We start from the raw sequence: 130002 nt of genomic DNA on the forward strand, positions 1-130002 counted from the left end.
TATACAGTAACTGGTGATGTGTGTTGCTCTCACAGCTGACTCATATTACCAGCAGTGTAAACGCGCTCCAAGTAAAATTTCACTCTTATTTCATAAGCACTCCAAAGGCTCGAAAGCATTTACATGTCCCATCACTGTTGCCAAGGGGACCCAACCCAACATCACTGTTTAGTTTTCTTCTTAAGGTCACATTCATTTAAATTTCTGCAATTTCCAAGCTGCCCTTTGCCAAAAATCCCAGACCTCCCTCACCGACAACTGAGAAAAAACACTGACACTCACTGACATTATTTAAGAGATGCAGGTGGTCATTGTCTTCAGGATGGGAAAGCATTTGATTACAATTTTATAAGCTGTGAGCTGAATTTGATTTGTGCTTCTAACCCTACCACCATCCTCATCCTCCTCTCATTTGACAACCACCCCATTGCTTCCATTACCATCCTCCTCCTCCTCCTCCTCCTCGTTCATGTTATCATCATGATGACCATCACTGTGCTTTGTCCCAGCGAGGTGTGGCAGGACTGACCAGAAAGCTCTGAGTCACAGTGTTGTTTCTGGAGCTGTGGGGGCTGCGGACTGGCTGAGAGTTCTGCATTTTTAGATAATAATGTAAGGAGATAAGACAGAGAGGGTGGATGGCCCTAGTTGCTTGAGAGAGGAAAAAAACACGCAAAAGCAGATGTATAAGAAACAAACAATATGTACAAAACACAGAATATGCAAGACAAAGAATGCTACATTTTTTTCTTCTCAAAGGTGCAGAGAATGAGATGCACAACAGATAGCAGAGCTGGAGAGAAACTGAGCACTAGTGTTGATCTGAGGGGACATAACTCATCACACCCTAACACACCCTCTTCTGTTTCCATCTCCCTACATCCATGTCTGTCTTTCTTCATCACCACAGCTGGGAACCTGTGAGATCAGTGGAACAAATTTGAGACTTGTATCGATGTTCTCATTTCACTCCACCAGAAAGCATTAAATGTATGTATCTAAATGTTGTATTAAATGATTCATTACACTCGAAGAAGATTACAGCATACAGAACCTTTTCCTTTTACTTGCTCCTACACTGTCATTGACGCAATCTCACACAGTAAATGGCACTGAACACATGCCTTGGGGGAAAAAGGGCAACAACATTCATGTTGTGCGTCGACACACACGCAACCCTTTCTGATGCCATGTATCTTCTCACAGAGCCTCAGCCATGCGTGTATATACATGAACCCCGAGGTCTGCTGCTGTGGCCTTTGCTGGGTGCTAAATAAAGCGGCGCCTAAAATTGGGTAGCGTGCCCTGGGTTCAGGTCAAAGGGAATGTGAAACTGTAAACCGGGAGGCTAGCTAGCCTTGAGACCAGCCATCACACACTGTGTTTACTTGAATGTTTGCTGTCAGGCTGGCTGTTTAATGATGAGCACAGAGCGTTTGTGTTTGTGTAGCTGTTCCCTGAGCAGGCCACAAGGTTGAGGACAAGGCCTGTGTAATTTACTGTGAAAGACGCCAGTGAGATGAATGTGAATGACTCCAGGTTTCCTCTTGTGTAGCTCTACTGTACATTACAGGGGATTTAAGTAAATGCTTTTTGTTGATTATTCAGTTGCAAGAATATTAATCAATTACCTGTCATTTATCATTTGTTGTTTCCAGATTCTCTATTCTCAGAATTTTCTGCTTTTCTCTGTATTGTTTCATTGTAGATTAAATATCTCAAAATGTTGGTATGCTGTTCAGATAAAACAAGCAATTTTAAGACTTCTCCTCTGGCTTCTGGAAATTGTATTGGCAATTTTTGCCTATTTTCTTTATATAATCAATAGTATACTAATCAATTAATTCAGATTAGTTGTAGCTTTTGTAGGGATTTAGCATAAATATTCTTACTTCAAGAAGCCATCTCATTAATATGAACAAGCTAATTACTAAAAGCAGAAATAATGATTCATCATTTGCTTTTTGAATTGAGGATGAAATGTTGTCTGAGTGCAGTCGCATGTTTAACTAATCTTTTTACACTGTGCGAGTGGCTCAACGTGTGCATGTGTCAGTACAGCAGAGTTTATGTTGATATTATTCTTTTGAAAATCACAGATCTCAGTACATGGCAGGTATTCCTGGAATCACTGGTGTGACGTTTAGCTTTGAGACGTTACTGACTAAATGACAACTTGTCCAAGTAGCGTAGGTCTATATATACAGGAGTAACCACAGATCCCGGCCTGTCCACCTTGTAACTGATTAACCAGAAGGATATCGAGCAAAGCTATTCTTAAGCCTCTGATTTCTCTTTTCTTGTGTTTTCAGAACCTCGATTCTCTGGAAAGCTCGATCCAGAACCTGTTGTCGGTGCTGTACCCTCCCTTTGAGGCCACCGCCCCCACTCTTCTCAGCCAGCTCTTCCAAATCATTGATAGACGTTATCGGGGAGATGCTCTGCGGTGCCTGCTGGACTTTCTGGTCCCAGCCAAGCACATCTTAGACACCGTGCAGCAGGCTGCATGTGTAAGTCGCTGTCTTGTTGAATGTCTAAAGAGACATACATTCTTTACATGTGTTAATATGGAATAGAGCTGCTCTAAGATCTTATTGCTCGACTTAATTTACAATGAAAATAGACACAAATGTTGATGTACCTCTAAAACTGAAACCCTATAATGTCCTTCTCTCCTGATAGGCTCAGTACTCTGATGTACTTTTCCTGTGTGAGGGCTGGCCTCTATGTATACGTGACCAAGTTGTCGTCCACCTCGCTCCCATCAACCCTTTGCTACTTCAGCCTGGCGACTTTTACCTCCAGGTGGCACCATTCTGTAACCAATCAGCTCGCATCTTGGTCTGCAGCCTCCTGGAAGAGGAGGGGCTTATAGCGGAAGTTGTCGAGGAGACTCCGATTGCTGAAACATCCTATCCTTGTATATTCAGCCGTGACTGGTTGGAGGAGATCAACCAGGGCCGCCATGGAACGCCTCTCAGCCAATGCCTGCTCGCCACTGAGCGGGGCGTGGTGAGGTTGCCATGGGAACGGGTGGCCGTGCCGGATTTCGTGGAGGTGCCACTGTGTGCTGGGAGTAGTATGGCCTCGGCTCCTCCTTCATATCCTCCTTTACCACCGCCGCTTCCTCGTCCTCCACCTCTTCCTCATTTCCCTGAGAATTCTTCATCAAATCGTTCACTTCCTCTTTCTCCTTCAAAGACATCTTCACCAAAACAGTATCCTGTAACTATTCAAAATTCTACTTTAGCATCTTCCTCACATCACTCTGCCTTCTCTGTGGAGACCCGAATATGTCCAGCAAGGCACGGCATTGCTGTGTCACTCCGCCTCGTGGATGCTAGCGCTGCTTCTTCATCTAGACTAGTCAAAGTGAAAGAGACTGAAAGTGAGCCTAAGCCTATTGGCTGGGTGTCTCCTAATACGTGGGATAGCTGCCTCACTGGGACCGGCCCAAGTACAGCCACAAAAACGAGCACTGTTTCAGGCACACGCACCATTGCAAGTGGAGATACAACTACCTGCAAACGTGAAGATAAGGGTGTAATTGTTTCTGAAAATATAGGGCCAGATAAACATCAAGATACAAACATTAAAGATATAAGCAGGAGAGAGCCAACAGGCCACACTGTTGCCGAAGGAGAATATATTGATATTCTTCAGGCAACTCTGCTTTTTAGTAGAGCTCAGTCAGCAACTGAAGAACAACAGAAATTAGAAAGGCAAATGCAATCGCATGCACAAATCGAACCGCAAAGATATCCACACAGACGAGCACAAATGGAGCCTAACACACAGACACCACCTCAAGCACAGTCACAAGCACATGGGCAGTTACCTACAAAACCACGAACACAAAGTCATTCTGGATCAGAGGCTGCTGTATCATTAACGCCCAACATGTCCGCCGAAACCGCTCTCCACCATTCCCAATCCCATCACCCTCACCCTGACTCCCTTGAACCTTTTGAGTGTGCCCGCACTGTCCGGTTCTCAGAGAAACCCTGTACCCCGTGCATGAGGAGAAGACAAGGCGGAAAGGCGTCCAAATCTCAGGAGCTGAGGTGTCGATACAGGGACTCCTACCAGGCTGCTATACAAAACCCTGTCCCCTTTGGGCAGGAGAAGAACAGGGGGAATATGTTAGCAGTGGTGGAGGAGGATGGTGATTTCTCACAGTGTGACGAAAGACTACCAGAGACTGAAACAGTGGATCCATGGTGCAATGTTCAAGGAACAGGGTTTGATCCCGGGATGCAACACCAGTTTCCTCCCTCTGTCAGTGGAGCCACCTGTAAGGAGTCAGGAGAGAAGAACACTGTTCCATATTGGAAAAAAGGAGATACAAACACTGCCCCCTGTATGGATTACAGGAGAACAAATGTTTTAAACGTTGGTGGTCTACCAGAACAAACAACTGAAAGGACCACTCTGCGATTCAGGGAACCAAGGGATGCACACTCTGTCAAAACGTATGGCAATTTACACAATGTGAACGGGACAAGCTTGAAAGATCCTAACCAGTCAGATGTGACCTCTGCCAAACACCACAGATTACCGGTTACTTCAACTGAAATTTCAGCAATGAACATGACCCTCAAGCCTCGTGAAAGGCTACAAAGCAGAACCAATTCCACGGGAGTGAGTCCAAACTTTCCTCAGCCTCTTTCAGCACCACAGAACAGACATGAATCCATTTCAGATGGAAGATGTTCATCCCTCTCCACAGCTGTGGTGCACACCTCGGAGAAGTGTGCGCTGGTCATTGTCGAAGGTCAAAACATTAGAAGAAGAGAAAACACTGGCTCCTGTGCAGAGATTCCCCAGCTGCATGTGGTCAAATGTAAACACAGCACAGCCTTTGGATTGGTTTCACCCAAGATCAACAGGAGGAAGATGGTCATTCCAGGTACAAAGTAATGTTGTTCTTGTATCATATTCAGATCTAATTTGATCTTTAGCATGTAGGGTTCAATAGGTTGATTTCATTGTTGTTTACTAACAGATTAAAAATCACCCTTCATCAGCCTCCTTACAGCTAAATGTGTCCACTTTCTACAGATGCTGCTCAGCCTGGCAGTGAGTTCATAACCAGTAGAAATAGCCATCAGATGGAGAACCCGTCACAGACAGATCCACCTCCAGCAACAGAGACACAGAAGATCCCCCAGCCTCCCTCTACTCGTCCCAGACCTGACCACCTTCCACTGGGATCCCCAGACCCCAGAGCCCACCCCCTCTACTTAGGAGTGGCCTCCATCACAGGTAAGTTAGTTTGAGAAACAGCAAATTACATCAAACAACCAGGATGATCATAATAATCAATATACATTGTTTGGCAACTGTTCAAAAGCAGAAGTTCTTCACATTGCATAAAAATAAAACACATGAAATATATCTGTATCTCTTTGGGAGATTAAGTCATTAAGTCACAGAGAACAGCATGTTCCCTGATCTTTTCTCTCTCTTACCCCTTCAGGCGGCAGAGACAGGACAGGCAGGGCAATAGTTGAGCTCTATGGACACCACCAGGGATGGAGATCAGCTGTAACCAGCCAAGAGCTCTTACAGATGCTGCTCTACTTCCGCACTGTCACCAGGTAGCATCCATATGCCAGTAAATCATGAATGAATCAAGGAATCAACTAATTAACCAAATTCATACTAGAAGGAACTTTCGGCATCTTTGTGGTCATGTCTGTTTTATTGTGGTCGCTTTTTTTCTGTCTCTCTGTATCCAGGAGAGAAGTCAGAGAAGCTGGGCTGACGCTCATTTTTGATTCAAGGAGGACAAATCCTCAGCCGCAGCTCTATAAGGCCTTGATGATGCTTCAGGTAAGAAGCACAGAAAGAAAAGGAAATTCGTTTTTTTTGATGCCCATATGTGTAAAATATTCTCTGATGTATTTGTGATGATCAATAAAAGGGTGTAACTTGAATAAAAAATGCATGAATGTGGTTACGATGTATGGAGTGTTAAACTGTTGCAGGAGCAGACTCCCCATGCAGTAAATAGTTTCGTGCTGCTGGTGAATAAGGAGAACAGCCTTCGACCTGAGAGGTGTCCCGGCATCCAGGTCAGCTTTTTCATTCTTTATTAATATCAAAACGCCGCCATTGGAGAAATATTCCTGTGTGGTTTTCTATAAACAATAATTGATCTGAGAAGGCTTTACGCTTCATTGATCAGTTTGATCAAGGTGTGTTTTTAGCCATGCTAGCAGTGTAGCCACATATGGCAATGGCAGTTGGTCAGTGGGTTTTTTGGCTCATCAGACTATAATATCTTGATAACACATTACCTTGAAAATGTAACATGCAGGGGTCCCCAGAGGATGAATCCGAATGACTTTTCTAATCCGTCTTCACTTATGTAGTGAAATATCTCAACATCAACTGACCATCAACTTTGGGAGCCCCAGAAGGGTTTCAGTTGAATTAACAATCAGACATTTTCGTATTTTTAATAGGATTAAATATTGACCAACTGTTAATCCAAATAGATCCATGTATAGTGTAATATAATGTAGGTGAAAACTGAGTGTGAGTATACTTTAGGAAAAACTACCATAAAATCTGTTGTATTTTTAACTTCAAAGGTTGCTTTAGCACTCTGGTCAGGAGAATTGTGCCCATATACAGCTTATACATTGAGGATATGCTTCGTAATTTTGTAGTTTTTTAAAAAGTTATTTAGGTAAGACGAAAAAAAGAAGAATAAGATGTAGTATGTTAAGACACAAAGGGGGTCATGCGGTGAATTATGACCTAAGAATTTCCCTGTTGTCCATTCTGTAGCTGTGAAAACGTGTCGATGTTACTTTGACACTTTTTGCCTCAAAGCAGACTGAAGTGGTGACATCCATGAAAGCCTTGTTCAAGCTGGTGGAGGTGAGTCAGCTAAGCTCCCGCCTGGATGGCACACTGTCTCACAGCCACTGTGACTGGATAGAGCTGCACCAGGTGAGACAGCCACATCAATACATTAGCTCCCTCCTCTGCACTGACTCTGAGCTACACATGATTCACTCATGTCCACATCTTTTATTCTCTAGAAACTTTTCCCATTTGTGTCTGATCTTCATGAGGCGTCCAGCCTTCTTCTGAGAGCCATCAGCAAGTTAGAGGAGCCCCAGAGGACAGACACTGTACAGGTACCTTAATGCTGACTGTTTACTCATGTTGCTGTTTGGGCCTTGAAAGCTGGGTTTATCCTTAGTTATGTAACTCTGTCTTTACTGGTAATACAGTACATACTGTGTGTGCGTGTGTGTGTGTGTTTTATTAGGAAAACATTTATAGCTCCTCGAGCTATATCAAAGTATGCTTTTGATAAATGCACATGGAAAATGGCTAATAACAATATTGTTGATTTGAAGGAGTTATTGTATCATCTGCTGATCTCAAAACGTCTTTTTGCCGTACAGACTTTGCAGCAGTGCATGATGGACCAGAGGACTCTGATGAGGAATGTCCTGGAGGACAGTCGATTGGTCAGCCTGCAGAGGGAGGGCGGGGCCATCCTAGCTAGGCTGAGAAAGGAGAGTGACCTCAAATACCCGCACTGCGAGGACCTCAGGTAAACTCCTGCTCTCATCTGCTATATTTACATGTACACCTAGCTAGTGGCTCTACAGTCGTTTTTGGGATAAGCCTGTTAGCACCTTTGATACCCTGTGATTGAATATACATTTAGCTGCTAGAAAATATACCACTAGATTAAACATATTCCTTTCCAACCACCACACCAAAAATACCTAATTTAATTATTAACTTGTGCAGCTGCAGCACACTTCCAGGCTTATTATTTGATAGCAAGTGATTTCAGATACACAGGACAAAAACAAATAGTAGCCTCTTGTCCTTTGAAGTGGAAACACCATCATATTTTGAGATCAAAATGTAGCCATAACACAACATCTGACTCTGTGCAACTGAAAAGCAAAAGTTGAGTTTAATTTTTTTTTTTGCCACAGTTGGCTGTCCTAAGCCATTTTTTTCCAGTCAAGCCACGTCATGCCTAAATATGCTGCCTAATCCTTATCTTCCAGATCACTAGTTCACTTGATCTATTATTTGTCTTTCTTACGTCTATGATCTGTCTCTTTCCCGTACGCAGTGATGCAGTGGACTCGGTGACCAGCCTGTACAACCACGTGGAGGAGCAGGCTCATGTCCTCGTGCAGAGGTCCAACATGTCACTGGAACACCTGGAGTATCTGCTGCAACTCAGAGAAGTGGAGGGACACTTCATGCAGGTACGTTTTTAAAAAACTGACCGTCAAATCTGCCTTCAGATGTTCAGATGAATGCATCTTGCGTATATTAGGTTTTGTTTGTCCCTGAGTTCATGAACACCCAGCGATCTAATGATAACAATCCATCATTTGGTCATGGTGATGAGTAGGTCAAATGTCATTCAATAAATTTCAGGATTTAGTATTTTAATGGTAAAACGAATGTTTTGTTTGAAATAGATTAATTTGTTGTGGTTATTGTCACATAAATCTGGCAACACAAAGTGTTACAGTTCAGTGTTGCAGTTCAGTAATGTGAAGAAATAGTGGCAGTATGTGTATAATAACATTTGTTTTGTTTGTCTGTGTTTTATGTCACTACATATTGTATTGCATATTTTTCTGGGACTGATGGTTAAGTTGCTTAGCTCTGGGCCGGCTTGTTCTTTTACCTTACAACTTTATCAATTTATTTACATTTTGCTCTTATATTGGACACTCACTCTTTTAAAACATATAAACAATGAAAAAGAAGCATACAATCCTCCACCTACTGACTCTCTACAGCAGTATACTGAATTAAGAAAGTGCAACAACGGCAATTTACATTGAATTCAGCTCATGCTCATGCCAATAAACACAACATATTTGTCCATCTTCCGTGACTGCAGATGCAACAGTGGTTTCATGTAGAGGGAGAGCACCACCTGCTGGAGGTTGAATCAGTCAACAACTCTGGAGACCGAATGGAGCAGATCCTCAACAGCTTCACTGGTTTCCTTATCGAAGCAAATGTGAGCATGTTTTCTTGTTTCTTTCATGTGGTTATGTGTCTCTGTCTGTCCACCTGTCTGAACTCTCTCTCTCTCCCTCCTCCTCCAGGATCGAAGGCACCACGCCATGACGTTGGTGTCAGAGGCAGAGCGACTCCAGCAGAGCGGGTTCCCCTACCCAGAGACGGAGGCGTTCGGGACTCTAGTCAGCACCTTCAAGTCAGGCCTGGAGGACATTCTGTGCAGGGCGGAGGCATCTGGCAGGGAGCTGCAGATCATGGTCAACGTGTGTGATTTTTGTGAGCAGGTTGGTGTAAGATAAATCATTATCAGTATTCAAAGTTCAAGTATTCAAGATCAGTATGTAGCTTGTGCCCTTTGAATTTTTTTATTACTCTTTTGCAAATATAATTTTTGGCAGGAATGCAATTATGTTGCTCCAGCATATAGGTATGTAACTACTATAATGAGTGTACATCCTAAATGTAGAATGATGTAGGACCGAATTAAATCAATTACACAATAATGTAGCTGAGCAGCTTCAAATGCCAAAATCAGTAATTATTAGTGAACTAAGTAGATTATTGAACTATTCAACTATTCAAATACTTTTGCAGAGACTATAATTACAGAGTAGACCAATTATGTTGTTGTAGAACAATTAATGAAAATGTAGCATTTGATGTTGCTTTGATGCTCCTTTCTCTTGTGATGTAATCTCAAAATAATTAGGTCATTACTTCTCGACAGAGATTGATTGGTATATCCATATAATCTCATGCTGTTTTGTTTTTTCCACAGATATTTAATGTATAAGGCATGTGTATGTAAATGTATAAAATAAAACCTCTGTACTCTCCAAACAGGCTACAGCTCTCGCCAGCGAATGCATTGAGTACCTGGACCAGAATCAATCCAGAATCCACACAATGCAGGACCGTGACCAGACTACAACAGCTGTCAATCAAACAAACACTCAGCCAATACAACACCAAAACCAAGACCGCAGAGTGAGCACTGCATCCCTTTGCCCGTCTGATAACCACGCAGCACATGCCTCAGGCCCAACCACCACCACCAGTGTTTTACTGTCAAGCAATGACAACTCCGTCCTCCAGACTTTCCAAGACAGGTTCCTCCAGTTTAGCCCAGAGAGATTTCAGGAGGTGAAGGCCCAGGCCAGCGCCCTGCAGGGCTCCAGGGGGATGCAGGTCTGGAACATAGCCTGGCTGAGATGCCAGGAGGCCAGGCAGCAGCTTCAGGAGAGGATGCAGGATGTGGAGGAGGTTTTCCAACATCAACCAGATTCTAGCAGCTGGTGTGAACTTCACTATGTTGATGTGGTCAGCACTAATGTTCAGACGCCGTCCTCCGGTGGCCAGAGTCTTGTGGTACAATCGACGCCCGGGCCTCGGCACCCGCAGTGGGGGGGCATCGTGACGGGAGCGGTGGATTTAGGGAAGAGAAGGCCGATCCTGGGCAGCAACAACACTAACTCAACGACTGTAGCCTGCTGTAACATCACACCTGAGGATCACAGTGATGCTGGAACCAGCCAGGGGTCAAAGGTCACTCCACAGTCACCTCCCAGGTAATTTGTTGGTACATTCATCTCCCTCAACAAGGATTTAGTAGTTTGTTGATTCGCTGTCACATTCCTGTTAAAGAGTACCACTCGTTTAAATGTTCCTGAAACATTTTAGACGCTGCTGATATATATATTTTTTTTAAATTGCTTGAAACCATTTAATAATAGGTCAGCAAGAAGAACAGAAAGAGAGACGAGGAGGAGACAGACGAGGAGTGAGAGGGACGCTGCTGCTTTGTCTCAGTCCCACACTGTCGGGTGCCAGTGGTTTCCATGGGGACGAGGTCTTGGAGCGAGGTCGGCGAGCCAGGACTCTTGCACCACAAGAGCAGCAACAGCGGGGTCGTCCACTCCTCCGGAGCAGCGGCTTCGACCCCCATCATCCTGCTCCCACCACGGTCAGCCGTCCTGTCGGATCCTCCAGGAGGCTCAGAAGTTCCAGATCTCCCGCCACGGGAGCTTCTGCTCAGAAGAGTCCTGTATGAGCGACCGGGGGGCTGCAGGGTGTAACGGGACTTCATGCGGCAAGCACTCCAGCCTGCCCATCGGGGGATATGAGGGGGCGTTTTGTTTGGCAAGTCCACAGGAGAGTGCCGGCAATGCCCTGTAAGTTTACTACATGTTGGAAAATATGCTTGTAAGATAATATTTAGTGAGTTGAATGTCTTTAATCTTACTAATCTTGTAAGTCTTAATGAGATTTCATTTGCTCTTTCTGTCTGTAAGCTTCCAATGAAGTACTACAGGTACTGTTCTTCTGATTCTCTTCGCTTCTCTTTTTATACTTGTCAACATGGTGGATTATTGAACCCCTCTGTTTACAGTGAAGGCTGTCAATGAGATCTATGTATCGCATTGGGCTCAGTCATACGTAGGGATATCCCGGTAACATCTTTGGCTCCTGATAACAAATTGAGTCCTTTATTATGAAATGCAATCAAATTAATATATATTAGGTTTTTTTCTTCTTTTTTTGCGATGTAATAGAGTTGCCTGCCTATTTATAGGCTACGGTAAGCGTACAGCAAACTTATTGAATCAAGTTAAATATGTTTGCAGCAGAGGAGCTGACATGCAGGATGGGGGGGGGGGGGGGGGGGGGGGGGGTTTACTTGTCTGTGCACAGGGGCTCATTCTCATAATTCATTCATACTTGGCATGTTTCTTTTCTATCACATTGCATGTGGAGAGAGTAAAATGACAGCATGTCACTGTATCATGTTCTGAAATGTAAAAGTGGTTTATCTTCTCACCTTACTGCAGTGACGCACACATATAATCCACGACCCCTTGAAATCACTGATGCTGGCTGCGGTCAGACACTTGACATTTTTGCCCAGTGAAGGCAGCAAAACACTGCTTTTCAGCCTCTTTAAATATTATTTCAGTTAATTGTTCAATATCCTTTCATCGTGTCACTTCTTCAGACTAAATACAACAAGGAACTTTTCCAATATTATTTGGTTTGTACAGATGCAAAAATATAAATAATTAGGTAAACAAAGGATGAGAAGATAAAATTAATTATTTGCAAACACTAAAAGCTAAATGATATATTATTGAAGAGCACTTATCAAATTGACATTACAGTGTGCATAACAACGAACGCATAACACACAATGATAAAATATAGAACATGTTACCAGGCAACTAGTATAAGGAAAAAAAGAGTAATGAACTTAAAATGATGAATTGATTACGCTCAACTTCATTCTCAGAGCAAAGCACAGTGCAAATCATTAGTTCAAAATCAAAGGAATAATTATAAGAAAGCCTTTGGATATAGATAGTATAGAATATGTACTGTAGTTTACTAAGTAACAGTCTGTGTTTGAAGTTAGTGGAGATTTGTTCTGTTTGTGTCACCAGGCGGCTGCAGCGTGTCTTGGAGGAGCTGGTGTTCACGGAGAGGGAGTACGTGCGCTCACTGGGCTACATCTTGACCCACTACCTCCCCCTGCTGGACAGACCAGACATCCCCCAGGACCTCAGGGGCAAGCGAGGAGTCATCTTCGGTAACCTGGAGAAGCTTTACGACTTCCACAGTCACTACTTCCTGCCAGAGTTGGAGGCCTGCCAGAGGGAGCCTGGCATGGTGGCCCGCTGCTTTCTCAGACATGTGAGAAGTTAGATATTGTATATTATTTCTGTTTATAATGTTTGTATTTTGTTTTGTAGTTTTAGCGTAGTTTTTTTATCTGATTGTGTTCATCAACATTTTGTGTATTTGTCTTTTTCATCTTTTTTTTATTGTTTAATTAAAATTACAGAATAGTCACATCCTACTTCTCAAGATGTGATGAGACAGAAGTCGACACATACAGTAGCAGGATTTCAGTTAAAGTTACCATGATAGATGATTGTTGGCTTTTTAATTTGTGTCCTAATATGGTTTAAATCTTTCCACAGAGTGAGAGTTTTGGCCTGTATGCTCTGTACAGCAAGAACAAACCTCTGTCAGACGCCCTGATCCTGCACCGTCGCCATGACATCTTCAAGGTCAGTTTACGTGTCCTGTCTTTCTCTTAACTGAAACAAGCGGGAGAGTTTCCCATTTGAAATCTTCTTCAGCAGATGTTCTACACCCCTTTCCTTTTGGTGGTAACACTGTGTAGTTCTCCATCTTCCTCAGAAACTCAATTCTCATTTTAGGACAAATCTTAGAAGTTGCATTTTGAAATCCGATGGCTGCGGTAGTCGTCACACACTGGGAGTACTAGTGTCATGCTTTACCTTTTCAACTTTACAGTCCCACTTTGTTTCCCCTCACAGAAGAAGCAGCAGGAGCTGGGGGACATGATGGACCTTTCATCCTACCTGCTGAGGCCCATCCAGAGGATCAGCAAGTACAGCCTCTTGCTTCAGGACATGCTGGCTCTGGCTGGCTCATACAGGCCAAAAGACATGATCCAGGATACACTGCTCCCATCTAGTGTATGCGCACAAAGTGTGTGTGGCCCGGGTTCGTATGTGCCTGATCTGACGAGCAGTGACAGGGAGCGGGAGAGGGCTGAGATCCAAGCTGCTGCAGACCTGGTTCGGTTTCAGATGCGTCACGGCAATGATTTGCTCACCATGGACGCCATCCTGGAGTGTGATGTAAGATATCAAAATGACAGGAAAGATATACCTCATACACAGCAGTTACATTAAGTTAACAGTTTTCCTTTCTGCTCTGCTGTACATATTTCTGCCCTATCAGGTGAATTTGAAAGAGCAGGGCCAGCTGATTCGCCAGGATGAGTTCACAGTCTTCTTTAGGAAGAAGAAATGTGTCCGCCGCATCTTCCTCTTTGAAGATCTCATCCTCTTCAGCAAGACCAAGAGGACAGATATTGGCAACGATGTTTATGTCTACAAGCAGTCATTTAAGGTCTCTAACACATCCTTGAATTTATTACCGAATAAAGCCTAATTACCTTGTTTTGCTGTCTAGATTTACAGTATATTCTAGGTGTTTTCTATTATCCAGTTTTGGTGCAAAGCTTCCTAGTGAAACCAAAACATCTAACCACATGTGTTTATTTACATCAGTGTAATTTCTGTGTCTGATTGTGTTTTATCTCCCAGACGAGCGACATTGGGATGACCCACAACTCAAGTGTGAGCAGCTTGTGTTTTGAGATCTGGTTCCGCAGAAGAAAAAATGAAGACACCTACACACTGAAGGCCTCCAGCATGGAGGTGAAGAAAGCGTGGACCACCGACCTGGAGAGGATTCTGTGGGATCAGGCCACTCACAGTAGAGGTAGTAACAACATATCTTATTTATAAAGCACTTACCTAATAGTACAGTTTACAAAGTGCTGGACAAGATTTAAGAAAACGTGTTTTTCATAAACTATATGTTTCAGAGCTGCGCATGCAGGAAAGGGTGTTCATGGGAATGGGCCGTAAACCCTTCATGGACATTCAACCCAGTGATGCTGCCATCTGTGACCGAGCGGTCAGCTGCGCCCTGCCTGGGAGAAGTAAGCAGCATAACAACACACAAAACTAAATAAAAAAATTTTTACAACAGAATTTCAAAATATTTTCTTCAGACTGGCAGCAACTTAAGTGAAAACATTTTACACTCCAAACTTAGTACCACTTTATTCATAATACACAATATATCTGTGAATAAATGGGTGGTTATGGCTCAGTTGATAGATCAACCTTTTAACCACAAGGTTGGCGTTTAAATCCACGGCTCCCACTGTCCGCATGTCGAAGTGTCCTTGAGCGAGACATTGAAAGCGAAGTTTAAATGCTTAAGATGGTTAAATGCAGAGGTCAAATTTCATGTATTTACCTGTATGTATGTATGTAAATGATTATTGTAATAAAGTTTAATGTTAATCTACAGGGTTCAGTATGTGTCAGGATTTTACCTATACACGGTACTGCAGGACCTCACACGACCATCATTCCTACTAGTTATTGATTACATTTTATTTACAAAATGTATTGAAGATATATGGGCTAGCATTGTTAGCATGCTAACGTGCTAAACTAAAAGGATGAACATTGTAAACATTAGACTTCCTAAGCAAAAGCATGTTAATATTGTGAGCATGTCAGTATTTTACTTAAAGCACTCACGTGTACAGCTTCACAGGGCAGCTAGCATGGCTGTAGACTCGTCTTTTTTTTTACTAATTGTAAAAAAACTAAATACATTTTCCTGAAATAACTGCTTGTGCCTTCTTTGCTCACTGACCCAGCCCGTTAATTTCTCATTGATGGCATCTATCTATGTGTGTCGTCAGTGCCTGTGGCCTGTTGTTCACACAGGGTCTTAGACTATCCACGACCACACTCCATTGGCTCTGGCAGCACCGCCTCCACCACCCTCAGCCAATCATCTTCCTCCTCTGGACGTGGCTCGCTGCCCCCTGCTGGTTATCCAGGGAACCAGTCACAGGGGGCGGAGGAGACCAGTCTTGCTGTCTGCTCCTCCCCAGAGGGTGTGACTGAAAATGAACTAAACAATCATCATTTTCGTCAGCATCATCTTCATCCTAACTGTGAACAATGGAAGAGGCATCATCCACTGCGTGAGTTTAAAAAAATGTAAAATAGTACAGATGAGGTCCAGTGAACATTTTGATATGATCAACCTAAAGTACGACATTTGAATATGAGAAAGTATTTTTAAAGCCACTGCTGATTTGAAAATGAATTAGTCTGGCGCCACCTGGTGGCAGCACCAAGAATGACACTATGGCAGATGTCCCCACTGATATGTACCATATCTGGACAATGAGAAAATTGAAATGTTCAAATTCCATAATGGTATCCAAAAGTGTGAAGTAAAGCACAAATCTCTGTCTTTTTTGTTTCTTAAAGGGTCCGTTTCTGCTTTCGTGGACAGCACTGAATCATCTGGGGAATGCATCAACGTCTTCAGCAGCTCAGACCGCAGCTACCTGTCTACCATTGGTGGAGAGTTAGTGGACGACACCTCCTCGATTGTATCCCAGAGTTCAAAGCCCCATCCACCACTTTGTCGGACACCCAGTCTGAGGATAGACAGCTCACCAGTGGTTACCAGAAAGAAACCAGGTGTAACCCCAAAACCTCCACATCTGGCTAACACCCAGGTACAGGTGAAGGTGTAACAATATGACCCGCTTAATTGTATGTATGTATCAACTGAAGACAACGTGTCAAGACTGAAAATGATCTCAATCACACGTCGTTTCTCTAAAGTTGTCGTGGTTTGAAAAAGGTCTGAATGTTTGTCAAGATAAAGTACAACACTCAAGAAACTATTAGCTCTATTAGAACAGCAAATCCCCAAAACAGATGAATCAGTATTATTAACCAAGAACTCATATGTTGTGTTTTTTTTAAACTATTTTATTGAGTTATGATATAATATTTGATATCTTGCATTGCAGGGGGATGACATTATAATTGGAAAATCAACAGAAGTCTAACGTTGGATTCCCTGCAGGAGGTAAGAAAGTGAAAATGTAAAAAAAAGAATATATACATCTTCATTTTCTCATCTTAATGTTGAGAAAAGTAAAACATAATCATCAACTTAAATCTGCTTTTAACCTGTCATGTATGTTTTTGTTGTGTTTGTTACTGTTATGTCATCTCTCTGCCTATTGTTTTTGTTTTTACTATTATATATATTGTATATTCTTACTGTTTTTTATTATCAATGGCTTCTGTTATTCTTAAATATTGTTGCAGATCATCTGACTGAAGCTGTTCAGTCCTGTGGGAGATCCTATGGCCACCAGACGGACATTTAATCCGTGTGAACAAAGTTATTTTATGTGGCTACACAGTCACAAGGCAGTCAGCTTCATCTGGTCACAAGGTTTTGTTTTTAATGATTTACTGAAGCAATTGAGGTTTGATGTGTTGGTATCATGTGCCAGTCGTTCCAATGTGACTGTCCCATATCACATACAGACTAACAACACTCAGCAAGAAAGAAGAAGAGGCCACTACATGGATGATGTGGTTAACGGACTCATCATGAGACACACTATTTTGTGGGATCTTCTGTGCTGTGCAGCTGGTACAATTATTAATATGCAGGGATCAATGAAGGTTGCATTTATTATCTTCATGGAAATCCACAGCTTGTGTGAAAGAAACACACAGGACCAGCATCACCACGCATCCAAGTGTATCGCTCTGTGTGTCATGCTCCTTTTTCCTCTGTTAGCAGGCAGAGCAGAGCATCATTATTCTGTTGACAACTGAACCACGTTGTTTTGGTTACAAGATCACAAGAGAAACTGTTGTTCAAGTCCAAGATACAGTCCAGAGCTGTTCACTGGCCCGAAGCCCAGAACTAGCTGATGGTCCAAGTCGATGACCATGAATGGAGAAGCATGTGGATACTTGTGCATATACAGAGAAGTAAAATGATTTGATGGTGTATTATTATTATAGATGTAATTCATATATAAAGATATTTCTTTTTCCCCACACTTAAAGGGTTTCCTATTTATTTCTTATGGGCCATTTTTATACTGCTGCTGTCTGTCTAAACATTTGTTTTTATCTGTCTGGCTTTGAGATTCTTACAGTAGTCCTGTATTTAATAATTTATCAGATGGGACTGACCACTTGCATATGTGTGTTTTCATATCTGGATTTGAACTACTCTGTAACCCATGCATTTAATACATAGATACAACTACCTTGAAAGACCAGGTTGTCTACACAAGTGTAATTATTGCATATTCACACACGCAGTAGATGACTCAAAGCTTCCAGACAAATGGTTCCATATACTGATCAATGCTCCAGCTACACCCGCATAGAACATGACCATTACAAAAAAGCATTTTCCTGAATATTTTGTAATCTTAATAAATTATTGATGAAACAGGTCATATTGTCATCCTCTGTTTATTTTATTTTAAAGTCACTAACTTTTTATGACATGGAAGATCCATATTGTTATTGCTTACTTGCTTTCTTCCAAGCTTTTTCTTTTCGTTGATGTGTTATTATTTGCTGTGTTGAGGCTTCACTTCCTCATTCCACAGACAGCCATTTCTCAGAAGGACAGCCAGACACTTATTGCAAAAGGTTTAATTTCCCTTTGTGCAGGTTTCAGTTTGGTGCTGAACACCACTGCAGTTGAAATCAGTGTTTCAGTTCTTTATTTTAAGTTGCAGGGGTATTTCACTGGCTAAAATGATTTATTACATTTTGCGCACAAATTTGATGAAATATAGACCCACAGTCCCTTCTGTTCAGCCTTCATTGAACTGTTTTTATCCATGCACCAATCAGAAAAAATGCACACTCAAGATGCAGTTTCCTTACCAGTTTCCTTCCCCCAGTAACTCAAAAATGTAAAAGTGAAAGTCCTATCATATGACGTGAGAAAAAGATGTTGCGTATTTTACTGCCTTGCAACATAAACATTTTATAAGTTGCAGAAAGGTTTTAACTGTGTGATGGGAAATTACACTATAGAATTTAATTTAACCGTTTCTGATTAATCTTGAATTATAATATTTGATTTATGTTAAATCATAAATTAATTGACAAACAAATGTACATAAATCGTTTATGAAAAAAAAGTCGCTAAAAATAATCTGATACACGTAGATGTATTGAGTTATGTTATATTCTATATTATGTGACACACACAAAAGACTAACCTCAATTGTGAAGCAGCAGAAATCTAAAGGTCAGTGTCAAATTTATGAATAAAGAGGAATTAAGAGGAAGTGTTTTAAGTCTAAAAACAGAACTACTGATGCAACAAATAGACAGATGGGGGCGTCAAGATCAGGTTTCACATACTATAAATACAAGGGCCGTTACATTGCAGGACTGTGAAGCTGTAAGCACAGGCTGCAGCTGAAGGGTCACTTTCCACACAGAAGTGGAGGGGCAACAACTTAAGTGCAGACATGAGTCAAGGTAAGGACGAAGAAAACCTTAATTTGTCTCATATTGTAGGTCAGTGGTTCAAACGTTATTATTGGAGAGTATTACCTGCAGCTGAATATGCATTTTCTCTCTGTGTTACTTCACAGAGTCAAACTATTTTAAAGTGTCAGATTGAAAGTCAAATATGAAATGTGATCAGCAGGAATGGTGGATGACATTAGATACGTCAGATCTGGAGTAGAGTAACACTAGCGAATGTCTTGCTGATTTCTTGGGATTTATCATCTAGAGAAACATTCCTATAGGGCGATCAAATTTAGATAAAGTTATTAAGTTATGAAGTCAAATTTTCACATTTTTTGTCTGTTCTGTTAACTTGTTAATTGATGTGACAAGTGATCTGTGTGTCCATCTCTACACAAAGCTTTGGATATTGAGCACTGTGATCTTGACATCAAGAGCAACAGCAGTAGCCATCATACAGACCTGTGTGGAGAGCAGCGTTTGATTGTGAGAAGGGGACAGCCCTTTAAGATCATTTTACATCTTAAACCTGGCAGCAAAGGGATCAAACTGGGTGAAACAAGCTTCACATTCATCGTTGAAACTGGTAAGCTTCTTGTTTCTGTGTTTATTCACAGTATGTGAGTGAGAAAGATACATTTGGTGGGAGCGTGTAGGCAGGAATGCAAGTATGCTTGAGGATTTGTGTTTCTCTCATCTGGATTTACATTAAATTGTTACGTCCATTTCTGTGTCTCCAGGTCCGTTACCCAGAATAGAATCACACACTAAGGTTTCTTTTGGTCTGCGTGACTCCACTGTGGACACTGAGTGGAGCGCATCTGCCTCTAATGATCCCTCCGGAAACACAGTTAATGTATCTATCAATTCCTCACCCAACGCCCCCATAGGGGTCTATTCTCTGACTCTGGACCAGGGCGGGCAGAAGACCAGTTTAGGACAGTTCACCCTGCTTTTTAATGCTTGGTGCTCCAGTGAGTACATAATGTTTTTCCTCCAAGTTATATATGATGATTTATGTTATGTCTTTCCTTTCTTATCAATGATCGTTGTGTTTACATAATTTGCAAAACGAAATGTATGTTAAAAAAATAAGATAAGTTACAGTCCACCTGCAGCTGTAAAGCATTGAAATGTCAGATTCGAAATTTCACTGTATATTGAATATGATCATGCCGGTCTAAATGTGTGCTCTGTCTGTACTGGCTCACAGGTGATGCTGTTTACATGCGCAGTGAGATGAAGAGGCAGGAGTATGTTTTAGCACAATCTGGACAGATCTACAGAGGAACACCTCAACGAATCAAGGGGAAACCCTGGAACTTTGGACAGGTACACGACATGTCAAATGTTATTTGTTCTTTAAAGATCAACAAACTGAGTATAATCTCTAAATTATTCTTCACTGTGACAGAAAAGAGCAATAGACTTGGCACTACTTTAGAATACACGTACGTTAATCAATCATAAGATTTCTTCCATAAAGTTTACTCTGATAATAATACTGTCATTAACCAAATGAACATGCTTAAAAATGCTGCTCCACTAATCTCCTTCCGCCTCATCTGTTTGTCTGTCTTTAGTTTGAACCAGGAATACTGGATATCTGTCTGAAGCTCCTGGATGAAAATCCAAAATTTGTCTCGGACGCCGACAAGGACTGCTTTGCCAGGAGAAATCCCATTTATGTGACCAGGGTGCTGAGTGCTATGGTAGGTCTGTGTCCAAGCTTCAGTAAGACCCTGTAGATGTTATTCAACCAGCTTGTGAATAGCCTTTATTTTAGCTGTGCAGGCAGAGATTACCACGGTGCACCAGAAAAGACCCTCTGTCTGCTACTTTATATTCCGAGTCCCATATTGTTCTGCAGGGGGGACCAGGGGAAACCATTCTCCTTCTTTTGAAAGTTTATCGTATCCCCAGGCAACTTTTGTGAGAGATATATGCAGCGAAGAAAGGAGTTTGTATCGTCATGTGCAGCTCTGATCCCAAGCAGGTGGCAAAGAAGAGTGTAGGTAAATTACGAGTCTGTCGGCATGTTTTTCCTGCTGCAAGTCAAAATAGCTAAATGAGAAGTCCAGGTCTATTTCTACTGGTCCAGCAGTTGTCACTACAGTATACAATGATCCCAGTCACAGCACTGACCATGTTTTTTGCACTCATATAGTCAAAACTTTGGTATTTACACGTTTGGTCAGATTAACTGGTTGGCTATGTGTCTTCCTAATACTGATAAAACTAATACTATGTTTTTTATTTTATTTTTTTCATGCATTCATTATCTGGCATGGCTACATAATTGTAATGCTGATGGATGTCTTAAGAAAATCTGATATGAAAATAAGGAGTCCTTAAGAGATCTTAAGGCTTATGGAAATTGTTTTTTCATATTATATTTCTGTATTTCTATTTCCATTATGTGCTTTAGTTTTTCCAGGCCTCTGTGAGTTATTTGTCCCAAATAAGCCAGTGTTGCTGTCGAAATTGTAAACATCATTTAGGAGACTTTATCCATGAAGGATCTGCAGACACTTGAAGTTTAGAAAAGCAAATGAAAAAAATTTGAAGCAAACATTGTACATATTGATTTAAAATTGAGATACCACTCAACAATGGAAATTGAAAAAAATGTAAATGATCGTGAAAAGTTTCATGATTATACTTTCATATTCCCATTCTCTCATTCACTTCTGCTCTCTGTTTATACTTCATCTCTCTCTGTTGTCTTTCCTCTGTCTGTGCCCACAGATCAACAGTAATAATGACAGTGGTGTGCTTGTGGGAAATTGGGGAGAGGTGACTGATGGGGTTCATCCAGGAACGTGGATCGGCAGCGGTGACATTCTGCACCAGTGGGCAGATAGTGGCCCTGTCCACTATGGCCAATGTTGGGTCTTTGCTGGTGTTGCATGCACAGGTTGGAGCACAGTATGTAACAGTATATGAGTGCATGACTGTCTGTTGATTGAGACTGTGTGTGTGTGTGTGTGTGTGTATGTGTGTGTGTGTGTGTGTGTGTGTGTGTGTAAACACAATTTCGTAAAAGGGTACTGACTTCTGCTGTATTGTCTCTTAGAGCACACTATCTGTTTCATCTCAGTTACATCCTCTACTCCCGTCCACTGCCACACAATCCAACCTTTCTATCAAAACCCTAAATGTAGGAACTAAAGCCATGGCTTTGAAGCGTGTGATGATTTTATTGTCTTTTAGTCTATGATGACAGTTGCTATCTCTAGTATGTATTTGCTTGAGTTAGCGGCTGTGATGAAGTGTGGCTTTTCTCCCTCCTCCAGTGTCCCGTGCCCTGGGTATCCCATGTCGGGTGGTTACTAACTTTGGGTCGGCTCACGATACTGATGCCAACCTGGTGATAGAAAACCTGTACGATGAAGACGGTAAAAGAATGTCTAATGGTGATTCAATATGGTGAGTGTGTGGTAGTGATTATCACCAGGTTGTTGCACATACACTCATTCATGAACACAACTGTCTTCAAAACATCTTATTTTACATTATTGTACTGATCGAAGCATGCTATTGTTATTTAGCTATTGTTTACTCATTTTTACCAGGAACTTCCACGTTTGGGTGGACAGCTGGATGACCCGTCCTGATTTGGAATCAAAGTTTGATGGGTGGCAAACCAGTGACCCAACCCCACAGGAGACGAGTGAAGGTAAACTTTGGTTTTAATGTCTAGTTGTTTGTGCTGTTCCCCCAAAACCATTATGGCCAATCTTGTGACAGCTTGTATTTGGCATGTTGACTCATTTCGAGACAATTCTCCTTGACATAGTAAAAAGAAGTGATGTATCACCCATCACCACATGTAACGTTTTTCTGTTGTTGTTTTACTATTTTACCTTACACAGATGATTTACCACTTTTTAGAGATCTGTTACATTTCGCCCGTATCAAGGTAAATCTCTTTTGCCATAAAGTGTTTACACAATTTTAGCAAATTCTCGTATTAAGACAACTGACTGCAAAACAACAGGTAGTTGTTTTTTTTGCATACTTGACCTGCTCATTCTCTCTGGAAGTGATAAATCATCAGAAAACATCTTTAGCATGAGTGGCTTATCTTGTGGTATCGTTCCGCTTGAACGATTTGTATGACCTGAATTGACTGCTGAAATGAACCCTGTGTGTCTCTGGATGTGTGATGCTGTCAGGGGTTTTCTGTTGTGGACCGTCCTCTCTGAACGCCATCAGGGAAGGAGAACTGACCAAGAAGTATGATGCCCCCTTTATTTTTGCTGAGGTGAGTTTTTGCTCAAACCTTTTAGTGTAACAAAGAGAATCGCTTGGACTTTATTAACTGCAATGGTTTTAATGAGAGTCCTAGTTTGAGGTCTTATTTAATAACGAGACCTGAGCCAAGCTAACCCACCAAACTGATTCATTTTGTGTTTTGACACATCATTTTAGAGATGCTGTTTAAGTATTTGTGTATATAAACATATCTTTTTTTCTGCTGTTACAGGTTGTGTCAATTGCTTGTCAAATATTGCAACCCCATTTAAATGACTGAATGTCTTTATAATTTATGTTGGTTCATGTCATCTCACGCCGTGTGTGGGGTTAGGTTAATGCCGATGTTGTGGACTTGGTGCGCCTGACAAATGGAGAGATGGTCCAGTTCAGTGGATCAACTAAATCTGTTGGACGCTTCATCAGCACCAAGGCTGTGGGCTCAGATGAGAGACACGACATCACACACCAGTACAAGTATCCAGAAGGTACTGCAGACTTCAAAGACTCCAAACCACACACCTATTTAAATATATTCAAAGGATCCCAGTTGCATCTTCAATGTTTTAATAAAAAAATTGTCCATTTTGTGCTTTGGAGTCAGTGTGCAGGCGTTATGTTATTCTCCTTCCACTGTAATCAGAGACACACGTGTTACATACATCTCACACTGTATGAATATAGACACAGCCACCTGTATTTGACACAGGACCTTGAACAAGACTGTTGCGTTTTTCTGTGAATGTGACGGTTTTCAGGCTCAAAGGAGGAGAGAAAGGTGTACGAGAAGGCACAACACCACAACAAGCTAAAGCAGCGAGGAGAAGAGCCGGGGTTTCATCTCAAGGTTGTTGTTTTTTATACTGTTATTACATAATGCAGGTGGTAAAACAAATACTGTAGAGGAATAGCATTGAAAAGAACTTAAACTCTGAAGTAACTTAACTAAAACGTTTCTGCAAAGACATCTGACGATGGGCACAACGATATGAGAGTTTTCAAAGCAGCACTAGAGCTCCAAATAGCTCCAAATAGGCCACCTCCTCTGTGCCACAATTGCAGGTTCATTAGTCAAAAGAACAGAAACATTAGTTATTATGTCAAAGGGAACTGCATCAAAAGGAATGCCAATATATGCAAACTGGCAACAAAAAGAAAAACGGTCACAAGTGGAAAATAAACAAAATTGGTATGACAGACATACAGTACACATGTGGTTATTAGAGATGTTTAACTGGCATGTAGCCTAATATGAAAACGGATTTCATTAAGTGTCCCCTTTAGATAGATAGATGAATGGATGGGTGGTTAGATAGAAATCAAATGAATCCTATGTCTTCACTGCATTAGCTTTGAAATTCAATTGACCGCAAACTATTTTATCAGCATGTTCTGTTTCAAACATCACAGAATCATCCTGCTGATTTTTAGAAAAATGAATCCATTTGTATTATTGTATGATTTAAATCAAACAAACCATGTTATAATTCTCTTTTCAGATCAAACTGGCTAAAAACATGATCGTGGGATCGGACTTCGAGGTGTACACTGTCCTCACTAATAACTGCCTGGAAGCAAAGATCTTCAACTTCATGTTCTTCGCCGAAGCTGGTGGCTACAACGGAAGACAAGGAGAGAGCTGCGGATATACATCAGACAAAGTGGAGGTGCCCGCTGGAGAAGGTTAGCTTCGATCTTAGTGCAAACACTCAACACCACCATCTGTCACAATCCCTTGCTCATGCTGAAATTGCGTTAAAATGGTTTGATTACCTCATTAATGTGTGCATAATGTATATGTTTTTTTAGAAAAACGTCTGTCCCTAAAGCTGAAGTATGAACATTATGGATCAGTGATCAGCCCTGACAGGGTGATCCAGCTGTCAGCTATCACCATCGACAAGCAGATGAGACATTACCATAAGGCTGAGAAGACCATTGTGCTGGACGAGCCAAAGATGGAGGTCAAGGTATGTGCAATGGATAGGTGAAAGAAACGTATTCATGAGCAATAAAAATTACTCTCTCGTCTTACATTTTTTAAAAACCTATTGCGAATAAATAAATAATTTTACATCGTGGCCAAAACGGAACATTAGTACTATTTTGTTGTTTCACTAATGGTTTTGTGGGCCTATCAGTGGTGTCGCTCTAACCTTCTGTTGCAAAGATGGACTTTCTAATTCCTAAAGCCACAAATCTCTCACATGGAATAAAGCGATAGATCTATAGATATCTCTTATTGTACTTTTTGTGACTTAAAAACTTAAATCCTGTCCTTTGTGTTAAGTCATTTCTATTCAGCTTTGACATAAACCAATGTACAGTATATCATTACGTTGCAAAACAACTGAAATACCCAAACTTACATTTTTACATGTGTCAGGAGGGTATTGAACCAGCCTTGCTCAGGGATCAGAGAAAAGTTTAGATTTAACTAGAAATCATTGCATTTCCTGTCATCATTTATTGCAACTCAGTCACAGATTTATTATGACATCATTTTAATCATAATACAACCGCTCACATCATGAAACCTGTTCATCTGAACACCTCACTGCAGCTGGTGGGAGAAGCCACGGTGAACCAGTTGATGACGGCAGAGCTGACCATGTCAAACCCTTTACCAGAGCCGCTGCAGCACTGCAGCTTCACCGTAGAGGGGGTCGGCCTCACTGACGGCAAACCCATAACAGCGAGGTACGTCAACTCCATCCCAACTGTTATGAGTGGATTTATATCTAAATTATTTCTTTTAGCATTTATATGCTCTCTTTTCTTCTTTGTATTTAATTGCTCATCACCGTTTATTTACAGTTTGTACAAAAACTCAAATGCACCTAAAATCACAGTGAACTTTCCCGATAACTCACACGTAATTATTCCGATTTCAGTAATGAAATGTTTCTTACAGCCAAGTATAAGAAGCTGTCTTGTGATTTGTATAGTGATGTATTTGCTGGTGATGCTCATTGTGTATAATTATTGCAGGATTGGAACTGTGGGCACTTTGCAGGAAGCCAAGGCCAGCATTGAGTTCAGTCCCACCAGGGCCGGCTCCAGGGTGCTGCTGGTGAACTTTGATAGTGACAAACTGAAAAACATCAATAGCTCCATCAATGTTGTTGTGAAGGAATGAGCAGCTGCCAAAGTCTAACAACAGTAACTGCTTTTTCTTTATTTTGTTGATTAATCGGACTACAGTAGGTGAGATTACAGACTGTATATTTTTGAATCCACTTATCTGTGTGTTGTACTAGAACATACTGTACTATTATACTTCACACAATAAAAGTATTTTCTTGAGTAATGTCATTATGAAACACAATGATCCATATCCACCTGTTATTATGAGTGTCTGTAGAAGGTTACAATATCATTATTAGAGTTTTCCTCTTGATTTAATGACATTTAAATGTACCAATAAAGCCACTGAGCTGTGAGTAGAGCTTTTGTTTGTTGAAGAGAGCAGTAGTTCCTTCAACAGGAATCATTTTGTCATTGATGATGAAGAAAGACGACAAATACAATTTTGCCAAATATAAATCTTGGTGTTATTTGTTGTCTTATTTGTTTGTGTACCTGCACACGGAGTTAAAATAAACCCAATATAATTGGGTTGAGTGGTCTTCTCTGTTATCATTTATACTGTATTATCTTTCAGAACTGCTCTGTCACTAGGATGGGTTCCATCAGTCACACTGATTGGCTCCTGCTTCATGTTCTAAAGTCACAGAAAGTTCTGACATTTGGGGTAATTCTAACACACCAGTACCAAATACGTTTTGTCACCGCACCTTTTGACTTTAATGATTACATCCACACCTTGGTTTCACACTGCTGAAGCTGCTGTGAATCACATTGTTCCACACCGTTTGAAATACGTTGTGGTTCCAATCAATCCGAGAGTTCCCTCCCTGTAAAGATTTCTCGCCTGAGCTTGTTGCATCAGCAGGAGCAGCGACTGTAATCTCACCGGCAGCAGGAGCCGCGATTGGCTTCTGAAAGCTTGATCAAAAAGAGAAAGTAAACCATTTTTATTAAGTTTTATAAAACTTCTTGAAATATTTTTTTTCGGTATACAGACAATTGAAAATCAAATATGAGCTAAACAAATAATACATGATGTTCAGGCCTTGACAGAGAACGGTTAAGTGAATCATATGAAACTGTTTGTACCAAAAATGATGTGGGGAATAAGCCACGACTCATACCCTTAACATATACATTTCAGGGATATGGTTTGTGTCCTCATTTAAAAAAAAGAAACATGAGAAAGGGCGTGAAGGGGTGAATTTGTTGCTGCTTCTCTTCAGTAAAATACTTCATCACTGAGCGTCTACACACGAGTAGGGCTCAGCAATATGTATAAATTAGTATTCACCATTTTAATACCAATTGTGAGAATTGAATTTAATTGTGAATCCTTAAACGGTTCACTTCACTTTACATCCAATGTTTGTTTTTTATACCAAAACACGTAATATAAAAGGTCTTCATCTGGTCTACTTATCTTGATGTTTCTTTATTTCTACATTGCCCAGCTCTGCATACTAAAACTGAATATTTAATACTTTGTAGTTTTTTCTCATCCGTTCTTGTAGATATTGTATTTCGGAGTTTTAGGGTTTGATTCTATTAAAGACCAGATAGTCTGTTGGAAAGCAAACAATCTCGTTTTGAAATGTTTCCTCAATCTTCCAGGATTTATTTGTAAAACTCAAACCTTGTCCAGTACACACGTATAACAGAATTATCTCAAGCATCTGTCCAAATGAATGCATGAAAACAAATGGGAACTTTGAATCACAAAGTTGAAGTCCGTAAACGAGAAAAGCGCTTGCAAACGGGGGGGGGGGGGGGGGGGGGGGGGGGGGCACGAAAACCAAGGCATGTCTATTGTCTTTTTACTACGAGGACGAAACCTATTTAATCACCGTCTCTATGAAGTGTTACTGAAATGAGTGTGCCCACTAGAAACTGTTGACCACATGCCTTCATGAAGCAACATGCACTGAACACAATCTGATGATATCTTCTCTAATTATACAAACACATCGAGACCGCCTATGGGTCAATAAAAAAGCCACCAACTGAAAACCAAAAAAAAATGAAACTAATGAATGGTACATCCTCTTCACAGTGTAGTCACAACCTCTGAGAACTGTGAGAGCAAATGGCATTCCTTTGCTCACAGAATCCACAATACACCACGCAGAAAGACACTTTGATTGACACGTCCTTACAGCCAACATGTATGTCTGTCTAAGCGTTGCTTCTTTACCCCGCCCCGCCCCCCCCTCCTAAAAAAAAAAAGTAAAAACAATCAGGAAACAAACTCGTTCTAAGCTGGTGGAGTGGAATCCTTGTCGATCGAGCAAGTGCTGGAAAGATCCAGGCCAACAGAGTCTCTGTTCTCCTCTGCAGAGCATTTTGATTTCACCAAACCTTGCTTCTAGCGTCCCTTCCTCACTCTTGTCTTGCACGATTGCCGAGGGAGGTTTGACCACATGTGCACTCTGACCTGGTGACACAGCTGGAATTGTTCTGTGAATCAACCATGTGGCTGGGTTTGGGTCGGGGAGGGGCATGTGGGTGGTTTTTCTGGGCGAATGCCCTCTCAGTCGGTGGAGAAGAGATCTCCGGCCGAGGGGAGTGGGGCCAGACCCCCGGTCACGTTGGGCAGGAGGGAGAGGTCAGGGAGACTCTGGATGTGGGACTTTAGCTCTTTCCTAACTTGGGTCACTCTCGCCAGTTTCTGCTTATACTCCTGCAGAGGACAAGACGACACAAATGATTACTGATTTACGAATAACAGTTATCACAATATTCTCTCAAAATGTTTTGTAACTTTTGCTTTCTGGCCTGTTTGAAGCACATTTTGGTCACAGACTGTAGTTTTAGAAGACAATTAAGATGCATTACAACTCGGGTCTTATGTGTCTAGTTTTGGCCGTCAGTTGTGAAATCTGGGAACACGTACGGGCATACAAGCAGTCAGATGATCAGACCAGTTGTAAACACGCTGGATTAACTCAACTGATGTCTGACTTTTCTTTGTTATTAATGTTGCCATGTATCCAGATGTCAACAATAATGGTGAGTACAATGATTCTACAGAAAGGAATTATGGCCAAAAGTATGAAAATAGCAAATAAACATAATGTGTAATACACCAGAATTTACATTGCACATTTCATTTGGTATCAGAAAAAAGTATTAATCTGTGAAGGAGCAACTTTAACACAAACGGATTTGGACAGAGATCACTGTTTGAGTTCATGCTACACTGTTACTCTGCTGCGTCTTGCCTCTAGTTTCTTTTCTCTCTCCATGAGCGCCTCCCTCTGGCTGTTGATGTACTCCGTCAGCATGCGAGCCAGCTGCCTCCGGTCCTCCAGCTCTGCAGCCAGTCGGCCGTTGTACTCCGCCAGCAGCAAACACGCTTCGTCCACCGTCTTCGACAGCTTGTCTGCTGCCTCCTTGTCTAGATTGGTGTCAAAGTGGCTTGTTAAGGTCACAGAGTATGACATTTATTTTCCACTTTACTCTTTTATTTAGTATTGTATAGCTTCTCTATTGGTCAGCATGTGTTGTTTTATAAGCAGTATCTATAAATGTTCCAAATAAAACTAGTATTATTACTGTAATGTGGACACAATGACATTGTACAGGATATTGCTGTACTACACTTACTGACTGTAAGAAGAGTTTATGAGAACATGTCTCAGTAAAATAGTCCAAGAACAAAGTATTTCTTATCAAGCTGAGCTCTCAGGTCTTACCACCGATTTGCTCCAGCAGGGAAACGTCCTGGACTTCCTGCGGCAGCGAGGCGATCTTCTGACGAACTGCTGCGTCGCCTGATGCAGCATTCTCCAAGTCCTGAAGGGCTTTCACCAGCTCCTCCGTCTGAACGCGTGTTAGAGTGTGTTTAAAAGGAATAGCGGGAGAAAGTTACAAAAAATGCAGTGAAACAAGCAACATTTTACTTGTGAAGGAGGATTCGTTTTTTGTGCCATCCAAGTGAAATATTGGCTTCCTACCAGCTGAGTTGCGGACATGTCTGCGTTATGAGGGGAGGCGTGGCTTCTGTAGTCGTCATCTTCATCGTCTTCTTCTTCTTGGATCTTCTGATAGCTTCGTTTCACAGCCTTCTTCTCTTCTGCGGGGTCAAGTTTAGAAACCAAGCAACAGAAAAAACATCCACATTTTCAATGTCACTAAATAATGTACATGAGACAAAAAGTAGCCTATTCACAACACCAATGATTGTTTACCTTTTTTATATTTTTATAAATATATTAATTGAATTGAATTTGAGTTTAGTCACCATTTAGACATTTTTAAATTACGTAATTCAACATTCAAATCACTTCTGACGAAAAGGGAAAAGTTAGTTCTGTCAAAGTGTCCGACAATATGTACGAATATTTCTGTTATAATGTGTGATACGGATCAGTATAAACATTTCATGAGCTGCTTTTAATAATAAGTATCTATATCATTATCTCGGCCCTTGTTTCATCACCCTCCAATGACAATTAGTGTCTTTATTCATCTACTGATCTAATATGCCAATATATAATATAATGCCAATATAGTTTGGATGTAGCCTTACAACAACGAAACGAGTGTGTTGACCAAAATGTATTAACCCATAATCTAGTAAAACTTTGATTTGTAAGTGCTTATTTTAAAGTATATTTGATGAGTGTGAGAGAGAGAGAGAGAGAGAGAGAGCAAGACCTGCAGCCTTGTAGGTAAGTTTGAATAATAAAACTTGTTTTTCTTTCTATATACTCAAACAGACGTCTGAGTATATAGAGGAAGATTATAGAGGAAGATCGTAGGTATCAAGCCCGACCTTTTATTATTAAAGATTACTATAATACTCGTCGTAACTAGTCGCATTTTCCATAACTAAGCAACTAATTTACTTCCTGTTTACACCGGCACCCGAATGCCCCGTGTACGAGAATACTCATGCGATATTCGTTTTCAGGCGTGTTATTATGGACGGAAAGTCATTTCTAAAACGATGCTGAAACGTGTGGATGTAAGTCGTTTTCATTTCAAAAGCCGTGTTTTAAAAGAGAAACGTATTAGTGTGGATGTAGCCTAAGAGTCATCTAACCTGAAGGCCTGGGGCTGTTGGAGTCTTCTATGGCCAGTTTGAGCTGCTGAATGAAGTCTCCTCTGTAGAGGGCTCTCTCTTTCCAGATGTTCAGCAGTCTCTCCATGTGCTTTTTACTGCCGTCATCTGCTTCCCTGCAGGGAGACGGGACAGCAGAGGAAAGAAGAAGACGAAGAAGAAGACGAGAGGATTGAGTGAAAGGTTGTGGTTTTTAACAGCTCAAAACATAGGGTTAGGGTTAAAACATAGCAAAAAAACAACTTGTGCATCGCAAAATAATGTTTGGACAATTGTGTTATCAGATCAAAATGTTAGCCTATATTTACCCTTAGACTATTTTACAGCTGGATAGAAGCTCTATGTTAGTTTGAGAGACACCTGAAACCCCATTAGTGGAAACAAAAAGAAGAAAACGTTCAGCTGTAGCAGCAGGTTGCTGAGTTGCACCACATTTAGATACACTCAATCACTTCCTTAAAAAGCCTCTGGCAGTTAGCGCCACTAGCTGCCCACACGTTGGCCTGCTCACAAAGACACGCATTACATACACAGGTCATCTGAAAGCACACGGCGGTCACATCACATCTACCTGGCAACATGGGAGCAGGCATCGACAAGGACAGTCTCAAAGTCTTTGGTGAACTCGGGTCCTTTCTTCTTGCTGTTCTGGATGACATCGTTGGCCAGATACAGGAACGTCAGCTTCCTGGAGCTTTTAGCTGGAGGTCACATAAAATCATGATATCTTAAACATTGAACAAGAAGAGTTCACATTTACACTAGAGCATCGATCTGTGATGCACAATGCACTCTAAGTTGGTTTGCAATTAAATGAAATGATGATTACACCTAGTTGTCTTCAGCATAACTTGTCCAATTCAGCCCCAATCTTAGTAGACTGAGACCAAAAGTACCAATTGGTCGACTCATCGAATAGAAGGGGGCAGCCCTACTATGTGGAACAATCAGTGTATCAAAATAGGAAAGAAACCTTGTTTGTGGAAGTCCTGGCAAGAGGGAAATGTGAACTGTATGAGGATAAGTTGTTTTTGTCATTTCAGGCGATTAGTGAACATTTTAGTGAATATTTTGGACTAGGAGAGAAAGGGGATTTTTGGAAGTACCTCCGGTTAAGTAGTAGCACGTAGTAAGCTGCTCACTCAGTCCGTTACACGACTGTCCATTAGGGAGGCCCGAGGCACATCTACACATTATAAGATCATTCACAGATACTATTCTACACCAGTAAGGCTTCATAAAGTACAACTGGTGTTGGAAATGTAACATAGAGAGGTGGGTACCTTCTTACTCTCATTGTGGGAATGTTCTTTGTTTTTTCCTTTCTAGAAAGAGTTCATTTGAGACTCGTGTAAATGGCTTAGAAAGCCTTTACCAGAATCTCCCCCAATGTGTGTACACGGGGATAAATCAGAGCTACCACCAGGAATATCTAAAGCAGAATTTGGTTAAGCGAGTCTAGGCTTCGCCACTGGAAGACTCAGACTTGACCAGAATTTAGGGATTGGAATAAGCTGAGGACAGATAATGCTTCCTTTGAATTGGTGATAGCTAGTTCAAATGATAACAAAGGAAAAGTTTACCAGGTCAGAAATATATCAGCCTATTGTTCTATTAAATATCCTTTATAAAATATAAGGGATACAGCATTTAGAATCACATTGTGATGTGCTTTGTTGTGTTTTGTTTCCTTTATATGATGTATAACCAATCCAAATAAATATCAACTTAAATGACAGAAAGAAAAAAAACCCGACTGTCAACTGATTTTCCAGTATGTCTTGTAACTGTAGTCATAGTGGAATAACGTGTTCTTTGAGAGGAAGTAATGCCTATTTAGTAACATGTTTTCTAAAACTTAAGCTTTATTACAATGATAACACACACACACACACACACACACACACACACACACACACACACACACACACACACACACACACACACACACACACACACACACACACACACACACACACACACACACACACACACACACACACTGTGACCTCTGCATTTAACCCATCCTAAGCATGATGAGCAGTGTGCTGCTGTGAGTCGGGAGCAACTTGAGGTTGAGTGTCTTGCTCAAGGACACTTTGAGATGTAGACAGTAGGAGCCGGGGATTGAACCTCCAACCTCTTGGTTAAATGACGACAACCGTCGCCTTCCTGTGTATTCTACATCCTGATCCAGCTCGGTTCAACTCCTCAGATGTGTTCAGCCATTTGAACACAATACATCATCAATAAACACCAAAGGCATGTCAACATTACTGTAATGTGTTGTTATTTATGCTCCTTTTTCCTTTATTAGTTTTAGTACTAAAGAATATCCTTTTATAAGTACTATTTAAAAATACAATAACCGTGTAGGTACAGTATTACCAAACATGTTCAGATATTACACTACATTTCAGAGGCAAATATATGTATATGATGATTTTAATCAAGTTTAACCTTTTTAAATGTTGGACTTTTTACTCCACTACATTTGTCGGACAGCTTTAGTTACTTCTAAGATGTTTTTTATACATTTCTAGCTCTGTGAAAACCATGTATCCCTATATTTGTGTATTTTAAATGGCAATATTTCAGATGAAGTGTTTTATAATGGGTTGACCTACTTTTTGAACTAAATAAACAATGTAAAAGCCTCTTAGATCAGCTGGAAAATGCATCAAAACAAAGCTGAAAACAGCTGTTTTTCTGAGCTCATGAAATGTTTTCGAGACCTGCGGTTCTCACAAAACATCAACGCTACAAACATATGATGATGATTTTATAGAACGTGAAGCTGCAGATTAAACTACAACAGTACATGAAGTAGTAAACATTATCACAAACATAAACAACTTACTGCATTAAAATGCAACACATTATTGCAGCGGTAATATCAACCCAAACATTAAGTAACACACTGACACTGACCATTTTACTGCAGAATCAATCATTTCACTTTTGATTCTTTGATCAAATATTGCTGCCAGTATTCACTGAATTACTCAATTAAGGTTTTGTATGCAGGACTTTTAGTTGTAGTGGAGTATGTCCACAGTGTGGTGTTAGTACTTCAACTAAAGTAACGTTCAAGGATATTAATATTTCTTCCACCACTGTTTATTACACTTTCTAACAGCTATCCTATGTTCCACATTGACACCGTAACCTAAATCTCTCAAGTTTCACGTTTCTAATATCGTGTTATGTTGCACATAATCAACCACATATATCATTGCACTCTGCAGGAACAGTCAGAACTAGCAGCTCTCACCTTTTTTCAGCTCTCTGTGCCACACTTTGACGATGAGGCCCGAGTGCTTGCGGTGGTGAATGATCCACAGAGACAGAGTCTGGACGCTCTGCTGCGAGCTGCTCAGCTCCGTCAGCTTCTTCTCCAGAGCCGACTCGGAGAAGGACGACATGTCGGTGTACGGTGTGTGTTTACCCCGAGAACCGACTGAACCCGACCCGCTCTAAAGCGACTGAGCTCCTACCTAGTTTGGAGAAACTCGCAGTGTCATCAAAACTGAAGTTGTGGCGCAAACCTGCAGACTTGCAGCGTCAAACTGCCTCCTGGCTCCTGCCGCCCGCTCCCCCCCCCCCAACGTTGTTTCCAAAGTTATGTTTCCAATGTTATGTTGGCTCTTTCTCTAACTGAATGATCGACCACATCTACCGAATAACCCTGACATGTGTGCGCTCGTTTATCAGCTGCTGTTTCCTCACTGCCTGTAGTGTTTGTTTACAGACACAGCTAACGTTAGCTAGCCGAGCTAACCAGCCATCTGCAGCCCAGAGCTAAGCCTGCGCTTGGACCCGGATTAAAAACAATCGAGCGTCTGTAATATTCGTGCAGAGTATGTCTTCAGTCCGCCAACAGATTAAACAAAACTGCTAAAGGGTTGTGGTGAGACTCACAGTTTGTCTTTGCCTGTATAATCAGGAAGATTCCTTCGAAAAAATGGCAGCTCGCACTTTCACCTCGACATGTGCGTCGCACAGTAGTGACGCAGGCAGAGCCCGGCATCAGCCATTGTACCCATAGATGTAATAAAGAACCATGCTGTCTGTACTCAGGAATACAATACAACCCCTCATATAAGGCTACATAATAACCCACATACATGATAGATCATTAGGTTCATTGCCTCACGGTCTATTTATCGTGGCTGCAGAAATGTTGGTTATTATCATAAAGAACTGTGAGAACTTGGAAAAGCAAGGATGAACATCAGATTCTTGTTGCCATACAGAACATTGAACTCTTTTCAAAGGCCTCTGGACTCTTCTCTTCATCAATATCTACAAATGTGTCCTGATTTCTATTCATGAACATGCACAGAGGGTCGTGAAAGCTTATACCTGTTAACACTGTGGTAAAGTGAATAATGAGCCTACACAACCCATGTTCACATGATACTATAATGAAACTCATCTTTATGTTGAGCCCCTCAAATTAATGAAATCCAAATGTGATCTTTATACATCTCTAGATATTACTAGAAAAGTATCCGACCAATAGAATGTCTTGATAACTAACAATATTCTTTTGTATTCATTTATTTGTGATTTATTCATGCTCGGGTTATTTTATGTTTTATTGAGCTGAATGTAGTTTAATTTGTTACATATAATGTTTGTGTTGTCTGTGTAAATGTACAAAAGTACAGACGCCCAAAACAGTATCCTAATGTTTTAAATTACAGTACAGAGGAGCCATCATTGATGCCAATGTTTACAGCTGTGTTTTTCCTGTAATGAATAACAAAAATGTCTTCTGTGGAAAAAAGTCATTTGTGGAGTTAATATTCCGATTGGCTTTACTGACGGATACATTTTCTATCCAATAACATTATCAAAATGATTCCAGGAAAAAATAAATTTGAACAGCCATTCCTGAAGCTATTATTTTGTATTAATGGGTCATGTCGATTTTAATTGAATAAACTATGATTAAACTATGATTTTTAACTGTTAATATTAGATTATTATTATATTTGCTCTTAATCCAATCCCTGTTACATGTTAAGAATTTACTATTTCAGCTATTTCTCTAGCACTCATAGGAGAGATATGTACAATAGTTAATCTGAAATCAATGTTTTGTGAAAACTTTCTGAAGAAGGAGCTGCCGGACTTGGATGTTTAAATAAAAATCATAAAAGTTCATAAAAGCTATTACTAAATACTTTTTTGTTGAAAATTGGAAAGCTTACACAGTGCAAATAGTTTCACTTAAATCTTTTTGTTTGTACAGACATGGACATTTGATACGTCCATTTGCCTCCATAATACTGCGGTTGACAAAATGCACAATATTCCTGTCAAAACAATGGGTTTGGGACCTGCACACAGGTAATCATCAGGCAAATTAGTTAGTACAACAGGTGTGTTTAACAAAATGAGCCTCAAATGTCAACCAAAATGCAAATTCAGCTGCACCTGCACAAACCTTTCTCATGACGGACATTTGAACTAAAAATCTAAAAATCTAAAATACAGGTATAACTAATAACATAAATCAATGAAGGCTCTGCTTTAGTTTCCCAGTAAGCCTTGCCGGCATCAACAACAAACCTTTTTCACAGCAAGAGGGGCCGGGGTTCTCTCCGGGTTCACAGTCTAAAGAGCTGCAGCTTAGATTAAATGAAGACTCTAAATTGTTGGGACGTGAACGTGAATGGCCGTCTGCCTGTATCAGCCCTGAGATAGTCTGGCGACCTGTCCAAGGTGTACCCTGCCTTCGCCCAATGTCAGCTGTGATCGGCTCCAGCCCCCCTGCGACCTTGAACTGGATAAGCAGATAAAGATGATGGATGGATAAAATGTCTTTGCAATGTTAACTCATCATTTTAAAGTGGAAAACCTAAAAAAAAAAAAAACTAATTATTGTGGAAATTAAAATGTCATTTTTTATCTTTTGTCCAACATTGTAACAAAATACTAAAATTGTAACGAGTAAATAAATACAACCGTTAAATTGCCACAAGTGAAGGCCTGATGGTCACTAATATCACTTAAAATATATATAATTAGTCTCAAAATAGGAGATCAATGTATTATTACACATACACAATAATGTCAAAGATGCAATCAGAGTGAGACTTTAAAAAAGAGCTTGTTTTACATTTGCATTTCTAACTTCAGGAATAAAGAAGAAAAGCTGAGCAGAGTGTCTCAATTGATAATTTTAAGTAAAAGGTACAAAAACTGTTAATGTAGGTAATGTAAGCTGCATCCAATGAATGTGTCTTCTTTTATTGGGAGAAGGCCAGTAGTTAGTTGTTATAAGTTAGCTACTGTTATCAGAACAATACATAAACATTTAGGCTCCATCATGTGTACTGCAGATATAAATGATAAAAGACTAAGAAAGAAGTTGAAAGAAAAGTTTGGACCCTTTTAAAATCTCCAATAATCCGCCTATGGTTCACGGCCCAGTCTTTTGGAAAGAGTGCTCTAACAAATGGCATCATAACAGTTACGTTGCTACTACAGTACGACAGTTGCATTCAGATTTACGGCAATGGCATCTAAACATTCAAACCATATAGCTTTAAGGCAATAACAGGCTTTTAGATAAGCCACTGCATGTGACTAATACCTAATAGGGACCAGATAATTAATTAATATCAACCCTTCTGAGGTTCATCATGTGAAGGAAAGTTTCCAGAAGACAAAAGAAAAATCAACTTGAAATGATTAATAGTTCTGCACTGAGCCAAAAACTGTGTCGTGTTTGCTCTGGTTTACATTTGTATGTCACTTGTCAAAGATTAATAGAATTACATGTGGCTTATTACATGTATGCGTTTCCTTTTAATGGGAGGGAAACTCTACAATCACACAAACAAATCTGACATGCAAATACTCTTTTTTCCGGCTCCCCGGGCGCCTGTCATTGGCAGCCCACTGCTCCCTATATACAGGGATGGGTCAAATGCAGAAGTCAAATTTTGTGTATGTGTATATGGATATGACAATAAAAAGGGTTTCTAGGGTTTCTCTTGACTCAACACTCCCCAGAAAGATGCAAATGTGATCATCCCTCCCCCGATCACTCACTTAATAAACAGGCCCTGATCCATTCTGCAAAGAGCTTCCGCAGCAGCAGTGTGTGTGAGGTGGAGGTGAAGTATGGATCTGTGTGGTGCTGTGCTTCTTTCCTTAGGCTGGCTGATGCTACAGTCGGCTGATGGGAAACTGGATTACATCTCTCAGGGACAGGGGATGCAGCTCCAAGGCGACTTCTTAATCGCTGGACTCTTTCCTCTCCATTACGCAGATGAACCAAGTGCTGCTTTCCCTTCTTTGAGTCCGTGCAATGTGTGAGTTTCACTGCTAGTCTGGCTGTAAAGTCATCCAAAATGTTGCTATCTTGACATGTCTTAATTAATTTCCCCGTTACCATGTTACCCCTTGTAGAGGTACTCCCAACAAACACGGATTTCACCTTTTGCAAGCCATGAGATTTGCTGTGGAACAAATCAACAACGGCACCGGACCGCAGCCTCTTTTACCAGGGGTGAAGCTGGGCTACCAGATGTACGACACCTGCTCGGTAGCTGCCGGTATCCTGGCCACACTGGACCTGCTGGAGCAGCAGACTCAGAGCCCATCTACATCTGAGACAGGGGGAGACACAAACTACAACAGGGAAAAGGCCGTGGCTGTGATTGGGCCAGACAGCAGCAGCAAAACTTTCACCCCCGCTGCTTTACTGGGGGCCTATCTTGTACCACAAGTAAGTTATCACCTGGAAGGTTTCAATCATGGCCTCTTGAATTATTGCATACTCCACATGACATGAAAAGGCATCCAAACAATGCAGAATCATTCGTTATAGGCTCTTCCTTTCTTTTAGATATCTTATGAAGCATCGAATGAAATGCTGAGCAACAAGTACCTCTATCCAGCCTTTTTCCGCACAATTCCAAGTGACAAGAACCAGGTGACAGCTATGATCCATCTTCTGAAACGTTTCAACTGGACCTGGGTCGCTCTCTTAGGCAGTGACAACGCCTATGGCCTGGCGGGCATGCAAAGCCTGTCCGAGCGAGCACCACACCACGGCATCTGCATCGCCTACCAAGGAGTCATCCCCGCGTACGGAGATGACACAATCCAGACCATGAGGAACATAGTGGAAAGCATACAGAAGACCAAAGTCAACACCATCGTGGTCTTCTCCAGCAAGTCGAAAGTCAAGGACTTCTTCCCGTTTGTCATTGAGCAGAACGTGACAGGTAAGGTGTGGATTGGAACAGAGGACTGGTCAGTGTCTAGTCTCATTTCAGGGATACCTGGGATCCACACCATCGGCACTGTGCTCGGCGTATCCATCAAATATACAACCTTATCTGGTTTTGAGGAGTTTGAGAGAAAGGTAGTTGAGGCTTCAATGCAACACACTGACACCCAGGAAGTCTCTAATGTTACCATGAGCCCAGGCAATGACTGTCTACAGAGCGCAGACCTGTACAGCCTCGCCAGGAAGAAGTTTTCTCTGGAGACAAATGACATCACCTCCTCCTTCAATGTGTATAAGGGAGTGTATGCTGTGGCTCATGCTCTGCACCAAGCACTTGGTTGTGATTCTGGAGAGTGCCAAAGGAAGACGGTGTATCCGTGGGAGGTGAGCAGATGTCAATTTGTGTTTTTTGCAAAGAATAAAATCTCTCAGAACCACTTTGTTTGTTTGGCACTGATGTTTCCTTCTGCCTCTCCACCTTAGCTGCTCTGGTGGCTTAAGGAGGTGAAATTCTCTCTGGAGAACACTTCTGTGTACTTTGACATAAATGGTGACCCACCCACAGGATATGACATCATTTTCTGGGTTTGGAGGGGAACTGACTGGTCAATCAGAGAGGTGGGCTCCTTCAGCCCAGATCCCATTACGCTCACAGTTAACGCTGATCAAATTGAGTGGCACAACGCGGGAGACTCGAGAACAGTACGACCTATTGCAGCATCTTTGAGTAAAGTGTTTGTGTGTAAATCTTAAAAACTCTTCAATTTCTTATATAATTCAGTGCAACTATCGGTGAGAAATATGCAAAACATAATAAAGAAACAACCTAGGATAAAGTGTTTGTCAGCTGCCTGCTTAATATATTTTGAAAGGAAACATTAATAATAATCAGACATTCAAACTTAAAATGTTGACTCCGAGTGAATCAAAGTTAAATATTATCTTTGTTGAACCCTGTTGGTTCCGTCTAGGTACCGCTGTCCATCTGCTCTCCACCTTGCCCGATAGGCCACAAGAAGCTGCTGACAGAGCAACACGCATGCTGCTTCGACTGCCAGACCTGCCCCTCTGCTACTTTTCTCAATATAAGTGGTAACATAAAGACACACGGAAAAAAAGTCAATGCACTAGAAAAATATTCAGACGAAGAAAAAAACGGACAAAGTGACAAATTCATTTGTACAGATTAAGAATATTATGCAGAATTTATTTAGTAATTCATTGTACAACCCAATCAAGCATCATCAAGATGGAGGTTGTTGTACAGTGGGAAAGCAAATTAAACAAAACAGAAAGATATCCAAAAAAGTAATTTAAGTGCACTGAGAGCATGAAAGAGCAGACGGATGTCCCACTGCACCAGTCAAGACAAAGATCACACTGGAGACAGGAAACGACTTTATCTGGTGACTGTAAAGACTTAATAAAAGGCAATTTTCTTCTTTATGATTATTCCCTATTGATCTACAAAAATGACCATTACTCCAACACAGCAGTATTTTCCAGCTGTTGTGCGTGAGGTTGTCCAGCAGGTGGTGCTTCCTACTCATACTATGTCCTCCTGATGCAGGATGCCAACTCCCTTTGCCTAACAAAGGCCTAAAAACCCTTTCTGCTCTAGACCATAACATTCTCTCTTGATGACTAACCCATTTTTTTAATTTGAATTCTTGTCACATTGGGCAAAAAAACAACAACAGCCCAGCTTTTACATCTATGCTGTCGCTCTTCCTCAGAATCCACTACATGCGAGCCGTGTCTGCCGGAGGAGTGGGCTCCCCCTGGCAGCGAGCAGTGTCTGAAAAGGACTGTCCTGCTGCTTGCCTGGGACGCCCCCCTCTCCATCGCCCTGCTCTTCTTTCTGGCCACCTGTCTTCTCATGACCTCCACCTCGGCAATAATCCTCCTGCTCAACCTGGACACGCCTGTGGCCAAGTCTGCCGGAGGCCGCACCTGCCTCCTGATGCTGGCAGGCCTGACTGCTGCTGCAATGAGCTCTTTGTGCCATTTTGGCCAGCCGTCTCCTCTGGCCTGTATCCTCAAGCAACTTCTATTCATCTTCAGCTTCACTGTGTGCCTGGCCTGCATCACTGTCCGCTCCCTCCAGGTCATCTGCATTTTTAAATTTGCATCCAAACTGCCGCCAGCCTATGACAAGTGGGCCAAAAACCACGGAGCAGAGTTTACCATTTTCCTAGTGTCCGCCACCGCCTTGTTCATTTCTGTAATCCGTGTGGCCGTCAACACTCCCCAGCCCTCTCAGGATCTTGAATTTTACAAGGACAGCATTGTGTTTGAGTGCAGTAACACCCTCTCACTTGTTGCAGGCCTTGAGCTCGTCTACGTATCGCTGCTCAGTGTCCTCTGCTTCTCCTTCAGCTACATGGGCAAAGACCTGCCAGCCAACTACAACGAGGCCAAGTGTGTGACCTTTAGCCTCATGCTGTACATGATCTCCTGGATGAGCTTCTTCACTTTCTACCTCATCAGCAGAGGCCCGTTCACTATGGCCGCGCACGTGTTCGCCATACTCCTCAGTGTCGTGGCCTTCCTCGGGGGCTACTTCCTGCCCAAAATTTATATTATTGCCCTGAGGCCGCAAATGAACACTACTGCCCATTTCCAGAACTGTATTCAAATGTATACCATGAACAAACAATGAGGATTGTATTTATTTCAGTTGATGAAAAATAGATGAATTGTATGATGCAGGAATACCAGGTAAAATAACTGGAACAACACAGGTTGAGTGTTTCTTTTAAATCTATTTAACAACTGAGTTTAAAACATGAATTGTACGTGTACAAATTGTACTTGATTGGTCTGTGTAGGGGAGAAGAAAATACAGTAATAAACTTTATCTTTGTGTTTGTATACATTTAAAAAAATCAAATTTAACTTATCTTGGAGCTATTCATGCAAATTATTGATGAAAACCGATGAAAATGTCTATGTATCTTTGGACATCCATGACTTGTTTAATCATAATAAATTTGTAATTTGATTACTTATTATAGCTCCAGTCATTGTTCAGCAGTACTAGTACGCCATGACAGTGTGACAGTGATGGGTTGTGCATGTAAACCCATGCACAACCGAATGGAAACAGATAAGCACTGTAGTCTCAGAGGCTTTGAACACTCCTGGTTTAAGAAAGATACGCTAGCCAGAAACCAGATACTGTGGCATCATGTAAACACCTGAACATTCAGGTCCCTGAACATTCTTAGTCGGTCTATAGTGGCTGAGGTGCTGCGAAATGAAGAGTAAAACTGCACAGAGATAATCAGAAACCTGGATACTGTTCTGGTTTCTCACATTGAATGTAACCAGGATACGTCTCAAAACCGGGATAGTAGTGTATAGTTTCAGGACCCTGACACTGAGGCAACAAAATGGAATTCAGCCATCATTAACTTTATTGTTTTCACTTTTTCCTACTATTACATGTCAAAATGACTGCTGTGTCAAAACTAAACGTAAGCTGCGTTCCAAATCGCATGCTTTTACAAAACGTTTAGGACATACTGCAGCTGCCCTTACAACCCACCGTTGCATGCAGTATGCATTCAATTAGGACGTCCTAATTCCTCATGACACTGCACCTTTGACCCTCTTGCACATATATCTGCACTGAGGATTGTAGGTCAAAATAGCCAGAAAAGCACGCTGGCTTGCATACGGCAAAATGCGACCAGATGCAGTAGGACATCCTGGTACTTTTGGCATACTGCATTTGACATACTATGTATTGGTATACTACATATTTTTCTGGCATACAAAATAGTATGGTAGTATAGGCACAATTCTGATTTCCTTGCATTGATTCATAAACCAAACACTAATTGACAGCTTAATTTGAATCTTAATCAGCATGCAGTCAGCCACCACCACTAATTAATCATAATTATAAGAAATTACACTAAATACATGGATGTGTGTATGTTGGAGGGGATCAACAGCGCCCCTGGTGGCTGCACTAGAGACTGTCACGCTAACACTGATTTTTGAAATGTAATTTTATTTTTTTACTGGAAAAAGAAAAATGAAGAAAATTTCCACTAGTGTGACACGTTTTATGTTTCTGAGGAAGTCTTACTGGTTTCTAGAATATTTGAAACCAAAAGTATTGGTCAAAAACCTCACAGGTATCTATAAAATCAAATCAAATCATACACAAAAGTGTATGTATTGGTGAAAAGACCGTCTTTCTGTTGTTTTGAGATTTCTTTTATTTGTTTAAGACATGTAATGCTTTTATAGTTTAAAAATGACGGTTTAGGTCGACAAAGCAAGTGACACGATCATATTTCCAGGGACCTGACAACAAGTGGCAGCTGGTCACAGATCCCTGACAACAGCATTGTATGACGTAAACTCTCACTGCATATCAAATAAATGCACAATTGGTCTGTGTGCATGTGCAACCACACACACACACACACACACACACACACACAAGCACACACACACACACACACACACAAGCACACACACACACACACACAAGCACACACACACACACACACACACACACACACAGACACACACACACACACACACACACAGTGCTGCTGCTGGCTGTTGTTTGAGAGGAGAGATGAAAAGGCCTTTTGTGGCTGGGAGGTCAGGGCTATTGACCAGTAGATGTGTGAGTAGAGTCCAAGCTTGGTTTTCCCACAGTCTCTCTGTCCACTCACGGCTTAATACCCTCGGTCAACAATAGAAGTGTGCCATGGGTGAACAAGCAGGAGTTTTATTGTCAGCACACTAAGGACCAAAGCAATGTCCTGTGGGGAAGATCTCAGGAATTCATTTGACAAGCTTCTCGATCCATTTCATTTTGGAAAAATGAATAGTCATCATCACACAATATTCAAAACATGTTTTTCATCTGGAGATCAAAAGCTTGAACCATCTTTCAGACTTTCGGTATGTTCGTCTGAGCGATACAGTGATCAGAATTGTCTACCTTAAGACTACAACAGGACACCAAAGATGTCCCAGGATACAAACAAACTGTGAACAGCAAATCACAGCCTACAAGACAACATGCTAGATGCTGTTACAGTGAATCTGCAGGTGCAGAATTTGTTGTTTGATTCAGTAATATTGCATTTATTGTTAAAGTCCTCACATCATTATTAGTTTGTGTAAAATTGCCTCATGTAGACTGAAATTTAGGAGATGTATAAAGATGAGGTTTTTTAGACTTATTGCAACGGAGTTAACGCGACAAAATGAAAAATTCTAAATGTCAAAATAAGTGGAATAAATTGAAGAAATGTCTTAGTTTCACACTAGCAATCCAATCAATTATAACATGCCTACTTTCAATACCTTTTCCCTGGATGCCACGATAATTAAATCCTGTTTAATTATTCCCTGGGAGCACATGAGGAGATGCTGCCTGTGTTCCCCTGTGTGACTGGAGCGTGAGATAAGCAACAGCTCCTGATCAGAGACTGACAGCACATCATTCTCAGTCTGATATACATCTTGGGAATGGTTTTATCTCTACTGTTCAGCCTGTGATTGCTTCACCTCCGAGTTATTGATGTGTGTCCCATTGTTACAAATCCCAGCCCTCCATGGCTTTGTTATGCTAATAACTCACTATAAAATGAAGAGTGGCTCCTCCTGGAGAGGTCAACGCATTCAGTTTCAGCCTGAAGAAGCTGCTTAATTCACCTGCACGGACATGGCTCCCTGCTCCTCCAACTGCTCCTCTATTCACCTCAATAGGATCTCTCAGAAAGACCACATCAAAGTGAGTACTGGATTTTAAGGGCTTTGCATCAGCTTGTGCAGTACAAATGTCTGATTGGTTATTGCTGATTTGAATCATGAGCCAAACCCACCTGTCTCCTCTTCCACAGTTAAGAAAACCTTTTGTGGAGAAAGTGCGCAGAGATCGCATCAACAGCTGCATCAAGCAACTCAAGATCATCCTGGAGAAGGAGTTCCACAAGCAGGAGCCCAACTCCAAGCTGGAGAAAGCCGACATCCTGGAGATGACTGTGAACTTCCTGAGTCAGCAGCTGCAGTCGGGCCTCTGTAAGAGCGACTACAACCGAGGTTACTCTGTGACTCCTCTGCAGGGCCTCCAGCAGCAGAAGCAGCAGCTCCATCAGGCCCAGAGAGTCAGCAGCTCCTCCCCGGTCTACTCCACCCTCAGGCCCACCACGCTGCATGACAGCAGCAGAGGCACCGTGTGGAGGCCTTGGTAGAGACTCCCTGTGCATTCCAATACCTATACTGAACGTCTAATGCAGTATGCCAAATACACCAAGATGTCTTACTTGGTGTATTTGCACTTACTAATCCATTCACATTTTGCAGTATTTATCTGGCATGCTCTTTTGGCTATTCTGAACCAGAACCCTCTGCGGAGTGAACGAGCAAGAGGGTCAAACGTGTAATATTATGACGAAGCAGCGTGTCCCAATTGAATGTATGCAACCGTACGTACTTTGTAAGGACAGCTGTGTACTAAAAGTAAAAATAAAAAGTATGCAATGTGGAACGCAACATCACACTCAGACCTGAGGGGACTCTCCCTCAGTATGTAGGAAAACACATTTCCAGCCTGTTCACTTGTGGTGTTACTGAATGTTTTCAGTGTTTCATCATGTTGATGAAAGATACGTAAGAGGGATTCTATCCTCCTCATCCCAAATTCACACTGGAGATCATTCACAACACATGAGCAACACCTTCTGTTAGTGAGACAATATCACAGCATCCTCATGCCTCACAGTGAGGTTATTACTGTTGCTTTATGTAACTGAAAATAATGTTCATCAACTTGTTGTGGAGTTTAAAATGTATGTCACATTATAAGAGTGGTTTACTGAACTTGTCTGTTGTGACTTATTTGCCTTTAATAAAGGAAGAATGTGTTTGACTAAATGCAGGTCGTTTGTGTATGATGTGTATTATTTTGTAATGCAGTGTTGTGAATACATGCTGTGTGTTGGCAATAGGATAATCGTGAAACGCATGTTAGTTTTAACCCAAACTTGACATTTCAGAAAGTAGAATAAGAATTGGAGAAACCAGCAAGAGTAAACTAGATTATGAGTATCCAATTTAAAAACCAAGCCCTGCGTTGCCAACTCTTTTCCAATGAAAGTAGCTAGCAGCACTAGCTCCAAAAGTTGCTCAATCTAGCAAGAAAGTCTCCAAGTCTACAACACTGACTCCCCTTCAGGACCCCCCCCCCCCCCCAATCCACTCCCCCAAAATCATTGTGAACGTAAACAAGAACATGGCTATTGTTAGTACTCACAGCCGTTAAAGAGAATTTCAACAAATATAACAACAAATGTTTCTAAAATACCGTACCTAACTAAATTTAAATTTTGATTTTGATCAAATATGTTTTTATTTTTATACATTTTGTGTAGATCTATTAATTGTGAATATAGTATGTAGGCTTTGCTTTTGAAAAAAATATGATTTAGTGTTTTATGTGTGTAATTGTGTGTTTTCTTATGGCTGGTTGCTTTTTAAAATAATTTCACTTTTGATTTTAATTATTAATTTGTGATGCTTTTTACAAGAAGTGCCAGTTCTTTAGTCAATGCAAAAAAAACACATTGCTATATGTAAATCTATAAATTCCAACTGATGCGCTCTCAGCTTTTAGTCAAAGATATTATTGTGTATGCCATTCAACACTTTGCTCGTGTCTTAATCTGTGTACATGTTTTCTTTATTCTTGGAATGAGTTCTGGATTTGCAATTCAAAGAAATGCTGCCATGTGTCCTATGAAAGGAAAGGAGGAAATGTTCTACACTAGTAGTCTAAGCAAGACTTTTAACTTGAGTATTATGTATGTTTAAAAACATTTGTGATATCTGTTGCTTCCTGACCAAACATCACATGACCAAAATTAAGACAAGCTTAGGACAGTTTTATGAAGAAGTTAATCATGAAAATTAGCAAAAATGGTATGAACATTTTATTTATATTTATTTAAAAAAAAGGAAAGTTATCATCATAAAGAGCAATTATTTTAGATTTTTCGAATAACAATATGAATACTTTCGTTACAAAATCTGGAATCAGTGTTTTTTTATTGATTGTATCTTTTTATTTTTAATTGTCATACAAATGTTAGAAATGTGTTTTAAGAGCCTAAATGTGAGAGCAAAACAGCAATATCAACAAAAATGTTCATATGAAAATCCATTTACAACATACACACCATCATTATCATCCTCATACATACAATTTGGCATAGACAATTCAAAACAGAAGAGAAATATTCTCAACAGCAACTGTCAGTATAACAGATACCGTTACATCAAGCAGTCCAAAGATAAACTCCACTGGAGTAAACAGTCATTTCACAAGATTCGACAAAACCGTCATCACTTAAAATCAACCTCCAGCTTTAAACACAAAGGAAAAGCAAACATCAAATGTGAATCAAATTAAAACAAGACAACCTTCAACTATGAGAGCCTTCGTGTTTACTACTTGTCCATCAATGTGATGAGTCAATAAGGAAACCCATCATCAATGAACAGGCTGGAAATATATTTCCTACGTATTTGAGGGAGAGTCCGCTCAGGTCTCGGAGTGTCTGTGTGTCAAAGTCTCTACCAAGGCCTCCACACAGGGCCTCTGCTGCTGCTGCTGCTGCTGCTGTCCTGCAGCGTGGTGGGCCTGAGGGTGGAGCAGACCGGGGAGGAGCTGCTGGCTCTCTGGGCCTGATGGAGCTGCTGCTTCTGCTGCTGGAGGCCCTGCAGAGGAGTCACAGAGGTCTCTGTGTTGGGTCCAGCAGACAGGAAGTGCACAGAGTCCCTCCAGCAGTTAGAGTAGCCTTGGTTGTAGTCGCTCTTACAGAGGCCCGGCTGCAGCTGCTGCCTCAAGAAGCTCACGGTCATCTCCAGGATGTCGGCTTTCTCCAGCTTGGAGTTGGGCTCATGCTTGTGGAACTCCTTCTCCAGGATGATCTTGAGTTCCTCGATGCAGCTGTTGATGCGATCTCTGCGCATTTTCTCCACAATAGGTTTTCTCAACTGTGGAAGAGGAGACAGATAGGTAAGCTCATGATACAAATAAACAATGTGTACATTTTGACCATACAAGCTGATGCAAAGCCCTTAAACTCCTCTGCAGTACTTACTTTGATGTTGTCTTTCTCAGAGATCCTGATGTGGTGAAAAGAGGAGTAGTTGGATGAGCAAGGAGCCATGTCTGTGCAGGTGAAGTTGGCATGGACTGCAGTGTTAGCTCTGATGCACCCGGAGGGGCTGCTCCTCATTTTATACTGAGAGATTAGCATAACAAAGCCATGTGGCTCAGGCAGGGCTGGGGTTCCCACACTCTGACCAGTGGGACTCCCAGCACAACAATGGGAGACATGTCAATAACTCAGAGAGCATGTCGCTGTGCGGGGCATGTTTCCCAAGATAAGCAACAGGTAATTAACATGTTATCAAGCGGTCATCTGAGAATTAATCATGGACTGAAGGTCTAAATTCAATTTTTTAGATGTAGAATAATGGAAGGTGAGGTACACAAACGTGGGTATCTTCAAAGGGGGATAACTGCAATTAAGGACCAAATGCTTCACTGCAATAAAACAATATAAGCTGAAGGCTTTCATTTTCTCTGCAAACAAAGCGTCTCTTCCTCCTAAAAGCATTTTAGTGGCAGACGGGAGCATTTGGACGCAGGAACATGTTTTTTTTAGACGAACAGAAAAAGAACAGGTTTTTTGGTCACAGGTTGACCACAGATAGGCTACACAATGTTTGAGCTGGCGAAGATAAACCGCAAGAGAAAAGAAGGAGCAGGAAGGGAGGTCGACAACATTAAAGAGTGACATCAACTGGCTGCAGGTGAATCATTTCATTTTCCACCTGTTGCTTTTCCAACTACGTGTTGCCTTATGTTACAGTTCACTTTTTCTGTCAAAAACGCCAGGGTTTGCCACAGGACCGATGTGTGAAGAAAGGTAACAAGTCATGGATATGAAAAATACGCCTTTATATTACTTTACAAAAATATACTCCCAAGTGGCCCAAGCACAGGCAGTGTTAAAAAAAAACCTGTAACATTAGAAGTGCATCCCTCATATCGCAAAACGATCAGTCAATCATTGATTTTTGAAAGAACTGTCAGTTATTTTGGTATTTGAACTTGACAGCAAACTTTTCACTTATGAATATTAAATGTATTCAATTTCCATGTTTTGTAAGGATTTATTTTTCAGTCACTGTAACTGTATGTTGAATTACATGTGGTGACACAAATCACATTTGGATTATAGTCGTTTTTTGTCACATTAGTCACTTAGTTCGGCTGAAAAATGTAGGCAATCTTTCATCATACGCTCTTGTCTAACTTCCCCTAAAAGCCTGCAGACCCTGTTGTAAATGAACTGTGTCCAATTAGAGACAAGTCAATGGCATTATGAGCGGGCTGGCAGTGTGCCTCTGAGAGGCCTCCGTCACTGGCTGGCCCCAGATGTGAAGCCGGCCTTGTGGGTGCAGTGTGAGTAGTCCCGTCTCCCCAGTTTCCCACCAGTCCCCAACATCAGGGTAAATGAGCTACAAAAGCCATGCCGCTCCTCAATGCTCCACTGGGAATGTTAATTGATCTTTTGTTGCAGGACAAACAGAAACTCTGTGTCTCGGTCCATCTGGGAAAAATCAAGTCAACTGGCCTCACTGCCTGGCACAGGGCAGCCTGTCTGCCTTTGGTCTGTGTTGACTCTTTTAATTTAAGCTTTTCAGACATCCATCGACAATGCTGAAAGAAGCATTCAAAGTTTTCATTTAGTCAGAGTAGAAATGCCACAACAGAAATACTAGCCCATTCAAATATGTTACCTAGGAACCTGTAGCTGTGAAATAAATGAAATGGAGGTTATCAACAGATTTAAAACGGTGCGTAAAAGACAATGAACAATCTAACCTGAAGTAGAATGACAAATAATATAAATACACTTCAGTAAATGTAGTTACTTGCACATGCTTTTAATTTCCAGGACTTGTTTTCTCTACATTTTCATATTTAGGTATATGTAAGTAAACATCTCTCTCTGTCTTAACTCCTCTCTGCAGCCCTCTTATCACCATTGCAGCATTTGAAAGCACAGAAACTGCCAAACCGTCAAGTCACGTCCATGTTTGGCTTTATTATCTGTCCCCTCCATTGATTTCATTGTGCACATGTTTGTGTGAATATGTGCCTCCTCTGAAAGTTAGTGTGCACTGCACGGCTGCTGGGGGTCTTTGTCTACAAGTGTGTGTGAAGACGAGAGTTCCCCTCCCACCAGCAGCCTGAGAGCTCTGAATTCCTGCCATAAAGTCTCGGCCATCGCTCAGACCCGCGGCGGCGCAGAGCGGCTTCCCGTCAGCCATCTCTCTGTGAGTGTGATATCTCCCGTTTCCCACACTCTGTGCCTATTCACTGGCCCCGAGACGGGAACAATAGAAGTGTGTCTTGTTACACATCACATTAGCTACGGTGTTTGATCTCCTGTTGAAGGGGGAGGCAGCTTCAGCCAGACCATCTGGCCTGGACAACTAGACCCTGAGAAAGTCTCATGCACGCCACATTCTCCACAACTTTTGCACACACAAATAGTTGTGAAAGACTTTTGTGGCACTTGAGACATAATTCAAGCACTAGACAGCATGTCACCACCACAACAGAAGTGGGTCATGTGTGCGGGGTGTCACCCCAGTTTTTACATTTTTTGGGAACACCTGTGCACCAGAGAGGTCAGATGAGATGAAACTTGAATGATCCCTGTGGGAAACACTGGGGCAATGATTAAGATCAAAGTTAGTGAAGTCAAATCTTTCCCTGGGTATCATTAATTCTATTTCTGAACATACAGGTGTTTTAATCTCATTGGTTGAAGGACAATCAGGTCATTCAGATATAGATCATACTAAAAATGAAAAATCCACACTGCAAATAAATCAGTGTACATCAAAACACACATTTACATCTATTAACTATATTAATATAGTCGGACTATACTTTGTGCAGCATCACTGCTCAGCTCCTGAGCCTCTCAAGGCCTGTACATGTAGATATTATTATATTGCCTTTGCTTTGAGACCAGAATACACATTATTTTGTGTACTGAAGAATTTGGGCAAAGTGTGTCCACTGTTAAAATATGAATACACTGACTTATGGGGCCTCAATGGCAGCAAACAAAGTGACAAGAGTTCGAGTAAGCTATGATTACCTGACGAAGTACCACATTTTACATATTATCCAAAAAGAGTGCTACAGTATTTAACCTTGATTACTATGGTGTTGTTCCCTTGAGCAAGGCACAATAGTGGCGCTGCGGTTAGTTGAGTGCTGTGCTGATAAGCTCTCTGGTGTGACTGGATATATGTCTGTTTCCAAAACCCTGACTAGAACACAAACTCTACCTGCTCTCATATTCATTGATCATCCATTCAATCATTCGAGACGTGATGTCAGCACTAAAACGCAAATTACAGTTTTTATGTATGACTTTATATGTACATTGTCCTCTAACACTCTGTTCTATGAGAAAATAAAGACGCTGCTATTGTTTATGTTTGTAAAACTTCATGTGAAGTTTCCAATTTATTTTTCAAGTTCAAAGGCAAACTTCTCAAGGAAGCAATTCAACAGATTCTTTTCGTAAAGATTGATGTCAACATAACATGCCTTTATAAAAGGTATTCACTTGAAGATGAAAAAACATCTATTATCAACATTACAACTGAACAGTTAACAGGTACAACACTCATAGGCCAGATAATGGTTACATATAGTCATAATTAAGTATAATCATAAAAAGATTTACAGTAAAAGTGAATCCATGGGATCCAATTAAGGGATGTTGTTGATTCATCAGCACCAAGCTGATGAAATGTATCAGTCAGTGATACGTAGTATCACAGATAGACAGTAGTTTAAACACATAAACCAAACAGTGTCTCAGACACTTAGATAGTTTCCACCCCATGAGGGTGTTACAACAAGACAATTCAGTGATGTTTGCAAAACAAACAAACAAAAGTATTTCTCCCCACAGGAACAAGAGTAAGCACTTTAAATTGTAAAGCGTATAATGTGGATACACACGGTGTACATGTTCAGTAAAACCTGATCATTTCAATACTTCCAAAGGAATACTGGCACATTGTGCCCTTTTTCGCTACACTAGTAAAATACTCAACAATATTGACTCTCCTGCCAAAGCAAAAGGAAACCGACTTCAATTAAGTCTTCAACTTTCTGTCCATGACGTTCACAGACTTAGTTCTCTTTCTCTCTGTGAGGAGGTGATGCTGCCTCCATCCTACCAGGGCCTCCACAGAGCACTGCTGGCCTGGCTCACACCCTTGCTGGAGCTGATCTGATGGAGCGGAGAGCCAGGAGGAGAGAGGGTGCAGGGAGTGTGGCTGGACGCCTGCAGGCCCTGGAAGTGGCTGAGCAGCCGTCGGTGGGCCTGAGTCTGGACCTCGCAGTGTGACAGGAAGCTGACGGCCTCCTGCACGCAGCGAGAGTAGCCGTCGCCGCCCGCCATCCGGCCAGAGGTCACGCCGGCCTTCTGCTGCTGCTTCTGATGCTGCCAGCCTCTCAGATAGCACACGGCCATCTCCAAGATGTCCGCCTTCTCTTGCTTAGAGTCGGGCTGCTGCCTGATGAACTCGGGACCCAGCAGGGATTTCAGCTGCTCGATGCAGGTGTTGATGCGGTCTCTGCGCAGTTTCTCCACCAGTGGCTTTCTCAGCTGAAGAAAAGAAAAATAAATAGAATTTAGAATACAAATTCACGCGTTTTCATACCATATGAACACTATTTAACAAGGGAGTTATGTGACTTTATAGAAATCCAATTTACCTTATGAGCAGGAGCCAGGTGCTCCTTAGGGTAGCTTGCTTGTCCAAAAACAGTGGGTGCCATAGCTGTAGAGTCAGAGCGTTCCTGCTCGGTTCGAAGAGCCAGTTGAATGTGAGCTGCCTTCTCCTCTGCCTCTGCCCTGTATTTATACACCCAAATCTCCATATGAATGTGTGGGTCTTGGGCTTGTTGGAGTTTCTCACAGTCCCCCGGCCAATGGGAGCGCTGGGAAGGGCTTTGAGGGACGCAGGGCTGCCACATGCTCAATGAAGTGTTTATAGCCGTGGGGACAATGAGTGTGTCTCCGGGGAGCAGGTGGAGGAATAGACTGCGAGAGAAAGAGTGCGGTGGGGGCGGGAGGGAGGAGGGGGGGGGGGGTGTAGCTGGGAGACTGACCCAGTGCTTGTGTTGATATGGGAAAGTGGTGACCCCAGAGGGAAGCATGCCGCTGTCTCATGTCATCTCAACCGCCACATAATTGAGCACAAAGTGCCTCCGCCACCGGGCACACGTGGGTGTTACACAGGGCCAACCATTAGAAAAGGCCAACATGCAGCCACTTCCACCAGTTTGACACACGGCAGACTTTGCTCGTGGAGCCGCGCAACAGTTGAGACGTCTCAAAGATGAATAGAAGAAGAGCTTCTCAGTGAGTTTTGAGACTCAAATAAAAATCGACTTGATGAAGAAAAGAGAATGTGTGTGTTTGGCCCACACAGTTTTAATAGGACAATATTTTTTCTTTTTACATGATAAGTTCCTGCATTTTTTGTTTTGTCTGTTCTCTTCTCAGTGGTTTGGAGAGGGCAAGATGCACTTTAGAGATCAGAGTTATTCAAACTGTCAAATGTGAACATCCATCACAGTTTATAGACCGACTTCCTGGTTCAACTTTGTCCTGTCGTACTTTTTCTGGTGTTGAAAGACATTATTACTGACATTACAGATGCTCTCATTCCACTGAAAAATCAATACTGACACTTGATATGTTGCTGCTTTAAAGGACTCAGAGGTCATGCTGTTAAAGTTCAGTCTGTCCACTTTAATTTAACGGTAGGCGAACATGATTTAAACTGTAAGACAAGAAAACTGCTTCAACTGTTAACATCTTAACAGTCTCCACACTCCCAGCACATGTTCACACATCAGGCAAACCCCCCCCCCCCCCCCTACTCATGCAGACAGCCACACTCTCATTCACTTTCCCTCTCCCCACACACACACACACACACACACACACAGCTGGCTGACCTGCCTGCCGCTGGCCACGTCTCAGTCACACGCTCCCTTCCTGCCTGTGTGGAACGTGGGAGCCGCTGTGGTCCCAGGCTTCCCACACTTCAGTGTTAATGACACTGAGGCCGGCTGCACAAAGGAAGTGTGCCCCATCGAACAAAGATTGAGTGACCAACCCCCCTCCAAATACGCACGCACGCGCGCACACGCACGCACGCACACACACTGCTTCCAGGCACACCATCTGGACGGATAGTACGCTATTGTCAGCCAATCAAGCATGGGAGACGCTCACCGTGAGAATTGGAGAGGCTGAAATAGAGACAGAAAGTTAAATGAGAGAATGGGCAGTGTGTGTGTGTGTGTGGAGGGTGCGATACCTTGTGGATAGTTTGCTCGAATTTGTTTTCACAGTTTGGGCGTAAAAATGATAGATGCACGAGATAAAAAGTTGTAAAAAGTGGATTCAGGAAAAACACACACATTAGGGACTCAAATATAACATGTTATGGTAACCTAAGAAACTATAATACCATAAAACTCTCAGTTGTGATAACGTGATGATTTAACATATTGCTGATCTTTAAAAGGCAACTTTATCTACATTTTCACATAACATGTGGAAGTGCAGGTCTAAAGCCATTCAGCTTTAGATGAACATCCATGTCCACCACGTTGTTGAATGGACATACTTCTCCATGTAGGACGTCCTCGGGCTGACATCTTTCCTCCATGTTCCCACCACATATCACTCAGGCGATACAATAACGAGGATATCTCCCTTGTTGCGGCGCTGAGCGACAAGTTCAACGAAGGGCCCCTCCCACCTGTTTGTTTAGATTGGGGCCATTGTGCCCCATGAATTCCACTAATTCATTCACATCCTATTGTCATAACACTGCTTTGTGATTGGCCGAACACTGTGAGAACCAGCATCACATTAAATCGATGGGATAGTTGGTATAAGTATATAAAGGAGGGAGGTCGCGGTGGGTAAAATCATAACTGCGACACAGGCCTGGACTGACTGGACACCAACTGACTCACCATGAGGGACCAGCACACAAGGTAAGCTCAAATGGAGAAAACTCATACGTAGAAGAAGTTCATTCGACTATTTGTTTTTAAACTTCGGTCTCATTCAAGGTTATAGCGATAATTTGTTTTTTTTGGTTTTATTTGCCAGTTTTTGAGATTTCTATCAATCAGAATTCTGCCTGAACCCCAAGACAATGGAGGTGGATTTTTGGTGAGAAACCACACCAACAACCTTTTTTTCTGGGGAGTGCTTCCAATTAATGGAGGGTTTGTGGACTATCCAAACTAACAGGAACACTAATTCTGGGAAGACAGTTGCTGTTTGACAATCAATGATGGGAGCATCGCAAATGAGACTCCATTCACCTCCTTAGTGTGAGGGCAGCAGCAGCAGAAGCAAGCCTTTTAAATTGCTCTTACAGTTGAGGATTTCTGTTGACTGCTACATTTAAATCTGGTGTATTTTCTGTGTATTCAGCATTAATCTGATGTTTTCTCCATTTTTCTCCTCAGCATGTGTAAGATGATGGTTTTGGAGAGGAAGTGCACAGACAGAGCAGTGAGGCTCCGCTCAGCAGTGGAGAGCCAACTCATCACTGGGGTGTCCAGCTCCGACGTGTGGGACAAGACGGTCTCCTTCTTCACAGTGAAAAAGGCCTTGATTTTCCACAACGGCTACACCAAATCCTCCAGAGAGGCCATGCGGCTGTTCCCCTCACCTGCTGAGGACGTGGCACCGCTGTGCTGCCAGTAGCAAGTGGACACACACACACGAGAACATGAAATGAGATGGGATGTGCGGGACTGTGTGTGTGTCTACAAGCTTCGTAGTAATGAACATTGTGAAGGAGAAGCTCCAAATGGAAAACATTCTTCAGATGGAAAAGGACTTTAAATCTGGTTTTCTGTGGGGTGCTTTCACCCCACAGAAAGTGGAAAAGATGGTAAAGTCCACAAATTGGCCTTAAAATGTGCATTTTATGCCTTAAGCCTTAATACTCCTTGAAATTGGTCACCTAAAGACCACGTTGCCAGGTGTTGTTTTTAACTAAAGCCATATTCCTTTTCATAAAGGGAGAATGTGTATGCCAATGCATACTTTGTTTTGTAAGTGTTTTTACATTGTGTTGAGTGATGTCGTGTTAGTCGTCATAACCGAGATGTGCAATATGTGCTTCATATGCAAGTTAAGAAGAAAGAAATAATGTTTTCCCAACATCTGCAGTTTGTGGTGAAAATGATTTCCTAAAACTAATAACGGTAGATTTAGATTAAACATTTTTCAAATGTAAATTTAAAAATGAATTTCTTCAGTTCGGTTAATATAAGAGTTTCTATTTGGTTTACAGGGAGTAAGAAACTTAAGTTAGTTGTCATCTCTCACATCATCAGTGTCTTAATGAAATTCACCCTCTAGTGGCCGTTATACAACTGTACCGCAACAGCTTTGTCTCTCTGGTCTCACCACCTCAGAGGTATAGTCTACAGGTTGATGTTTCTATTATAATAATTGGCCCAAAAGTCCTACAGGTTTTTATTTCTTCTTCTTCTTCTTGAGCTGGTGTGAAAGAGCACAGTAGGATAAAAGATATAGGGTTTTTGGATCAATGTGATCAAACTGTTGGAAACGCAGGTGTGTAGAGTATAGATTTAGCTTGAGCCAATGATGCTGTAAGTGCCTTGCTCAAGGATCATATGGTGGGGAAACACTAGATATTCAAAAGGCAATGCATTTTCTAATTAAGACAGATAGTGTTTCTTTAGAGAAATCCTAAAATAATTAACTGCAGAGGTTTCTTAATGAAATAACAACAGCTCCGTTCTATTGAATTGTTCCAGTGAGTCAGGACAGCGAGCTAGCATTCACCAGAACACAACTGAAGCGGCTAAGTAGAATTCAGCCATCATTCATTTTCCAATAACTCTTTTTCAACGGAGACTCCGGCCTCCTCCCAGTTGAAACCAAACGTGCTGTTTTGGTGGAGAACAGCAAATTTGTGTGACCAGCGGCTGGAACAGAAGAGGTTACCCCTGAATCAGATTTGGAATTATAACGGCTTTTATTAATCATAGGCTAAATTCAAAAAGCAGACATTCAGCAACAGTTGAACATTGTAGCAGCGGGATTAGGAGTATTAACAATACACTAGGTGAACTCCACACCATGCATTCAACTCTGGAGCACTTCTCAACGGTCTGCACGTTTAAAGTCAATCGCTGAGGATGAAACTCTGCGGCACTTTGCTTTCCAGAAATCTGTTCTGGGGAATCGACACGAGAGCGTCGGCCCGAGAAATAAAGAAACTGATGCGGAGGAAAACAGTCAAAGAAAAAAGTGTTTTAAGGATATAATGTAGGTCTGTTTTATTATGAATGGAGACAGGTCTGATATTTCGTTGCAACAGATGGGATCTTTCACAAGTCCAAAGTTCACTTTGTCACAAAGGCATAGCTTTATGGGGAAAAATAAAACAAACTTTTAGTCAGTGTTTTTTTCACCATTTTGCTTCAGAGGATGATAAAAGAAACCCGACACATACACACAAAATCAAAAAGCTCTTTTTCTGTCCATCACTCAAATTCCAGTTAGAAACTACAGACCAAACAGCAAGCTTAGCCGGCAACCATGTGACACTGAAACCGTGTTATTTTAAAAGCCGAACCAAAAACAAACTGAAATCTAACAAACAATAATGAAAACAAGATAAAATCAAATGCCACTCTTAACATGTGGTTAAACATTTTGAGTTACCTTAACATCGCAGTCCAATATTAGGGGGGGGGGGGGGGTTTGAAAGCTGAAACAGTTTCCAAGCTAAAACAGAATTCCCTCGTTCTTCCCATCAACCAAACAACTTGTTTTTTTTATTCTCAGCCCAACATTCTGTGACAATCTGTGATGTCCTTAAAAGACAGAACAATGGTGAAGCTTCATGTTTGTTGGCGATAACAGCCGTGAACCAGAAAATAAACAAAACGTCTCTGGTTTCAATCATCAGTCAGCGACTCTGGACTGAAAGCGTGTCAATTCTGTTTTAGTGCAGTTTAACATCAGCATTGTGTTTTCGTGTTACACGTTAGAGATGTTGCCAAAAGTGGATGATTTTCTTTTTTTTTAGACTACACATAGTTTCAGCTTAAAGTGAATTTGAAGATGTCATAAGGGGGAGGGAGGTGAGTAAGAGGCAATGTGTATACTCTGTGTGTGTGCGTGTCAGTGTGTAAAAAGAGAAAATCTTTTCCTTCTTTCAGTTGGTAGGTGTCCCAACTGTATCTGCAGGGCTGTTGTGTGTTGGAGGGGTGAGGGTTGAGGTTGGCCATCAGGGCAAAGAGTTCAACAAATCCTGCAGGAAGAGGTCGGGGTCTGCGATTTCAGAGAGAAGACCTGGAAGAGAAACGTGAAGTCAAGTATCTTCATAACACTCACATCACAGTTCAGAACTTACACCGGGCAGGAACCTCAACGTCAGGAGTCAACAAGCTGCACCAGAGACCATCCCGGCTCAACCAGTTGGCTCACTGCAGATTTGTCCCATTTCAGAGTGAATTCAGATTTTGATAATTATTGCTAATCAGGAAGGCAGGCATGTATGTATACTGACCTACAACATCACAGAACTCTGACAAGGACTCAGCCGGCATGAGTTCATCCTGGAAGGCCCTGAGCACGCGCTCCGAGGCCTCGTAGATGGGCATGTCGTTGTGACGCACATATTCTGCTAGCGAGAAGGACCACCCCCCCTCCGTGTTGCTGGTGGCCACTTTCTGTACGGCCAAAGAGAAGAAGAAGAGGAGAAGTGAAGACAACATTCAGCTCCGTCTCTTCTGCTGTCACGGTCAACATTGATTCATTGGTAAACACATGCAACTTTACCGAGATAAAGAAATGCATTCAATGCATTCGTTCATAGCATCCAAACCAAAAATCAGAATATCATCCGAGTTACGTTTGTGGCATCAACATGCGCAGTCGCTCTGAAAGTGTAACACATTTACCCTGAACATGTCGTAGACAAGATCCACCAGGGCCCAGAAGAGAAGAGGTGAGCGATAGACTGCGTACTCCTTTGGTGCTTTATCTGTGAGTCTGATGATGAAAGTGAAAAAGAGGATGAAGTTAGAGATAAATTGTATTTTCAATTTCATATTAAAATCCTAAATACAGTGCAGAGCATTAGGGGCGTTATTCTTTAAACTTATTGATCAAACTGATTATTTGATGTTTCCAATTTCCAACTTGATCCAAACTGAAGGGATTTAACTAACATGGTAGTAGCAAAACAAAGAGGAAAATAAATGAATAAAAGAAGTTTAGTGTCATACTTGTTGGTGGAGACTGCCGAGACCTTGCGGGCGTGTGCGTTGACCAGGAGCCTTCGTAGGAAGTATAAACGTGAACTCCTCCAGCGCTCAGGCGGCATGATGTGCATGGCCAAGATGGTGAAATAGTGCGGCCCTTCAACCTCGTACGAGCTCTCCACCCACTTTTCACACGGTTGCTCCTGGAAACTCTGCAGGTTCTTCTCCTCCCGGGACGTAGCCCTTGTACTGCGGTGGCAGAGTTTCAAAGTGAGATGAGGAGGAAAATACATGAACTATACGAGCTGAATGCTGATCAAATACGCTGACTTATGGTTTTGTGTGTTATCTAGCAGCTGGGCATTGGTACAGATGAAACGGTACTCACGTGTTGAGGACGTAGAGCACAGTGTGGATGATGTAGGGGATGAGGTGGATGTTGCTCTCTCGTCCTCCTCCTCCGGTGTCCACGCTGAACGATTGTTCGGTAGCAAAGCGGAGGAACAGCAGTTTGGTGTCGTGGATGTTGAGTTGGTACGTCGGCTCCCGCTGGCCCGTGCACTCCTGCAGATATGTGTTGTGCCTGTGCGTGCCAGAGAGAAATCCAGGTGGGAATGATTTACTGTGAGCCACACAAAGCAACGTTTTTTTTCTGTGTTTGTGCCTCAGTGTCTACGTGCAGACGTAGGCTGGTTCAAAGTTTGCTGGCCCTCTCCTCCTAAACGGCGGCGTTTTGAGGCTGCCGTCTCTGCGCATTACACAGTCTTTCTGACACCACCTGTGGTTCCCACCTCCCACCTCGGCAGGTTTTGATCTATCAAAACTATGGTTTTGATAGTTGACGATACTGTAAAACCCCGAGAGTGTGCCGATGTGTGAGCCTACCTTGCTAAGCATGTAGCAAAGGCTGATTCTGGCACATGTGGCCCCCACACAGGAAGCAGCCCGTTGCATTTGGTGTTGGCGTTCTGGAGAGCAGCACTCTCCCACTCCTCTCGCCCACGAGCCAGCCTGCCAGGGGGGGGGGGGGGGGGGGGGGGGGGGGGGGGGGGGGGGGGGGAAGGAGAAACAAAAACATCAGATTAGAATAAATGCAAAGTGAGGTTACCCCCAACAACATTATTAAATGGCATGCTAATGATGGTATTGGTGCTACCTGACAGCTGCCAGATGGCAGTCATAGTGGACTATGTTAAAGTGCGACACAGTGCTGTAGCCCTGCTGCTTCCTTGGCTTGTTTTCAAAGTCCTCCAAGGCCACACGCTTCGTGAAAGTGTAAATACCCAAAACTTTGGTTGGCTGGGACAAAGGAGACAAAGACCGAACTGTCATTATACTAGAAGATTGTCTTGCTTAGTACTCAGAGATTCATTTTGTCTGCCGACAGTGGCAGCTGAAACATAAAATAATTGAATCCTATCTAAAGAAATATTTCCATAATCATGAATGTGTACCTGGAACTTGTAACCTTCTCTACAGATACAGCAGGTCAAGCCCGGCTCCTCTATCAGCTCCTCCATTTGCTTCAACAGCGAGGTCTTGGTCACCACCTGACCCTTCTCATTGGTCTGAAAGGTAAACACATACGGCACACATAAACACCCAACGACAATATAACACTGGGCTGTGTTAATGAAGCAAAGTGACAGCGGTAGAGATACAAATGAACGCCATTTAAACAAGGTGAAGAAAAACTAAATGGAGATAAAAGTTGGATAAAAGAGGAGTAGCGTACCGTCATCCCCAGTGTTCCCAGGGCCTTCTGTCTCATGGCCATAGCCATGCGCTTCTTCTCAGATCTGGTCTCCCTGCGGGCCGCGTCGATCTTCAGGTTGACATCACTGTGCTCCCTCAGCGCCTCCAGAAGGTTTTCCGCCAGCGTGCCGATGCCTTCATCGCTGGATACCTGCTCCAGCTTATGCAAGTTGGTTATTGAATCTGTGCCTATCAGCACCTGAACAGAAGACAAGATGACAGCCAGTCACGTTAGCTGTGTCTAACGGGTTTAAATGGCTCTCTCATGCTCCCTCCTCCATACATGGCAACATTAACGATGTAACATTAACATATATAATGTTTAGTACCTGTGTGGGGGGATGCTGGGTTGCCAAACCACGAAGCAATCTGAGAATGAAGGGTAGAGCTGGTCTGGAGAGGAACTTCTTCCAGACATCTGCATCCAGACTAATGAGAGAGTGCAGAACCAGAAAAGAATGGTTTAGTCAATCAAGCACCTATATATTGAATTATATCAAAGGTATTGATAGACTATCTCTGGGAGCTTGGGAGATGCAAGAAGACCTACTTTTTGGCATTGGGGATATGTTTCTTCATGTAGTCCAGTGCACTCTGCGTGATTCCTTTCTGGAGAATGAGATCTTTCAGCTGATGGCCGTTGTTGTTATTTTTGATCCCAGCAGCGATTTTGCAGAAGCAATCCAAAAACACTTTGTCGTCTGCACTGTGCTCCTCGTCGTACCTGAGGAAACAAAGCCAGCGGTCAATTCTCCTTCGTCATAAACACTCTCGGAAGAGGTGTGGTTCTCAGAGTGGCACAAACGCATCTGAAATGATCAGCCGGGTTTCATAATGTAACTCTTTTAGCTGTTAAAGTTTCTATCCATCCAACAGTCTAAAAACTTCAATGTGTTTATATTTGTACGTAGAAGCAGAGTGATGCCCACTTTTCAAAGCTGCAACATGGTTTGAAACGTTCCACCAGGATCCTCATCTTCTCCAGTTCACCAAAGGACAGGTACGGGATGATGCGCAGCAGACCCTGCAGCACGCTGGGGTTGGAGCGCACAAACGGAGTGTTGATCTGGTCCAACAACATGACCAGCTGATCTTTGTCTCCCGTCAGCAGCAGGTTACCCTGCAAAAGACAAACCAGTGTCCATTTGATTTACAGTGACAAGAAAGAACATTTACAGGTTTTGATTCTCTTCTGAAGTCAAACGTTTGTTCTTTCCTCAGAAGGCTGAACCTGGTCTAGATGCTTACCTTGTCCTCTGAAATCTCGGCATTGGCTTCATCCAGAATGATCTCCATGATGCTCAGAACCTGCTCCGCTATGGAGGCTCCACCACTGTCCTTACTCTCCTGTTCTGCCACTAAAGCCTGAGGGGGAAATGGACATTCAAATGTTTCTCATAACACTGAAAGTAACTGACACACTGTATTATGAAAGCCTCGCATCGCACTGCAGTTTAAATTTGATTAACAAAATTGCACCGGAATCCCCCTCCTCCCCCACTGATCAGACTACACAACATAACAGTACAAAGTCACTGTAACACTCACCAGGTTCAGAGTTCCCAGCATGACGTTGAGTGTGTTCATTTCCGGTTTGACCAGCTGCTGCCTGTTGATCTTCACCTTTACACAATAACTGAACAACTTCAGCAAAACCTGTAAGAGAGACAGATGAACACGTGTTTTATGGGACTGCACAAGGGATTGCTGCGTTTCTCCTGCTGTCGGAAAAGACTTCCAAAAGTAAAACGAATTATATTCATACTTTATATTCGACAGTTGAAATTAAAAAACATATTTCAATATGCTTTAATTAAAGGTCAGAAAACAAATCTTTTATTGTAAAGGACTTACAGTGAGAAGATGTCTTCCTTGTTTAAAATCTTTGATTCCAGAGAGGCGGCTGAGCATACACTCCAGTCCTCCACACTGTGCCATGACTCCTGCCATCTTGTACACCTCCTCATCATCCTCCTCTTCATCTGTTGTATGGTGAGATAAAAACAATAATAATCCTCAATTGAGATGAGACATTAAGCATTCAATTTCTGCCCTTGTGATGGCAAAGAGCAGGTCCTTGAGGCTACTGGCTTACACACTGCTAAAACAGCATTAATATACACGATATCTAGGACAACAATAATGTACATTAATTGTAAATCTAACCTGTGGTCGAGTCCAGAGACTCTATGAACTCCTCAGTGGCATCTCCCAGCAGACCTCTCATTCGATAGATGATTCTCATTGGTTCACCCTTGGAGAGAAAAAGACAGCAAGCTCCATGACTAACAGTAAAGGTGTTATTACACAGCTATTAAGAGAGCTGTAAGCATTTAAAGTCTTTTACACATTTGAAGTTTGAAGCATTTGAAGTTTGAGCATCTTTAGCGTCTGTACTGGGATGCATTTCAAAGTAAAATGTGGCCACTAGAAAATGAGTTTAGTGCGATACAGATACAGACCAGACGGATGAAAGGAAAATTAACGTATCGTAGTAGTTAACGAGAGACGTGTGATGGACAAAAGTGGGGAAAAAACTGTTTCATTTCCAAAACAATGTCACACTCACGAGGACTCTTACCTCATTTGTAGGGCACCAGACCTTCTTGTAGACCTCGCCCACCGACAGATCCAAGCTAATGATTTTGTTGTTTACCAGAAGCTGAGGAAAACAGAGAGGCATCAAAGAAATGTCCTGCAACTAGTCCGCCATTAGATTTCAATGAGAAGCCATTGAGAATTGTATGAAAACAGGTATCACAACAATAAACATGTAGTGGATGGAGGTTTAATAAAATGCACATTCTACCTCCATGCCACTGTCGTCTTCGAGAAGCGCCACCAGGTCGCAGTCTTGGCAGATTTTGTTCTTGATGTCCCTCATTAGGGGGCCGATGCCGGGCTCATTGCTGCTGTAAGGGTTTCCTGGCATGCGGCCCTGCAGGAAGTCCTCCTGCTGAGGATCCTTTTCCAAGGTGACAAAGAACTCCGTCACCTCGTTCTCCTCCTAAACACAGAGGATGAAACGAAAGCGCCAGATGAAGACACATTCACGGCGACGCTGCATTTTATTCTGAAGGACTTTTCTAACTGAAATGCAGCGGGGTAAAGGTAAAGGGAACTCACCGGGTAGATGATGCTGCACAGTCTCTCAAAGATGAACACGGGTGTCCTGTAGTCATCCAGGTTGTACCGTTTTGCCGTCTCTATGCACACTGCCATGAAGGCTTTGGTTTCAGACTCAGTACCTACGAACAGCACAACAAGATTTACAATTTCTCCCCGACTGTGATCGGAGCAGTTGTTGGAACAAGTTGTGACATAATGTTAGATAATCGCGTCTGTTGAACTTGAATGGGTACAGACCTGTTGTCATGTCCTCCAGCATCTCCAGCAGCATGTCCTGAGTCTCATCGATGAGCTTGGTGCGCTGCACCACCAGTTTCCTCAGACACAAGTAGCCGTTCAGCACCGTGCCAACCAACCTACTTTTGAAATGCCGCTTAATGGACTCCACCTCCACGAAAGAAGAGAGCAATCCTGCAGTGGAACCCGACCGCATACGAATCATTTGAATATTCAAGAAAAGGCAAAAACATTCCAAAGCTAATCAGCGTGAAGTTAACTTGTGGTATAAAAATCATCTATCATTTATTCTAATGAGGTTGAAAGTCTCGTCTAAACCCTGCAGTACTCTGCGATTTCTAATTTCATGTTCAGACAAACTGAAACTGACCGGTCAAGCTCTTGAGGGCGTAGCCTTGCTGCAAGTCTGTGCTCAGTGTCGCCTCCTCCAGAGACAGCAGGTTGGCGATTTCCTGAACAGAGAATTGAAATTTCAATTGAAAAAGGTAAAGATCCAGTTTTATTTGCATCAAGTATGATTCAGACATATGGATACCTCTACTCTCATATATGATGAAAAGTATAGATATCAAGAAATTTTATTTATGTAATGAAAAGTACAAAAAGCACAACATAATTAAAGAAGTTTATTTCACTGCATGTAACTTTTTATATATTTAAGGAAACCAGTGGAACATACAGATATTACTATGTTTGAAGTTATTATAAATTCTAATTGTTACCTTCGTGATCAGGTTACCGATGTATGGCAGGACTCCACGGGCCGCCAGGTAAACCTTCCAGTGTGTCGGCTTGATCAACTTCTGGTACAGACCCAGGTACTCCACCGCACACTCTCCAGCTACGCTCAGCTCATCCAGATAACTGACACACACACACACACAGTAAGTCATTTGACACCAAAGTGCTCAAACCTACTTTGAGTTTTCACACCACCATTTCCTTCTCTTGATATTAGCTGAATATTTTAACAGTCTTTCTGTTGGAGGTTCGTACCTGGTGAGCAGATCCAGGACCTGTTGCTTGCGGCTGGGGATTGTGGTTAGGGCCTCCACAATAGTGCAAGCTGCCTGTCTGGCTGCCTGAGTGGCTGGTGTGAAGAGGACCTGCAACAAATACAACTTCAGTCAAAAATATGAATTTAACAAGTTTGTAAAATAACAAGCAATAAGACGCATCGCATTTTCTCAATTTTAAAGTGATTACCGACTCCTCATTGATATATGCACTTCTGACACTAATAACAACAACACGCAGAACACTAATATCACTTTCAACAAAACAGTATAAAAAAAAATAAATAAATAAAAAATAAAAAAAGGATTTTACCTGCCGCAGCCAGTTGTTGTGGCTCAGTTTGAGCAAGCGAGGGAAGAGGCCGTCACCTTTTCTGGACCTCATGAACTGCTTCCACTTCCAAACATACTTCTCCAACAGGTACTGCCTTCGCAACTCAGTTTTCGCCTGAGGCTTTGACAAACTCTCCTGACCTGTGGTTATCAGACAAACGTAACAGTGAAAAGCTTATCATCACGACATTACATTATTTCACTGAAAAACAATAAGAGAACCATCTCTATAATGTGTATTTGTTAAGACTCGGTGCTCACATCTGGCTGGGAGACACTTTTTCCAGGCCTCATAAGATGCTTTGGGGTCCTTCTTGAGCCAGAGTTGGGCCTGGGCATGGATTTCATTACTGTAGGGCCTGACTGTGGTCAGGGACTCAATAGCAGCATCCTATAACCAAACGCATACGTATACTGTTGTGTTAGGGAATGTGATACAAGCAAGTGGTAGCTGACAGACACTGCATCTGTAATATGATAATATAATAATATGATCATATTTACCTTGTTCTTCTTGCTAGTGGGAGCCGGGGGCTTGATCAGCTTTTGCAGGATTCTCAGGCACATGAGAGTGATGTTCTCCACCACGACAGGCGTCTTTATATTGACCGACATGAGGAACAGACTGAGGGCTAGCAGGAGAAAAATACAATGCCATTAAACAAAACACTATGACCAGTCATAACATAATTAAGGCTCCGATAGCTCAATGAATGTACAGGATGTATTATGATGCACCATATTGTTTGTTAACTAGACCAATGTCATACACAGAATTGCAACAATACACACAAGAAAGGAACTTAAGGAACTTAAGGCCGAATCTGAAAAAGGCATAAGAAACTCCCCATGTAACTAGTCCCCACAGGCTGATACTCAAACTGTTGGAGTGGATGAGTTTAGGAAATCAGGCTTACCACAACGCAATCGTAACTCCCAGCATCCTCCCTCTTTTGAAATAGAGTCCGTCAGCAGCAGCATTTCATACTGCAGATTACTAACCTGTTGAAAACACAAAGACACCTTCATATCAAAATGTGAAATTCTTCAACAAAGTTAAACCAGTAAATTCACGAGCTCTGCTGTTTAAATAAAAATGTGATTATTTTGACAGAATCCCAATGCTTCCGTCACAATTTCTTGCGATCCCAGTAGGACGTGTAAGAGGACGTGTAAGAGGACGTACCAGGTCAGGGTTGGCCCAGTGGCCTTTGAGGGCAGCTGACACCTTGACAATGATGAGGTCGTTCATCTGTTGGGTGGCCTCTGGATGATCTCTGAAGCAAGATAATATGGGAGGAAACAAGAGAGAGTGATATTTAATTAACACTGCAATACACTGTACACATACAGTTAAATGTAAAAAGCAAAGAATTAATGTACAGTGTATGCTCTCATTCCAACACCTTTCTGAGCATTAGAACCTGAAGTTATGCTTATAACAAATGTTCCTTTTGGGAAACGTCTGTTAAGGACACTGATAATGAGACTTCCCTAAAGGCTACAAACGACCCTGTAGTGGCGTGCTACGCTTTAGCCACTGAGTTCAACTTTTGGAAATGTATCAACTTTTAGTTAACCACAAGATGGGGGAGGGACAAACCTGGTGAGGAGACAGACCACTTGGCGCACCTCCTCCCTCATGGCCGCTGTACCGCGCCGCAGGTTGTACTCAAACAGTTCACGGATGAGACCCTGGAGGACCAGGATCTGCCGGAGAGCTGGGTTAGTGGCCAGCGCGCGAAGCAGTGTGATACAGTGACCCGTGACAGCTGAGGCACAGCCGTAGCACTTGTTTGAGGAGGTGTGTCCGCAGCCCAGCACGGAGAGAGCGCGGTACTGACTGGCGGTGAAGGTGGGCTGGTGGCTGCTGCTGCTGCGGGATGACTTGGTGGCAGCCTCTCTCTGCTGCAGATCATACTCCAGCAGCTCTTTTCGTGATGCAAGCACTTTCTGGAACAACAAGAGAGGCCAGTGTTATGTGAGAGCAGGGAACAAATGCAGTTACGAGGAGAATTAACTACTTTTTTCCTCTCTAACCTGTATAATCTTGGACAGTTCATCAAATGAAGTCTTGCAGTCTCCGCTGTATTCTTGAGCCAGCTGCTGAATGTATCTGTTCACATTAGCAGAGGACGCACCAAGTCCTGCACCCGCTCCGCTGTCATCCTGAGGGCAACACAGGAAAAGAGAACATTACAGCACAAAAAACAGGCTTCAATCAACATTTCCTAAGTACACAAGTCTACAAAAATACTGTTACTACTACGATGAGCTGAGGTTCTGCTAAAGGGATTAATGAAAAGGACATGAAGTATTACTGCCAGCCCAATACTGTTTGTCAGCTGCAATCAAAGTCTTTCAGTAGAAATTGTGCACCGCATTCATTTCAGTTAACAGCAAATATGATCAGAGAGGCCACCTTCACATTACTCATGCCTTAATTTCGACTCATAAAATGACTGTTCAGGCTGTTCTTGTGTCTGACCTGTGGTTTCTCTGGTGCGGCCTCGTTGACTTTAGACAGGAGGCTCTCCAACTGGGGCCGGTGGCCCATCAGCTGGTGGTAGACCCGGTCCGCTTTGTCCAGCAGGGTGTTGATATTGGTCACAGCCTGCAGGAAAATAATAGATCAAAGATTAAGAGATGCAGAAGTGTAGAATAGCGCATAGTGATGCAGATCTACTTCCTCAGCAAAAAATAAGGACAAAAACTTAAGATTTGCTATGCAAGCAGATTTTTTTGAAATGGCTGCTTACCTTTTTCCTGTCCTCCTCATTCTCAATGGGATCCACAGCACAGCAAGGTTTGGCATATAGCATGAAGTCAAATCTGGCATATTTGCAGAAGCCACAGGCATTGCACAGGAAGGGGTCTTTTTCATCGTAGTTGATAGACCTAATAGACGACAGCCACCAATTACAAATACAATCAACTTCAAAGTCTCCAATCATTTCCACACTTTCCTCAATTTTTTCCGACCTGCAGAGGAAACGTGCTGCTCACCTGCACTTGTGGCACTGATACACGTTCTCACCGCAGTTGCCACACACCCCGGGGTTGGCCGGCACAGAGGCACTGCAGCGTGGGCACTGCAGCGTCTCAGTGGAGGCCTGGTAGTTCTCGTAAAAATCGGAGAACTCGATCATCAGGTTGGAGGCGACGATGGGTAAAGGAAGGTCGATCTTCACCTCGGTTTGCCCCGGGGTCAGCTGAACTTTTTTAGCTTTGTGCCAACGAGCAGGCCTAGAAACAGAGTCAAGTTGAAAGCTTTTACTTCATGCGGTCAAGTGAGAGTGAAACTGTGGCAAAGCGGCTGCTAACTAAACTTCGAACGTACTTGTTCTTCAGCTCCACAATAGCCTGTACAGTCCTGTTGTTGTAGTAGAGGTTGATGGTGCGGACCATTTTTGTGCGTTTGAGGTCACCGATCTTCACTGTGACTTTGCTGATGGTGTGGCTGCCAATGAGCTTGACAACCTGCTGTGTGGTGGTGTAACGGGTGTCCACTTTGATCGATGAAAGTTTGATGTTCTGGAGGACAAACACGAGACAATGTTTGAAACAATAGTAGACTGTGACAAAGCACGGTCTTATGGCGAGTACTCTCGTGACTTGTCCTCGTTCTGTCTGCATATTTGTAGTTCGCCATGGTTTGTTTATAAATAATAGTAGTGTAGATATACATGTAAGCATCTTAAGCCTGTCACACCGTGTGTTAGCTGTTGAATTACAAATCCAAAACAAACCATAGTTAAACTGATTGTAACCAATGCAACCGTACAAATATGTAAAACTCGCGCTGGAAATGTATCAGCTAAACATCTCGTGTACTTTTTGGCAGGAGGTCGTGTCTATTTAGTGAAGTTGTGTTGCACATACTGATAAGGGAACTTCTGGATTGTTGCACACTAAGCAGGGGTCACTCTCCAGAAAGAATCCATCAAACTCCACTAAACCAGACAGAGTGCTGCAGGAGAAAACATCAAATCATTACATTCGTATGCAAGTGATGTCCACTGCTTGAAATTGCATTCTCCTTGTGATGACATCGCGTGTTTGTGTTGACCTACTTGTAGATGTTGGAGTTGGGGTGATTCGTCAGGATGTGGTTCTGTGCCCTCAGGATCTCCACAGCTTTCTGGGAATACTCCTTCAGCTGGAACAAAAAAACAAAAACATTTCAAACTATTTTACACACTTTGCAGCATTCTCATTGCCATATCTATGTTTTGCTGAATGATAAATAGGCTTAGGTATCGAGGATAAGAACTCTGAGCGATACATAATGGACACAGTCTAACTCTTAACCCAAAGATTCATTAAGAATCATTAATCATGAAAAGTCTCGACATTCCCATGTCAAATTATTGTATTTTAAGCAAGACAGCCCAGATACATTAAAGCATAGCCAAACAATGTTCTGTCAAATGCATAAAACAATTATTGGGACAAATATGAAGAGACTACACAGCCATGCAAGGACTCAAATCCTGCATAAGGCTCACAAATCTCATTGTCGGGCAAAATTACAAACATCAAGAGATATAGTTCCAAAGTCAGAGTTTATGATCTGAATTCATGACATTAACTTTATGAAAAATTAGTACAGCCATAACTTGTGAGGGCTTCAAACGGACCTTTTTCTCTGTTTGAGGGGTTTTGAGTGAGAAGTATCCAAGAAGGTCGACAAACTGGGCAGCTTTGCGGCCATACGCAGGCAGCTCGGGCCAGATGGCCCAAGTCAGTTCCAGCAGCAGCTCCTGCTGAGATTTACTGGAGTTCCTACAGAGAGATTCACACGTCAATTTCACCATTAAGTAATGTATTTATGCTTTCCTTCGTGGGTGCTATAACTCAATGCTGTCTTGTGTAAACTAGGCTCGCTTTGGGTTTGGGACAACATTTTCTATCTATGTCTCAATGTGTTGGGTATCTTTAGTACCTGTAGATATGAAGTGCCAAGCAGTGGGCTTGCCAGCGCACAGCAGATGAGTTTGACTCCAGCAGGAAGCAACGCAAGAACTGGATCAGTGTCTCCTTGTCTGCAAACTTGTTAAGCTGACTGACCAACGCCATACACAGCTGATCCTCCTGGCTGCCAACTCCATCACCTGTGGTCAGTCCGAAAAGAAACAGTTAAGATCTAGCACTTACTATCCATGATATCCAAATATACTGTGCAGGTTCATTGGGTGGTGAAGCATATTCCAGCATTTAATGCGTGTTAAACACGAAGAACTAGAATGAAGTTTGAGAAAGAGTGTCGTTGCCTCACCCTCTTTGTCTTTCTCTTTGTCCTCTTTTTTGCTCTTTTTACTGGAGGACTTGCTCTGAGAGGACTGAGAAGCTCCTGCCTGTCCAGCACTACCGGAGCCTCCTCCCGAGAATGATGAAGAGGAGGAGGAAGAGTTGGCCAGCACCTTACTGCCACACAGGGCACAGGAGAGCAGTTGCAAAAGTACTGGGGAAACTCCCTCATCCACTAGGAAGCTGACCTGGAGCAGGAAGTACAACACAGCTGGACAGAGGAGAGAAACAGATCAAAAACGATGTAAAACCTACGACTAAGCCTCGAAGGTTTGTTTCCAGTCAAAAGATGATCTGACATAACTTACAGTCATCCTTCATGCAGAACTTCTGCCAGTTGATTGTCCTCTGAGTGGCAATTTCAGCACAAGCTTTCAGATGTTCCATCTGCACCAAGAGAAGCAAGTTACACACAGAAAGTTAAATCAAATCTCCATCCTCTGTACGAGTAGTCTTAATGACGTTGATGTTCAGAGGACACTCACCAGATTGATGAGTGTGTCATACTGTAGAGCTGAGCCAGATGTGGCAGTGACCACACCAGCTCGGAGGAAGATGCCCTGCTCCTCCAGGAGCTTCTTGATGCTGCGCACGTGGGAGTCAAGAGTGTGCAGATCCCGCAGCTGACGATATTTTTCCTTTGAGCCGCAGATGAACAACAGCAGCTTTCTGACCTGTCTCCTGACGAACGGTGTCTGCTGAATCATCAGATACTGAGGAGAAAAGGGAGACAGAATTAAGGGGTTGTAGACAGAGGTTGAAAAGGAAAATCAAGTAAATAATTCATGAACCCTTACCTCAGACAGATAGTAGAACCAGGAATGGTCAAAGACAGGAGGTGGGATACGTGGGTTGGTGTCAGCAATCTTCTTGATCTGATACGGCAGCCGGAGCACCATTTCAGTCAATAGCTGGGAGTAGGCTTCAAACACATCCGCAGCGTGTCCCTAATGGTGGGAGCAACAGAGTCAGCACACTGTAATACTCCTTTTGCAAAAATAACTTTCTCCAGTTGTACAGATAAAGATCCATTACCTTGACATATTGGCGCAGGAAGAACGGGCTCATGTCTGGAGGAGAGGAGGCTGTGTGTGGGCGGAGGAGCTGGCTGGTGGTCGCAGGCTCTTCTTCGCCCTGTTGGCTCTTCCAGAACTCCAGGAGCGATTTGAGCACGTGGAGACAGTAGTCGATAGCACCGAGGCTGAGCAAGGCAGTCGCTGTGGCGTTGGAAATGAGCGAGGAAGACTGGAAGAGAGAAAGAGGGTGCACCTACCATGTAGTACAATATACACGCAACTTAGTTTTGAGGTAAAAAGCTGTCCATTTAGAAATTCATTCAGATAGAAAATGATAAGTGAGATATAGAAGTACCTTCTATGGGTACTGTGAGGTGGCTTTGAACTAACTTTGGTGTTCTACTTGTTTTAACACATTTTAATAAAGTGCCTCCTACATTTTCTTTTTAATGTATTACTGTATTTCAATATTTCAATAGACATTTAACTGATAGCCTTTCGTGAAATACCTCAGAGGAGGATTTGGAGCCAGACTTGGTCCGAGACATGAAGACGCTGAGCAGTCTCATGATGACCAGGTGAACTTCGTTGATGGCGCTGCGCTCATTCTTCTTAGAAACGTCCTGCAGAGGAATAACATGGATTAAGTAAAACAAAAGACACACTAAGTCAGAGTCATCACAGGGAGACCGTGATTACCTTCTTGTGCATGCAAAGCTCAGCAATGAGCTGTGACAGGAGGTCATCCAAGGCCCCCTTATCCTTTTCATCCTCGCCATCGAGGTCAGAGGTCAACATGAGGATAACCTGCATGTAAGGGATGGCTTGGACTCCACCGACATTATGGAGCTGGGAGAGGTGCTGAAGCAAGCGCTCCAGGAGCATTAGACGAACCATGTGTAGCCTAAAATAAAAGAAAAAACATTTTTAACACAATATGGTATTTTTTTATGATGAAAAACTGCTTCCTAAAAGAAAACGTATTTCCAATTCTCTTTCCTCCCCATGGTCATGGTGGCGGACATGGAGGGAAGAGAGCTGGGGTCTTAACAGGCAGATGTTTGTTGTCAGCAGAGCTTAAACTTCAGCCTTTGGACTTGATATAAACTCATACTTGGCATCGGGGATGTCTGACCTGTTGCTTGTGTGGATGTCTCCCTCGGTCTCTCCCTCTCCCTCTGAGCCCTCGCCTTCCTGCTGGGCTGTGGTGGTGCTGATGGCTCCGGTGCTGGAGCTCACACTGCCTGGACCCGCAGGGTGGCCCTCCACTGTTGTGTCCCCATATGCACTGCTGCGTCCTGACACTGTACACACACACATTCATGAACTGCAACTAAGCAAACTGGAAACATGGTAATGTATACAATAAGTGTTACGTTTTTTATGCTTTGAAATGAAAAAGCAATATGTGCTTCTTAAAATGACACCTCAAAATGATAAATGCAGGTTAATGAGTAGCATCATATATACATGTATAACATTCTTAATATCAAGATGGCACACAAAAAATTGTATATCGCATTTGATATCGTTCTGAAATCACCCACCACTGTGCTCCCCCGCTACAGAGTCGATTGCAGAGCCTCCGCTCTCTGAGCCCACACTGCCGCCATGCTCCGCTGGGGAGGTCCGCAGCGTGGAGCCGTCAGTGGCCGCTGTGCTGCCCTCATCGTCTGATGCCGGGGCTGAAATCATAGCAATAAATGTAACAGTCAATATACCGCAGTCATCTGGCCGGGATAGATGAATATAGTTTGACTTGTGCACCAACAATGTGTGAAGCATGCAGGACATTCAATGCACATCAAACTGCCATTAATGTTTTTTCGTGAGGATAAACAACTGTTTGAATTCTAAAATAGTGAACTAAGACTACAACATGTGCCACACATTAGATCATCAGTCTCAAGATGGAATAGTATCAATGGTCACAAAACACACACACACCGTACGATTTTGGAAAATGTTATGAAAAAAGAGATTTTGAAATTGACTAGCCACTGTGACCTTGCAGATATAAAAACCTAGCTTCCTGCTGATCACACACTTGTTTTTTTACCTGATGCGGTGGTGTCTGAAAGGGTGCCAGCATCCAGTGAAGAGGAGCTTGGGGCCTGGCCAGACAGGCCAAGGCTCTGAAGGCCAAGGGCACTGCTGCTACTGCCTACAAATGTGAAAAGATATGTACTACGTTATATATACTACATTAGCAGCGCAAAGATATTGATCTCCTGAAGTGATGCTTCACCTGATAAAGATTTGGTCAACCATTTGATGTAAACAATGACCCAATGCCAAAATTGGTTGATTTATAAGGGTGAAACACTACACTTTGCAGAGTAGAAAATTCGGGTGATTCATGTTCATGACAATAAGGTGGACTATTGTGTTTTTTATTCAGTTGTGGGAGCGTTTCAATACCTGCAAGTTTCACTTTTGTGACAAGTGTTAGAGCTATAGTAATGGTTATTCTTTTGCTAAAATGTGTTAATTGTGTTGGTGGTATGAACTCACACAATCCCTATTAACTGCTCAGTGCTTCTCTGTTGTCCTTTAGCCAGATTTTTAGGTTCAAACAACTTGTTTCTGGACAGTTGAGAAGTCTTTCATCACAGACAGGGAGAGTGTCTAAATGTCGAGTGGGACTCCCAGGCTCGGTTACCACAGACTGATCGCTTCATTTCTTTTCTGGCAACTTACCTTGTTGATCCTGCTGAAGGCTGAGCGCAATGGCCAGCTCTACCATAGTTTCATCGTCTGCATCGGGAGGGATGTCCAGCATGGGGGGGAAACCTTCGGCTCCAGCCAGCAGAGCCTCCAGAGGAGATGGATTTCCATTGTTGAGATTCTCTGCCGTCTCTAGGACCATGGACTCTGACTGAAGACACAGAAAAACAAAAAGTGTTTTTTTATTTCTTTAACACGCATTTCTATTACAATCAGTGGCTGCTCCGTTTCTCTTTGGGGGGCGAGTTCATCAGTGGTCTTTATGACGCTCAAACAAGTTATACTTTGAAAAAAGGAAACAATTCATGTTAGATATCATTGACAGCTGAACACAACCGTGATGTTACTATGTGACATACGGTCAGTCAATATTTACTGTATTATGGTTTGTGTTTGAGAAATCAAACATAACTAAACCGTGTTTATTATCTGGTTCATCATGACTGACTAAAAACAGGATCATTCTGATCAGGTATATTATCTTATACATCAAATGATTAATTGTTTTTGAGTGAGGGGTGCAGAGGATTGCTCGACCAGCGCCAGTTTCCTCTTACAATGTTAACGAGTGATGTCAGATATAACCCACAGACCCAATTGGCCCTGTTTGCTTACCACCATCTCGAAGTCGCCATGGTCCACTTCATTCTGCTCCTGACTCTCCTGTCTGCCCTCTTCTCCTCCGGTCAGCACGGATGACTGCATTTTGTCATCTGCATCGTCGTCATCATCATCATCCTTGTCTCCTGATGAAGGAAATCAACCAACAAGTTTAACAGAACTGGATCAACTTGTGAGTCTCAACAGAGGTTTTAATTATTGGTTTAGACCAGGGGTGCCCACACTTTTTCGACTTGCGAGCTACTTTTAAAATGACCAAGTCAAAATGATCTATTAAATCTATCTATTAAAAATGCTGAATACCTGAGGACCTGCTGGAGACTGAGCGTCGCGTTCAGCCTAAAACTACCACCGAGGAGGAGATGGAGGTATTTAACTATTATCCACCAAATAATTCAGTTCAGAACAGTTTTAAGGTCTTAAATCCATCAATTGCCTAAATCCCAAACTCAGGTGCAGGTGAGATTTGGGTGTGGCTATAATTACCACAGTACACGGGATGCAACATATTAGCATTTGAATATGCAAACATAGACAGCGTAACAATGTTAAAAGGATCATTTGTGGAGTTACTTGCAACAGCTTAAACTTTTGTTGTGACTTGTTGTATGTATGATTTAAAATATCTGCGAAGCAATAGACAAAATTATTTTTTTTAATATATAGTGTTGTATCATTACTGCTAATGGGTCATAATGTGTGGAGTTTTGTGAAAACTGTGCCATGGAAAACATGGTGAACGCTGGACTAGAAAATAGTGAATTCATAAAAGGAGACATTATCTGCCCTTGAGAATAGAATAGAATAGAATAGAATGCTGGATGGGACTGGAACACAGCAGAGTTCTCGAATAAATTTGAATGTTGAGGTGTCATGTTGTGGATGAAGCCGGGTGCTCCACAGAGGACAGCTGGGCAGCTCTGAGGTAAGCCACAGGCAAAACCACTCGTCAAAATTTCTAGTAAAGTATTTTATTTTATTGGTCAGGCTTCCTGGGGGGCTCCCTGTTGACGTGAAGGTCCATCATCTGGCAAATTGGCAGATGAACTTGCAAGCTTTTCAACCTCACTTCAGGCTTCTGGTGTGTCCGATGTAGGCTGCTGTGGTGAGATACTGGCACCAAACTCCTGTCGTGTAAACCAGCAGCATATCTGACCTGTAACTTTGGATTCAGAATAGACTTTGACTGCTACCACTTTTCATAATTTGGCTCAGGATGTTTGATGCCACTATAATAATTTAAGGATTACCAAATCCCTCCTTGAATATCAAATTGTTAGCATTGATTATTTACTGAGAGTTAGGTACAGTAAAACGTAGAGAGCTTTGCTTGTAGGAGGGATATTTTTAAATATAGTATTTATAATCATACAGTTGTAAAATAATTAACTAACTGTGTAAAATGCTGGGATTTACTCTAACCTCCTACATTAGGACAGTGTTTTTATGCTCTCATTCTCTCACTCTTTGTACATTCTCTCACTGGTTTCTATGGATCATCGTTATATCTGGACGCTGGTCGTGCCTCTAACGTAGTTGTGACATATGCAAGAGTAATTTCCCTGGTTGCCCTGATCGTGACAGTGAGCGTGATCTGTCGGGGAGAGACAGTCACGTATCTCCTGAGTGAGAGTCCTGCACAGTGACATGTCACTGTGTTGGGCTGCTGTTTCAGTAGTATCAAAAGGGGATGGCCAGTCTTCAAATCATGTGCCAACATGCGTTAGCGGTACTTCCGGTGTCCGATGTACGATGATGGGGTAATATACTCTCACCAAACTCCTGTCGTGTAAACCAGTAGCATATCTGACCTGTAACATTGGATTCAGAATAGATTTTGTCTGTTAGCACTTTTCGTAATTTGGCTTAGTATGTTTGGTGCCACGATAATAATTTAAGGATTACCAAATCCCTCCTGGAATATCAAATTGTTAACTCTCAGTAAATAATCAATGTTAAGTACAGTAAAACTTAGAGAGCTTTGCTTATAGGAGGGATATTTTGAAATAAAGTAGTTGGAAAATAACTAACTATGTCAAATGTTGGCATTTACTCTAACCTCCTACATTAGGACAGTGTCTTTATGCTATCATTCACTAACAGGTTATGGATCATATTTATATCTGGCACTGGTCATTGGCCACTGCTGCAGTTGTGGCACATGCATCAAGAGATTCCATGGCTGCTTGTTCCGATGCTGACAGTGAGCGTTTGAGCTGTCGGGGAGAGGCAGTTCTTACATCCTGCATGGTTCGCTGTGTTGGTCAACAGGCTGCTGTCAGTGTCAATAGTGGGCGGTCAGTCTTCTTCCTCAAGTATGTCATGTGTTAGCCTGTTTGAGGGTACTACCGGTGTCCGATATAGGATGATGGGGTAATATACTCTCACCAAACTCCTGTCGTGTAAACCAGTAGCATATCTGACCTGTAACATTGGATTCAGAATAGATTTTGTCCGTTAGCACTTTTCGTAATTTGGCTTAGTATGTTTGGTGCCACGATAATAATTTAAGGATTACCAAATCCCTCCTTGAATATCAAATTGTTAGCATTGATTATTTACTGAGAGTTAAGTACAGTACAACTTAGAGAGCTTTGCTTAGAGGAGTGATATTTTGAAATATAGTATTTATAATCATACAGTTGTAAATTAATTAACTATGTAAAGTTTGGGGATTTACTCTAACCTCCTACATTGGGACAGTCTTGTTATGCTCTCATTCACTCACTCATCTCTCTGACTCTCTGGCTCCTACTCTATCAGCTGACAGTGGGCGATTTCGCCACGGCCTCCCTCAGCCAATCATATATTTCCCGTCAAACTTTAAAGACCTGTTCTCTTCTGTGCAGTCAGCTGTCATTTCAGTACAAACCGATGTGACCCTCCTCCCCATTCATCATCACATCCGGTGCTCAAGGTTTCTTCCACTGAGGGCAGTCCCACTCAAATATGCCATCATCTAGATCTTCAGCCTGCCCCTACTGCCCCTACTGTCTTCAACAACTCCACCAGTGTCGACTCTCCAAAATTTTTACTTTACTTTGCACAATTTAATAAATGTATTTGTTCACTGTAAATTAAGTTTCTCCTGATTTAACAACCTGTGTCTCCCTGTATAAGTGTCTCAATTATCTCCCGGTGGCTTCAGTTCTCCTATTTATTATGTATTTTGTGATGTATGTTATGTTATTTCAAACTAATTTGCAATCATAAGAAGCGTGGTCTTTGTTGGTGAAATGTTTCTTATATACAAAGAACAATTACTTATCGTAAAACTCCAAAAATATAGTAGAGTAAAATCTTTTAGGTGTGTTTTATAGAAACTACAGGTCTGATGAGGAAAGTGGGAACAGGTGTGTAAGTGGGAAGGGATGTCATGTGACCAGGACTGGCAGGTCTGGGGAGTGAGCAGGGGCTGGAGAGAAGGGCAGAGAGCCAGGACAGGCAAAACCACCAACCCACTACAAAGTCTCTGCCCTCCCTCGAACTTCTCAGACAGTTTAAGCCAGGGGTGCCCACACTTTTTCGGCTTGCGAGCTACTTTTAAAATGACCACGTCCAAATGATCTACCTACATTAAAAATGCTGAATATCTGCGTACCTTGCATAACTGCATGAACCCTTATGGCACAATACAATTCTGTACATTTTTGGTCATTACCTTACTCTGATGACTTGCACTGAATGGAATTGGCGAGAGTTGCATAATCCGGACAGTAGCTGCTGGTAGCCCGCCTCAAGCAGACTTCAAATGATCATCAGTCATGGTGGAACGGTGTGGACTTAATGTTCTTCATGTGGGAAAAGGCTGACTCACATAAATGAGTAGAGCCGAATAATGCAGTCAAAAAGGTATCACATTTCCTCATGTTTGGGTACTTTTCCTCTGTGAGAAAACTGTCCATGAGCTCTGGACTTCAGATGAATGTCAGCTTGCAGTGTCAAAATCTCATCCTCCACTCCAGACGAGTTCAGCTGAAACAGCGTTGCAATTTTTGATGCGAGTAAATCAACCTCAATATCTTCCCGAAATGTGCAGCACATAAGTGTAGCAACTGGCTCGAGTAAAGCAAAGTCTCGAAAGCGTTTGTCAAACTCTGACAGACACTTGTCAATCTGCTCTGTGTAGCACGCATTGTCAAGTTACGCACACGCCTTCCGTTGAGTCTCCAGCTCTGACGCGAGGTTTTGGAAGTTTCCCAAATCATGGACCAGTCGATCGCGATCGACGTATTGGGCACCCCTGGTTTAGACAATCAGTTGGTTTTACGTACACAAAGCATGCATGGAATGCGTATGCTGAAAACCTTTTAAAAGTGTAATTGTCCTAATGCCTTTTAAGACCAACTCATAAGTTTTAATACCCAAGTAACATACAGTATACAAACAGAGGGTTTGTATGAAAATCGTGTGAAAACTTACCCATCGGTGTGTTGGAGCGTGGGGGAGATGGAAGGGTCACATGTCGCCGTTTGTTTCTTGGTCGAAGCACTCTGATCAGAGCCTGCTTACATGCAAAGCTCACAGCTGTGTCCTGAAATGAGATGAAATTCAGAACGGTTCCCTAAAGACAGTCTGTCTGTACTGCTCTTAAATACAGTAGTACATGTAACAGTTCCTATCCTAACTGCAAATTATAGTAAGTGATTTCCTGTTTCCTGGTACATACATGACATTTGAACTGCCTCGTGATCAATATAAGTACTATACTTACTGTGCACAGTAACATTTGCATGTAGATTTTGGAGGCTACATTGATGTAATCCAGTTCACATGTGCAGTATGCATGGATGATGTCCACCAAGGCATTGACTGTTGCCTCCACATGAGTTAGGCCTTAGTTAGAGGAACAGAAGAACAATCACACACTCAGAGCCTCGTTTTAAATCAGGTGGGCAGTACCAAAATCTAATTATCACTTATAGACCGTATACAAATGTAAATGTTCTACATAACATGAAAATGTGAGTGGACAATGTAATTTCCAAGATCACATTAGATATTAAGATTACCTATATATATTTTTTATACCGAGTCATTGTCCCAAAGTTTGAACTTACCAGGCAGACAAGCTGGAGCAAGAAAGGCGTTCTTTGGTTTTAGGGAATGGAGCTTCCAGAAGTTATTCATCAGCTGGGTGATAAAATTACAGCTTTCACCATCCACATGTTTTTGCCCATCGTCCGTCATTTCTTGGTTAAGGAGAGAAGAACGTGAATGAGTTTTAATTGAGACCTTTAGGTTATTTAGCTGCAGCTGTTAATCATGACCTCATGATAACAGAAAGGGTAATTATGTAACCATATAAATACTTTACACAAATTGCTATTCCCTAGCCTTGGGCGACATTCGTCACCAGCAGAATAGCCTCTTACCAGAGTCATGGTGTAGTGACTTAGTTTCTGTGAAATGCACCAGGTTGTTGGGTCTCATGATTGCAATGGAGCGGGCTGTGATCACGAGTCTCTGGAAGACATCGGGGTCGAGGTCCCTCCCCTCACGGCTGCAGCTGTTCAGACACTGCACTGCGTTACTCAGCAGGGACTGGTCCTGATGAGAGGGAGGCAGAGTTGTTAGTATGTGTTGTATTCTTCACAAGTAACTGCTCTGAAATGTATACATTTAATAGATTAACTGTTGATAAATGTTGAGATTTTGGTCTAGTCTGACACATCGGATGATATTTTTACCTTGTGGGTGTGGTAGGCGGTTCGACTGGTGTGCAGGCTGGCAAGAAGTCCCTTGGTCTGCTGCTGCACACCTGAAGGGGTCGGCATGGACAGGAGTAGAGTGGCCAACTCCAGCGCTGCAGCCTTATTCTTCTCCTACAGAGGTAAAGACATGCAGTCAACAGTGCTCCCTGAAGATGAGGATTTTTCATTCAAGTGTGTTATTACTTTTAAAAGGCTACAAAGAAAAAAATATCTTCATCGGTTTACCTTTTCACTGGAGGAACCTACTGCAAAGCAGCTCTCCAATGCCTCAAGGGAGCTGACTACCAACCTGGAATTAAGAAAGAAGATCAACACCGCTCCAACTGCAGATTTAGCCTTAAATCAGCCAATTAAAAAAAAAAAAAAGCAAATCTGAACCTGGTGCAGTCTGTGCTGATCTAAATGCCAAAACAATGCTGGGTGCAAGAATAAATGTTGTCAAGAAAAATAAAAAAACATTTAGTTGTTGTACAAGTGTGGAGATGGTGCATGGCATGTTCACAGTCTCAGGCATGGACACACAAAGTAGCACACGTGCACAAAACCATACAAACAAGCAGAGAAAAGGCAGTTACTAACCGGTCCAAGGTTGATAAGGACTCAGTTTCACAACTTTTTATTGTATTTTTGGGAGCAAAAGAAAAAAAGAACAAAAAAAAAGTGTGAGGATCACAGAAAGAAACAAGTGAAGTCAAATGATTCATTGAACAAAAGAGAAGCATGCAAGAAAAGATGACATCACGATAGCCATGCACTAAATCCTCTTCAGAGAACCCGACCCCCCCATTGTTAAAACTACACAGCTGGACACATGAAGGGTAACGATATGCTAGAAGTGGGCGATATGGATAAAATCTATCACATCTATCACAATATTTAAACATGTATATTTACAACATCTATTAGCATTATGATCATTTCATGCAAAACCAATTGAGAAACTGTTTATAGATAAAACAACCACAGGAATGTTTGGCTAATCTAACAAAATAATACCGTAACTTAGGACACTTAAACAAATCGTAAAAAAACAATACTGCTTATTGATTTGCCCACAGGTATTAAAAGGATAAACGTATTAACAGTACGGCAACATCTGACGCTGTAGATAAAAGGTTTCACATATAATTGACATAAACTAGATCACTCAAAAGTCAAAGAAACGCTATCTCATCAGATCACGAGTGTGGCTAACTGGACTACATGTGATTGAGAAGTGTAAAAGCCAACTTGTGTTTGACGTCATGAAACCCAAGTGGAAAGCTCATACCTCTCCAGCACGGTGCCGCTGGTGGTGGTCGGGGTGGCTATGTCTCCGTCAGCGGTGCCGTTGCCCTGGTTGAGGTTGGGACTGCAGACATTGTTAACCGGCGCGGAGGAGAAGTCCTCCGGTGGATCCTCAGGCCAGCCAAACTGCTCCTTGGTTTTACCGTAGATCTTGATTGAATCAAGCATGGTGACTCCGGCTGGGTCAACAGATGCTCCAACTTTAAGAGCAGGAAGAGGAAACTGCATCAGAAAATGGTTTCTAAACAGTCTGCAGCAAATTCTATGTGATCCAAGTTAACGAAGCTGCTCAGAACTAAATAAATATTCTCACACCCACCATGTTTAGTTGGAGGTTAGCTATTGTAATAAATGCATGAGGCTCATTAATTATCTAGTTGTTCTGCAAGTTCAGAGAGAGATTGGTCCCTTGGGACCGACTCACAAAAGATATTAATATTAATATTACAGCGCAAACACGCCCATAAAGTGCAATTTGCCCCTTTTTTTGCATCCGATTGGAATTATCCATGTGGCAAAGTATAAATGTTTGCACCAAGAGCAATAGCATCAGTGGGCTAAAGGCACAGTATGCGGTGCTTTTAGCATTAGTAATAAGTTATAAACATGAATGGATAGTGGTGAGGTTATCGGCAACAAGTAGCCAGATGGAATCATCATCGCCCATTCTTGCTCTTACTAAAGATGGACAGCTTCTTGTCCGCCTGCAGGGCCTCCTCTCTGGTGAAGGGGAAGTCAAACCACCGGGCTCTCGTCAGGTTTATCTGCATGGTGCGGCCAAAGACCTCCACATAGGAAGCAGCCCTCTCCATGGCTTGGGTGCCCACCTGCACCCGCATGCCCGTCATCACCATTGAGCTGTTATTGTTGACCGCTTCCACAGTGAATCCCCCAGGCTAGGAGAAAACAACCAGAATCACAACATTTGTTGTGGTTTACGCAATTTATCCAATAGTAAAACAGTACAACTACAGTATAAACAGTGTAAACGGCTTCAGGCTGTTTTAGCAAAAAAAGCTCCATTTAGTCTGGATGCATAATAATGCTTAAGTACTCAGCGTCACAGCACGTTAAATTGCACAGCGGTGGGCAAAAGATACTAAAGCTATATACAGTACAAGTGAGGACTTTTGAACCTATACTCGAATGATTTAAGTGAGCCCATTAACACCAGTACATACAATATGTTGTTAAGACAGCACAGTGTGCAAAATGTTGGTACAACCCTTTTGACGACTACTATCTATTTTTTGCTTTTACAGTAAAAAGCCATAAAACAAACGCATGCTTGCCGGACAGTATTCATCCATTCCATAAGAAAGAAAGCCCAGCAGTCTCTTGCAGCTTTTCTAACAGAGAATAATTCTATTAAAATGTCCCTACCTTTGTGTTGGCCACATACATCCCAGTGGAGTTGAGCCTGTGTTTGATCTGCTGTCCATTGTAGACCTGCAGCAAGTCATTACCACCAAACTCCACCTCCGTCAGCTGTTGGTTGTGTTCAAAGAAGTCCACTGGGAAAGTCACCTGACTGGAGGTCCGAGTGGCTGAAAGTAAAATCCTTGCATTACAATATGAACATTTTGCAAGGCACACAGCATATGCTGAGTAAGTAAGCATTTTCTGTCACAATCCCTCACTTTTCAGTTTCTGAGTGAGCGCTACTGGTTCACTGAGAACGCTCCTGAGAAGCTACTAAATGTGTTTACAGAATTCTTTATGAAAATTAAGGTATTTTGGCAAAAGCAGCTATTGTCTAAGTGTGATGCTCAGAGCTCAGGCTGTTTTTTCATGCATGTTGCCCTTTACTCACTAGTGGCAGCGGCTTTGCGCTTGCGGACCGGCTTCATGATACTGATGCCACAGCTAGGCTGCAGTGAGGGCTGGAGCCAGTAAGACGTGTTGTCCACGTTGGCCATGTAGATCCGCAGGCTTCCGTCCTCACAGAGAAGAATCATGGTCGTACGCTGCTGCTCATTGCTGGCAGTGTGTCGGATAGCTACCATATCTTGAATCTGGGGAAAAGATTAAATTATTAATGTTAACCATAAGAAATGACGATAAAACCGAATGGGCGACACTTTTGATAAAACATGTAAATGATTTAGCAATTACTGCTACAATTTCTAGCTTAATTATCATATTTCGTAAGTTTAACTAATTCCCTTCAATGTATGTTGTGGTATTAGATAGTATGTAGTATACGTTTAAGTCTTTATCATAATGAACTAAAGCTTTCAATATAGGTCTATTCATACTTGCGTACACAGACTTGCTCGCGGATAGGGGATACATTGATTTGCGCACTGCACTCTCTGCGTATGCAGATGAGTTCTACATCTGTGCACTAGAAAACCAGATGGTGACCACTTTGGTGGTCATCTTTGTTATATTTTGCTGAATTACAAGAAAAGGTCAAAACGAACAAGAGATCAGCGCAGTTGTAGTGAGTTCACGCCCCTTTTAGCATTTTCCATTTTATAGACCATTTCACAGTTGATACCGCATCTAAAATGTGTCCCAGTTTATTTCCTGTTGCAGTGTATGTGAATGACATCAGCTGACAGGAAGTAAACATGGACCCAAGCCTAGCAATGCAATTCTATATGTCGCTGTTTCTGATAGAAGAGGAGAGCTAGTGGCTCTTCCACGTCAGTACAGTAAGGGGCCCTTACCTTAGCTTTTGCCGGCAGTGTTTTAATCTCTTGGATGAGGAAGGTGTCTGGCTTGATCATGATGACAAGCGGTATGCCAGTTGTCTGCTGCACGCAGCACACCAAGCCTGGGTGGTTCATGACCTCAGACCACTGGCACAGAGCAGGCGATACCTTACTGCTGCTGCCATTCGACCTAAAGACGGCGGGAGGACCAGCGAGATGGAGACATGGTTAGCTCGTCCAGGTACTCATTACATTTGCAAGACCCAGTGCAGTGGCAGGTGCAAGCGAAGGAACCGTATATGGTGTGGAAGAAGCGTTACCCTTTGACATTGATGGTGAAGAGCTTCTGCACTTCGCTGGTGCTGCGGCTTACTGTGGCAGCGAAGGACTTTCCCTGGCTGTAGCTGAAGAAAAGCATCTGAAGCACATGGGAGTAGTACACAGACACGCCACCGCCGGCTACCTGCCCGTTGCTATCCTGGAGTCACACGGAGAGAATTTGTGTTAACATGTAATCAATGAAATCTTCCAAAAGATGAGAGCAGGAATGCACTTGTAGGGCTTGCGATTGTGTTCATATTTTTAAACAAACAATTATACATTTTACGACTTCGCACATTTTCGTGGGATTAACTCCACTGCATAAGTTTACATCCTGCTTACCTTTAAGTCTTCGTGGTTTATCTCCAATACATTGGTGACATAGAAAGGGCCATGTTGGGCACTGCTGGATTCGTCCATGAGCTGGGTGTACATGTAACCTGCTGAAGACATGATGACGATGATGTTCTTCCCCTCTTCGTTGAACAGGAAGGTAGCATCGCGGATCTTGGAACTTGGGAGCAGGAAGTAGTACATGGGACTCAAAGCATCCACTGATAAGTCATAAATCTGTTTGGCAAGGGAGACAAATAAAAGAAGTATTATTAAGTGTTTTTTTACCCTGCAAAACGCAGAATAATCAAAGTCACATGATTAGAGTGTCTTCCCAAATCAATGGATAATTTCAATCAGATCACCAGTAATAATCAATACTCTAAAGTTACGTACAAAGAGTCTATTCTCTTAATACTTACTTTGACGAAGTCAGCAGTGATGATTGCAAGTTCAGTCTGCGAGCCTGGTAACCAAATAGCTTTGATGATGAAGTTGCCAGTTGCCAGTTGAGGGTGCAACACCAGATGGTCTGACACTGAGCCAGTGCTGCTGAAAGTCAGTACATGGCAGTCCTTGGGAAAAAAAAATGAAAGAACGACACAAAAATAACAGTCAAATACCAAATTCCTTAATAGCAGCAATTCATTAAAAAAGTACTTCTAAAGCTACTTGGCTAACATTAGCATGAACAGCTACTCTGAATTCTATCATGATTATGATTTAGGGTAACTAAAGACAGCAAAATGCAGACATTGTTATCTCTATGGGATCAGAAAACACACACAAAACAGAACAATCTTAAACTGAGAAGAAACTGGCTTTCTGACCTTGAGGCCGCACACAGCCAGGTAATCTTCATTACACGGGTTTCCTGTGAGACTGAGGACAGTGAACGGGACTGGAGCAGAGGCCAGACGGGTCAGTGTTAGCTTCCTCTTGCTCGAGTCGGCCTGTTTCAGGAGAGTGGACAACTGCAGAACTGTTATCTGTGAAGAGGGAGAGAGAGAAAAGCGTCATCTGGTGTTCAAACAAAAAAGGAAATGCAGACTGCTGATGACCGATAGGGCAATTATAACGTGGAAAAAAACAATAGAAAATAAGCTTTATGTTAAATGTATTATTTATATTCATATTAAAATCTATCCAATGACAATAATAGTATGTTGACAGCAACACAGTTTTTAAAGTGTGGAATGATTGGACGATTAAAAGGTCAATGTCTGCCTTCATTTTAAAAGTATTTGCAACCGTCCGGCATTACTGCAGCTTTGTTTGGTAGCGGTGCTCCGTTAACAGGTAACTCAACTCCGGTATAACAAAAATCAACTGTGGATTTCAAAGCAAGTTCTAAAGAAGATTGTCCACTCAAGCTTTTTGTTATTATTGTATAATAATATAATTATCACAGGATTCAGCTGACTGGTTTATGAAGCTTACTTTTCCCTTTTCATGGCTGACTGCAAGGTGCTGGCGGCGGCCATGGGGGGACGACAGGACACACATGGCAACACGACGCAACACATGTGCACTTATGAGCTGGCGTATAGTTTGTCCCTGGTCACCACTGTAGTTCATCCTCACGTTCTCAAAAGCCCCTTCCTGAGAGCCCAGCGTGGGCACCTGAGGAAGAGCACAGGAATTTACATACAATGTAGTTTATGATGGGATTTACAGAAAGGATCCAGATTTAAGGAACAAAGGGCTTTTTCCTAACAACTCCAAATTAAACAGGTCTTCGTACCATTAATTGGTCAGTCATCTCCACAGCTTTGTCCTGAGTATGCAGTTCATTGAGTGCTTGCTGAGCCCTGCTGCTGCTTCCCACTGCTGACGCCTGCTGGAAGTTGGTCTGGATGGCTTCCATGAGAAACATGAGCATCTCTAGTATGACTGCCGCTGTGGACGATCCCATCTGTAGTGGAGAAAGAGAGCCAAAAGCTTGAGATCTAAAATAAATGGACAACAACTGCATTTTGTTGCGCAATTGAAGTCATTTGAGTCTTGAGCAAACAATAAGACACGTGACGGACAGACACACTGAAATTGTATTTTCTCTCACCACTTGTGTTACCAACTCTTCCTGGCAGCCCTCAATGCTCTTGCACACACTGCTCTTCTTAGGTCTGTCTTCGTCTCCAGGTTTGCCATCACAGATGGTGACCTTGCCCTTGTCCGAGGGCGAGGCGCTCTGGTGGCGGATAGCACTGTCGGGCATACGCAGCTCACTCTGGAACGCAGACGACTCTTTCAGGGTGGAGCCCATGCCGCTGCTGGGGCTGCGTTTCACCAAGGCCTGTGGATGGTACAACACAAAGTGGAGCAGTGAGAATAGCAACATTGTTGATATGTGCATGCGTATACAACTGGCAGCACATCAAATACAATAAGACACAATAGATATTTTTGTTTAGCTTCTCTACAATTAGGATAACCTGCTTTTGTGTTCACTTTGCTAGCTCCTCCACATCGTGGAGTATATTCTTAGTCAAAAGGAAGGTCAGAGTGGGTTGGAGGCTTACTGAACAGCCTTCAAAAGGTAAACAAAATCATGGATTCAAAAGGACTCCATGATATTCCTGAAGCAATTATTAACTGTATCAATATTTGGAATTAGCTGCATGCCGATTTCATATACCTTCACTTTGTTACCTCCTTGAACAAAACTAATTTTAGCCATTGTAATAACAAGATTGACACAAAGACAAAGAAAACATTGCTAACTAACATCACATGCACATTAATTGTTTTAAGATTAACTAGGAAAGCTGGCCTTTTCATTGATAATATGATTTATCTCTCCTTCTGGCCACAGGTGTAGGCTAGCTATGACACTGAACAAATGAAATGACTGGATGAAAGTCGATGGGGGAATGACTTGCAAGCCAAAGTTACCGCTGTTGTTCTCTTCCCATGATGACCTGAGGTATTCGGTCTCACCTGGCAGCTGCCATCCTCTTTGGCACCGCAGTCACAGAAGAAAGAGCCATATTTGGCATAGGAGATCTCATGGTCTTTGTGACAGACCTTGGCACACACTGTGCACACACCTACCCCATCCACCATCTTACAGGTGTGGCAGTGGTACCTGCAGAATGAAAGGGACAAGACTCTAGATTTCTACATAAAGGCATTTTAACTCACGACCATCTGCATCTGATTTATGTATGTGCATAACGGAAACAAACAAATAAAACAAAGTGTTAAGAAATTACAACGAAGCAGTTTAATCAGTACTAAGTGAACTTCACTAGTTGGCTTCACTATAAGCAACCGATTATTATACAACTTTTACGATTCATGTAAATCTATTGTATGTAGGATCTTCAATAACCCTCTGTATTCTGGGTTATTAAAGGATTCATGTTCAATCTGTTTTCAGGTGTGACAGCCTTGTAGTTTGTAGAGCGTCCCATGACCTGCTGAAACCCCTTTAACTTGATCAGGACTTAAAGAACCAACTCATGGTCTGACTCAAGAATGAAACCAAAATCCTAGGGAACAATCAACTTTTCTTTACCAGTGCTGGTTCATGAACTCCTTCTGAGTAATGGTGAAGGTGCAGAGTTTGTTGCAAAGCGAGTCTTCATCCTGTAAAACAACAACAAACATGTTAAGATGTATTGTTCCATTTAGCCCAAGCACAAGTTCTGGCATCTGGATAAAGACATTGTTCAACACCGCCTTTGGAAATGACTGAGAAGGTGAAACCCATTATATGTCATTTTTGTTCTGCTGGACAGTGCCATGATCTAGACTAAGAGGCATACTGTGCACCTCAACCAGAGGGATTTTGCTTCTAATTCAACCTGCAGCAGGAAAACGACAACTAAAACATCTTTCTGAGGCAAGTGGTTAGCAGCAGGTTTAAAGTGCATTTAGATGTGTTATAGTCTATAGTCCAGAGATTGGTCAGATGGGGTAATTCTATTATCGTTTGTCTTTTCCATTTGTTAAAAACTGTAGATTAGATTAATGTTAAGTACAATGCAGTAGTTTTCACAACACATTTCAAAGCATTTTATGTTCAGGTCTGTATGCCGAGCATCTACAAAGGGAGACATGAGGGGATGAGATCTCACAGAGTCCTCTGCTTGGGAATCATCTTCCTCCACTGCAAGTTCCTCCACCCAGTCAGAGTCCACTTCCATGGCCTTCTCCTCTCCCTCCATCAGTATGGCTGAGGTGCCTTGGCCACTGCTTTGCCGCAAGGCATTCATCACATCAGCCAGATAAGAGATGATGTGGCACGAGCACTCCAGCATACTGGCGTGCTGAAATCAAGGAACAGTTACTTGACAGTTATTGGTAAATAAAAACACATTAGGTCAGTGTTTTGAATGGAATTACACCTGGATGAAGTCCAAATAAGGCACTTCTATAAACGGGTGAAATATAACTTATATATATATGTATAAAAACGTACCTTTCCTTGGGATAAGTTTGTGCTCACTTTTTCCACAACATTCTTCTGTGTTAGATACTTTTTGCTGCAGAGAAAAAAAAATAGAGTAATTTAAAAATGAATATTCACAGATTTAAGATTGCTGATTTGATTTATCGCTGGTTGATAATGGCTCAGGGATTAGGACACCCCAATACAAAGTACATTTTCAATCCTTAATAAATACGAGATTCCTTCTACCAAGCAGTTTTTCTGGTGATAACTGATCTGACGACAGCATGTCATTGAAATGTATTTCTTACCATCTGGTCAGCCAGTCGATGGCCGCCCTGTGCAGTTGTAGGTGACCGGCCCCCTGTCCGGCACTGGCCAGCGTGGCCATGATGACCATTAGCTCAGGGAAGCCCGTTCCATCCCCATTGGCCAGCATGTCTGTTGCCATGGGAATGAGTGTGCTGAGGAGGACCGTGCACACACCTTCGCCCACCTGGCTGTTGTCACGCACAATATGCGTGGTGAGCACTTGCAGGAGCTGTCGGTTTTCTTGCACAACTTCCAGCTGCTCGGAGTCTTTGGGCGGGGTGGCCGTCATGCGCGTCAGCCACGACTGCAGACGAGAGGGCTCCACACAGGCCAGCTGGGCCAGAGTGCCACACAGACACAACAGGCTGGGGTTTGGGCTCTTCTCCGCTGGAATGGACAACATCACCATTAGATTTAGGCAATTTAAAGCACTGCCACTTTACAAGAGGCTTGTGAAAAGCTTTCCTTTATTGAAATGAACGGTAGACTTACTGAGCTGGAAAAGCTTGGTGAAGAATTTCAGCACCCTGTTGCAGAACTTTGCCGATAGATTTTCATTGGCTGTCGCCATCATAATCTGGACAAGCTCACCGCTGGAAAAAAGGAGCACAGAATATGTGAGGTAGTGGTATAAATGTGTAAGAATGCGGCCTGTGTCATCAGTTGATCAAATACCTGAATGAAAAGAACTCTTCCATGGCCTTGCGCACTTGAACGCTCTCAAGCTGCCTTTCCAGGTACTGAAGGCATTCCTCAAGGACAGACTCATCCAAACCACTGCAACATGAGCAAAGGTTGATGAGAATCAAGCAAACAATAAATGTGCTGGCAAGTAAAAGAAGACAGTGAGCTAAAACAAGCTCAAAGCTCCACAGTGGGGCGTGAGTTAAGCAATACAAACAGCCGTTTCACGCCACACTGTGGTTTCACGTAAATATCAAACATATTCTTAAGGCTGGTTTATTTCATCATCATGTTACACGTGACATACCTGTTTGGGTCTGAGTGATTGGCAATGATGTTGTAACACCCGGTCACCAAGCGCTCATAGATGCGGGCCAGGAAGGCGTCTGACTCCGACGGGCCGAGGATGCGCTCCAGCGAGGTGCTGCTGATCTCAGCCACACTCTCTGTGCTGCTCTCCAGGAGGAGGGGCAGCAAAGTGCGCACAACCTGCGAAGGATTCAGCTCCTCTGTGCTGAGGAGACAAACACGCAGCAATATTTAATCAAGTTTACAAGTTTTACTTTTTTGTAATATGTTAAATGACTCAGATTTGACAAGCACTTACACAATGAGGTCGCCAGTGAGGCGAACCAAAGAGAGTAAGATGTGTTTGAGAGAAGAGGCCAGAGGCAAGGACTGACAACTCAGCGTGCCCAGGTGAGCTGCTTGGATGGCACTGATGTAGCTCTCTGATGGAATGGTATCATTGGCGAACGCATTTCGCTGACAAAGAAAAAAACAAAAAGAATATTAGTCTCATAATTGCTGGCATACCGAGTAGGGCAGGGCAATATCAGTAAGTCATATCTTGATATTTTAATAAATAACTATTACAGGAGTGGAATAGGAGTGGGTGATCCAAAAAATATTAAATTTACAAATCATCCTTCAAGCTTCGTGCCAGCCCACTGGTATAAGAAAAGGCTCCTATATACTCTCCTATATAAACTGCTTACAGCCACACTGAACCTTAATCAACAACTAGACTCACGTACCCATGAACCAATGTTGGGGAACTCATTGGTGTTGATGCCGTTCCAGGTCTCACATATTGTCTGTACAGCCGATGGTAAGTTCTGCATAATAGTATGACCTGTGGAGTTTCATTAGAAGTTGAGGTTGAAACAGTGAGTGGACAGAAAGGTTGTGAAAGTGAATGTACCGTTTTACACTTTAATTCTTCCACATACCCAGCTGGTTGGCTTTGCAGCGGGTGGAGCCAATGGACAGAACTGCAGCATAACCTTGGAGCTTGGCATCCGTCAGCTTGTTCTCCCCTTCCTCTGGGATGTTCATTAGTAGGTAAGACCTGGTCATGACAAGTTTTTTTTTTTTTTTTAAGAACAAGGAGTCCAGCTTGCTATACTTAATACGTGACCTAGATGAGCATGTCTGATGTTCACAGTTAAGCAAAGTGCAGAAGTTAAGAGGGATCGCTTTCTCACCTTGTGAAGGCCGTGTAAACATCAGTGAGCTGCAGTGTGGCAGGCAGTAGGTTCTTCGTGATCTCCGATGTCTTGTGGGCGTCTGCTTCAATGGCAACCTTGGACATATGCTCATCTAGAGAAACCTGCACTTTTGAGATGACTGCGTCCAGTGTATAGATGGCTTGTAGAGAAGGTAACTGATCAAGTGGAAGGATGGCGTTTGGGTCTACGCCGGAGAAGGTAGAAATCTGCAACGGAACCAAGTTGCCCAAGAGTGACAGTCAAAACGTGGTTTGGAAAACAATCGATACAAAAATCAACAACGGTTGTGTTGTAATCATTACCTGTCTGGCAATGTACTCCTCTGCTAGCTCCACGTCATATTTAACGGTGCTGCACTTAGCAGCAGTCATCTCAACCAGAGAGGCTGCTTGCTCTGCTGTCATTCCCTGCTTCACCAAGTGCTCCTGTCCGTGATGACATGGGTATAGTCATACATTAAAATAAACCACAATTTATAAAAGACGATAGATACTACATAACAGGATTATGGATACAGTACAGTGTAAGATGTCAATAATCATTTGATCTAAATTTGACAGCTTTGAAAACAGTTGAATGTAATATTTTTTGAAGTCATTCATTTGTTTTGTCATCTCCCATGCTCATTAGCATTCTTTAGGACCATCAGGTATCAACAGACCTTGATCCAGTTCACGTAGGTAGACACCCGGAGACGTGCGGACCATCGCAGTGTGTGCAGGATGTCACTCTCGCCGGGATCGCTGCAGCCAGTCTTCAGCTGCTCCATGTAGGCTTTTGACGGCGGTAAAACACCCAGAATCCTCCACAGTATCAGGAAGTAATACTGAAGGGAGCATGCCTCCTGTGCAGGTTGATACACAAACATGCACTGTTTATTAATTTGCACTCAGTTAATGTCAGGGCTGAAGTTTATTAAGTTACTATTGATTAAAACTGACCGGTCATGCTTCACATTAAAAGCCTTTTAAAATCAAACAACTAGGGAAGGCTCTAATTTTAAGCACATTGAAAAAGAGCAGTCAATTTCAAATTGTATGGGAATGATGAAGGTGGAGCCACGAAGAGTTGGTATGTTAAAGCACTGAGCAGTACTGGGATGCCCCCTGCATCATGGACTGGTCTACCCTGTTCATGTTCTCACCGTAGGAGTGATTGGCTTGCCCTCTTGTCTTCTTGCTGTGTCAAACTGAGAGCCTGCAACCAGGAGTGAGACGAGCCACGCATACAGCTCATCATATTTAACTGCTCCACTGAACAGCTTTGGGAAGACCTACCAGAAGAAAAAAAAAAAAGAGTTATGTTTGAATACAATTCAAATTGTTCACTCACACACACACACACACCAAAGTCTCACCTTGCTGTCCAGTCTGCTGATATCATCTTCAGATGCTTCCGGGGACAGAACGCAGTAGAATTTGGGCTGAACATTTGAATCTAAGAAAGGTTGAAAACAGAACAGATTATTCTCTCATCTACTACCACCATAGCCTCATCTTCTTCACAGGTAACAACACAAGAATCCAGACCACATGAAATACATGTCGCCATCTCGGCTTTTTGCAACCAAATGCTGAATAAGACATTTTTAGGAGACCGAACAGGTCAACAATAAACTTTCATGAACTGGAAACACACTGTGAAAGGGTTTAAGTTGTAAGACGAAAACACAAACAACTCCAAGACCAGACAACTTTGTGGTAGAGACCTGTCAATCACAAGGCAGCCACACCCTAAAGCATACCCTGCTTTATGTCGATCTAATTTAAATGAGACTATAATTTACTAAATAAACATCATGCTGTATTGAAGAAGACTTGAAGCTAACAATTGAGACCATAAAGTCATGTTTACAATGCTTACTGGGTCAATAAATTAAGTGAGAAGTAGGGTCATTTTCTGAGACTTCTATACAATCTAACTTCTTTTTGCAAGCAGAGGAGTTGCCCCCTGCTGGCTCTTAGAAAGAGAGCCAGTTGAAGGCACCGCAATGGCTTCACTTTTCAGACCCAGAGGTTGCCGTCTTTCTGTTCTGTTCAGTCAACGATGACAGATACAGGAACACTAAGTGACCCAGTTAGTTCTACATAATGGCACGGGAACGAGCACATGTCTTAATACAATATGTCATGCTTTGGCCAGAGGGTTAAAAAAAAAAGCATTTCCGTCATTGGTCTTACCTGCTGAACAGTGTTTGGCCCAGTTCTCCTCCACCTCTTTGAATCCGTAGTAAAGTGGGATGCCGCTGCGTTTGCCCCCGTCCTGAACAGAACTCGGCCCAGTGGATGGTGGGGTCAGTAGGTTATACTGCACCTGTAAATAATGTCCATGAGAGAGAGAAGCTTAACTTCCAGTGCTACACACATAGTCACATTTATTCAAAGATTGAGCATTGGCATAAAGATGATTTATACTCATTTTTGTTTGGCAGGTAAATCAAATAACTCAAAACAAAAATTTACCGAATCTGGAAACCATAGAAATAAGTTAATCTGTGGTTTTATCAAGATGTGTAGCCAATAACTGCTCCAAAGGAAATGAATAGGAAGGTGACTGTGGGGATATTCATATAATCAAATGTGCCTTATGTTATATTCAAGATGGGATCTTTGAGGTTGCTCTGGATTGGAGAAAGATTAAATCTATTTATTTGCTGAAACAGTATTTTACTTAGTATAAAAAGTAACAAATATATAAATCAAATAGATAGATCTACACTTAATCTACGCTATTCATCAGGACAAGACAAATTAAAATAAGCAGTTAACCTGTTCAAAAAGGTACAGCGGCGCCCTGGAGTAGTGGCGCAGCAGGTAGTCGAACACTAGACAGAGGCGGGCCAGGTTGAGCGGCACAGCCTTCAGCTGGGCGTCTTTGCTCTGAGCCACTTCAGTGATGGCTTGTGTGACCAGCGTCAGGACGGACCGCCGGCCGCGCTCCGACAGATTGTGGAAAAGCAGCAGTAGCAGCTGGAGGTGCTCGACATTAAGGTCGTCTTCTCCGTGCACAGAACTCTGGATGGTGTGCTGCTTCAATGTTCCCAAAAATCTATAAGAGCAGGAAAGGAAAGGCAGCAGAAAGGAGAAATAGGTAAAGAAAAGAAAAAGTAGAATAAACTATGTGCAATTATAAGCTCGTCTTTGTTTTAACAAGCACATTTCTATCTATTCCCACAGCACTGTAAAAGGTGTGTCCCCTTTGGTCACTAATAATGGTAGATACTGACATACTGCCTAACTTAAAATGGCCTTTCCTTTCTACCCATCTTATACAACACGGAGGACAAAGTGAAGGAGAGCATTTTCTGTCAGCACTCTCTAATGCGTGGTTGATGCTTTCCGTAGAGAAGCTGGCACGAGGTGAATTACATAATCACAGCTTGAGCACAGGCTCCGCTCGTTGTCGCAGTGCTTTTTGTATTTAAGTGCCCGCTGCTCACAGGGCTTTTCAGACACGACGGTCCCAAAATAGTTTACTGATAAAAGCACTATTAACACGTCTGAGGATCTTTACAAAGACAGACAATTTGTATTTAAATTTAGAAACAGGAGGTCTTACCAATCTACATCTTAGTTATTATTTTGCCAGGGACATTCAACCGTTGCTTATTATAATGCATTCAATACTCTACATCTTTCTTTACAGGGCTTGTATAAAGGTGATAAATGATGTCCACGAATAGGAGATACGAGTTTACAGCTCATTTAAATTCTTCTTGCCTCGTCCACGTATAAACACAGCTGGTGACACTATATTGAATATATGAACCAGAGGAGAACTGCAATGGCTGCCATACCTTTCCCAGACTTTCATACACTCGGGCACATCCGGCTCTCCTTGCAAGCTGGCTTTGTGCTGCCATATGAGGAGAAGTCTGGAGAGCACTGATAATGACTGAGGCTGAATGTACAGAGGCCAGGGACCCTCGGAAAAGGGTGCAACACCCAACTGCTGAAGAAGGGTGCTCTGGAAAATACAAGAGACACAATTATAAGTCTGACATTGAATAAACAATTCAGAAATAATAGGTTCATTAATGAGTTACTCGCAGGGTAGATACTGGCATAAAACAAATCCCTCTTACCTGCAGGGCTGGGGATGGAAGATCTGATGTTACCAGGGTGTGGTTGAAATGATACAGAGCTAAAGAAAACGCTTCATCTGAGGAGCCTGAGGAGAACAAAGAGCATTAATCCCAGCAGCATGCTTTGCTTACTACACCATTCATTAGCTACCAAGCCAACAAAGGGAAATTAGGGTAAAATTTGAGATCATTTTCATGATAAGCAGTTTTTTTTCTTCGTGTGTACCTTTTACATCTTTGTCCACGTCTTTGATGATGCTGGCGAGTGTAGCCATGTGCTGCTCTGTCAGAGACACGCTCAGGTAGTTGCGGATGAAGTTGTTCCTGGACTTGAGCATTGAGGTGGTGATGAAGTTCAGAATGCTGGAAGCTAAACTGAGGAACTTTAGGAACAAAAAAAACAAAAATATGAGTTGCTGGCTTGTCACACGTAACAAACATTATAAAAAAAAAAAATACATGTGCCGTTTAGACTGGACTTAATGCCGCAGCATTGTTCTGTTTGTTGTCAGGTACACACCAGTTCTGGGTCTTTACGTCCAGCTAAGATGTTGCCATTCTCACTGGGATTCTGCTTGCTGGGGCTCTTCAGTCTGGGAGAAGTCTCCAGAGGTGGGGGTGGGGGAGGGGGCGGGGGAGCGACTTTGTCTTTGGTGGGAGAAATGGTCTCTTCAAACCAAAGCCCCAAGATGGGTTCGCTGTCATCATCTGCAGACAAAACAATTTACATGAATTTCTTTGAGTGAGAAACATCCCAAGACATCACAAGGTATTTGTGGAGTGGCAGTGGTGTGACCAAAAGACAAAATGTGAAAAGTTGCAACCTGGTTACACCTATGACACTGTGAAGGCGGTGGACACGAGCCAAAGACGGCGGTAAAGAGTGAACATATAGACATCCTGTTGGTGAATATCCACTTAAAGAAAACGACAGTTTTTCTCAAGAAATTCACTTTCAATTGTTATCACTGACAATAAGGAAGAGCTCATTTATTGTATTTCCCTTTTTCTGGACTATACTTGTCATTACAACAGGCAGTGGAATGATAATGACAGGGCTCATGCTGGAGTGGGTCCCGATGTAATTCTGGTTGATGAAAAACTAAAAGAAGGCTTTCGACAGTGTTCCGCGCTCGCGTAACCTATTATTATAAAGGTTATTATAAACTAAAGGTTTTCAGATTTGTGTAGCTCCAACAGATTCCCAGAATTTATGAATAACTTCTATTAAAATATACGTATTTATATAGCAGGCTATATTGAGTTCATAGCTGCCTTTCTGTGTGTGTGTGTGTGTGTATATATGTGCTATTGGCAACAATGAGACAGACAATGCTATTCAGGTTGCCGCTTGATTTAAAACATGTATTGAAACTCTAATGGAAGCTGAACAATATGTGCTGAAGTGAAAACACATCAGTGCTGCATTATTACACAGCAGAAAGCACCAACAGGCCACAGGCATCAGACATATCTAAATTTATATGCAATACATTAGCTACAAATTAACAATTCTTTTTTAAAATAAGATAGATCTCAATTTTGCGAGCTCTTGACATTTTTATGCACTGGATTAAATATTATTTTGGTGTAATACTACAATACTAGCAGTGGCAGTATGGAAATGAACTGCTAAGTATGCTCTGAAGTGATGCAAATAAACTAAAAATAATAAAAAGAAATAGAAAATATATAGAAATAGAAAATATAGAAATATAAATTGTCTCATCTAAGAGAATGTGCAAAGAAAGCAACCAAGTCTTTGAGGCCCAAAAGGTCTCTTTCTTCAGTTTGACTGCTTCCCTCTTCAGGTGTTTCACAGGTTCTTTGGTTTGATGCCGTTTCATCTACCGTTTATCTATTTGGAAAAGCCATGAAGATTTCATCATGGCAGACTTTGTTTATATGTCCCCGACCTCCCATGAGAAACAGGAAGAATTCATTTGAATGAGGGATTTGAAAGGAGCCTCTGTCACGACTTAGATAGCAGCTCTGTTCCTCTCTTTATCCGAGTGCAAAACATGTCGGCAGGTCTGGTTACAGGACTATAAAGTCAATCATCAATCTAGTGTTCTGCTACTAATTACCACTACCTCAAGCGCAAACAGTGTTTGTCATGAATAGTCTATGACTAGCAGAGAACACCCTCCAGGTTTTTCATCGTTTCCCACATGTGCATATAAGGCTACATCCACAGTAATAAGTTTCCCTTTAAAACCGGGGCTTTAAAATGAAAAACGATATACGTCATGTGGCTAGATACTCAAAGATGTTGTTGTTTGCTTGGGCACAGATAACTGTGCAAGCCTTCCGCCACAGGCTGCTACATACAGAGTTGATCCTCCAACACAGCAGCACAGCAGTTTGTTTTTGAGTCATCCCACACCCACTCAACGCCTCTCACCCGGGACAACTCCAGGAATTAAAATAAAGTTGAGCTTAAATCCTGGATTTTTGGTTCCAGACCCGGTTCCGTGTGTACAGGTGGAGCCCGACTACATCTAGTTTATCACTCGGTCTCCTTCCCCATCAGAGAGGTTGCATCCTAAAATGTAGTTCATTTTGCCAGGGGTTGGTTTCCTGAAGACTCCTAACTGACAACACACTGAACTCTCCCCCCTATCACTCTGAATGGTGGCCCCACAAGGCTTCCTATTTCAGGAGCTATCAATCAATGAAATGTATTTTAGTAACATTAGACTTGAAAACCATCTCAAAGCAGATGTACCCAGTTGAGGTGTCTACAGATTAATTCAAACACAGAAACAACATTTAAGTGTGAAAAGAACACCACTTTGAGTTGATATTCACATCGGCATGCAACAAACAAAAAATCAAAACTTTCCGGTGACAGCAAGACGTAGCAGCGTGTTTAAGCCCTTAGTTTACAAGCACAACTTGAATTTACTGTGTTCAAGAATAATACCACCGTTTTGACATGGGTCCTACATTACTGTTGTATTGAGGACGTTTTCTGTCTGATGAGTAATGTAATGACAAGTAAGAACAATGTGTTGGTCAATGAAGAAATGAATAAGATCTGAGATAAGGAATATTACCACAATCATTTTAAATATTTACTTCAGTATAGATGCATTACTAAATGTAAAAAAATTGTCAACATTAACTACAAGTTTGCATTAAAGTTTTCCAGGACGAGGCAGACTGGATGACAAATGGGGGATTTTTTTAGGACAGAGCTCTTGAAAGCACCGTGGTCAACCCGACTGGTCAGCAACTCTTCAATTATTTACCCAGCTCTAATCTAAGGGTTTTAATATTTGCAAAAACAATAATGTGCTCCTACATGTCAACACTGCTGGTATTGTCCTTTTGAACCATACGGAGCCACAGATGAATCTCTTTGACAAAACATTGTCATAATCACGTTCATTTCAGTCAATAGCAGCGTTCAGACTCCTCATCTGTGGCTCTGTCACTCTCTCAGCTATTAGGGCGACAGCTCAGAGCCCAGATTGTGAGACAAACAATAACAAAATGAATCTAGCACAGTGAAGTGGACACCAAGTCTTTGACCTGAGGACAGAAAGCTGCTGACCTGAGACACAAGCTGCACTTGTCTTCTCCTGTCTTCTCTCTGCTGAAATAGTAGACACTGTCAACTACACTGTCGCATCGTGCGATGAAGGGACAAAAGATTTGAATGACATTACTGTGTGTGCGTGAGTATGTTTCAGGGCCGATAACCAATAATTATGTTTGCTGTGAGGATGACGGATATTAATCTCAGTAATGTGAAAATGAAGAGAAAAATAAATATGCATTTTTAGATCGTCACGTTATTTTTTTTTCTAATACAACGCCAACGTTTAGAGAGCCCTCAGCATCCCTTGAATGAAGACATTCGTTATTGTAATCTTGTTTCAAAGTACCTTCGATTATCTTTTGAATATGACTAATTCATGCCAGATATTGTCTCCTTATTGACAAGCATGTATGGGCTACAAAAAACATTAAAATAAGTTAACATACTTTCGGACTAATTGCTGGTTTCCCTAAAGCCCTCCACCGTTTTGAAAGGCTTGTAGTTCAGTAAGTTGATGTTGAATGTTTGCTGGTAAATTGCTGGTACTGCCCTCCATACTTATGGTTAAGGAGCAGAGTAGTCGACGACTTGAATAAAATAGAACTTTCAGTCCTTTTCTTTCTCTCCATTGGCCTCTGTGCTCTGCTGTCAGCTGTGTGTGCGTGTGTGCGTGTGTGAGTGAGTGAGTGAGGAGTGAGTGAGGAGTGCGCAGCCCCATCATGTCTGAGTCCTCTACTCTTTTCAAGTTATATCAACTGTTTAATTCTTCATGCCTTTAGTGCTGCTGATGCAATACCATCAATGCTGTGAAGATCAATTTGTGTATTGTTTCTGTTATCATCAGTGCAAGGATTAAAGCAGAAATGATGCCCAGACAACAGCCAGAGGTATGATTATTTTTTTAGAGCTGCTATGTGAGTGCATACTGTAGCATGACTTTTATATTTTAAGGAGGCTTTCTAAAGTGTTGATGTAATTGCTGGAGTCCAGAATGATGAAGTACCTTGACTGCTGTCCTCCTCTGTGCTGCTGAAGTCATCCTCATAGTAGGTGTTTGAATCTGTAGAAGCGCTGGCATCACTGCTGACTGAGCCCTTCCTCTGGCGCTGGAGAACACAAGCCTGACGGAAGCAAAAATAACAATCTTAATGATGATCATACTTTTTGATACTTTAATCTATTTTCAATCCGACACCAATTTTATTAACAAGGCAGTATGTAGAGGACAAAAACAGCTGCCAAAACATCCTCCATCATGTTGTATCACATTTGTCTCTGTATATTTAGTTGCACCTTTGTCTTTCTGAACTATGCTACCGTGTGTGTTATGTTGCATTGTACAGATAAAACAGAATTACTTGAAGAAATGTTTTCTTATTAAACAAAATGAAAAAGTAAATTCTTTAGAAAGAAACAAAGGATGTGGGAATTAGGCTTCCCCTTGAGGGAAGCTGACAGAAACTGCATCTTTTGACCTTTTGTGTGTTTTCCCAAAAGCAGCACAAGCACTTTTCTATTTGTGAGGGGGAAATTAATAAAACTACCGGTAATTATGTAAATTACAGGTTATGAAAACATATAATGAGCGCACCTTTTTGTAGGAAGTGAAGAGAAGGGTGAAGAGTAGATTGGTCAGGGGGACGGAGTCGATGAGCCGTTGGACCCTCTGGATGGAAGTGCTCTGTGCCATGATGTTGAGCTCAGCTGGGGGCCCATCACTCGCCCAACCCTGCAGGAAACATGGCTTTAAAGAAATAGAAGGTTCCTTTTGCGTTCGTTTGTGACAGGTTTTCATTGTACGTTTAGATCCATTGCATTATTATTTCAAGCAAATAAGACAACTTTCCTTTCATTAATTCTATTTTCTCAGCTTTGTTTGTATAGAATAATTGCTTTGCATACAGTGAATGAGTAGTGAGTAAAGACTGGAATAGTCAAATTAAGTTTGACTGGATTACAAACGTGCATGTTTGCTTTTGTTTACCGTAAAACACGAGACATGATTTAGCAAAAAAACCTGAGAAGCCATTCAGAATGAGAAGTCAACAAGTTGACCTTTTACACTCATTGTAATGTTTTCAGCGGAGGCTTTATGTATACAATCACAACAATGAAATGCGTTTATATGATGCGATGAGTACAACAGTAAGACACTTGTGTAAAATAATAATAGATATTTACTTTAAAATACAGCAAATAGTGTGTGTGTTTTGATTGTTTCTTGACTTACCCGGTGAAGAGCCTCAACTTGCAGATCCTGGAAAAGCGAAGTCAAAAGTTTGATGGCGTGGTTTGCCAAGATAACGGACAAAACACCAAAGCCTTGGTGCCTTCAGGAAAAAAAGAAAAAGACAAAAATAATGAATGCATACAAATCACTTTAAGTGTGACCATTTTCTTAAAATGTAATAATAAAATAAAGATTACAGATCAGAGATATCACTGCATAAACGACATAAACAAAAAAAACAAGACAAATCTGAGCCGCAGTGAAACTACAAACATTATATCAACTGATTTTGTATTCATTACCCTTTGCCAGGACCAAGTTTAGGCGATCCCGCGCCATCCTTGGTGCGAGCAGCAATATCACGGACACGCAGGGCAGCCAGGGGATCCTTCTCTTTGCCTTTATCCGCCAGGGCAGTGGGGCTCAGGTTGAGGATCAGGTACAGGCTGTTTAACAGGCACCAGGCTCCAAGCAGCTGGAAGTTCTGATAATGCTGGAGTACACAGATAAGAACAACAATAAAAAACGATCACAAAGAATGTATTTTATAAAAAAAAACTGACAAATTTCTGTGCTTTAACTTCAAAAACAGTTCACATCTGAAGTGGCCAGTCGGCATTATTTAAAAGGCACTGAACTTGTTCTTCTTTACTATTCTAGCACTCACCTCTCCTCCGGCTCTGCGGGAGTTGCTGATGGCTTGTCCAATCATTTCATAGATCTCCAGCTGTTGCAAACACAACGTTTGTACTTGTTACCATTTTAAATGTGCTGTATCTCGTTACAAATGCTGGCAAGGAAGTAAACAAGTAACTCTCTGGGCCCATGTAAAACTTGAGAGTAGCAAAAGTCTCAATGTAGCTAATAACTCATAACTAATATGCGAGCATACATTGAGAATGTTGTACTCATAATACTCACACATTTCTGGACAATTGTGGCTGCGTCATTTTCATAGTCCTCCTCTTTCGTGCCGGTGGAGGCTGAGCGAAGCTGCAAGCCGCTGCCCACCTGCAGAATAGCCATGCATGTGGCCACACTCACACCTAAACGGGTAAAAATAGTATGTTTTTAGGCTCAGTCGTGGTTGTTCCAGCTGCTGCTGGTACATTCAAACACATGTCGTATTGCACTGCTTTATGGTCTATTGTTTGTAGAAGAAATCTGGTATTGCTGTCCTGTCTACAATTCCTCCGAGTTGGAATTACTGACAGTATCATTTTTGTTTTACCAACAGGGAGTTATCACCTACCAGCATAGAGACAGCTCAAAGCCAGCACGGTCATATCCAGTAATCTCCCTGGTGTCAAGGGCTCCAGTACAGGCAGGGAGAGCGTGTCCAAAGCCATGGTGACGTCTATCACCAGGGAATGAAATCTGGAGATGGGTTTGAAGTACGGAATGGTAATTTAATGTTTGAGAGAAAACCAAAATACACTAGTAATCAAACACAGATGCAGAAACATAAACAGACAATATTGCAACGTCAAAACAAATGATATAACTTTGTAAATTATCATAAAATAAAAAAGTATCTAAAATGTGACTTCAGAACATTTTGAACTCAGACAATCTGTTTTATTAAATTACCCATTGCGGACCGCAGTGGCATCAGCCACCGTAGCCGGCATGATAAAGAAAGAGTTGGCTGATACAGCATCCTGGAAACGGTTGATGTAGCGCAGAAAGTAGGGCAGGTTGAGACACACTCGCAGCAACTTCTCAGACCCACCTGGAAATGATGGGGAAAAAAGAATGATTAGCTCCAGTAAGAAAAGAACAAAACTGACACACTAGTGTCGAGTCATGTGGCCTGAAAAGGTCGAGGGAAAATGCACTGAGCCAAGATTCTGTTAAATGACCAGCAGGATACACTGCGAGGTGATTGATTCACACTTAAAACACTGTGTGTGTGTGTCTCTGTTTTATACATTTACACACGTGAGCAAATAGATGACACAGAGAGGCCCTAAAGTTCCAAATTGACATTCAATTTGGAACTAACAGCCTAGAAATCATAATCTGACATGGGGGTGAATACTTCAAGGCTGTATTAATAAAGAGATGTATATCCTCAGGAAATGTTCATTCATCGTGTTTCAACACAGTCGGGGAAACTTTTAAATCATGACACGTTAACAGTAACATTATCCAACAAAGCACCAACCACTCACCAAGTTCCTGTAGGTTTGACACATTCTGAGAGACGAAGGCGTTTTTCATTTTGGCCTGAAAAGCTTGATCTGTAGTTTGGTCATCGCAATCACTCTCAGCCTGGAATTGGAGAGAGATATATATTTTAAACAGAAAATCATGATTAATTACAACCTTATGTTGATTTTAATTTTGTATATGGCAACTTATATTACAGGTTCGTTTATTTTCACTGATAAGAAGAAAATGAAACAAGTTGTTGATGCAGCTGTGGAGCTGATCTGGAACACTTGCCTGCATGTGCGCTGCTGACGGGGAGGCCAAGATGGTGGTAAGGTCAGGGTTAAAAACTGAAGTCAGTTGATTAAAGAAGTTCATTTGTACTTCTTTATGTCGAAGCTCTGGGTTCACAGCACTGGGCAACTCCTTCTGGTCTTCCACTATGAAATGAACAAGGAAGGACACCATTTTTTCACGCAGCAAAGCTTTGAAGATTTCTGCCTGTAGGATGATTATGTCCATTTTTTAAGTCTGTCAGGACAAACATCAACAATGTCACTGAACAATCACTACACCAGTCAATGTAAGACAAATGAACTAATAAAATAATTATAATAACCAATGCATAAGCCAGCGGGGCCACTTCATTTCTCAGATTTGAATGGCTCCGTTTCAGTTTCTGTTGTCAGTCAGAGGCGGCTCACGCTACGGCGCCAAGTGCGAACACAAACAAAGCTTCGAGGGACACTTACCATCTGAAAGGGTCTTGACGGTTTGAGGCAACTTGGCAGATTTCATCATAGCAGTGAAAGTAATGATTTCTGTGCGATCTAGTCTGCTGCAGCCCGTGCAAAGTCCTTTTATTAGAAGAATCAGGTGTTTCTGAGGAAAAATGAACAGTATCACTCAACTAAATAATGTCCTCTAATGAACTAATCAAAATGTAAAACCAAACACACAAGATTCAACACAACTAAATCGAGACAAAGTGGCTGACAGAGAAAACATAGCTATATTTTGTCTGTGGCTAGTCCTATCTCCTGAAAAACAACGTATCAGTTGAATGCCGTCCTACGTTACAATCTCTCGTGCAGTTTGTTTCTCTCACCTGTGATACTGCACATGCCTCATCAGGGTTCTCCAAGCGCAGCAATGAGAATTCAATCAACACTTTGCACGCCGCAGCAACCGAAAGCAGCTGGTTTCTCGGTACTAGAGAGACAGAGCAGAAGTTATTTGCTGGCTGGAAGAAACAACCTGTAAGATTTAAATATTTGGGCTGAATGGCAGTATTACACTAAAGAGAAAAATGAAAGATACATACTTTGCCCACATACTGTGGTGATGTAGTGTGCAGAGAGTGCCACAAATGAGGAGTAGAAAGGCTCATATTGTTTGTCGTGGTGAAGGATGTCCGATTCACTGCAAATGACAAGTGAATTATCGCATTAAACGCTGTCAAATAGGAATTTATGTAGAACATTTAGAGCATTTTACGCAGCAGAGTTAAGAGAGAACAGAAAGATGAGGACGATTGTATAAGACACTTAAGTCCACTGATAGCATTTAGCTATAAATTAGGAATATGGTAAATTATGGAAAGACCTTCATTTTTGCTCATCATCCTGACAGTCTACAGATCTCCCAACCACTGAAATGTGCTGACCCGTGAAGCGAAAGACCAAACTTTCCAGTTGTAAACATAAACATTTCTTTTAAAATATCACACTACTCTTGTAGCACTCACTCTGCATTATATAACTATTCATGTTTACGATGTTTAAAAGAGTTATATGGTCAATAAAACATTGCTGAAATGCTTTGGATGTGATGGTGTAGCTACTGAGTGAGCATCAGAAGTCAGACACATCAGACGTGTATACAAGTCCAGTTGGATGATTCGTTTGAAAACGAAACTAACAGCCATGATTGCAGCATTGCTGCTTATATTTTCAGGTTGACTGTTGCTTTGGAAATCGAAACTAAACAACTAAACATCGCAAGAAGCTCTTCAGTTTACCCAGAGGGATCAGCTGATGTCACCACTGAAAATGAGCGTCAAGAGTGCCAAGACAACCTGGCTGCTGTGAAACGTTGGGTGCTACTGAACTGATAATCACTTCATGGTGGTGGATTGGTAGTTTGCGAAGCGAAATGTGCACGTTTTGCGATCAAATTAACTAAAGGTTCCCGGAAATAAACGACGTTAATCCTGGCCCTAACACTCCTTCCCCCTGCGTGACTGGCACTGCACCAGCTTCCTCGTAGTGTAGCACAACCGTGACACATGTTCCTCACGACATTTAGCCTTGCGTATAGTTACAAAGCAGCCATATTGACCAAATATAGTTTTATTGAAAATACATTCACGGCGACCCATGGCTACCTCATCAGAAATGAGTAGAGTGTAATGTTACAAGGACCCCGCCTACTTCCAGCCCAACTACAGACACAACAGCTAACGTTAAACTGACAACCCTGTTAATCACTTTATGTATAACGTGTGTATTGACGTGACGAGAGTAGACAGGATGTGGCTCAAAACATAACCGAATATAATGGAGCCAACTTGTGAGAGCTGACGTAGTCAACAATTACTATGACTGGGCTATTTCAACGTTACCCAATCATTATGGAAGGCCCCTTGGGTAGCTTGCTTGCTAATGTTTCTGTTAGCTAGCTAATGATGAGGCAAATTTTCTTAACGTACCACTGCGACAGCGACTGGCGATTGCACAGCAATGCATTAAAGATCAATGTCCACTAGTTATAACTCGAGCCGTATTTCAAACAGTTTATGGGCAAGCTAAATAGCATTTTGAGTAAGTTAGCTAACATTAGCATATTAGCTAACGGCAGCAACTGACTCGATGCCAATACAAGTTAAGCTCATGTAGCTTGCTAGCCGCTAACGTTAGCTAAGCGGGTAACAATTGCCATCGAACTTAACCAACCAAGCTAACTTAGCATGTTAGCCGGCCAGCTCACTCATGGGTGGAGGCGGCTACAATTTGAGCAAATAAAGACACGCCATGTCACGCCAGACAACCGGTTACCTGTTTATTATAGACCCAATAAGCTGAGGTAGCTCTTTCGTTTCAAAAGCGGTGTACGAAGCTGATAAAAGCGGCCGTACTGCCGCTGTCCATTCGTGTTCCCCATCTCCTCCGCTCGACGCCATCTTGAAATCCCATAGAAAAAAACTGCTACTGTACTGAAGGAAGAAACTGTGAAAGTGAATCACAGGGGGCGCTCACAACACACCACAGGTCAACACTACATTTCAGCAAACAATTACTCCGTTTGCCCCCAATAAACAGTTTTTCATCCTAGGGTTAATACAATTCCCAATTTGTTCATACAAATAAAATAATGGCTTTTTTCATTACATTTTATGCCATTTAATACCTCATATAGGTGTATACAGGTCACTCATTTCTTGTATTTACTCAATGCATCGTTCCCATCTAACAACACATTGTTTATTTTACTGTGGGTATTTTAACAGTCCTGTAAATTAATAGGTTATCCATGAATAGGTTTTTTTTTTTTTTATTTGACTGAAATCTGAGCAGCAACCAAGGAAAGAATTCTGGTCTCCTTTATCCCGATTTCTGACTGCGTAAACAAATGGTATTTAGATAAGAACGAGTTTTATTTCATCACATCTAATTAAAACTATGTTGTATTAGAACTTTTGTGGACATATGAAAGTTAAAACATTTTTGAAATAGTCTTTGTGATCACGACATTCATTGATGCTGTGTACCATTCCGCCCTGTAGGGGGCAGCACCTTCCAGTCACAAGACGAGAAGGAAGCGCCGTTGACTTCCGGCTTCCTTCTTCTCTTGAAGAGCAAGCTCAAGCGCCTGCTGCAATGGAAAAGCTAATTCTGTTGTGCCTGAAATGTATCCTGTTATGCAGCATTGTCGAGGCTGTGTTTGAGGACCAAGTAGGGAAATTTGACTGGTAAGAGGAATCTAGAGAACAATCACACACGTGTGTTGTCCAGGGCCATATTTTAATGTGGAAGTGCTAATGCTAACACCTGTCACAGCCACTAGCTGCGACCCGGTGTGTTTGGGCTGGACTGTGTGTGAGACAACCGATATTTACTAAAGATATTGAAAAAGTAATACAATAAATTGTGCTTCCTAGCTTACTGCAGGTGCTGCTGGCTTGTTAACAATGTTTTTGAAATTGATTTCTAAACATTTGAAAAGCATTTTAGCTACCAAGTGTGCCGTCCACCAATATTTTCCTTTTCTTTTTTGTTTTTAAATAAATTAGCATTTGTATAACTCTGGGGTTGATCCCTGTAGGGATTGCTGTACTTATCAGCATTATTATAATCAGCTATAATTATATACCAGGATGTTTGCTTATTGACAGGTTGTTTTCTCTTTTGTGATGTACAGGAGGCAGCAATATGTTGGCAAGGTTCGCTTTGCCCATTTCGACACACATGTGCAGTCATCCAAAAAGGTGCTTTTGGCAACAGAGAACAATGTTTTTGCTTCACTCAATACCAGGACAGGAGAACTCTGTGAGTATTATGTAGCAGGGCCAAGTACAGACAGACAACCCATCTCTCAGTTGACATACTTTGTGTTCCTATGTTGGTATTTATTCACCGTCTGTTACAGTGTGGCGACATGTGGATATGACCGGGCCAGAGGGAAACATCGACGCTCTTCTGCAATATGGACAAGGTGATTTGGTCATTGCAGTTGAGCTCACAAAACCCCATACTGTCTTCTAATATAATTGTTCTATGTATTAAAAGTGTTGCTGGAGTTTTGACCTTTTCATTTCTCCTATTGAAAGCAGACGTCTCATAAAACTGTTCTTGTCTCCTAGATGCGGTGTTGGTGGTTGGTAATGGCCGCCAGCTGCGCTCCTGGGACATAAATGTCGGGGGTTTGAACTGGGAGATTGTGCTGGACTCTGGCAGGTGATTACCTCCTTGATTGGCTGTTGTTTAATTAAGAATTGTCTGTATTTTGAACAGATGTTAACTGTTTTTGTTACACCTTTTAGTTTCCAGTCCGCATGTTTAGTTGGACAGCAAGACTTCGTGAAACACGTGGCTGTTTTGAAGAAAGCTGTCATCTCTCTCCATTACCTTTCTAATGGTCATCAAAAATGGGTCGAGAATCTACCAGAAAGGCAAGTGGATGTGTTTTTTAATATTATTAAGGCTTTATCGTTTATGTTTACCAACAGGATTGTCATTATTAACGCTGTATAACGGTTTGTCTTTTCATCTCAACAGTGAAACGGTGGATTACCAGGCTGTTTATTCTGGTGGAAATGGTGAAGTGTATGCACTGGGAGTTGTTCCTCATTCCCACATTGCAATTGTTGCTTACAGTTTGGAGGATGGAGAGATAATCAAGCAGGTAATCCTGATTCAAAGTAGCACTATATATGAATGCTGTAGACTAAATAGGATATCATTTTTATATAATACTTAGGGGGGGAAATACAATGGAATAAGTTTTGAAAACATCAAATAAAGCTGCAGTATTGTACTATATTTATTAAATTCCACAATTTTAAATTCTTTAATTCTTTGCTTATGTTGTCCTCAGATCTCAGTGGAAGCTCCGTGGCTGTCCAACATACAGGCCAGCTGTGCAGTGATCGGTCAGGGGATGTTGACTTGCGTGGACTCAGCAGCTGGATCTCTGTACACGCTTGACTTGCATGAGCAGTCACAGATGACCCAGATCCCCCTGCAGGTACCCCTCAGAATGAAACCAGAACCTTTTTATTTGATCAAATGACCATGTTTGTCCTGTTCTCTGGTTTGGTCTCCATTTGACTCTTGTTTCTCTGTATTTGTCTTCCTACACAATGTAACATTTCATTTCTCTTCTTTTAGTCTCTGGGACTTGAAGTCACTCCCGGCTTCCAACCAGTGCTGGTGTCCACTCAGCCAAACCCAGCTCGCCCGCCGCTGTCAGAATTCTTTCTTCAGCTCGGGCCAGAACACCACCTGCTTCTCCAGCTCAGCGATGGTCAGATAGTTACACTGAGAGACTTCAAGCCTGTACGTAACTGTTTCACTACACCTCTCTCTCTCTCATGCATGATAGTCTATGTTCTGATATTGCAATTCCTGTACTGGAAGTCACGCTGGATAAAAGCTTTAGTTACATGTGACTTTGTTGCTGGAATATATCATAATTGTTGGGTAACTTCATCTTTATTATTTAAAAAGGGGTCAATCTCAGTGTGTCATACTGAGATATTACAATTGGTATTTTAAGAAGCAGTATAAACAATAGTTAACTCGTTTGTCTTGATTCTTAGGCCATGCTGGTTTCGTTTGCTACCCCTGGAGAGAAGACTGTTGCTGCTGTAATGTCGCCCAAGAATAAAACCGTGAGTTAATGTGAAATCATACTCTCATATTCTTTTATTTATCTGGTTTGCCATTGTGCTCTCTTGGTGAACTGCAGTGTATTCATCAACAGGTTTAATACAGACTTACTACCGTCTCTTTGTGTGCTCTTTGTGTGATTGGCATGTTGATTTTGATGAACCCATAAAATGTGTTACCCTCAAGATTGAAACTGTTTCTTATGATTCATATGACAACCTGTTTTCTTCCCTATAGGCTTGCAGTCTTAACCTCTTTAGTGCAGAATCTGGACGCAGACTTCTCGACACAACACTGATTTTTAATTTGGATCCTAATGGTGGGAAACCAGAGAAGGTGAGCTTAACTTTCTCTCCAATGATTCTCCAGCATGTTTGATATCTCGCTGATCAAGTCACCAAGGCTTCATCGATTTACTTTACCCACAGTTTAATGTTATTAAACATGCAGTGTTTTAATATTATAACACCGTTTTTATTATGTCTTCCAGCTGCATGTACAAGCATTCCTCAAGAAAGACGACTCTGTTGGCTACAGGGTCATGGTGCAGACAGAGGACCACATGCTCACGTTCATACAACAGCCAGGTATGGATGGAAAAAACTGGAAGCTTTGTTAGTGTTGGAAAGACTGCTTTGTCAGTCTGTTATGAGGTATTTGGATGCAATACTTTCTGCCATGGTGTGTTTTTTAATCCTACCACTGAGGGGCACCAAAGTCTAAACATTTTTAATTTCCCTCTCATAGTTAAAAATATGAAAACCTTTTTTCAGGATTTTGTTTTTGGCCAGATCCCACAAAAACTTCTTGACCTTTTGCTTTTTATTATGCATGGAAATGGAGGATATGCTATTTTTATACAGATGTCTGCCGGTGGTGGGTGGTAGGAATCACATGGTATTTATAGCTAACAGGTGAAATCCCTTGAAAAAGCAAAGAGTCGCTCACTCATTGTGTTTACCGTTGAGATCCAGCACTTCTTTCTAAAGTGCAGAGACTTGTGAGCCATGCTTTGAGCTCATGATAACATTTAGGTCAATTCCACTTCTTAATCATCATAATTACTGCCAACATCAGACCACTGTGTGGTGCACAAGCAGGGTCTCGGTTTTCATAATGTACATTCAATCCTCGTCCTTTCCACAAGGAAGGAGAGTGTTTCATGTTGTAGTCCACGGAAAGCGTCAACGCAAACTGCATACTGTCACAGGATGTGTAAAGTGGAATGAATGATTACACAGAACAATAATGAGTCTCGTTTTCCAGGGCGTGTAATGTGGACGAGAGACGAGGCCCTCTCGGATGTGGTGACAATGGAAATGGTGGATCTGCCTCTCACAGGAACGCAGGCAGAGCTGGAGGGAGAGTTTGGCAAAAAGGCTGGTAAATGTCAAACCAGAATCCCTTCATGTGTTTCCCTCCTCATTTTCCAGCATCAAGTACTGCTGCGGTTTTATATTCAGTGTTTTAGCCATTACTTTCAGTTTTCACTCTCTCTTAGTAGTTCTGTAATTTCCTTGCATGGCCGAGAAAAGCGGCTGTGCAACTCCTAATCTAGGGGGGTAATTTGTCAAGCTCGCTTGGTTCTTCATTTTAAAATTTTCCACTAACGCAGAACTCATGGTTAAGTCTACTTAATTGTTTCTTTTACTTTAATCCTAACTGCCCGGCACCTGCATTTAATCATCATAGTTGTAGTTTAGTTATTTTTGAGGTTGCAACAGGCTTGGTGGCCTGGTTAAAGCAGATGTCTTTGGGTGTGTCCACGTGGTTGCAGTTTGCTTCACTTTCTTTTGTCTTTGTCTTGTTTTTATTGCTTCGCTTGGATTCAGCCATTCAAGGTAATGCACTTCTCTGTTTTTCTTCGACAAAACTTGATTAATGGATCTTAAGGTTCTCCTGTTGTTGACTTAAAATCCTGTTATTCTTGTGAGGTACACCGGCGCTTTGCCTGCAACAACGATCGCACAATGTCCAAGTTGTGATTCTCAATCCACTAAAAGTCCTGAAGCAGCATCTGTGTCCTCTCTGTAATTTGTGTAGACGGCCTGCTGTCCATGTTGCTGAAGAGGCTCTCCTCTCAGATCATCCTGCTGCAGGCCTGGATCGCCCACCTCTGGAAGATGTTCTACGACGCACGGAAGCCTCGCAGTCAAGTCAAAAATGACGTGACCATTGAGACCCTCTCCAGAGACGAGTTCAACCTGCAGAAGATGATGGTCATGGTTACTGCATCTGGGAAGGTACGAGACTAAAGCTTACCCTCTCGTGGAGGTTAATGGAAGCGTTTCAGGACAGATGAGCTGCACAATGGGGGTTAAACAAGTTTTTGTTTTTTGTCTACGGTCAGGCGGGCCTCAAGTGAAATCAAACACTAATTAATAGACTCCATCCTAATGTTTCCCTTTGCTTATTTTTCGTTCAGCTCTTTGGTATCGACAGCAAGACCGGCAGTATTGTATGGAGGCACTACCTGGACAACATCCCTTCGAATGCAGCTTTCAAACTAATGGTGCAACGGACCACTGCCCACTTCCCTCATCCGCCACAGTGCACGCTGCTCATCAAAGACAAGGTATCTGACAACAAGAGCTCTGTGCTTGAAAGATATTCAGCTGCGGGAGTCGATGTTGTTATCCTGTGGGTCTCACGAGCATAAATGAAGCACATTACATGGCTGTTAAATCACAAGATCGATTGCTAATTGTTGTACCGTGCACAGAGTGAGGGACTTCAAGAGAGAGAACTTAAAGTTTCTACTGAGCACGCCTGATACGTGCAACTGGTGATGTGGTGTGTGTATACATTTTTGCCATTTCCTCAATGTTTTGTTCTATTCTTTTCATAAGGACACTGGGCTGGCCACACTGCACGTATTTAATCCCATCTTTGGAAAGAAGAGTCACGTCACCCCACCTGCTCTGCCTCAGCCGATACTTCAGTCACTCATGCTGCCTCTCATGGACCAGGATTATGCTAAAGTCTTACTCCTTGTTGATGACCAGTACAAGGTCAGTGGCACACTCAGATGAACGTTCTGTCTTTGCATCAGGGCAACGCACCACTCGTAAACTTGTATGCATCTGTTGTTCTTTTTCCACAGGTGTCTGCTTTTCCCTCCACAAAGAATGTACTTCAGCAGCTCCAGGAGATGGCCTCGTCCATATTCTTTTATCTTGTTGACTCCAACCAGGGAAGACTTTCCGGCTACAGGCTACGAACGGCAAGTTTTAGAAAAGCCTAGCCGCCACCAGTCTTTACCTTTTGGTTGTCAGAAGTCTGTTTTATTGTTGTTGCTCTTACAGCGAGCCACCATGAAATAATACTTAACTCACAAATGACTGATTGGCAAAAATAATGACTCTGAATGTTTTTGTGCGCTCAGGACTTGTCGACTGAGCTGATCTGGGAGATCGTCATGCCAACCGAGGTGCAGAAGATTGTCTCGATCAAAGGGAAGAGGCCCAATGAGCATGTGCACTCCCAGGGCAGAGTAATGGGAGACCGTAGTGTCCTCTATAAGGTATGATAACCCCCTGAAACCTTTATTAACACTGTGGTGTGAGAGTTTGAAGATGATATCACATCTCTTATTGGTGCTGGATTTGGTCACTGTTGCCTCGACTTCTCACTCATTCAGAGAGACGGAGTCACTCCTTGTGCTCTGATGTAGGCTGAAAACTTTCCAAGAAATGCGGTCCCTCATGTCACTGTTTCCCCAGTGAATCGTATCCTCTCTTCACCACTGACTCTGAATACGGTTAAACCCCGTTTTCTTCTACTCGGGCCCTTACACTGGAAACGATAGAGCGATAGAAAACTCCAAAACTCTCTCATGGATTCTGGAGATTGCAATGTTCTCTACATCCCAGCATGCAAAAGTGTGTGATGAACAAGACACTGGTGTCTTTCCCACACTTTGAGCTTTATCTGTGGTGTAGGGGGGAAAAACTCCATGTTTTAGGCCCTGGTGCTAGTGGAGCCAATATAAGCTGTCAATATAAGTTTTTAAAAGTCAGGGTTGTTATGGAAAAAGATTTCTTAACCTTGATCAAGATGCTAAATTGTGTTTTCATCTAATTGCTCACAGTACCTAAACCCAAATCTACTGGCTGTGGTGACTGAGAGCACAGACCTGCATCAGGAGCGAAGCTTCATCGGGATCCTCCTGATTGACGGCGTGACTGGTCGCATCATCCATGAGGCTGTTCAGAGAAAGACCAGAGGACCAGTGCATGTTGTGCACTCTGAAAATTGGGTGGTGGTGAGTAATATTTACCGCCAAAGTCACTCTTACGGTTAAGATATTTAGTTTTGCCTTGTTGTTCTTTGCTTGGTTACAGTCAGAATATGGTGTTTGCTCTCTGCAGCTGTATAAAAATGACTAAGCACCCACACTGTAATTGAACACATCAAATGTTGAAGTGGAACGGTGATCCTAATGTGTTCCCTGCCTCTGTTTGACGCCGCAGTACGAGTACTGGAGCACCAAGTCTCGCAGGAATGAGTTCTCCGTAATTGAACTGTATGAAGGGATGGAGCTCTACAACAGCACCGTGTTCAGCTCACTGGATCGGCCACATGCTCCTCAGGTGCTTCAGCAGTCTTACATTTTCCCCTCCTCAATTTCCGCCATGGAGGCCACGCTGACCGAGAAGGGCATCACCAGCCGCCATTTGCTCGGTAAGTTTAAGCCAGCTCCACATGTCTGGGCTGCAATGGAGTAAATCACCTTCTTCACAGCATTGTTTGCCTTGTTACTTTTAATTATAATAATAAAAAAATGAATCTTTTGCTTTTCTTCATCACAGTTGGCTTGCCGTCTGGAGGGATTTTGTCACTACCCAAGATGTTCCTTGACCCTCGGAGGCCAGAAATAGTAACGGAGCAAAGCCGGTGCGTCTTCCAGTCGAGTTGGATTAGAAACATTTCATTGACTTTTTTTTCTCTCTGTCTAACGTGTTCACTTGATCTCCAGGGAAGAGAACCTGATACCGTACGCACCAGAGCTGCTGATCCGTACGGAGTGGTTCATCAACTACAATCAGACTGTATCAAGAGTGCGAGGAATTTACACTGCCCCGTCTGGACTGGAGTCAACCTGCCTGGTGAGTCTGCCATTAAGATAGTGACAGAAATATAACGATCGTTTGTGTTTTTAGAAAATGTTTTGACAAAAAAAATGTAGTGAAAAATACATTTTTTTTTTTTTGGTTGAACTGAGCTGCCACTGTGTGTCAGAATTTAACTTGCTAAGTTTTCATTTGTGGCGTTCATCTTCTAAAATCGTTATTTACTTATCCTGGTCTCTCGTGCCAGTATTTCTTAATGTGCTTTCCATTTGAAGTTATGAAATGAACAACCACTGGCAAGTAGGCTAACTTTAGGATAGTTTAGGATGAAGTCCTTCTAATGAAGGAAATATTTTTGTTACTTGCCTAGGGACTACAGATGTAAATTAGCATCGTCATGTTTACTTTGTCATGTTCACATCTTGTATTTTCATACTGATGTTCATTAATGTGCTCTGTCCCTATCAATTAAATAAATAATGGATGCACCCAGAGCATTTCTGACATAATACTGAGTCATGGCCTAAAAAAAAACTCCTTACAATTTTAAATCCTTCCAAAACACAGTCAAGACATTGTTTTTATCCCCTTTGGGTAAATTAAATGTACAGTCAATATGACAATGTTGTTTTTTTCCCTTTTTATAGGTGGTGGCATACGGTCTCGACATCTACCAGACTCGTGTCTATCCCTCGAAGCAGTTTGACGTACTGAAAGACGACTACGACTACATGCTGATCAGTAGCGTTCTCTTTGCACTTTTCTTTGCCACCATGATCAGCAAACGCCTGGCAGAAGTCAAACTGCTCAACCGGGCCTGGCGGTAAAGCAATCGTCAAAATTACCATCTCTTGCTGCTCCGGAGGCTGCACGAAGGACCTCAGCCCGAGGAGACGGCTGAGGCAGCGCCTGTAGAAGAACACAGGCCAAATTCAATGAGGCCCTTAAGGAACTGCAGAGGTGAGGGGATGGTGGGTGGGGGTGGGGGGGGGGTGGGGGTGGGGGGGGGTGAGAGGAGGGATTAGTAGAGGTTTTTATGCGTTTATTTTTTAACTTATTTTGCAAGCACAAGGATTAATTTCATGGTAGAATAACTGTTTCTTTGTTTTTTTTGTGCCATGTCCTTTTGATTAAATGTTTAACACATAACTAATTACAAGTGAATAAAACAGGATTTAATAAATTGTGGAGTTTGGAAATTCCCACACATGTGAAAGTTGGATACTAAAACAATGTTGTTTTTTTTCCAAGATTACGTTTGTGACATTTCTGCTTCATTAGACTTCTCTAATGGAGAGTGATAGTATATGTGGAGGTCAGCGAAAAAAGAGACGGTAGACATGCAACATGTGGGAGCTTGATTTGATACTTAAAACCTGCGGAATCCCCGTGCTACCCAAATGCCATTTGGCTTGATGGTAAATGAACTGTGAGCAGATAATGCAGAATGGACAATAAATGGTTATTTGTACTTTCCTGATGACTCTCCCACCAAAGGCACAGTCACACTCTTTTCACCATCACATGCTTGACAATGACATCAGTGATCCCCTGTCGGCTTCTGTTGATGCTCCATTAAAATTTGTCACAGAACTCTAGTTAAGTGTTGTTGTTTTTCCTGTTTTCCCAATTTTTCAGAGTGTGCAAAAATGTATTCTTGGTACGTATCATTGTTCTGATGTGGGAAAAAAAGATATTGAGCCCAGTTCATAGAATGAATAAGTTATTTTATTTCTATAAATAGATTAAAAAAACAATTTTACAATGTTTTACTTTTGACATTAACAACATTATGAACTTATAAGCAGTTTTAGCTTGGGCCAAATCTGACACAGAATCTTCATGAGAACTTCCAACCTGTTGATGTAACAAAGGTTGTAGACGGGGGGTCTGCATCTCTACAGTGTAAACGTAACATGACTTCCATGCACATGCACACACACACACACATGCGCATGCACACACACACACACACACACACAGAGAATCATTAAAGGCCCAAATATGTACTTTTTTTAAACATACATTGTTTGAGATAAAAGCACATACATAAAAACAATTCATAATGATTAAAAGTTTGTCAACTGACCATAAGTGAAAATGGAAGCGTGTTTTACTGGAAGAGTAAAGAGTTGTGTACTTCATATGTATTAAAAAGACCTGTCAATCATTTTGAGGATGGCCGCAGGTTTCAGTCGTGTGTTCAGGTGGTGAGGCCACTCTTTTCATTCCTTTAAATAGATTCAACTTTGTGCACATGAGCAGAGAATATGATGCAAGAGTCGATGCTTACATTGTATTTTGCAGGTAGGATGTGGTTTGCTCAAAAAAAGCCTGCAAAAGTCATAAGCACTGAAGTAGAAACAGAAGTTAAGAGGTTTATCAGCTGTTTGTTTCACTGTTCAAAGCATAGTTTGATTGTTGTGTCGCGCAAATATCGGCCACATTGTTGAATTTAACATGAATCTTAATGTGAGAATGATTCAGCAAAACATTAAATATCAATAAATCATACTTAAGATTTTCAAGCAGCATCGTCATTAAAAAAAAAACCCGCACATGGGATGATCAGTTTGGTACAAGCCCAGCTTGTACGTACAGTAATTATTTGTTCTCTTGTAAGAAATATAGTATTAGTGATATGAGCATATGGCTGTCAGACTTCAAAGTGAACGAGTGATAAGACATGTTCACTGTGAGACAACTGCAGAATCTGTGCAAACCCAAATTGAAAACGGTTATGTAAATATTCTCATCTGTTAGTGAAAACACTGGAATGTTTTAATTATTTTCATGTTGCTGAAATACTGACCGGTAAGATTAAAAACCCTCACAGTGTTTTGTGACATAAGTGATCTTGAAAAACATAAAGTCATTAAAAATAACACCAATATGACATTAGACGTGTGAATGTAGCATGTAAATGTTTTCACACACTCGGCACAATTGTGTACCACATGGTTATTAATGATGTCAGTCACAGTTTTGTACTCCTCAAGCTTCAGACTGGGACATAAGTCATGGTTTCTATCTGTTCTGCCAGACACTACTGTTCCCCATCCTGGCTGGTTCACTCAGGAGTCTCTCTCGTCTGTCCGAGTACGCCGGTCGGCCCGGCGGCAGGAGGATGTAGTGTGTAGCGCTGGCCTTCCTGCCGTCCTTCACAATGGGAACAATGCAGGGGGAAAACTGAGCTGCGGGTGGCACCCTTTCGTTCTGCTGTCTCTGCAATGCCTTACTCACATAATTTGGGTTAGCAGCAAAACTCTGTGTGGCAGGCATCACTCCGTTGATATAAATTGGAAGGCTCTTGGGGCTCGGGGTACGTGGTGGGCAGGGTGGGACTAAGGGGACCCTTGGAGGTATTTTGGGAGGCTTGTCTTCCTCGCTGGAGCTCACAGTGTTTGAGAGAGCAGGAGGCTTTGGCGGGATGGGGATACGAGGAGGGATTAGCGGCCTGTCAGTGGGGCAAGTTGAGGCGCTGCTGTGGACAGGCTGGGAAGCAGGGCCTGAACAGGGAAACCGGAGTCTGTGGTGGTCTGGCTGTTTGCTAGAGAAATCATCCCCGACTGCTGACGCCACATGCTGGTGGTGTTCTCTCTGGGCAGCTAGTGCCCAAAACCCGCTTCCTCTGCCGGTTGGTCTGTGCTCTCTGCTTGGCCACGAGAAAGCCATGGAGCCGGTCCCCGCACCACCAGCCCGCCACGAGCTCTCCTGGTAGGCGTAATTCACCTGGCCGAAGTCTCTGTTCGTGCCCCTGCACATGGCCTTGGGACAGCTTTTGGGCAAAAGGCGCCGTCGGTCACTGGTAAAAAACTCCACCTCACTATCGGCGGCCTCATCAGACATGGCCTCATCAGACATGACCTCATCAGACATGACCTCCTCAGGGTCAGGCAGAGGCGGCAGGGGTTTGGCTTCTCTCTGGTGGCCCCCAAACACCGTCCGTCTCTGGGAAGAAGGGACCACCTGGTCTCCCTCATGAGGCCGTAGCGTGTTATCAGACACTAGGCGGTACGTATCAGAGTAGAAAGGAGACTGGGAGATGTTGCCTGGGAAAGGGAAAAACAATCAGGTATTAAACAACCGTCTTCATGAAATCCTAAATTGAACTTTACGCCGAGAAACCGTTGCTTTGCCGTTCATGGTTTTGCTATCACTGTTGTTTCCTTCACTGCAGAAACAATTCTCAGAGGAGGAAACATGGAAAACAACTTCCAATGAGAGAAAAACTTTAACTAGAGTGTAGTGATGGCGTAGGAGGGAGAAAATACCAGGGGGAGTGGGACACTACTTAGAAAAAAAACCTCCTGTTTTGCTGAAGGTATCTTTTGGGAAACGGGATTAAAAACATGTTGAAAACAACCGCTTAACCTATCACCCTCTTCGTCAAACATCAGCCACAACACCCTGATTAACGCGGGCTTCGTCATTATCTGCAGAGCAGGCCATAATCTTAACGGAGCTTCCCATAACTTTCTCGGTGGAAACATCCGACGTGCCCCAGACTGCAGGAACAGCTGGTGACCAGGGAGCAATCGCTTCCTCTCCTCCTTGACTCCGTTCTCCGCTCCCTCTGCTACACAGCTCAGTCCAGTGATGACAAACTCGCCATAACCCTGTCAACACGCTGTTTTATTAGTTAAACAGGGTTTGAACTCTGGTTTGTCATACCGTGTAAATAAACTAGTCAAATTTGTCAACGTTAAGAAAATGTATGATTTAGTGCAGCACAACTTCTATACACTATTCTTTCACAATTAAAAAATATTTCAAAAAATACAGGGTCAAAAAATATTTCTGACCTTTTCTCTTTGACAAAGTCAAGAATGTGATTTGCTGTAAAATGTTATGAGTGTTTTATTTTAATTCATTTTCACAGGTAACTGATAATCATGTGTACTGTGTGTGTGTGTATCTCAAGGTTTAACAGTTAATTCTAATGTAGATCACACAAATCTAAAACAGGTTGTAGTAGCAATTCATTTTCAACAAGCATTGCCCCAATTATCAATATTTATCTCAGTTCAAATTTCCAAAGGAATATTGTAATGATAATATTCCTTTGGAAATTTGAACTGAGATTCTTTCAAATTCACACAACATTTAAACCATCACAAGTGTCACATACATCCAAGTTAACTGAACTGGCTGCTAGTTGTCAATCTGTAGTTTCCCTTGTAGTCAATTTATAATAATTTACATGTAAAAAGACTCACAGTTAAGTTCCTTGTCCATTTGCTGCTGTTGAAGCTCCGTCAGGTTTTGTTCCATGTCAGCACTCAGGCCAAAACACTCTCTGCAACACAAGAGAGGTTGAGAAATCCGTACTGTGCATGTGTGTAAATCATTCCTACACATAACCTGTCACGAGTAAGTCATTATGTATGTGAAATAACAAGCATGACATATGCTTCAACAGAACATATGTTCTGCTCGCCTCCATGTTTTTACATTATGTAACAGCATTGCACATTCTCTCAACCATTTTCTTCTGTATGTGAAACTTCTTTTGCATATCTGTCAACCCTGATAGCGGGATCCCTCCAGTCTTTCCTCATCCAGTGTGAAGGGTCAAGCAATAGAGCACGTTGTGTGTAATACAGATTGCAAAGGTAGATTTGTGGTTTGTGGCTATTTCAATAATAAATTGCCAATATGATGGATTCCGATCACAGACACATGAGGTTTTCCTCTAGGGATAAGTAACTGCAAGAGGGTATGTTTATTGTCAGATGTATAAAATCTTAAATATTTGTTTTTGGATGCTGACGTGAAGCACTGAACTCATTTCTATTAGATATTTTTCTTTCTGTTACATATGAAACATGATAAAATAACACAAAAATAATCAGATAAATATGAATCTGTTTTTTTGTGCCAAGTATTTAACATGAATAGTGCCAGAATTATACTCTTGATATTGTTTGATGAAAGTTAAAGACGTGTTTGTGTTGTCACACTATGCAATAATAACGGATCCTACTTTACATTCTATCAGTACTAGAGCGGTGTTTGCGTACCTGTTCAGGTCATGTTGTGACCAGTAGTTATTCTGACTTCCAGCCATTTTGTGGTAGAAATTGTGTTCTCAAAAAAGCATGAGTTTGGTATCTGAACACAAGTCAGCTCCATCGAACCCATCACGGCTTCATTGTAGCCAGCAGACAGCTGTTGGAGAAAACCAGAAAACTGAGTATTAGTGGAATCACCTGGCTATTTTTCCATGCGTAACAAGAAACTTGTACATTCACATGTAGTTGTAGCAGGTGCGTCAGGTCAAAATTAGGCTTTAAACAAAAAAAAAAAACGGGAACAAAACTTCAACATTTGGCTTTTGCATTACATCACTGCTTGTATTTGTTTCCGGTCACACCTTCGTCAGTGTGAACTGGCCATGAACAGGGCATATAAACAGTGCACATCTGGAGCACAACCGCATCCAGTACAACCAGCTGCACGCACTCGTCTTACCAGGCAGGTCAACGGTCAGGACAGATATTCTATAACAAATACTTATAGGCTAGAAACACAAACACATTTACCACCTACAAATAAATCATTATATCCATCTTGTATCTTGTGGGTTAATTACGTACAAACTTACATTCCTGAAACCCCCCCATCGTTTTACGTGAGCCTTTAAGAAATAACAGTCACAACAAAAGCCCAGTAAATGACTTTCGTCTGCTCGGGCAGCTGCCATGTGTGTGTCTCTTTGTGGTTCCAGCTTAAAGCCATTTGTCTGATGAGCAGGCTGTTGCACAACCTCTGGGTCAGATGTGGGAGGGCAGCAGTACTCGTCGCCCTCCTTCCTCTCTGTGACCATGAAACCCTGCAGTATCCGCCCTTACAACAGGGGCTAATTGTGCAGCATTCCTGTGTTACTGCATGACAAACTCCACCACTGAGACACGCGTATGATATTAGGTATTGCCTGAAATATGTTACTATCTGCTGAGTAATGAAAAAAAGTGTTGTTTAATTTTGTATTGAATTAAAAAAGCTTAAAGAAAGACAAACACCAACTGGCATCCCCTTTACGTGGAGATGAACACATGTATTCTGGGTCAGGTCACGGTCATCCTCAGAGATTAATATGGAACTTGAGGGCCGATAATGATGATATCAATCATTTTCTGTTTGTTGTGACGGATATACTAGTCATCCTGCTTTTATGTGACAGGAGACACATACGCCTTGCTTCCTTGCTTTACTCACAAGGTGGAGGGTCAAAGATTTTGTTAAAGAGACCGCTTGACAACTGAAGTGGTTTAAAACTGAGCGATGCCCCTGTGTCAGCAACAAGCAAAGTATTCATTCCCTCTCAGCTTCCAGCGGGGATGCTGCTCAAAACATGTGGCCCTTCGTCAGTTGTCACATACAGTTTACATTAATGAAATTTGACCACTGCATTTAACCCATAAAAACATTATTTATTACGCAAATCCATCTGCTTCATGATCATAATCACCTACATTTCAAAATAAAATGCAAACACCGAAAGGAAAATACACTATAAATGTCTGTTCCTGACTATATAATTGAACCATGCAGCAATTCTCCAGCAAACCACTAATTAGTAACCTTCCTCCTTCTCGCCCGGAGGGCAACTCAAGATCTCAATTTTACTATCACACTACAATCTCATCCTTCTAAGTCCTGCTCTGTTTCATGTCACTGACAGGCCGACGGTTGACGTGGGAAGCAGACAATGCAGCGCATGCATAATGCAACACAAACCCCACCACAAACAAAACAGTGACTCCATGCGTACATTTGAATATTTATGTCATCCCTAAAACAACCGACTGTTGCGTCATTTCCGCCAGTGATCCTCGGAGATGGAAGACGCTGAACAATTATGAATTCTACCGGCAAGTACTCGATGTCCATGAATGGAGCCACTCTCAGCCATGAATGGGGCTTTGTGTCACTTTGGTGCGCAGTGAAGCAAGCCTGAAAATACAAGTGAACTCTCCCATGAGGTTAGGCCTGACGATACGCCATGGAGACAAGCTGACATGGCCAAGGTATGAGCCTGTGCCACAAATTGTGTGACTGGCACCGTTGAAAGGAGAAGCCAGAGGCTGATAAACAGTTTGTTTATCTCATGCAGGAGATGTGCTCTCCTTGGCTGTTCCTACTTCACTTTTTTTTTTTACAGGCAATAGGCCATTCACTGACTGGACCTTTACAGATAATTGAATTATGGTGCTGGTATAAAGTATGTGCTTTACATCACCTGATTTATAACTTGCCGTTAACTCTGCTGGCCGAGTTACACTCGGAGCTTAGCAGGCCGGACAGAAATCTTACCAAATGCATTCATTGTAAATGTTTCCACCACAACATTAGTGAGACACAATACAAAAACAAAAAAAGCCGTAATATGTGACATAATTTTCTCAACACCGGTATTTGCAGCCAGATGAATGTTTCTTTAAACAAATAAACTAAATAGACAACTTTTGGTTTATTTAAAGGAAGGATATCTAAATTTGCGACTGAGGCTTTCATACAGTTGTATAGTAAGAGTAGTATAGTATAGTTCAATAGTTTAGTAACAACCAGACTTGTTGCAGGCTGTCTACTCTACATGTATTGGTTTCTAAATGGGTCATATATGTTTGAGGCCTGTGTTGTAGATGTGACCGGGCCATGCCTGATGGATGCAGTTGATTTAACCATTCACGTCCCCTGATCATGACAATTCGCTGCACACGGCATGATGGGATAAGAGTGGCATGTGGGGGAAAAAGTACAGTTTGTAGGTTGAAGAAAACATAGAAAATAAAATGCAGATTTAGTTCTCTCTGTCATTTGCAAAAACATTGATCTTTAATCTTTTGAGTGTGTAGTTATTTTGTTATTGTAGTTAACAGCTGTGACATGTCATTATTTGACATTTTTACATTTTAGGCCCATGACTAATATGTTATATCTCTAAAAAACCTGGCTAATATATGCCACACACCAACACGACCAACTTTATAGCATATAGGCCTATTTCTAAAAGAAAAAGTAATATCTTTGAATTTCTTTACAGTTTATATTTTTAGCAGTTTGTTAGGATATGAATAACTTCAACACTGTTCAGATTTTTAAGAGCCATATTTGGCTTAATGCTAATTCGTTAGGTGTTGTTGGCAGAAAAGACAAAAATTACAGCTGAGCTGATTCTCATTTCCTCACAGGCTGCAGGTGGGGAAGTTAGGTGATGTCATAGGAAATTTTCCAATTTGTGAGTTAGTGAGTGACAGCTGTACACTATAATTCTGACTCAGTAAAGATTCATATTTATAGGTTAAACTATTTAGAGCTATTCAAAATTGTATTTCCTCGAGCTAATTTATATCCAGCTTTCAAATGTGACTACCTATCAAACAATTACATTTAAAAATGAACTGATTAAGCTGAGAGAGCTCATCATTTATAATGGGTATAGGCAACAATCTGGTGAGGCAACAATTAAAAATATAAATTCAATATTGTTAACAATGTTTAACAAGTTTATTCAAGTTTATTTAAATTTTAGAGTAGTCTCACTAACTAGGCGTTTCTTACTGATCACAATATATATTCAGTAGTTCCTTTAAATGGATCAATATGTAGATACCCATATGCTACATTTATGTAAACATAATTGATAAGTATAGTTACAGCACATGTACAGAACAAGCATATAGAAATAGACTAGATAGATAGATAGATAGATGGATAGATGGATAGATGGATAGATGGATAGATAGATAGATAGATAGATTTAAAACGATTTCAATTTGTCATCACTAGAATTAAACCTCAATCAATTTATTCATATCAAATTGGACTAAACTCCTCACACTAACGCCACCATTTCGCCCCGTGTCTTCAGCGCCCACTAGCGGCTGACCGTGGATGGGCCGAGCAGTCCAGGACTCACCCATCCCCAGATGGGACTTCACTTGGCGGAGATCTAGGAACCGTGCAGCGGGTCAAGAGAGCAGCCTGTCCCGCTGCTCACAGACAAATAACCCGGACAGACGAGCTGAATCGGTCAACACAGTTCAACCCGAGGGTGTTCACAGAGAAACAACAAACGGTCACGGCAACTTCGGACCAGCTGGACGCGTCTCCCGAGTCTCTTCACATTTAACGTTAAGTTCCGCGCGAGGAATACGATCCAATTAGCAGGCTCCCCCGTTCACGTTAAACACTGCCTCTGGTAGCCCCGTTTAAGTTCATTTCAAGCCCTGTTTTATCAAGTCACTCATCATTGTGATAGCTATTAGGAAGGAGAGTCTTACCATTAAAACGTCATTAGTCCACCACGTAACGCCGGGTCGTTCGACCTGTTCCTGTCCAGTGAGAGAAAATCAACAGGCGAGTACGAGTCAGTCTCTCAGTCCAACCTGAACCATGTGCAATATCCCTCCTCTGTCAACAAGCCCGGGAGGAGGTTGAACTCGTTTAGTCAGCGTGACGCGGGTTTCCACATCTCCTTATAAATCCTCACAGCACCCCGACAGCGTTACTGTAACTCCTCCCAAGTCCGTCTTAAAGGGAGAAAAATCCCCCTAAAAGATAAAAAAAAAAAAGAAACACAAGGGAAAACTAAACATTACTAGAAAAAGTAGTTCATGACGTATAAACCAGCAGAGGTAGAAAATAACTACGTGTGTATGTGTGTGTGCGTGTGTGTGTGACTTGTACATTAGGCTACTTGAATATTCACATTAACTCTACTCCGTTTATTTTCGGCTGGCCATATTGTATTTCATTTAATTTGTATTTAGTTTAAACAGACAACTCTAGTCACTTAGTTTACAGATTTAATTTACAAAACACATGATAGTTTGTAGGCTTTGTTCTTGTTTAAACTACAAAGCAGTACAGACAAGGTTCTAATCCGCTATATTCTAACCAGCTGCAACATTAAAATGATGCTTGTACACTAAGGTCTCCCCAATAACAAGACAACAATACTTTGATAACATTTGCTGCTATATTTCTATACTTTTACTTACATCCAGGATTTTGACTAGAGATGGAGTACAGGATGTGATACGTCCTCCACCACTGTAAACCAGAGAAGGTGGATTTTCAGTTCAGAATATGGCTCAGATAAACTCGTATACTCAAACAGAAACTCACTCCAAGTGCAGCTGTTATCGTGTGTGTCCTCACTCCCAGTGAATTTGGCAAATCAATGATAGACATGCGACTATTTCAGGTCTGTAAATCCAACAAAATTGCAATATTATTGAGGGCTTTTAATAGAATTAGCATTTAATTTAATCCCGGATAATTTATGTTAATCAGTCAAATTTCCAGTTTTACAAACAATGTTTCCCGTGCAACAAGTTACAGTCAAATAGCAACAATGCCCAGAGATGCCCAGAATTATACTAATATCATTTTATCTGCCTTGTGTGTTGACTGTTTGGGAAATTGCCCTTCATAAGGCAGTAAACAATTTTTGGACTGACCTGTGTGGGAGTCAGAGAGTGTGTGGGTGGCTTTTGGCGTGCAGTACAATATACGACTGATAGAACACGTACAAGATTGGGAGGCCAGTTATGGTGGATGTGGACTTGTTTTGAAGCCTGGATGTCACATTGGAGTTCACTGTCTGTGTTTGTCTTCACCCACACCGAGAGAGAATGAAGGACAATACAGGAGGCCATTTACTGGAAAATAACAGGGAAGTGAGGTCAGGCCAGACCACACTGAGCCTACAGTCTTCCTCCAGACTGCTAAATGATCTTTTTACTGTTGTTACAATACAAACAAAGCCTCGGGCAAATAGACACATTAAATATTGTAAAGTGGTGAATAAAATAACCACCTCATAAAAGTGTACGAGCGACGCCAAACGACCCTGTGACCTCCCCTCCTTCTATCCTAGTGTTATATTTTTCCACTGTTTTAATACTCCAATAAAATCCTTATAGGGTCATATATGGATTAAGGAGTGCCTTATACCTATATGCCTACTGTAAATTACAAACCCACAAAATAAATACACATGTGCTTCTATTGCTGCAATCATCAACTGTTCCTCTTCCACCAACATAATTTGTTTGCTTAAAGGAATACTCATACTTTTTAGCAAATAGGCCGTTTGATCCACTTCCTGTGGTGCAATGACTGATATCACATGTGGTTCCAGTGTGACTTAAAGGTGAAACTCCTGTTGGTTTTTCACGCTGCACCCAACCAATGTAAGGCTTTGTCTTTGAAAGGTAATGGTGCAACCTACACCTGAATAATGTCAAGCCCTTTTAAGGTCTCAGCGACTTGTTCTGTTCCGTTTGTGTAGAGGTGAGCCGGCACCGTACACATTGAAACTTTTTGCTGCCGGGGTTGGCAGATTTTCTGTCCTACTGTTGCTCCGAGGCCCTCCGTGGGCGCTTGTGGTGACCCAGGATGCTCAAAGCTGTGGGTGTTGTTAATGCGGTGGGCCAGTCTCCCACAGGGCAGGTCAAGTCATTTCCTGCTTTGAGAGACCTCTGTCCCTCACAGCTGTCGGTGCAGTCAGAAGCCCACCTCCCACATCTGTAACCCCCCCCCTCCCTCCTCCCCCTGCTGCTTTTTTCAAAGATGGATTGCTCTGAAAGAACTCCCTCACGCTGCGACAAAATTAATGATGGATCACCAAAGCTCGACTAAAATCCAGGCCTTCTGTTTATGTTTTTTTTCTTTAATGAGCTCAATTCGATCAAAGACAAGAAACACCAAGGCTAAATCATGCATCGGTAGTTAGTGAAAGGCGATGACGACACCTGAAATAAGCTGGATTGGCAGAGACGGTTAGTTTCAAAATGAACAGCAGATAACCCCTGAAATAAGAAATGTCTCAGAAGATAAATGTCTGCCCACCATTTAACAACATCTCAAGCTGGAATAGGAAAGAAAAGTAAGTAGGTGTTAACAAACGTGTTCTATGGTAAATACATTTGTGTAGGTTGATGTGCTGACATGGTGACACAGGGAATTCTCTTATAGAGGAACCAGCTGCGTACAAACATGTAATAGTAATTAGAGCCCCGTTACAGACTGCAGACAGTCGAGCCTGCTGCTGTTTTCA

At 42.1% G+C, this 130002-nt stretch overlaps 9 protein-coding genes across 20 annotated transcripts; 5 read left to right on the forward strand and 4 right to left on the reverse strand.

Annotated features, from left to right (window-relative positions):
* Positions 1-480: 480 nt before the first annotated feature.
* LOC142960348 (pleckstrin homology domain-containing family G member 4B-like) lies at positions 481-16201 on the forward strand. Its single transcript, XM_076102161.1, has 27 exons — positions 481-513; positions 2313-2510; positions 2683-3457; positions 3998-4294; positions 4673-4909; positions 5062-5265; positions 5480-5600; positions 5742-5835; positions 5991-6077; positions 6847-6963; positions 7056-7154; positions 7428-7579; positions 8120-8258; positions 8909-9031; positions 9120-9317; positions 9877-10578; positions 10864-11172; positions 12436-12717; positions 13008-13097; positions 13371-13478; positions 13547-13551; positions 13586-13697; positions 13801-13971; positions 14169-14346; positions 14453-14569; positions 15350-15547; positions 15930-16201. The coding sequence occupies exons 1-27, from the start codon at positions 481-483 to the stop codon at positions 16199-16201; spliced, it is 5418 nt and encodes a 1805-aa protein (XP_075958276.1).
* A 2781-nt stretch (positions 16202-18982) lies between these two features.
* LOC142960358 (protein-glutamine gamma-glutamyltransferase 2-like) lies at positions 18983-26433 on the forward strand. The gene is made up of 15 exons (XM_076102172.1): positions 18983-18992; positions 19381-19572; positions 19727-19960; positions 20200-20318; positions 20570-20698; positions 21735-21903; positions 22283-22415; positions 22562-22665; positions 23165-23253; positions 23578-23731; positions 24002-24090; positions 24743-24926; positions 25053-25213; positions 25807-25943; positions 26235-26433. Exons 1-15 carry the CDS (start codon positions 18983-18985, stop codon positions 26380-26382), a joined length of 2052 nt encoding a protein of 683 aa, XP_075958287.1. The 3' UTR covers positions 26383-26433.
* Positions 26434-28110: 1677 nt separating this feature from the next.
* On the reverse strand, positions 28111-35389 carry rprd1b (regulation of nuclear pre-mRNA domain containing 1B). Its single transcript, XM_076094227.1, has 7 exons — positions 34673-35389; positions 31970-32099; positions 31381-31514; positions 30290-30408; positions 30029-30155; positions 29555-29730; positions 28111-29013 (listed from the first exon to the last, which is right to left on the reverse strand). Exons 1-7 carry the CDS (start codon positions 34821-34823, stop codon positions 28864-28866), a joined length of 987 nt encoding a protein of 328 aa, XP_075950342.1. The 5' UTR covers positions 34824-35389; the 3' UTR covers positions 28111-28863.
* Positions 35390-38538: 3149 nt separating this feature from the next.
* On the forward strand, positions 38539-42314 carry tas1r1 (taste receptor, type 1, member 1). The gene is made up of 6 exons (XM_076090815.1): positions 38539-38729; positions 38827-39145; positions 39266-40036; positions 40136-40354; positions 40624-40744; positions 41389-42314. The coding sequence occupies exons 1-6, from the start codon at positions 38539-38541 to the stop codon at positions 42312-42314; spliced, it is 2547 nt and encodes an 848-aa protein (XP_075946930.1).
* A 3030-nt stretch (positions 42315-45344) lies between these two features.
* On the forward strand, positions 45345-45882 carry LOC142948687 (transcription factor HES-5-like). Its single transcript, XM_076090825.1, has 2 exons — positions 45345-45422; positions 45532-45882. The coding sequence occupies exons 1-2, from the start codon at positions 45354-45356 to the stop codon at positions 45880-45882; spliced, it is 420 nt and encodes a 139-aa protein (XP_075946940.1). The 5' UTR covers positions 45345-45353.
* Positions 45883-48262: 2380 nt separating this feature from the next.
* Positions 48263-48939, reverse strand: her12 (hairy-related 12). Its single transcript, XM_076090833.1, has 2 exons — positions 48793-48939; positions 48263-48685 (listed from the first exon to the last, which is right to left on the reverse strand). The coding sequence occupies exons 1-2, from the start codon at positions 48928-48930 to the stop codon at positions 48263-48265; spliced, it is 561 nt and encodes a 186-aa protein (XP_075946948.1). The 5' UTR covers positions 48931-48939.
* A 3296-nt stretch (positions 48940-52235) lies between these two features.
* On the reverse strand, positions 52236-54659 carry LOC142948705 (transcription factor HES-5-like). The gene is made up of 2 exons (XM_076090843.1): positions 53520-54659; positions 52236-53409 (listed from the first exon to the last, which is right to left on the reverse strand). Exons 1-2 carry the CDS (start codon positions 53961-53963, stop codon positions 52975-52977), a joined length of 879 nt encoding a protein of 292 aa, XP_075946958.1. The 5' UTR covers positions 53964-54659; the 3' UTR covers positions 52236-52974.
* A 3170-nt stretch (positions 54660-57829) lies between these two features.
* ubr4 (ubiquitin protein ligase E3 component n-recognin 4) lies at positions 57830-108683 on the reverse strand. 12 transcript variants are annotated; one of them, XM_076094232.1, is made up of 106 exons: positions 108526-108683; positions 106794-106891; positions 106578-106681; positions 106222-106351; positions 105764-105909; positions 105490-105589; positions 104906-105047; positions 104568-104692; positions 104237-104361; positions 103983-104042; positions 103618-103808; positions 103316-103415; positions 102677-102814; positions 102089-102206; positions 101098-101139; positions 98059-98246; positions 97765-97921; positions 97539-97624; positions 97251-97420; positions 96223-96502; positions 95635-95767; positions 94812-94891; positions 94599-94727; positions 94116-94298; positions 93757-93879; positions 93431-93660; positions 93176-93294; positions 92981-93078; positions 92551-92708; positions 92251-92457; positions 91935-92036; positions 91752-91852; positions 91259-91646; positions 90978-91041; positions 90634-90825; positions 90072-90142; positions 89447-89639; positions 88614-88847; positions 88296-88466; positions 87992-88174; positions 87382-87540; positions 86974-87126; positions 86561-86788; positions 86218-86375; positions 85913-86087; positions 85051-85252; positions 84621-84784; positions 83917-84133; positions 83221-83437; positions 82530-82562; positions 82176-82239; positions 81927-82061; positions 81612-81786; positions 81297-81428; positions 80951-81072; positions 80659-80770; positions 76231-76361; positions 75589-75766; positions 74948-75052; positions 74436-74573; positions 74024-74192; positions 73588-73792; positions 73398-73511; positions 72908-73141; positions 72670-72819; positions 72358-72585; positions 72181-72259; positions 71841-72083; positions 71508-71676; positions 71203-71347; positions 70636-70721; positions 70445-70532; positions 69903-70096; positions 69569-69808; positions 69322-69460; positions 69051-69176; positions 68603-68731; positions 68166-68515; positions 67749-67839; positions 67480-67564; positions 67067-67194; positions 66824-66953; positions 66543-66703; positions 66210-66319; positions 65936-66077; positions 65584-65665; positions 65214-65387; positions 64974-65095; positions 64657-64854; positions 64429-64509; positions 64014-64101; positions 63702-63829; positions 63396-63503; positions 63096-63212; positions 62777-62967; positions 62398-62571; positions 62177-62276; positions 61828-62046; positions 61547-61660; positions 61249-61391; positions 60978-61103; positions 60481-60675; positions 60117-60341; positions 59790-59880; positions 59396-59558; positions 57830-59178 (listed from the first exon to the last, which is right to left on the reverse strand). In XM_076094232.1, exons 1-106 carry the CDS (start codon positions 108648-108650, stop codon positions 59114-59116), a joined length of 15621 nt encoding a protein of 5206 aa, XP_075950347.1. In that variant the 5' UTR covers positions 108651-108683; the 3' UTR covers positions 57830-59113. The 12 variants fall into 12 exon arrangements, with proteins under 12 accessions (XP_075950347.1, XP_075950346.1, XP_075950351.1 ...); XM_076094231.1 differs by having other exon boundaries at positions 101098-101136; positions 102677-102829; XM_076094236.1 differs by having other exon boundaries at positions 89492-89639; positions 102677-102829.
* A 597-nt stretch (positions 108684-109280) lies between these two features.
* Positions 109281-117917, forward strand: emc1 (ER membrane protein complex subunit 1). Its single transcript, XM_076094242.1, has 22 exons — positions 109281-109439; positions 109889-110016; positions 110117-110182; positions 110331-110424; positions 110511-110639; positions 110746-110872; positions 111065-111214; positions 111358-111525; positions 111789-111860; positions 112096-112194; positions 112349-112445; positions 113125-113241; positions 113902-114101; positions 114284-114433; positions 114708-114869; positions 114962-115081; positions 115244-115381; positions 115949-116122; positions 116331-116541; positions 116670-116754; positions 116837-116966; positions 117578-117917. The coding sequence occupies exons 1-22, from the start codon at positions 109348-109350 to the stop codon at positions 117755-117757; spliced, it is 2889 nt and encodes a 962-aa protein (XP_075950357.1). The 5' UTR covers positions 109281-109347; the 3' UTR covers positions 117758-117917.
* The last annotated feature ends 12085 nt before the right edge of the window (positions 117918-130002 follow it).

Source organism: Anarhichas minor, unplaced genomic scaffold (genome assembly GCF_050575085.1).
Source record: "Anarhichas minor isolate MPS153535 unplaced genomic scaffold, ASM5057508v1 ptg000003l, whole genome shotgun sequence".
NCBI classification, from domain to species: Eukaryota; Metazoa; Chordata; class Actinopteri; order Perciformes; family Anarhichadidae; genus Anarhichas; species Anarhichas minor.

Bases quoted from the DNA above. Each gene is read 5' to 3' on its own strand.
- LOC142948687 (XM_076090825.1), top strand. From the start codon at position 45,354: ATGGCTCCCTGCTCCTCCAACTGCTCCTCTATTCACCTCAATAGGATC. The intron at 45,423-45,531 runs GTGAGTACTGGA...CCTCTTCCACAG, and splicing joins CTCAGAAAGACCACATCAAA to TTAAGAAAACCTTTTGTGGA.
- tas1r1 (XM_076090815.1), top strand. From the start codon at position 38,539: ATGGATCTGTGTGGTGCTGTGCTTCTTTCCTTAGGCTGGCTGATGCTA. The intron at 39,146-39,265 runs GTAAGTTATCAC...CCTTTCTTTTAG, and splicing joins GGGCCTATCTTGTACCACAA to ATATCTTATGAAGCATCGAA. The intron at 40,355-40,623 runs GTACGACCTATT...GGTTCCGTCTAG, and splicing joins ACGCGGGAGACTCGAGAACA to GTACCGCTGTCCATCTGCTC.
- emc1 (XM_076094242.1), top strand. From the start codon at position 109,348: ATGGAAAAGCTAATTCTGTTGTGCCTGAAATGTATCCTGTTATGCAGC. The intron at 111,861-112,095 runs GTGAGTTAATGT...TCTTCCCTATAG, and splicing joins TGTCGCCCAAGAATAAAACC to GCTTGCAGTCTTAACCTCTT. The intron at 114,434-114,707 runs GTATCTGACAAC...TCTTTTCATAAG, and splicing joins CGCTGCTCATCAAAGACAAG to GACACTGGGCTGGCCACACT.
- LOC142960358 (XM_076102172.1), top strand. The intron at 19,961-20,199 runs GTGAGTACATAA...ACTGGCTCACAG, and splicing joins TTTTAATGCTTGGTGCTCCA to GTGATGCTGTTTACATGCGC. The intron at 25,214-25,806 runs GTATGTGCAATG...ACCTCACTGCAG, and splicing joins AGCCAAAGATGGAGGTCAAG to CTGGTGGGAGAAGCCACGGT.
- her12 (XM_076090833.1), bottom strand. From the start codon at position 48,930: ATGAGGAGCAGCCCCTCCGGGTGCATCAGAGCTAACACTGCAGTCCAT. The intron at 48,686-48,792 runs GTAAGTACTGCA...CCTCTTCCACAG, and splicing joins CTGAGAAAGACAACATCAAA to TTGAGAAAACCTATTGTGGA.
- rprd1b (XM_076094227.1), bottom strand. From the start codon at position 34,823: ATGTCGTCCTTCTCCGAGTCGGCTCTGGAGAAGAAGCTGACGGAGCTG. The intron at 30,409-31,380 runs GTTAGATGACTC...TTGACCCCGCAG, and splicing joins CAACAGCCCCAGGCCTTCAG to AAGAGAAGAAGGCTGTGAAA. The intron at 30,156-30,289 runs GTAGGAAGCCAA...ACACGCGTTCAG, and splicing joins ACATGTCCGCAACTCAGCTG to ACGGAGGAGCTGGTGAAAGC.
- LOC142960348 (XM_076102161.1), top strand. From the start codon at position 481: ATGATGACCATCACTGTGCTTTGTCCCAGCGAG. The intron at 6,078-6,846 runs GTCAGCTTTTTC...GCCTCAAAGCAG, and splicing joins AGAGGTGTCCCGGCATCCAG to ACTGAAGTGGTGACATCCAT. The intron at 7,155-7,427 runs GTACCTTAATGC...TTTGCCGTACAG, and splicing joins AGAGGACAGACACTGTACAG to ACTTTGCAGCAGTGCATGAT.
- ubr4 (XM_076094228.1), bottom strand. From the start codon at position 108,650: ATGGCGTCGAGCGGAGGAGATGGGGAACACGAATGGACAGCGGCAGTA. The intron at 93,079-93,175 runs GTATGTGGAAGA...GAAACTCCACAG, and splicing joins CTGCAAAGCCAACCAGCTGG to GTCATACTATTATGCAGAAC. The intron at 92,709-92,980 runs GTACGTGAGTCT...TTTCTTTGTCAG, and splicing joins TCCCCAACATTGGTTCATGG to CGAAATGCGTTCGCCAATGA.
- LOC142948705 (XM_076090843.1), bottom strand. From the start codon at position 53,963: ATGCTTCCCTCTGGGGTCACCACTTTCCCATATCAACACAAGCACTGG. The intron at 53,410-53,519 runs GTAAATTGGATT...TCTTTTCTTCAG, and splicing joins ACCTGGCTCCTGCTCATAAG to CTGAGAAAGCCACTGGTGGA.